The sequence below is a fragment of the Salvia hispanica genome, chromosome 3 (assembly GCF_029641045.1).
Source record: "Salvia hispanica isolate PSC_SH4W2 chromosome 3, Shi_PSC_v1, whole genome shotgun sequence".
Taxonomy (NCBI): Eukaryota; Viridiplantae; Streptophyta; class Magnoliopsida; order Lamiales; family Lamiaceae; genus Salvia; species Salvia hispanica.
Window position 1 is genome coordinate 53493275 of NC_142694.1, and position 118637 is coordinate 53611911.

Genomic DNA, 118637 nt, shown 5'->3' on the forward strand with positions numbered 1-118637 from the left:
AACATGTTATGAAAACCTTTCCTTACATATGTCGGATATGATGATAATACACTTAAATGAAAAGCATAAAATAAACAACACAAAGAATTTAACGTAATGTTGAATAAAGTCTCGTACACGATTTGGTAACACTGGATAATCCACTAATTGATATCTCTTGCTTTGGGTTGCAAGGGGCCTAATTAACTTCTGGTTGATATGATGATGTTTTCAGCTAGCATGAACTACTTTTTGCTTTCAGATAACGAACGCATTATCGCTTATTTGCTCCCATTTTTTTTACCATGAAGGGTAAAGTTGAAGGTTTTTCTAACTAGGTGATCGAACTGTTACAATGAAAAACAAATCCATGGATGATCTTAATTTGTCTACGAATCGGACATAGATCAGTTTGCTAGGATATACTCTCTCCGTCCCAAGGAAGATGACCCCTTTCTTGGGCGGCACGGGATTTTATGCAGTTATATTTTGTGTGTTAAGAGGAGAGAGTAAAGTAAGAAAGAGAGAATAAAATAGAGATAGAAGTGTTTCCATTTTAAGTAATGGGTCATCTTGATTGGGACAAACCAAAAAGGAAAGTGGGTCATCTTCAATGGAACGGAGGGAGTAGTTGTTTTCTTCGTAGCTGAGCATCCGATCGAAGCACATAGTACAGCTGATGCCTGATATATAGGAGTATATATTAGATGATCAATTCTTTCTTGATCGAATTTCTATTTAAGTTAAAAGGCTTAAACTACCTAAGAGTTGAGCTATCACCTATAACATCTCATGGTTCATCATAGCTCAAATCAAAAGATAGTACGTACTAATATTTTCCTTATAACATTTAATTAAATGTAAGAAAAATTAATTACAAACGTATAAAAATTTGAAAATGGGACAAAGAATCCGTAACAAACATATTAAGCAAGAATCCGTAACAACCATATTAAGCAGTCACAACTTGGCTAATTACCTTACAATTTTTTTAAATTATAAAAAATAACATGGTAAGCACTATGACTTGACTAATCTCGATCCCGTTCATTATTTATATAATCAATGTGGCCATAACATGGCCGATCATAATCCGGTTCTATTTAAAAATTAGGGTAATCAATGCAGATGATTTATACAATGCGAGGATTAGCTAACATATTTTCCATGTACGAGTTCGTTCTATTAAGAGAGAGGATCATTAAAAATAAATCCATGCTAATCATTTGAAAATCTCATGCAAAATTGCCACAACCCTTCGAAGATAATCGCAAACATTATTCCAACCATCAACCAGAGGGAAGTAAATTAACCGACAGACAATTTTTTAGAGTAGATTGTGTAGTGATTGTGGCAACATATTTTTGTAAATAATGCACCAACTAAATAGATATTAAAATTGAAGACCTCTCAATGCCCTCGTGGAATTGACTATTGAGATTGAATAATCTCTACAAATATTATTGCACTTCATAATTTTTTCACATTTGACTTAGCAATTTAATAATGGCACCGTCTTAGTCCTTATTAGCAGTTAAATTATTCATTAAATGCATACATCGTTTTGCTCATTTTACAGGCTTCATGGAATTTATTTTATTTTCCAGATAGAGGAGATATGTTTAATGTTTTTTTATTTTTATAAAAGTATAAGTACAGATGAGTACATTTTCAAAATAATGACCACTTAGGTAAAAATACCTCCTTTTTAAATAGAAACTTGCATATAATTGAAAAAAAAATTCTAGAAAAAGAATATACTTTAGCATTTTAGAATCTCCTCCTTCTTGCACTGTAACAGAGTCTTCTAATGAAGCATTTGAACACTATATAACACAATTTAAAAAACTGGACTCTTTAAACTATGAAATAGATAAAACTGAATAAGCTTGACTGGCCATTACTTAATTATTAATCTAATCAAAAATTAATTAAAAAATATTTACATGTGTCATAACTCATAATTAAAACAGTTAGATTTTCAAATTAAAATTGGTTCTCATTTGATCACGTTTCATAATACGGTATAATGTATGTATATAGTTGTTAGAGAGAAGGATTTTGACTAAATGTACAATAAACAAAATGAAGATTTTTTTGGAAATTAGGTTAGAGCATTGCTTAACGCGTTTATATATCCATATATAGAGATTAGAATATTTCAGACACGACTAATTTGCTTAACTTAAAACGGTTTCAACATGACACAAAACGCATATATGTGGGATAGATAATCGACACCGCCACTTGATATACAAGTGTATAGTTTTGTTTCCCATATAATACAAATCGCGAATTAAAATGATAAATTTGTTGTGAATCGTAAAAAATTTACCGTGTTTCACAGTTTCACTGGGTATTGTGCTAGAAAAAATACAGAATTGAAATGTTGTGATGTTTATATTAAATGTTGTCATAATTTTATTTGGCATGTAAACGACATTTTTAAAAATTATTGAGTAACAGCAATGATTATAATATCCATTTAGTTTATATGGCAAAGTTTGAAAATATCAAACCTTCATTTATGAGACTAGATTTTTTAATAAGTCAATGTTGCTATATCTCAAACCTTCGTTCTACTAACTTTTTTATCATTTTATTTATAAAATTAAATAATTTCTTAAAATTTGTACCGAATCAAAATGTATCTGTTAGCAATTGAAACTAAAAAACAATATTAGAACTATCTCACATCGGTGTACAAAGAGAACTGAAATCAGTATATAAGTCTCATGGGCTTCATGGGCTCTCCTCCTATCACCAATTGGTTTTAGGATGGAACCCATGAATTTCTATCATGGTATCAGAGCGGGTCGCCGACTGTGGGTCAAATTTAACTGACCCAGCAGTATATCTGGGCCGAAACCGGAAAAAAAATGACTGACCCAGCAGTATATCTAGGCTTAAAATTTGGGCCAGTGGTCCAACCGATTAGAAAAAGGTCCAACCCCTCCAAGGTTCACCTTGAAGGGTTTGAGGGAGGGTGTTGGCGATTGAAACTAAAAAATAATATTAGAACTATCCTACATCGGTATACAAAGAGAACTGAAATCAGTATATAAGTCTCATGGGCCCTTCTCCTATCACCAATTAGTTTTAGGATGGAACTCATGAATTTCTATCAGTATCTTTTATAGGCAAATGGACGAAGTAGGACATTGGATCCCTAGACATGCAAAAGACACAATTCCAACAATTCATGCAAAATACAATTGAGAATTGCAAAACTTACATAAAAAATGACGTGACGGATTGTTTCTGGATCCTCATTGCAGAAGGCACGCGTATTATCTTCCAAATTACTCTTGATCCAAATATGTAGAGTCGTTTCTTAGTATATCCCGACTCATTCAAAATGTCCACATTCTTGAGTGGCACAAGATTTTAGTAGAAGTTATTAGGTGGAGTAAGTAGAAGGAAAATAGTAGTTGAATATTTTAATGAGAAGAGAGATTTATTTTCATAAAAAAAATGAATATCTTGAATGGGATAAACTAAAAAAGTAAAGATGTACATCTTGAGTGAGACGTAATGCACGTAGTGGGACATTTTTCTCATAGTCATCTCCCATAAATGTACAGGTTACTATCATCATCCAAGTTACGAGTCACCTGCAAATAAAAGTGTCATTTCAAATCATTATGTATTTTTTTTATTACTAACTAGTTTTGAATTGTGAGATTTTGAGTCTCACGAAAATATTAAATTTATTTATTAAAAAAAACAATTTAAACAAACGAAAATTGTACTCCCTTCGTTCCACTTAAGATGTCCACATTCTTAAATGACACGAGGTTTTAGGTGGAGTAGTTGATTACAATAAAGTACAGTAACAAAATTGATTGAATATTTTAATAGAGGAGAAGGAGAGAAGACTTTGTTTCCAAATATGGAAAATGGACATCTTGATTCTTGAGTGGGATGTAGGGAGTATATTGAAAGCATGTATTAGGATTCGATTTTGTTGTCAAATAATACAAAAAATAGACAAGTTACACTTAGGAAACCGATAGCTACTCAGTTGAGAGCTAATCACGCGTAGACTAATTGGATTGTAATTTTAGCGGGCTAGAGAGTTCCAACTCACTCTAAAATTGGCAAATTATTTACCCACGAGTTTTGAATAATTATCTTAGGTTTAACCGTTTATGCATAGTTAGGTTTAAGCTACAACTTTTAATTTTCCCAGGGAGAATTGAGTCTCACAAGAGTTACTAGGAAGTTGCGTATACAATAAAATTGAACTCCTAAATTATCTTTCCTCCGATTTCTGACACTGCAATGAAGTAATTAATTAATTAGAACCAACGTTGACAATATTTCCTAAATTTAATAACTTTGAATTTTAAGCAAAACATATAGGTATTCAACTTCAGATAATTCTTTCAAGGAGTAGCGTTTTTTTATCAATCTGTTAGGCACTGTATTAGAAAACGTATTGTGAAATGGGAAAGTTCACTAAATTAGTAGAATTGGGAAATTACTTCACCAAGCATTTTTTTTAAGTTTTGTGTCTCACATATGTGACATGTGATAGAATCTTAAATAGAATTGGATTTTAGTATAATACATTATTTGGTATAAGACACATTTTACCCTAATTAATTGACTATCAATTAATTATTGTCACATATCAATTAATTAAATAATCATATTATATTTCTCCAAAGAGAATATATGTTCATATATATATGTGCCGATTGATTGCCAATGATTGGAAAAGATTGATTACATAATCTTTTTATGGAATGAATATTCATTCCCTTGGCCATCAAGTAAAGAATCGTGCCTATATATCATTAAGATTTGATTAGAATTGATTGTGATCAATTAGTAATATTAATAGATGGAAGATTATATTCTTGGTCAATAAGAAACGTATTTACTAATTATTTTGGGCCTCTTTGATGGAAAGGGCTTTTAAGGTTTCATAATTAGGGTTTGTCCTCTCTCTGCCTATAAATACAAGTGTGGTGATCCCATCAAATCACACACATTAAGAGAACACATAAACGAGGGAAAGAGAGAGAAACAAATCCTTGGAGTCGGAGTTGCGCTACTACGCCGAAAAGAGTTCAAGGAAATCGTCTTCTCCTTCCTCAATCGCTTCCGCTATGGATCGTCAAGGTATGTTTCGATCCTATTATGTTTATGGTTGTACGTGAAATATATGTTGTTCGAAGATCTTGCTTTATTTATATTCAATTATGTAATCTTGAATATATGATGATAAATAATGCCTAACATGTGGTATCAGAGTAAGGTTGAGAACTCATGTATTTTCGTATTATTGAAAACCATAATTTTAGAATTTATTGTTTGATAAACTACTGTGAATTGAATCGGTTTTTTTTTTTTTTTTTAATATGGTCAAATATATTATGAATTCAATTTTGTTGAATTGTACGTTACGTATTTCATGAATATATATGAGCAATCACAGAAACTTATCAATCTATGCTTTATGTATTATTCGAATGTTTTATTTTCTAAAATACGTTCAAGCATCTTATGACTTTAAAATCTGGTAAATCGCATTGTATTTATGAATTCTATATGTGCATATTAGTTGAATTTTTTTTATGTTTTGATTCGGCTATTTTCCATGATAGAAAGTTGTTTTTGTATGAATATTTGATTTGATTCACATAACTTGATTGTGAATTATAATGTTTGATTACTCTATCAATTAAAGGTTGTGTATTCTGTATGTTTATACTTTTAAATATATTGTTTCTATATTGATTCTATTTATATATATGGAATTGATTTGGGTATTTTGATCGTGTATATACTTTATGTAAATTGATTTTGAATACATGCATTGATGTTTCAATTAAATGTTTTATGATTATGAATCTATCGAGATGGTGGAATGAATGATTACATAATTCAATTCTCGTTTTAACATGTATTTTGATTATATTATGTTTATTTTGCAATCACCAAAGTGAGGCAAAATAAGGAGAGTCTATAATCAAACTCATATTAAAATTTGTTTAAGCAATTAATCAATCTCTATATGTTCTTGATTATATTATGTTTATTTTACAATCACCAAAGTGAGGTAAAATAATAGTTTATAATCAAATTAAGTGAAAATCTGCTTAAACAATTAATCGCTATACATTCTTGATTATATTATGTTTATTTTGCGATCACCAAAGTGAGGTAAAATGAGAAGAGTTTATAATCAAGTTAATATGAAAATCTATGTATGCAATTAATCATCATGCTTGTTGTGGCTATTCATTATCTAAATAGTTTGTTTGTTATAAGGTCTAGATTCCCAAAGGAAATAGTCTTTGCAACATAATAAACACTTATGGAGTTAATAATTTAAATTGGTGTCGATTACCCAAAGGTAACGCCAATTTATTATTACTGAATTATTGAACTAAGATATGAATATTAAAAGCATGATTTTTATAATTGTATGAAGACTGCCCAAAGGAGTTTTCATAATTGCCTCATGATATGGGTTTTCAAATTAATGTTCGTGTTATTATTCAAAGCTTTTATATGTGAGCATTCATTTCTTAATTGCTCTTATAATGTAAAAACATATATTTTTTGCTACTAGTATGTTTATCTCAAATTTTCCCGCACTTAATGGAACTAACTTCACTGAATGGAAAGAGAAACTTGAGTTCACTCTTGAAGTAATGGACTTTGACCTAACACTGTTGAATGATAAACCAATTATTTTATAATCAAAGTAGTTGGCTGATTACCCATAATGCTAGGGAAAAATCTAATAGGACTAAGTTTATAGTTCATTAGAATGTTCGTTGCAGATGAAGTCTCTCACGGACTGACATTGCAAAAGAATGTTTGCAGAATGTTGAGGATCGCTTCACAACTGCATATAAAGTCTATTGCAGGAAAACTTATGAATGATCTCATGAGCATGCAATATCATGGTTCTCGGACTATGTACGAGCATGTGATGGACATAAATAACATCTCTTCTAAGCTGAAATTAGGATTATAGGTGAATGGGGATTTCCTTGTCCAATTGACCCTAATTTCCTTACCTCCTCAATATGGACCATTCTAAATTGATTCACTATAAAAGATTAGTGGATTCTTAAAGAATGGGAAACATATTGATCTAGGAGGAGCGTAAGATGAAGAAGTATGGAATGGGTGCATCTCATGCTCACAATGCAACCGAAGGAGCGTCTAAAAGATAATATTCATTCGAATTTATCATTCTTATGGCATAAAGGAACTGGATCATATTTCTAGTGAAAGAATTAAGAGGCTTATAAAGGATAATATTCATTCGAATTTAGACTTTACAAGCATTACCGTATGTGTGGATTGTATTAAATGTAAACAAACCAAACACAGTACTAAAAATGCCACAAGAAGCAATGAGCTCCTTAAAATTATACATACAGATATTTGCGGACCTTTTGATGTCTCGACTTCTAGTGGATAAAAACGTTTTATCACCTTTATTGATGATTTTTTCGCATTATGGATTTATTTATTGCAAGAAAAATCTCGGGCACAGTTGAACATTTTATGACTGAGGTTGAAAGGCAATTAAATAGAAATGTGAAAATTATTCGATCTGATGGAGGTGGTGAATTTTATAGTCGTACCACTAAAATAAGTCAATTACATGGACCTTTTGCCAAATACTTAGAAAAGCATGACATTTGCGCTTAATACACTATGCCAAGTTCGTCTCAGCAGAATGATGTTGCTGAGAGACGAAACCGAACTCTCATGGAAATGGTTAGAAGTATGATAATTCTACCTTACCCATAGCGTTGTGAATTTATGCTCTTAGAACCGCTATTTATGTATTAAACTGAGTTTTTAGTTAGGTTGTACCAAAGACTTTCTTATGAACTTTGGACAGATAGAAAACCCAGTTTCCAGCACCTTCATGTTTGGGGTTGTCCAGCGGAAACTAGAGTATACTCTTTGCAAGAAACGAAAAATGGATTTTGGACAGTTAGTGATTATTTTGTGAGTTACTACAAAAATCCAAAGGTTATCGATTTTATTGTCCTAATGATAGCATGAGAATTATGGAAACTGGAAATATATGATTCTTTGAGAATGGTGAGATCAGTGGGAGTTCTAACACTCGTAATGCGGTCATTAATGAAATAAGGGTATAACCTTCTTCCCTCATTTCCTCAAGAATTAAGTGTGTCAAATATTGTTGAACAGCCTAACAATATTTGAATGACCAACCACTTAATGATGATGCCAAAGTCATTGAACATAGGTATGGAAGAAGCATCTCCAGATGTGCCATTAATACTTTCTTAATGAGAACGAAGGTGGCCATTTCTGATGACTATGTGGCATATCTCCAAGAATCCGAATGTGATATATGAATACGTAATGATCCAGTTTCATATTCACTAGCCATTAAGTGTAATAATTCTAATAAATGGATTAATGCATGATAGAAGAGTTAAAATCTATGGATTATAAAAAATTTTGGGACCTTGTCGAATTACCTAATAGACAAAAGTATTTTGGGTATAAATGGGTCATCAAGACCAAATTCGACATAGATGGTTTAGTCAAACGATTTAAAGCCAGACTTATTTCCAAAGGTTATACTCAGAAAGATAACATTGATTATAAAGAGACTTTCTCTAATGTATCAAAAAAGGACTCACTTAGAATCATTTTGGTATTTGTAGCCCATATTGGCTTGGAGCTGCATCAAATGGATGTGAAAATAGCTTTTCTAATTGATGATTTGTAAGAAGAAGTCTACATGAAACAACCTGAAGACTTCATTAAGAAAGGGAATGAAAATTTAGTCTGCAAACTTAAGAAATCAATTTATGGACTGAAACAGGCTTCTCGACAATGGTATTTTATATTCCATGACACTATTACAGCTTTTGGTTTTAAAGAAAACACTGTTGATCAGTGCATATACCTCAAGGTTAGTGGGAGCAAGTTCATTTTTTTGGTTAACGTATGTTGATGATATATTGCTTGCTAGTAGTGAAATTGGATTACTACATGACACTAAAATTATCTCTCTAAAAATTTCATCATAAAAGATATGTGTGAGACATCCTACGTCATGGGGATAGAAGTATCTCATGACCAATCATGTGGACTTTTGGATTGTCTTAGAAAAACTACATAGATCAAACTAAGAGAGATATAGGATGAGTGCATGTTCTCCAAATGTTGTTCCAATTCATAAAGGTGACAATTTCAGTTTTGAATCAATGTCCAAAAACTGAATTGAAACGTAAAGAGATGGAAAATATTCCTTATGCATCTATTGTGGGAAGTTTGATGTATGCTCAAGTCTGTACTAGACCAGACATCAACTTTGCAGTTGGAATGCTAGGCCGTTACCAAAGTAACCCTGGTGTTGAACATTGGAGAGCTGCAAAGATAATAATGAGATACTTAAAGGGAACAAAAGATTTTAAGCTCACGTTAAGGAAATCTGATCAGCAAGAAATAATTGGATTTCCATTTTTATGGCTTGCTTTGAAGCATAAATGATTGCAAAATTTTATTTCAGGCCTTGGTATTGTCTCCTCAATATCCAAGCCCTTGAAATGTGTTGTGATAATAGTGCAATCGTATCTTTCTCTAAGAATGACAAGTATTCAAAGGAGCTAAACACATGGAATTAAAGTTTCTTGTCATGAAAGATTAATTTCGGGAACAAAGAATATCTATAGAATGTATAAGCACGCAGCTTATAGTTGCTGATCCATTGACTAAGGCGTTACCACCTAAGACATTTATGGAATAAGTTAACATAATGGGTCTTGGGTGTGGAAACGTCAAATCCTTTATGTTTCCATGTTGGTTCAGACACTTAAGTTATAGATATTTTGAATTCAATAAAGTTGCTTCTACTTTTCCTGCATATACTTATTATTTCATATGCATATGTACGCTTTTAGTATTAATGCAGGAAGTCTTGAAATAAGACAATTATGGACATTGTGTCACTTATAGATTATATTAGTGGGGTTATTGGTGATGTGGTACATGGAAGGAACTATGTCGATTGAATGATATACGCCCGCCATGACCCGCATTAGTAGTCTCTCTAATATAATACTTATGTTTGCCAATAATGAAAGTATTTATAAAGTTCAATATTATGCGCGCCTTATGATTATTATGTCTATTTTACCGTGGCTCTGTCAAGTGTGACAAGTGGGAGAATAGAAAGCTTTGTGTCCCACATGTTCGCCAAGTGGGAGAATGTAAGTTTTGTGTCTCACATATGTGACATGTGATAGAATCCTAAATAGAATTGGATTTTAGTATAATACATTATTTGGTATAAGACACATTTTACCCTAATTAATTGACTATCAATTAATTATTGTCAAATATCAATTAATTAAATAATCATATTATATTTCTCCAAAGAGAATATATGTTCATATATATATATGTGCCGATTGATTGCCAATGATTGGAAAAGATTGATTACATAATCTTTTTATGGAATGAATATTCATTCCCTTGGCCATCAAGTAAAGAATCGTGCATATATATCATTAAGATTTGATTAGAATTGATTGTGATCAATTAGTAATATTAATAGATGGAAGATTATATTCTTGGTCAATAAGAAACGTATTTACTAATTATTTTGGGCCTCTTTGATGGAAAGGGCTTTTAAGGTTTCATAATTAGGGTTTGTCCTCTCTCTGCCTATAAATACAAGTGTGGTGATCCCATCAAATCACACACATTAAGAGAACACATAAACGAGGGAAAGAGAGAGAAACAAATCCTTAGAGTCGGAGTTGCGCTACTACGCCGAAAAGAGTTCAAGGAAATCGTCTTCTCCTTCCTCAATCGCTTCCGCTATGGATCGCCAAGGTATGTTTCGATCCTATTATGTTTATGGTTGTACGTGAACTACATGTTGTTCGAAGATCTTGCTTTATTTATATTCAATTATGTAATCTTGAATATATGATGATAAATAATGCCTAAAATTTTTGTTCTCTTTTTCAAAATGATTGTGTTGATTGGCATTAATAGATATGCATCGACTTTCCAAACAAAAGTAGTAGAATTGTGACTTGGATGCGTCGAACGTTCGTAGTATGGAAATTCCAGATGATAAGGACGACGTTAGATTCAATTCCAAATGATGTACTCCTAAATAATTTCATAATTTATGGAAAGCCAATCCTAAAGCACGTGGTATCTACGTGAATATTGCTATATCACCCCAATTTAAAAACTAAAAGACCCAATTCCTTTGTTTGATAGTGGTTGAAAATTTCGAACATGGCAAGAATGGAAGATATGAAAATAGACTAGACTAGTGAGTTGAGAGAGTGGAGCTCCATGTAGCTTGGAAGGGAGAGCGAATGATTACCCAAATAAAATAAAATAAAAAATTATAATTTGGATGAGATAGACAAATCAGACATGCAATTAAAATATGCTACACTATGCTTACAATTCTGGGCCCACTAATCCAGAAGGATAAGCAAAGCAAACAAGAAAGGTGATGTGCATCTCTATCCATTTCCAGCAATAGCATTGCCAACTTCACTTTCTTTAATAAAATATCCAAATGTTAGCTGTTTAATAGTATCAGAATGGGTGAGATGGGTTAACGAAAATGCCAATTTCTACCACTATAGCATATATTTATGGTCTATGGACGTGTGATGAGTTCATATATGTGATTGTAACTCATTTGAATTTGACTAGTAATTTAATCAAGAATGTTTCAAAATGCTATTTGTCCATTTTGCAATTGACATGAATTAAAACGCAATCTTGATTAATGGTAATTAAGATTTATACTTCATGGGATTATGTAATCGTGTGATTATTCAGGCTTATTGTGATAATCACTATTATTGATCCAAAAACGTTAATCAAATTTAATTTGGATAAACTAGTGGATTTTAACTAGATTAATCCAGATAAGAAATTAATATCAATGCACATTGAATTCCAAATTAACATTAATCAAATTTTATTTGGATAAATTTTTATATAATTACGTGTGCCAAACTGTGATAGAAGCTTTCAATCTGAATGGGAAAATTATTAAAGATATTATGCAGCTTAGTTAAATTTTGATATATTTCACAATTTTAATAAATAATCAGAGAGAATTTATGAATTTAAGATATTTTCTAATTAGGCCATGGAGAAAAATCATAGAAATATTATGTAATACTAATAATTACATAAAATTTATACTAGAAGACTCAATTTCTTCAAAGTTGTACTAACTGACTAAAATTTAAAAAATTATTTTAATAGGTTAAAAATTAATTTATTTATTGGTTAAATTATTTATAAAAACTACATATAATATTAACATTATTATGATTTTAAAAATTAATAGTATTTTATGTATATATCCAAATAATAATAACAAAAAATTAAAAGATCAGATTAGTTATGAATATATATTAATATATTAGAAAAGTTATAGTTATAATAATAATAATTTATTAGTAGTAGTAGTAAATTTATTCCTATATACATCTAAAAATATGTAAATATTTATAACAATAATTTTTAAAAATATGAAAAGTTTTTAACAATTACACACTACTAATAATGTGGACTCATAATCAACTTACATTACTTTCACTACCTTTTACCTCCCTCTCTCTTTCTTTTTTCCATCTCTTTTTTACTTTGTCAATTGTACATTGTGTCGTTTACAAGTTTGTCTTTTTTTTAGGTCGGAGGGAGTAATATATATTTTATATAAATTAAAAATATATGTAAGGTCAGATTTGATTTTTTAAAGTATCAATAAATTTAGATTAAATAAGCTCTCAACGAGTTAGGGACAAAATGAGAAAAAATAAATTTAGAAGGATCTAAAATGTGATTAATTATTCTTTGGAGACCTGTGGTGATACTTTTTCAAGTCCAGGGACCTAAAAATGTGAATTTCATTTTTTAGGAGCTAGAAGTTCACTTCAAAAATAATTCACAAACTACATTTTATTAATTAATGGTGAGATGGTTTGATTGGTTTCCCATTAAAGTAGAATGTTAAAAAAAAGAATGTTTAATATGGTCAATTCTTTTAAAGTAAAAAAAAAAATATTCATATTTGGTGATTTCAAATTTATAAGTACAAACATGTGCTTCATTTTATTTCCATAATATAGCATTATTGACCAAATAATGACATAGACATATTATCACAGCATCAACATCTGTGACATGATCATCTACATATGCATATGCTTCACGGTCCACCCAATCTTTCTCTACGCAATTATTGTTTCACTAAATATAGTAAACAGAAAACGAAATTTGCAATTAAAAGAAGTTTTTTTCAACAATAAAAAATAAAGAAAGTATCGAGACACGTTTTACTAAAAAAGAAAATAAAAAGTCAGAACGAGAGAACAAGTGACCAAAATTTGTTTTCCATGATTCCGATTCATCAACAGACTATTGCAATCATCATGAATATAATAAATAAAATTATACGTTAATCGTGTTCACATAACGTTTTATACGAGTTAAACAAATATATATAGTAGTTTGACCATTTACTTCAACAATTTAATTATAAAAATGACTTTTCAGATCATCGAGGAGGTAATTTACAATCAGATTATTTAAAAATTAAGAATATAGAGTCAGATAAATAAGAATATATCCTTTTTTAGATTTATTAATTACTAGCATGATACATGCGGGCAGAAGTAGGGATGGTTTAGTAAGGTATACCGTACTGTGAGTGTCATACCGTATACCGTATACCGTGAGTGTCATACCGTATACTATACCGAAAGTTACGGTATGACAAAACACCATACCGATATCGTACCGAATTTTTCGGTATACCGGAAATTCGGTAAGGTAGTTTTTGATACAGTTACCATACCGTGTTTTCAGTATACCGTACCGCATTTTGGTATACCGGAAAAAAAAATCTATTATACCCAAGATGTTCACAAAAACAATTCTAGTGTTCAACTACTTCAAAAATTCCAAAACAATTAAACTCCACCACAATCACATCTTGTTCATACAGTCATTCTTTTTAAATTAGTATAAATATTACATAAATATATATGTGGGGAACATTAAGGTCATACTACCTCATTAGTGTTAAATATCAAACAGATCACAACCCTTGATCACCCTTGGTTCATTGGATTGGATGGTTGTGATAAGCTATTAGACTAAAATGCTTTACATTATTAGTCAAGCTACATTATTACACTAAAATGCTAGTACATTATTTTTCTAAAATAATACTCCCTCTGTCTCATAATAGATGTCACACTTTCCTTTTTAGTTTGTCCCATAAAAGATGTCACATTTTTTTTAGAAAAAGTTTCCTCTCACATTAATATAAATATAGTATTATTTTCTCTCTCCACCTAATACACAAAATAACATCTCCTAAAATTTCGTGTCATTTTACCAAGTGTGTCATTTATTATGGGACGGAGAGAGTACATTATTAGACTAATAATCTACATTATTAGATAACACGTGACATTAATCTAACCGTTAGATCACAAGATCCAATGGATAACAAGTGTTTTGATTTTGAACAATATTTGCATGTTGAAAATGAATACATCACCCCTATATGTGTTTATATATATAATAATCAATCGGTATACTGGTATACCATGGTATACCGAAGCGTCGGTATATATCGATGATTCAGTATGCCGGTATACCGCGGTATAGGAAATCTAATACCGTTTCCGCACCGAAAACAACGGTATACCAAAAAATCGATATTTTCGGTATTTTTTCGGTACGGTAAGTCCCGTATGCTGGTATTTCGATATAATTCCCCACCGCTATACGAAAGTAGTATATTAGTACGAGGGGTGTTTTATATTGCTAACTTTTATATTGCTAGCTCTGCTAACTTATCAACACAGTGTATTAAAAATGTCAACACGATGACATTAAAATTTAACACATACAAATCATACTAATGGGGTGTGATCAATTGCTAACTTTCTTAAGTTGCTACTTCTGCTAACTCATCAACGCAGTGTATTAAAAATGTCAACATGATGATATTAAAATGCTAACGCGTAATTTTATTGACATTTCAATATACTGTGTTGACATTATGTGTTGATATTTTAATATCACCGTTTTGATATTTTTCATACACTGCGTTGATGAGTTAGCAGAGTTGACAATTTAAAAAAATTAGCAATTGATCACACCCATTAGTATGATACGTATATTAGTATCTTTAATTAATTTTATTCATAATCATGATTAAAAGTGGTGTTCATATGTAACTATTGATAACAGTTCTAAACTAATAGTAGTAGTGTATGAATTGGATAATTTAAGGGGCGTTTGATTTGCAAGATTGTATCCGAGATTAATTTTATAGCGTGTTTGGTTCATGAAATTCAGTCTCACAACTTAATCCAAAATGAATAATCATGGAATAATTAATCATAGCTAATTCTCTATGACTAAAATAATCTTACAACTCAATTCTAGACTATATCTTGATATTATTTTATCTTAGAATTCATAGCGGAAATAAATGACTTATACGTCCTAGCCTCAAAGGGAAAAATAGTTAGTCAAGACACTTTAAACATAATTATTCTTTATTCAAATTCTTGTAACGGGATTTTTTCTACTTTAGAGACAACAAAACAATGCATTACGCTGAATGGGTATCTAAATGCATAACACACATTTATAAAATTAAAAAAGAATCCATGTATCAAATACACCTAAATCATCAAATGGGTAGCACATAGATAATAAGCACGAGCTTTAAAGTAATTATTGTGACCCACAGACAAGGCCCAAGGGTTGGAGTTAGGGAGTGTTGGGCCAAACCCAGTTTAATCACTCAAACATCTCTAAAACTAAAATATTCTTTAGCTATGGTTTTCAATTTTCATTCGTTCAATAGATTTGGTTGACAGTAATGAATTAAGGTATGAATATGAAATCGCCATCAACTTCAACTCCAGATCATCGTGCCAACCCCTCCAATTTTCAGAAATCCCACTTTCTCCGGACAGTGAGCATTTTTCCTGAGCTTCTCAATTTTAATTTTACCCTTGTTTTCTTTGTTTATACTCTCTCCGATTGAAGGTGTGTTTGGCGGATTGGTGGTTGGTTAAGTCTGAAAATGAGGTCCAAGGAAGGCGACTCGCCGTTGGAGGGCTTACTGACCAGGGGTATGTTGCTTCTTTTTGCGTTCTTCATATCTTCAACAACATTGGCTTTTCAAATGCTTTAACTTCTACCTTAACTCAACAACATATTTTGCTCATCTGATTATTTCTGAAGGGTTAAAATCTATTGTTTTTTTACTTAAATTCTGGTTCCCCTTCGCCCAGCGTCCTCCCTAAACATTTCTAGCAGCTGTTTTTGCTTCCCTTTGTATATTTTATAAAGAAACGTAACAGTATTAATAATGCAGCTTGCTCGGCTTTCTATTCGAGCTTGTTTGCTCAGGTTGCTTTTCTATGAAATATAGTATTTGCCAAGATTATGTGTGAGAGCTTCTATAGCATGAAGGTTTGAGTCCATGAAAAGTGACAATAAACTGCAAATGCTGACTGATTGCAAATCCATCAGCTTATACCTAATTGCTTATGACCAAGTTTTATTTTTTATCTATTTGTGGGAAAAGTTAGCTCAAAATTGCGCAGTTTCATGAAATGGGTTTTATTGTTCTCTAGATTTCACCGTGACATGAGCTTTGCTTGTGGGAAATACTTGACGGTGTTATATGTTTTAATGGACAAAGGATTTTTATTGTTTTATACATCTATCACCTCTTAATAAGTGTGTAGCAAACAAGCTCTCAACGAACTTGTTTTGCAGAATTCATGGTTCAGTGGGAGCTTTATCTTATATACTTTCCTGATATGTCATTCTATGGCACCCCCGTGATCTAATAATGGTATTTTTGTAGACATTTGCCATTCTATTCAACTTTGCTTTGTTAGGTGGAATTCTAATAAGTTGATGATTTACATGTTTTCTTCTCTTAAGAATTCCATCTGATTTTGTGCCATAGGAACCAAGCTAGGCGAGAGTTTACATCAGCACCGATCCTCAAAAGTTATGATGATTTCAATATTGAAACCACTGATGGGATTTGTGTTGTACTGAAGGGCTTCATAAACAAAGATCGCACATTGGAACATGGGTTTCCATCTGATGTAAGTTCCCATTGCTTTTCATGTCTTTTGAGAGGCATCATTGCTGTATTATAAAACACAATGATTGTTTTAAATCTAGTATCCACTTATTTTATTTTTATTCGACATAGTTGTTTTCTTCTTCTTCCATTGTCCTTTTCCTTTCTTTGACTAGCTTATAATAGGCTTATTCTGGGGGGGTTAAGTAAAATAAAATTGTTGTCTTCTTAATTCATCCCGTATCCTTTGCAACCAACAAGTATGTGCTTTCCTGCCTGTGTGCATTCTGGGTATTCTCAGAATCAATATCATTTGTTGGTAGGTAAAGGTGGTAGATGCTGGAAAACTAATATAAGGGGAGAAAATAACAATTGAAAGAACAGAAAATAACTCTCCTCCGAAGAGCCAAAAGGCCCACAACAAATAATCTGACCCTAAATTATAATTCGAGATGAATGAAGCATAGGAAACATAGTCCTAAAATAATAAACCATGACTGACTCAGAATTAGAATAAAACTCATAATCTGCCTCTTAACTCTAGATGAACGATAAAAGCTGACTCTAACAAACCACTAACAACTAGACTTCCTAATGAAAAATAACTAGTAAAGAACAACTACTACTAATAATAATCTGCTGATAAATGATCTCTATCATTTATTTCTTCTGGTAATGCTTCCACCTACATCAGTTACCTTATGTTGTTCTAGATGTTTTGATGATGGGGAGAATTACCGTGTGATTCCGCTTCATGTTGGCAGGCAAAATCCTGGGGTTACACGGTAGACTGAGATGTCATGTTATTTTCTTGCTCATTTTTTTTACTTGTTTCGATTAATTTACTTAGTCAGCCATAATATCGAGATTACCCCCAAAATAGTCTCTTCATTGCATGTAACTCTATCAATTTGGTCCAAGTTGCCACTATCTTTGTTGATTTATGCAAGCAACATCAGTGTATATATGGCTGGATATAAGAGGGAAGGTGTTGTGCCTGGTTGTAGAGTCCTGCCAGATGTATGTTAAAGTAGGGAAAAGCTCAATTGGGTTATTTGGTTGATTAATTAGTTTATAGTTATAATTTAATTAGGTTATTTAAGGATATTTTAAGTTATTGTTTCTCTATACATGGAATACATAGTAGAGACTGGGATTATGGCAAAAATTAGTTAGTTATTGGGCTTCATTCAGGACAGAGATCCAATATCACATGTTCGTAAATTTTATTGGTACATTATCCTTACAATAATCTCTTCATTTCTCTAGATTCTTTTATGGATGCAGTACAAGCAAGGATGAACTTTATTTACTAATGTGAATTCAAGAACATTATTTTGCAGTTAAAACTTATAGCTGCTGTAGCGTCACATGTGAAATGCTTAAAGCTCAAGATAGAAGTTAATGATTCAGTTTAATTTTCCGTATTTTCATGCTAGAATATGTTTAAACCTCTAAAAGCATTCATATTTTGTTGTCTTTATTTTAATTAGATAAGCTTTTTGGGTGTGTAAATATAAGTTATTAATCTTTCATCATTCAATACTTTACAGGTTTTCAACCATTTTGTTTTTGGGTTTCCACTTTACTGGAAGGAGTATGATGAAAATGTTTTGTGTAAACAGCCTCCCTCCAAGGAAATTGTGACAGACAAATTCTCTGAGCAGCTCTCTCAGGGACTTAGATGTATGTTTACCAGCTTATTTTTTTGAGTGCTGTGTAAATTGCAGAGAAATTTTATATTTGATCGTAGGAAACAGTGAACTTATGCACCCAAATTCTCAACTGGAATATCAGATTGTGAGAAAATCAGGTTTAACTCTATTTCATCAGTCGGCTTTGAGGAAGTAGAATCAGAACTAGTTGTTGATAAAGAACCAGTGAGTAGCAACAACCGTAATTCTGAGGTTAGTGGTCTCTACAGAACTGCATATATGTAATAATATTTAGTTTGCCAGATGCGCTGTTTCTAAATACATGGATTTGACCAATTCCTGAATCCTGATACTTGTGACCAGGACAAGGGTATCAGAGAAATTAAAACTAGAAGCAGCTCCTGTAAGGCCAAAACTAAAGCTACAGAGTTACCTTCTACACCTGCTGTTTCATTGAAGTCACATGACTCAGATCGTACTCCAGCTTCTGCAGACAATCATAGGGGTAATTTAACTAATGGGAAAAGTAGTTTGTCGGAGAAGGCTAAGGATTTGGGCAAGGCAACCAGACAAAATTCCATGCCTGTTAGTAAGGTTGGCGTCTATGTTACAATTATTCCCTAAAGGGGTGGTGTTTACATTGAGTGATAGGATAGATTGTTTTCATTAATTCATCTCATCACTCCAGGTGCAACAAACACATTAGGTATATGATAGGGTCCTTGATTTAGCAAATCTCACCGAAGATCATCACCAATATCATAGTATCTTTTATTTTAGTTAGTTATCTTTATTTATTTTTCATCTCTTTTGTATGCTTTTATTTAATTATCTTGCTTGATTAACAAGATATGTTTTAGGGTTTAGAATTCTATAAATTATAGAATTTTATAGTATTTTGATTCATTGAGAAATAAAGTTAATTACTTGTTCTCATTCCCTGTTCTGGCGGAAATCGCCCCCTAGCACCTCAACTAGGGTTTATCTTTTCCTCTATTTGTTCGTTTAAATCGTGGTGTTCAGGCTCGATAGGTCAAGGACCTATCAATTGGCACCAATTGATAGGGTTTGAGTTCCTAATCGAGAGGTTTGTAGAGCACGCGAAGATTGAACGGGAAGAAAGAGATAATTCCCTAGTTGAAGTTCTAGGGTTTGAGAATAGAAGTTTATTTCATATTTCTCAATGAATCAAAATACTATAGAATCTATAATTTATAGAATTCTATAGAATTCTAAACCCTAAAACATATCTTGTTAATCAATCAAGATAATTAAATAAAAGCATACAAAAGATATGAAAAATAAATAAAGATAACTAACTAAAATAAAAGATACTATGATATTGGTGATGATCTTCGGTGAGATTTGCTAAATCGAGGACCCTATCAATATATATGGTCCCAGGGGTAGGGGGAGGGGAAGAACTAAAACATGATGTAACCACAGTCTAGTTTGTGTGTGGTCTCTTTCACATATATTTCCAGTCATTCTTCCCCTTTTTTACATTTAGGATCATCAGAAAAGTTAATCTTTGTTGAGTCGACCGATTTTCTGCTTGGGCGGGAAATTTCTTCCTGATCAGCACTTGGGGCAGGTTCCATTTTGGCTTCTAGAGCATAAAATTTTAGTATCCATGCATTTGTATCAGATATCATTAGAGACTGGATACTATCTATATGACCTTTCTCTCTCCCCCCTTTTTGTTTTGGAGTGGGTATCGCATACATGTTTGTAAAATTTAGTAGATCTCAATCTTGACTACTCAACATAACTCTTCTGATTTGTAGTACTTGGTTTCTGCCACACCAAAGTAAACCATTTATTTTTCATCTATTTTTTGATCAGGAAACTCCTAAAAGGGAAAACAAAAAGGAAAAGGGTTGGAATGCATCACCACAGTCATGTAGTTTCCGCAGATCTCGATCAGGTTTGTATATCTTTCATATCTTGAGTCTTAATAGACCTATACTATCACTCTATCAGTAGGAATAGTTATTCTGGTTTTCTTCATATCTTAGCTTCACATTTATGAATTTATTGGTATTACTGTTTAATGCTTATTCAAGCACTCTAAACCTATTCAATCAGCTAGAGGGAAGTTCGATCTTCTAATGATGTTGGAAATCTTGCAGGGAGATTGCTGATGCCTACCTTGGAATTTTGGCGCAATCAGAGGGCTATTTATGACACGGTTTGTTTTTAACTTTTGTGATATACTTATGATATGGTTTGTCTTACCTTTTGTGATATATATACTTGCTACTTGTCCTGGTTTATGAATCTCTGTGATGACTGGTTATAGAGTATTTATTAAATTGGTGAGCTTACTTGGTCATACATCAAAGATTTGTAGAGTTTTGAGAACACTGAGCAATCCAGTAATAGAGGGTCTACTTGCTTATAGTATGTTTTTTGATCAATTTGGTAATATACTAATATTTGATGTAAGAGAAAAATTTGCATCCTCTATAGAAGAAGTATTTGACTTCTTTGCTTGCTTCACATTAACATAGTATATTAATCTGTTTCCAAATTAGAGTGTGTTATCGTTGGTTGTAAATTTATCCTTGGAAAATGAGAAGTAAGAAACCTATCTCCCTTCAAATTCCTCTCTTTTCCTTTCTTCTATAGATAAGAATTTGAGCCCTTCATCATTTTCACTTCAACAAGGGATAATATTATCATGCGGTATTGGGGTGATAATATTATCCCTCACTGGAGTGAAAAGGATGAATAAGAAATGGTAAATTCTTTTTATAGAATAGGATGGAGATGAGGGGAGGAATTTAAAGGGTGATAAATATACAACCAAACAGAACACACCAATAATGGTTCAATTGTGAATACAAACCTAATTGTGAAAGCTGATTAATGTTCCTACTTACTGAAGATGTTAAATGACTGTCATGCCGCTGTTAGTTAACCTCTAAACTGGAAAAAGGTTATAGTATCGGCATAAACCACGTATGCATCATTTCAGTAGCTAGCTCTCTCTATTTTATTGCTGTGTGGTATATGTGTGTGCATTGTACGGATCTTTTACTCTTGTTTTCATCACCATGCAATGCCTTCTGTTCACATTAGAAACCCCGACTGTTGGACTAATGTCAAAAGTTAAAACATACATCAGGATCGAACCGTCACTGGATTTGAGGAAGGCATGCAGCCCTATCAGCTTAGAAATGGTATGTTACTATTAGATAATCATATATGAGAATGTGGTTTATCTGTATCTCTAAGCAATTTTTGTGGCAATATTCTGCGAATTCATGGAAGTTAGTACTCCATCCGTCCGTGAAATATTGTCCAGTTTTGCCATTTTGGTCCGTCCGTGAAAAGTTGTCCACTTTGCTTTTATTCTATTTTTGGTAAATGCTCTCCACTTTCCACTAACTCTTTACACTCACATTCTATTATAAAACTAATATAAATATAAATGTGGGACCCTAATTCCACTAACTTTTTTAACTCACTTTTCTTAAAACCGGTCCTGAATCAAACTTGGACAATATTTCATGAACGGATGGAGTATCTTGTAATAAATGGATTAATGCTGAAATATAGATATTTTCCTCACAGGAACATAATGTAGGAAGCAGGCCATTCTCAACGGAACTTCGGGGCTAATTTCGTTGATCCTTTCAACTGCAGTTGCTATGGTCATCATGTTGATAAGCTGTATTTAGGTATAAGTAATTATGCATCAGCAGTAAATGCAATTTAGTTTGAAACTAGAGTTATAACCCAATGAAATGCGTTGTAGCCATAGGAGTATTTTGGACACAGATATTAGGAGGTATGGTTTGGTGCCAATGGGCAATGTGTATTAATTTAGATATTGTGTCAAAACGATGTCGTTTTGGCTACTTGACTTCGACTTTTCATCTCGAGCTAAGAGCATCCTCATCCATGCTCTTGTCAAAGAGCATGGAAGTGGGCCCGGATCCACTTTTATTCATTTTTTACTCTCTGCTCTTCCGCAAGAGCACAACACCCACATTCATGTTCTTCCGCAAGAGCATGCTCAAGGGTCCTACCATTCCATTATTCAAGTTGAATACTTCAATTACTAAAAACATTTCTATAATATTCAAATGCATTAAAAATACCTGATACCATTACAAATTACTGGAAAATTAAAAATTACATAATTAAAATCCTAAAAATTGAGATTAAGAGAGTTGTTTAGTATAGTGTCATTTTTTGTGTTTGAAATGGGAGTATTTATATATGAAAGTATGAATTTTGGGATAAAAATAATGAAAAAATAAATTAAATGTGTGAAAAAAATGGATACATTTTATTAGGAAGTGGGAAAATATATTTTTTATTAAATCTGAATTTGCAAATTTTTTTGAATTTTTTAAAAATAATAATAATAATAAAATGATAAACCAATGGCTAATTAGAGCATGCCACGTCGGCTACTCGTGCTCTTGCCGTTGGCACGGATGTGCTCTATGTATAGAGTAGGGCCGTGCCGTCGGCAAGAGCACAACGGCGGACAGCACAACGTCCTTCCCCAAGAGCACCGTTGGGGACGCTCTACCGAAGCAAATTAAGTTTCAGTCGAAAGAATCTATAATTCATAAGTACCGTTAAGGCGTCAATTTTTTAAATTTGGTAAAACTATGATAAGATCTTATCAATTGATAACGAAAAATAATACTACTAGTAATTAAACAAAATCAATACTACCTAGTCATGTCACATGTGCATTCAACTAGTTGAGAAATTTTGAAATATTCTTTTTTTAAAAATTTCACTTTGAACATAAAATTAAATACTCCACTATAGTGCATGATAATATGATATAGCATCTAGATTCACGTGACTCCATTTAATATGGCGTATGACCAAAGCCATAAGCATGCATGTGCACCTTTGCATCAATTTGATACCTTGTCTCCCAATCTTCTCTGTACCTTAACTTTTGTATTTACTTATTTTATTTTATCTTTTGGCTATAAGAGAATGTATTTAAAAATTAATTCGAGCATGGTATATTTATCATTCAAACTATTGAATTTGGAAGTATTCTTACATATGCACGTTTGAGTCAGAGGTCTCCATTTCCTCATAGCAATATAGGGACTATTCTATGATTGAACTTTATAATTATTTAATATTGAAATCATCCAATATAGATAGGTCTCAAGTCAATCTTGCAATCTCGGGACTACGCTATAATCTCGACTTTATATTTTTTTTATTTCAATATTGACGATGGCTTTATTTTAGAGTTAACTACGAACAGTACTACTACTATAAAATAAAATAGAGTAATATCGTGTTCAACTTCAACAAATAACTAGGAGTATTATTTTATTCTATAGTAAAATATTCACTTCTTATGCTTTTTAATAGTAGTACTCCATTAAACTAAAATTTTAATTTACGGGCAAAATTTCATATTTTGAAATTATACTAATTTTACTACAAAATGTAGTTATTTTATGTACAATATTTTTATATCATCGTGAAATATACTACTCCACTAATTTTTATGTTAACTGTATCCTACCTAAAATCTTTCGTATTCGAAAATTGAGAACTATTTTTAGCCATTCAATTTTCAAAAATCTACTAATGACGAATCTCCCTTGCTTGTTGAATGTAGACCTAGGTTCATATCCATGTGGGGGCGAAAAATCTGTGTTTGTACATTTAATTTTCACTGCAAATGTAATTATTTTGAATGTCGAGTAAGTGTGTTTCCATAGTAAATTTTACGCGCATACTCACAAGAAAGTAACTACTCCCTCAATATCACGTAACTATTCTTTTCATCTGATGCTACAAAAACATTCCCAGATTCTTAAATTATACTCCCTCCGTCCCCGATTAACAGTCACACTTTTCTATTTCGATTAGTCCCTAATTAAGAGTTATACTTCATTTTTACTATGGTAAGTAGGTCTTACATTTCACTAACTCAATCCACTCATATTTTATTATAAAATCAATATAAAAAAGTGGGTTCCACATTCCACTGACTTTTCAACCAACTTAATATAATATTTCTTAAAACCCGTGCCCAGTCAAAGTGTGACTCTTAATCGAGGACGGAGGGAGTATTGTATTAAATCATTCTTTTACTAAGATATCTTCACCATGCAATTATTATGGGCAATATAGAACAGTTACTGTTACATATAAATTACGGTAGAACTAGTACATTTTAAAATCAAACGTATTGTGTTAAAATTGGATGGGAAGTAATTTAGTGTGAGAAATTGTGTATATATGTGAACATATTAGGATTTAGGAGATGCAACCACATTCCTCAATCTCATTATGCTTAACCTTTTTAAAGAGACGTGATTGTCTCGGTAAATTTGATGAGTAACCTTAAAGTACTTTAACAACTAAAATTAAATGAAATTCATAGACATAAATGGAGCATTGGGTCATATATATTAATCAACTTTAATATTGTAAAAGTTTGGCTGTGCAGATCTCATCATCGTAGGTCAGCACACTTTGTAATTATAACACCAAACACTATACCAAACTTTTAGGGAAAGTGCAATAATTCTCTAAGCGCAGAGGAGTTTCTTAATTAATTTACAATAAATATATGTAACCAAATTTTGTACAACCAAATTCATATTTATTTGACAAAAAAGAATAGGTTTATTTATGAATTTAATTAAAATATTAGATACATATATAGTACATGGAAAGTGCATAATATTGTGGTTATATATTTATGATTTTTTATAAATTTTTTATTCTTTTAGAATTATATATGTAACTAGTGCCTATTTTAATTCAAATTTTAAAAATAATAGAAAGAAAATTCAAATATAAATATAAAAAATAAGGTTAAAGGCTAATAAGTCTTTTTAACTTATCCACTTATTATATTTATAATTTTAATATATAACTAATACATCAAATTATTAATATAACTTTATTTTGGTTGTACAAAATTTGATTGTTTATCATTGCTCATTTAATTTAAGCAGTGATCTACATTTGTTATGCAGATCCGACATCATCGAGACAGTAAGAGGAGACAAGATCTTGTAATGCCACTAAACATTAAAAATCAAATTAAAAACTTATCCCGCTTCACCATTAAAGTGATGCATAGCACAATAAACTTTATAAAAGTGGATTGTATAAGAATCGAGTATTGCTGTGGGAAATATGATAGATCTCTCATTCAATTAGATATTTTATAGTAGTACTCCTATTAGATTAAGTTATCTTTTAAAAATGGTCCTAAAAAGGCGTAATTCATCCATGTCCCGTGAGTCATGAGGCAACAATGAGGACCAGTACTTAATTAAGATTCTCCCTATACAATGACATTGAAATTTAAATTAATATAGGTATAAGATGGGGGATAACTAAACCCCTTTTTTAATTAAATGCACAAATTTAGAAACAGTGACAAAATTCATTCTTAACCGGTTAAATATTATGGTCCGTCCATTAATTATTTTGCCTGCTAACATCTTCATGGCAAGACTCATGGCAAAGCTGGCATGATTTAGACACAAATCAGACACTGCTAAATCAAGATTTTATGCATACTTTGTTAATTAAATAAATAAAATTAGAGAAATAGTGAAAGTTCTATTTTTCCTAGATAATATTAATGTAATCCCATCCTCATTATGTTTAATGAGAAATGTTTCATTTTCAATACAATATTTTCTGCATATTTTATGAGTTAAGTATATAGAAAATAAAGTTAGAGAAATACTCATAGAATAGAAAAAATAACATTTCTATGTTAGGAAACATGTTATTAATGGGATATCTCAATTAAAAAAATTAGATCACTTAAAATAGGATGACCGGAGTATAAAATTGAATCAAGTTTGCCAAATTTATTTAATTTTAGAATATTCGTAAAGCACCTTCTCTTTTCATATGAAATATTTTATCATTGCACGCACTTTTGAAAATAATGGTCGATATTGTGATTCGAATTTCAGAAACATCTTAATATTTTTGATAAATATTGATAATTAATTTAAAACGTTTTGGACAACCTCTACGTCCGGACATAATCACATAATTATGAATAGAATAAGTTGAAAAATACATTTAAAAAGTTTTGGAAATTGCATTTATGATAAAAAAAAAATGGGAGGAAAATGGTAGAGTTGAAAAAAATGATTATTAATATCGGTTAACTATCTCTCATTAAATAGGAATATTATATTTAAGTTTAAATTCCATGGGCGATCCCCTGAGAAAGCAAGAGGCAGTGATGAGGGAAAAAGGGGTGCGTTTTTGAGTTTGGTGATGGTGTTGAGGAGCTCGGGAGTGAGAAGGCGCCAGGGGATAATACTAATTTCTCAGGTGCTTACAACGCTGACGTCGGCGGCGGCTGCCTTCTTGTTCATGCCCGAGATCTTTCTCGGCGGTTATGATCACAGCAGGATCTATTTTTTCGCGGAGGCCAGCAGCGGCTCCGGCGGAGGGGGAAACGTCCTCATTCCCTCCTCTTTCAATGTCGGATTAGCCATCGCTGTCACGGCCATGGCCGGTCTCGCGCTCGCCGCTACCCTCGTCTACTCCTCCCGTAGGTAAAGACGAACGCAAATCAAATCAATCGTTACTTTTCATCATCCAAATTCATCTTTAGCTGTAACCCTAGCAGATTTTTACGGAATTGGGAGAGTTTTTTTTTTGTTGTTATAGGTTTGAATTAGATCAAGTAGTCAGATAATTAGGTTTATCATAAATGTTGGTACAAAAACAACTATTGATGAAGACGCTGAGGCGGAGCCACATCTTTAATACGACGCCGTCATCGTCATCTTCTTCGTGGAGTCATTTGAGATCGGTTTTGTTAATCGTTGCTTCTTCATCATCATCCTCGTCTTCCTCACTGGTTTCTTCTAATCGGTTAGTTTTTTTTTTCCCACTCTTCTTCTTCTTCTTCACACTTTGGGGGTTTTGATCCTTTTTTTTTTTCATTCATTGTCCAAAAATTTCTTTTTTTCGTTCTCTCCTAGCGTTTCCTTCCTCATTTCTCAATCCCGGAGGCTCTTGTCTAATTCTAGAAGTATAGAATAATCAAAGCCTAACAATTCTTCTTTAACTTTAGGAGTTTGTATTTGTCTGTACTGACTACTGATATGGTGAATTAGAAGATTTCTGGTGACCAAAAGGTACCTGGGGCAATCAGAAAGTTGTTAGAATTGGGACTTTCTTAGTAATATCTGGAAGGTGATAATCAAATTCCTAGAGTTAAAAGACAAATTAATTACCATTTTGAATTCAGCCGAGGATAAAAAATGTAGCTTTTGCTATACCTTCGGTTCGTACAGGTCTAATATCTTACACCGACTCAAGAAGTCATTCGAGTTACCTTCTAGGGAATAGTCAGGATTGTGCATAGTTGATGTGAAGATTATGTAGTTCCCATTCACCTTTTATTCATCTGCATTCTACTTACTGTTTCTTTTTCTTGCGATGGAATGTTATATTTTTTGATCAATTCTTTACGGCAGAAGCCATACATCTCCTTGGCCTAAAAGGAGAAGGAAGCATGCTCTCTTGGCCAAACAATGGAAGGGTTTGTTTGATGCTGATGGGAGACTTTCTGATGGAGGAGTCAAATTTTTGAAGAAAATCCGTACTGGGGTATGCTCCTAGTTTAGGCAAAAATTGTGTTACAACCTCAATGCAATTTTCTCAGGATCTTACTCTGTATATCATTATTATCATTATTTACTAACTTCAATTATTTATCTAATTTGTTGCAGGGTGTTGAACCTAGCATACGGATGGAGGTTTGGCCCTTCCTTCTTGGAATGTAAGTTTCTTCATTTGTTGTTTTCACCGTTTTATTGCAACTTTGGTTATCATTCAATTTGAGAAGTTCCAATTGCTTTAGATCCATCATCCCCTGCACGAGCAATCTTTATAAGCTTATGATCTCGCTCTCAACATGCTGGCTGTAATGAATTATATTATACTCCCTCCGTCCCCAAAGAATGCACTTTGGGTTCAGCACGGGTTTTAATGCAAAATTGGTAAAGTAAGAGAGAGGTAGAGAGAAAAAGTAATTAAAAGTATTGTTAGTGGGGAATGGGTCCCACCTCATTAGAGAGAAGAGTTTTCAAAATTGGAAAGTGCATATTCTTGTGGGACGGATTAAAAAGGAAAGAGTGCATTTCTTGTGGGACGGAGGGTATGTAGCTTATGGCAAGAACTGTTCAATGACATAATGATATGCACTTCACAATTTTCTGATAAAAGGTTGTGGATATTCTTTTGCCATGACATTGTTTTCATATTCAGTCTGATAATTCACGTTCTTAAAGCTTTTAATGGTTTCTTTATGAGTCTATTTGGTGTTTACACTTCCTTTGTAATGAAAAGATAAATCCTTCATTGGTCACTAGCTAAAAACTTCAGTTACTATATGACTCTGAGATTGTAACCTAAAAACAATCCCTCTCCCTCCCACCAAAAAAGAGAAAAAAATCTAGGTTCTATGCTTGACGTTAATGAAGAGGGTGGTGAGCATGGTTGTTTTAAGACTAAACTGTAATTTTACTAAATTGCTCTTGGGATGCGAAGATTATGTGCTGTTATTCATTATGAAACAATTATACATTCCCGAAAGAAGAGTATATCTGTATATTCTTGCTGCATCATATGATAGTGCATTTTTCCCCCTTTTCTGTCTCTCACCATGCTTTTGCATACTAATTTTTTTTAATTGGGCTGTTTGTCAACAGGTATGATGTGAGAAGCTCAAAGAGTGAGAGAGATGCCACTAAAGCTCAAAAGAGGTACCCTCTCCGTCACATTATGAGTAATCTATTTGATTTGGGCACGTACATTAAGAAAGTTGTGTTTTTTTGTGTGTAAAAAACTTCCTTTTTTGGAACAAGCCACTTATAAGTTGTATACAAGCCTCCTATGGGATGGAGGGAGTATGTTTAACTCTCACATGGTCCTATTTTGGTCCTATGTTTAACAAGTCTCACATGGTCCAATATTCTTGTATTGTTTTCTGGGAAGCTATTCTTTGTTTACAGTTATGTCTTTATGCAGCTCTTTCACTGAGATCAGTCGGTAGATTCAAATGAGGTTAGGTCAAGCTAGAATCAAATTTTCTAAGTACTTGACTTGCAAGGTTGATTAAAAGTTAAAACAGTGAGTGAATAGCCTTTCTTCTTTTGTTTTTTCATAATCACTAGATGCCTCCTCAAAATCTGGTTTATGTAGAAATAATTGGTTTGAAGTTTGAACATCTGCATAAATGGCGAAGCTGTTTTTCAATCTTAATATTAGGTGATAATATTTTCATGTCTTTTTCTGTCATCGTGCCAGACACATGCCAAGGGTGTTTGACATAAAATGGGTCTGGTTTGTTTTTTTTGATTTCCAATTTCCAACAAGTGCATGTTTGCACAAAACCTTCCATTATAGAACAGTTGGGATCATTGTGGATGTTGACACTCTATATTATCTTGATTTGTTTCTAACCCCTGCTATATGATTCATCTTTTTTTTTTTCTCTTGCAACTTATTTATACTCATTGTATTACCACAGGAAAGAGTATGCAGAGCTACGGAAACAGTGTCGTCAAATTTCCAAACGTGGTGAAAAGAGTTTTAAATTAAAGGATGCATCTGGAAACAATAGCGAAGAAGAAGATGGGGAAGATATCAGTCAAGTTTTTGATTCTTCAAGTCTGGATGAAGCTACAAGTACCAGACCTTCTCAATCAACAGAGGTTACTAGTTCGTCTGTTGAGTTGCATGGACACAGGGAGTTAGTGGAGCAGGAAGAAGACAACGGTGAAATTACTAATGAAAACACCTCTGAAGCTGAAACGGACCCATTGGATTCTGATTCCTCTGATGATCTGGAGGACACCAAACCTCTTATCACATCAATGGAAATTGAAGATGATAATCTTTATGAGCCTGTGTATTCAGCTCTTGGCAATCTAATCACGAGGCCTGTCTCTTATAAAGTTGAAGATTTTGCAACATGGCAGCGGATCATACGCCTTGATGCTATACGGGCTAATGCTGAATGGGTAATTTATTCTCCTTGTCAAGCTTCAGTATCAAAAGACAAGGCCCGGCAACTAGCAGAGAGTGTTGGATTGAAGGACTACGATCATCTTGAGCCATCTAGAGTTTATCACGCAGGTCGTCTTGTTGCTATCCTTGAAGCTTATGCTTTGTACGATTCTGAGATCGGTTATTGTCAGGGTATGAGCGATTTGCTCTCTCCAATCGTATCCGTGATAGAGGAAGACTATGTGGCATTTTGGTGCTTTGTGGGTTTCATGCGGAGAGCTAGGCATAACTTCCGTCTTGATGAAATTGGAATCAGGAGACAGCTGAACATTGTTTCAAAAATCATAAAATGCAAGGATTCACATCTGTACAGGCACTTGGAGAATCTTCAAGCGGAAGACTGTTTTTTTGTGTATAGAATGGTGGTAGTGTTGTTTAGAAGGGAGCTGACGTTTGAGCAGACGCTTTGCCTGTGGGAAGTGATGTGGGCAGATCAAGCAGCAATTCGAGCTGGAATGATCAAATCTGCTTGGCGACAAATGAGGCTGAAGGCTCCACCAACGGAGGATCTGCTACTGTATGCAATAGCTGCTTGTGTGCTTCAAAAGCGGAGGTTGATCATAGACAACTATAGCAGCATGGATGAAATCATGAAGGAGTGCAACAGCATGGCTGGTCATCTCGACGTCTGGAAACTCTTGGATGATGCTCATGATTTGGTAGTCACCCTCCATGACAAGATTTAGCTCAGGAGGTTTTTCATTTTCTTTTTATTTTTTTTTACTTTTCTTTCTTTCATCCACATAGAAAAAAGCACAACTTGTATCTTTTGCATTTATGAATTTTCACTCTGTATTACTGCCCGCGCTATGGACTCCAAGTGAAGTGGCAACATGTTCTAACAAGGAAATCATTTGAGTCAAGGTTGTGCTATGAGTTTACCCCAGACATATACATATAGTTGATTTCCTGAACATCATCTTTGAAAAATGAAAGTAAGCTATTAACCTCATACGAAATACTGTACTATATTTCTTTAGAAATGCAGCAATTAGCCATTTGGTCTGTGTTCTTAATGTCAATTCGTTACTTGGACACTACAACAAATAAGTTGCTTACTTATATTTTTCCCTTTGTATTCTTTTTATGTAAATCTTATCTTTGGTGCACGTCAAACTATTCTTTTTGAATTACCTAATATTATTGTGACTTTTAAGAAGCAACACAAAGTGTAGTAATGAAATAAGTTATTTAGTACTCCCTCCCTCCGAACTAACTTGAGTTATTTAGTATTTCTTTTGTTCCAATTAAGTTGAGTTAAAAAATTTTAGCATAAATTTAAGAAATTATGTTAAAAAGTAGAAGAGACAAATAAAATAGAAAAGATAAAAAGAGAGTAAAATATATGATTAGATAAATTAAGAGTGATTAAATATTTATTATATTAAAAAGTAAAAAATATAATTTAATTAGAATATAAAAAAAAATACAAACTCAATTTAGTTGGAACGGATGTACTTGAGAAATGGGCCTTTTACGGCGAATGGGGCTATGAAAAAGAATAGAAATGATCAATTTTGTTGTGTGTCAATGAAAATTTTTAAAAAATATAACTGGAACAATAGAATAGAATTTCACTACAATTAGTCGTTGCATACTTGCATTTCAGTATTCACAGAGAGAGAGAGAGAGAGTCGGGGAGAGATCTCTGTTCCCTCTCCCGGTTCCCATATCCCAATCTTTACTGCCATCACTATGACTACGAATCCCGACCACGCCGAATTACAGAACGGATCACCCGAACCATTAGCTGCTGAAGCCGCCGCGCCGCCGACCCAAGCTCCAGATCTCCACAAGTCTGATCCCAGCGATACTGATGGACAACAGCCGGATGCTGAGAGATCGGAAGAAGTGCGGCCGGAGAATGCCGAGGCGTCGAATTCTGCGCCGGAAGGAGAAATCTCGAGAGAATTAAGTGATGCGGACTCAGGCGTGGCGCAGTTGCACCAAGAGGTGGAGAGCGATTCGAAGGCAGGAGACAACACGAAGGGGAATCGGACATTTACTATGAGAGAGCTGCTCAATGAATTGAAGAGTGGAGATGCGAGTGTCAACGACGGCGGAGAGTCCGGTACTCCTTATAGGTTAGTCAATTGCAGTGTTAATGTTCTAGGATTGATCTTTTAAAAAATATCTTACTAATGCACAACTGATTGTAATGCGGTCAGATATCGGATCTAGGTGTGCTCAGTCTCTGAGTCTAATGGCACAAAGTTATCTAGCGATGATAATTGATGCTCGATTAGTGGGAATCTGATAATTGCTGCATTTTCTGTAGCTAGATTAGATCACTTTAAACTTAAGTTGTAGGTATTCATTTTCTTAAATCTTTTGGTGTATTTTAGTGATTTAAATTTGAAATTAGTGGAAATTGGAAGGATTTTGGTGCTTAAGTGTCTAAACATAAAACGTTAGAAGTCCTCAGAACTGAGTGGGATACTTATTCTCTTTTCATAGAGAGATCAAAGTTGAGCAACACAGAAATAATTAAGTTCAGAACTGTTAAATGTCTTGAAATGGTTTTGGGTCAGGAAACAAATAAAACTGTAGGTGACTGATATTCAATTGTATGGATAGTGTAATACTGATTTCTTTTCCAAGAGTAATTCTTGGAAGAAGTTTTAAGTAACATGATCCAGAACACAATTTTTTTTGGATATCTAAATCCTTATTTACAAATAAAATCCGATCATACAGACTTGGCTAGAAGTGTGCAAACTTTTGAACCTATGAATAAACTGAATGTCTTAAAGCATTGTCAGTGCGATTCATTAGGATTTATTTAAGTATCCAATTATGTTTAAGGCAAAGGAACATAATCTACTCTGATCTGTTATTTTGAATTTATTATGATGGATCAAAACTTTTGGTTGAAATTTTTATGTTATTACAGCCAACAAAACTCGGAACTTCATATCGAGCAGAATAATGCTGCTATGGAGTTGATTAATAGTGTCACCGGTCTTGATGAGGAAGGTAGATCTCGTCAAAGGATTCTTACATTTGCTGCCAGGAGGTAGTAATTTTATCTTTAGCATATATATGATGTAACTGCTACATATATTTGTTCATTTTTTCTTTTCTTTTTTTTTTTTTGTTATGAGTAATAGTAATTCATCACGCCACAAATCACCAAGTGTGTTTTCTAAGTGCCAATTTTGAGTGACATATATATGTATACCAATTCCTGGTGCAAAACTTTTTGAGTGATAATGATTAGAAGCAGTCCAGACTCGTTTTTATGCATAAGAAAACTAACCCGGATAAACTCGTCATAGCTTTAACATCTGTTTCCATATGATATCTACTCCTACAAGAACATTGCATTAGTTAATCTCATCTTTTTTGCATTGATTTGCAGATATGCAACTGCTTTAGAAAGAAATTCAGAGGATTATGATGCACTGTACAATTGGGCCCTTGTTCTTCAGGTCGGAGTGGTGTAATGTGATGAGACTTTATAAATGTTTTTTTTCATTTTTTCGTTACACTTTGAACTTTATTTTTGGTACCTTGAGGTTTTCTCCTCAAGCCAGCTACTAAGCCATGAAAATGTTGGATGGTATTAAAAGTTAAGAGTGAATATGTTGTGCTTAACATGGCTTCTGGATACTCAAGTTACTGTTATCAGTAACTGATGTAGTCAACCTATAAATTATATCCTTGAAGTTGCATTTTCTTCAACGCTATAAGGTTATCTGAGATTTGCACGATGCATGCAGGAAAGTGCAGATAATGTAAGTCCAGAATCTAGTTCTCCTTCTAAGGATGCTTTGCTTGAAGAAGCATGTAAGAAGTATGAGGAGGCTACTCGCCTTTGCCCCACACTTAATGATGTATGTGTCACTGATACGAGTGCTGTTTTTTGGAGACAAATTCTTGCCTTTACATATATTCTTGCTTTTACATATATTACTTTGTAACAGTTAAATAGCTTCTATTATTCAAATGGAGATTTGTGATATTTTTCTTCGTATGTTAGGCTTACTATAATTGGGCTATAGCAATATCTGACCGGGCTAAAATGCGTGGTCGGACAAAGGAAGCAGAGGAGTTCTGGAAACAGGTTGGTTCTATTGGCGTTCTTTCTATTTATGAGCTGAATCCTTGTGTTTACTGTAATATCTTGATTTCTTGATCACTTTATCCATAAATTATGTTCAGATCTGGTGCCCTTTTATTTTATTTTTTTAAAAGAGAGCTAGTGACATTGAACTTTATGTCCTAAAGCTCTACCTGTTGAAGCATTGATTTAGTTAAATCCACCAGGAAAACTTAAGAAAAATGTAGAAGTTAAAGAGGGAGAAACATTATTTCGTCCCATTTTAAGCTCTGTGCATATTAGTTTGGTTGGGAGCCATTGATCTTTTAACAGTTTTTTAGTAATATTGCACATGGATATTAGATTATTATTTTTTTCTGCTGATTAGAAGCCTCTTTAGAGATGATTATTAATAGTGACAGCAGTTGATGGTTATAAGTGGTGGTGCTCTCTATATCCACAAGTGTATTAACTATGTCAACTTCTCACGTTGCTTTCATTCTTAATCTAGAATGACAGATAGTCAGATACACATATAACACTAAGTGTGCATGATGTTACTCATTGAAGTTATATACTACTCAGTTGAAGTATTGAACTGTTTGTAGAAAATTTTGATTTCTCATTTATTGATGTGGTATTTGTTCTTCTTTATGTAGTTTACTATTTTTCTGAAAGATGACTAATCTTTTCAAGTGTTCCCAGATATAATATGTTGCCACATGACTTCTTAGTATTTAGATTTCCAGTGTTATTCCTGTAACATGGTTAAGCACATGAATGTCTTTCATTATTTTGTAAAGATTTTGCATAATAGTATTGTTTCATACTGTTGTTCTCTTATTTGCAGGCTACAAAGAATTATGAAAAGGCTGTCCAACTCAACTGGAACAGTCCTCAGGTAGATATTTTCATTCAGTCTGGCAAAAGTGAATAACCCTTTGTATTGCAATACAGCTGCTGAATAGAGGAATTATGTTCATGAACATTTTGTTTCAAATACTTTTCAATTCATTCCTTCGCATAGGGAAAACTCCCTACTGTTATTCTACTTTTTTCTTGATATTTGCTAATGTTAACATGAATTTACAGGCGCTTAATAATTGGGGACTTGCTCTACAGGTTCGTTTAATAGTATCTCATCTATAGAAACCACTTTTTCCTTTCTAGTCAACCCTGTAATAAGATGATAATGATATGCTTTAGCAGTATACCCTTTATGCATGTACTATCTGGAGACTTACTTTCTTTGTCCTGTACTCCTATTGATGTTTCAGGAACTCAGTGCAATTGTTCCTGCTCGTGAGAAACAGACAATAGTCAAAACTGCTATAGGCAAGGTGTGGGATTCATGCTTCTCGTTTAAGGCCTTGGACATTAACTGAGCTATGTATAGAAATATTTATGCTCTGATAACACCCTTATTTGTCTACAGTTTCGTGCAGCAATACAGTTGCAGTTTGATTTCCATAGGGCAATTTACAATCTTGGAACTGTACTGGTTAGTTTGGCACTAGTCTTGCTCTTTCATAATTTTAATATATACTAGAAGATAAATTTTGACATGCTATGTACAACGGCGAATTAGAAAAAGGATGTCATGCATCGGTCTTATTAACCCAATTTTGCAGTATGGCTTAGCAGAGGACATATCAAGAACTGGAGGATACGTAACTGCAAAGGAGGTATCACCTGATGAGTTGTACAGCCAGTCTGCAATATATATTGCAGCTGCACATGCATTGAAGCCTAATTACTCAGTAAGCACACTGTTGTTTGATCATTATATAGTATTCTTTATATTTCCCTGTTACATCTTCTCTTGTTTTTCATTTTTACGAAGTACCCTAGAATGATCACACTACTCCCTCTACATCACTGTAAAACCTGAATTTTTTGTTGTGCTAAAATTAATTTACTTGGCATTGTAAATATGATATTCGTCCTATTTTCCTTACAATTATTTCAAGGAAACTATATAACAATTGAAACCAACATTTTTAACAAGGTTTTTTTTTCAGTAAATGATAATTGACGCGTTTCACAGGGAAAGTGCTATCTTATATGGGCGAGATGAATATGGAAAATTAGTCATCCTTTGTGGGATGAATTGGGTAGATTATAGGCCAGACATTTGTTATCTCTGACTATATAATTTATTCTTTTCTAAAGTAATATCCAAACATCACATCACTTTTGCTGTGCGCTCTTCTTTTCTTTCATGTCTATTATTTTATGCGTTCTTGTTCTGTCAGTTCGTTCATTGCATAATTCCTCTGTTCATCTGGACAGTTTTCTCTATTTACTAAAAAAATATTCTACTATCTGAATTCTGAAATAGAAACCTTGAGAGACGACCTCATTTGTTTAATGCTTGCGGTTCAGGTTTACAGTAGTGCTTTGAAGCTTGTGCGGTCTATGGTGAGTATTCACTTCTTCAACTGTTTTTTTATCTTGCATCCCTCGTACTCATAAAGTCATCAGATCTCTTAATTTACACTTGAATCTGCTTCAAATCTATCATTTAATTTGGTCGAATTCATTGTTGTATGATAAACACTATAGGTTTATTCAGTGATTGGAGAACATCATCCCCTAGACTAGAGTCACTAGACACACCCATATCAATACTATACTTTTGGATGATAAGAGGTTGAATTGGAAATTTGGCAGTTGACCTTGTGATAATACTAGTACTCCTACTATTTACAAAATACCTGTAACTCCTCAAGGCCACAGGGTATGGTCAGTAGCGATACAGTGACACAAAAAGCTCTGATAGCAAGTTAGCAACTATTTGATCAATACTACTGTTATAACTGACCTTCAATTTTAAGAGCTTGGAAATTGGGTGTTTGACAGTTGATCTTGTAACATTACAGTTTATAAAATACCTGTCAATATAGTTAACCGAAGTTGTTAGATGAGTCATTGCAACAATATACATAAATTTGTGGCATGAGCATTGTATCCGATGTGGGACGTGGCTATACGAAACCTTTCAACAGCATTGAAATATGCAGCGTAGTTTATAAGATAAATAGTGGTCCCTGCTCGTGAGAAACAGTCATTAGTGAAAACTGTTATAGGCAAGGGGTGATTCATGCTTCCCATTAAAGGCCTTGGACATTTAATTGAGCCTATGTATGGAAATTATTTTTGCCTTGATAAACACCCTTATATCTGCCCTGGTAACACCCTTATCTGTCTAGAAGTTAACACAAAAACTACACATAACCTAAAATGAAATTTCATAGAGCTGTGTACTCATTATTCAGTTAAAACTTTTAGTCTGGCTTTAGTTAAAATAATACTTTTATAATAAAAAACTTTAAAGAATAGCCTTCATATTTTATGCAAAATTTTATTGAAATGTGAACATCAAGTATTTGATATAAAACCAACATGAATTATGTATGATAAATTTTCTGTATATAGACATTCTTGGCTAGGGCCCATTGCATACCATAGAGTGAGATCATTGCATAGTATAGTAAGTCCATTGTTACAAAGATATGCTCATAGCATAGTATTTATCTGAAGGTGAATCCATGACAACCTCTGGAAAGTAAGTCCAAAGCAAAGATGTATTACAGATTTTCAATCATCACTAATTGTAAAGATGACTTGATATGGAAACAGTTTAATATTTTTCAGCTTGACTTGTTGGAACTTGGTCAAAAGCTCGTAATAAGATATTTTGTCCCATGTCCTAGCACGCATGGTCTAAAAGTAATGTATATAGTAATGTGCCATTCATCTGTTCATATTTGCTGTATCTTCTCCTTGTTCTGACAGCGGGATAAGATAGACATCCGTTCATATTTGCACTTTAAGATATCTTCTTGAAACTAGTTAATAATTTAGGACATCTTTTCTCAAAATAATTACATCTGAACAAATTTGTATTTTTACAGCTTCCGTTGCCATATCTAAAGGTTGGATATCTTACAGCACCGCCTGTTGGGAACCCAGTTGCACCTCACAGTGATTGGAAAAGTTCTCAATTTGTACTGAGTCATGAAGGGCTTCAACAGGTAGGAAGTCTTTGCTTATGCTTAAAAAAGAAGGATTATCACTACTATGCTTTGTGTGAAACATATTGAGCCGCCAGCAAGCATCGAATCAATTGTATTAAGCAAATTAAGAATGCAAAGTGCCATATGAAGCAGTAATGCAATCATTTGATAACCTGCTATCTTCAAATTTCAGTTACATTGGAACTTGAGGATTAAATTCAGAACCCTATTCCTATGAACTTTGTAAACTTTCAGAAAACCTTTTTTTTTTGTTGGTCTCTTTATCCTTTATGACCATTTTTACTTAAAAAGTTCAAAATTTGAAAATTTATCTATGGACTTCTTACTAGGGTTACTTGTCTGCTATATTTCATGAGATTCTTCAAGCACATTATCTTATTCTTCCTTATGCTATCCTCTTCTGTGTCATAATGCTACTTTCTCAAATGAAACTTAAGAATCATTTTCATGCAGATTAGCAAAACTGAACAGAGATATGCATCCCTGAGCCTTTCATCGAGATCAGTGGATTCGCCAACCAGTATACCGGTCATCAGAGTCTATGTTGCGGATATTGTTTCTGTATCGGCATGTGCTGATCTTACGCTACCACCTGGTGCTGGCCTGTGCATCGACACAACTCATGGACCTGTTTTCCTGGTTAGATATTTATGCTTACCAAGCCTATCTTCTTGTATTTAAAAATCAACTTCATGCTCTCTTCTTCTGCTTTTGATGTCATGTCATTGGTCACTGCAGGTTGCTGAATCTTGGGAATCTTTGGATGGGTGGCTTGATGCCATTCGATTAGTTTATACCATTTTTGCGCGGGGTAAGAGTGATGTTTTGGCTGGTATAATAATTTCCTAATTTTGTACCTGTATATTATGATGATTGATGGTATTGCAAATATTCTTCTGGAGGAGGCCTACTGTTACTCTGTTTAAGAATCATTAAAGGTTTGTTGTTCATGTAGGCTTTGTAAATTAGCCAATTATTGCTATAAATACGAGGCAGAGTTTATATTTTTGCAACTATTATTACCGCCACTTATAAAGATGCAACTAATTGGAATGTCACATTTCAGTACTTTAATTTATTTTGTTTTATTTTCATATGAAAGTGAAATAGGAGTATTTTATAAGTCTATAGTGATCGTTTGGTAGAAAAAAGTAATCAATTTACGAGAAAATTATACTGTTTACAAGAAATACTAGAGTATCTACAGAGTTTTGCACCTTCACAATGTTAGCAATTGAGTGAAGTTTATTCTAAAGATCATATTAAAAGTGACTGGCATATCATTTTTACAAGTTCCCAACCAGAGAGAGTTTCATGTCTGACTATTAAACAGGTCCAAAAAGCTTATGCACATGAATCGCTAGTTATAACTTGAATTTATACATGTAGATTTGTAAAGTAGAGAAAATATTTCATCACAACTTAGAGAGACCCGTTTTTCTGTGGATCAATGATTGGAGTCAGCGAGTTCAGTATGACTCCACTTTTAATATTGAAATTTAAAAATGATAAAATTATCCATGACCATAAGGCCAAAAAGAACAAGATGTTCTGAATTTAATATCTAAAAGGGATAGGAAGTCATGTGTATATTTAAATTTTTAAATGGCTTTTAAATCGTCTGAAAAAAATATTAACAAATCATAGCATGTGAAACCGAAACAACTCCCTTTCATGAATGTTGAAATTTTTGATCTACGATGTTTTCCAGTTATCTAGCCTGTCTTTGAAATTTATCTATTCACTCGTGTACTAGTCAGTCAGTTGGCCCACTCGTGGAAACTCAAGGTTGCATTAAACTCAACAATGATTATATTGTGGAGAATTTAAAGAAGATGAGGTGAATGCTGAAGGCAAGTTTGCTATGACAGATTTTTAGAGATACAGAGGGGGAGAAGGGACCCTTTTCCTGCTGCCAAGCATAAAGATCTGAGGGTGGTGTATTTGTTAATGCTAACATTTAAAATTACTACTCCTACATCAAATCTATGAAAGGTTTCAATATTATTTTCTGATCTAGTTGTGCGAATTTAAAATTAAAATTTAGACTAACACAAATTAATTGATTATTTTAAAGCCAATTGTTAAATTGCCTTATTAAAAATTGTCATTCTCCTAATATTACTAAATATCCGCATCTGGTTGCAAACTAACAATAGTAAAAGTTGTGATTATACTATTGAATTCTTTTGAAAATTATCACCATTTCAGATCTGGAGTCTGGGCATCCCCTCAAAAATTTAAAGTAAAACACGGTTGTCACTGACACACGTATGTAAATATGAGGCCATAAGCATATTTTGTAGTAAGATTATTCATAAATTGTAGAAAGGCATAGATTTTTAGATTAGTCACCAAGTAAATCTTTTTTATACCGGTCTCTAAAAAGTAAAAACATATTACTCTCTCCGTCTAACTATAAGTGAGATATATATATTTTTTTGTCCCACTATAAGTGACACATTTTCTTTTTATGGCAATAAAGAAATACGATTATCACTCTCTTACTTTAACATCTCTCCCTTTTTTTCTTCTACTTATTTATAACTCTTACTTTATTCTCTTTTTATTTAACTACTAAACAATAAATACCATTATATAAAAATCTGTGCCTAAAAGAAATGTACTATATATATAATGGGACGGAGGGAGTATCTCGTATTCCTGTTATCAATGACAGTATATATTTCTTATACACAGATGATAGACTTGTAGGAAATGGGTAGATTTTATAACTACCCAACCTAACAAAGTTCTACTACTAGTTTTCATTCTTACAAATTACTACTAGTACTACTAACTAACTACCCGGCCAAGAATTTCATGCAAATCGGTGGATTCACTTTGGCCAAAGCCAAAATCGAGGCCGGAAGTATCCACAGCCCCTCCCCACATATCAAACCCGACGCCACCGCCGGCACCATCAGCGCCGCCGTCTTGGACCTGAACCTATGCCACAGATACACAACCAGCGTCCCCACACACATATCCACCGCAAAGTATCCCCCAATCAGAAACGGCACCGCCATCGCCGTCGGCAGCGGCACCCACTTCCCCACCCTCGCCGGCGACATATCCTTCACCAAGTTTATCCCCACCGCCGCCGCAAAGAACCCGTAGCACAGCTGCAAGCAATGCCTCGGCAGCGCCGAGAACCCCTCCACTCCGATGATCGCCAAGTTCCTATATATTATCCCAAACGGCGCCTTGAACTCCTTCTCCGGGTTCCCGATGTCGAACGCCTTGTAGAACAAGAAGAAGCTCAGCGGCGACACAACGCACCCCAGCGCCGTCCCCACGCTCTGGCTCAGCAGCATCGCCCTCGGCGACGTCAGCGTCAGGTGGCCGGTCTTGAAATCCTGCATCAGAATGCACGAGACATTGATGATGGACTTGAAGAGCCCGCAGGCGGCGAGCGACGTCAGCACGCCGTGCTCCTTCCCGGAGATGGCGGCGACGATGAAGAGGCCGACCTTGCCGTAGTTGTACGACATGTTCATGTCGGTGAGGCCGGCCCCGTACGCGTTGCAGAAGGCGAGGCACGGCGTCACCACGTAGGCCATCACCACCAGATACCATTTCAGGTCGGGGAAGATGAAGGGGATTGCGATGACGGAGATGACTGCGAAGATGAGGTAACCGACCGCTGCTATCCAGAAGGGGAGGCGTTCGCTGACGAAGACCTCGTCCTGAGTGGGATTAACTGCGGTGGAGTTAGGATGAGTGGAGTTCTGATTGAGCCTCCGGTTGCGGATGTTGATGAATGTGATGCCTAGTATCTTGACGAAGTTGTAGAGGCCGTCGCCGAGGAGGAGGGCGATGGGGATGAAGGCCTTGTAGCCCATGAGGCTTTTCATGCTGGATTCCGGGATGTCGGCTGGAAACCAGTCTCCTTTGCGCTGGTGGATGAGCGGCCACATTAGCCCGTACGAAACGACAGCACCGAGCAGCAACGACAGGTTAACCGCGTGGGAGCAGATCATGCCAGTGCCCACATATGTCAAGCTGAAATCGAAATAAAATCTGCCCAAACATGTACACAATTTGTCACTACTAATTCTCATAACTCATAACAACAATGGATAGTTCTTAATTTCATACGTTTGTTTCTTTGCTTGGAGGCCGAAAGTGGGGAATTGAGAGAAGCCGCAGTTGTCTGTTGCTGTGTAGAACCACTGGAAGAAACCCCACACGAAGCTGCCGGCGAAGCTCTTGATGAATCCATTCACTTGCTTCCTACAAAATTCATCAATCTTGTCAATAAACATTTCACTAAATTAGTCAAAAAAATACAAATACAGTGTATTACTTAGCCATTTTGTCTCCTCTGCCGTGAAATCCATTGATTAGTACTGCAGTAGCCAATCCACTAGGAAATGTCAATTTGTAGTCGATGATCAATATCTACACGTTATTTAAAATCAAAAGTCATCAGATAACTCCAATCAACACCAGATATACATAATACATGGACAAAAAAACACTCACTTTTCGAAGAGGAATCAAGACGAATAGGCCTACAAAACAAACTAAAAACAGGAAAGCAGTCATCCAACCGATCCCGGGCTGTTTTATGCTACTCGGACTGTTCCCTGCCACGCTCAACCCGCCCGATAACTCAAACATTTTCCTGTTCATCGCCAGCAGATACGACGCAAATCCTCCTAAATCATATTCACAACACCAATTAACAAAATTTAAGTATTTAAATTTATTAAAAAAAAAATAAACAACCTCCAAGCGCAATACTGTAGCATGCAACAGAGCAAGTCTGAATCATGGTGTTTTCCTGCTTGGTGAAAGGAGCAGAAGCGATCCCCAGTTTGGCAAGCACCTTTGTCCATGTCCGAATGAATATGAAGGCGAGAAGCGCCGCCGACACGTTGAAGTGAGGAGTGATCCCAATCGTCAGAGTTATCTTCATCGCGATAATGCTGAATATGGACCCTATCACCACGCTTGCTACAAGCCCGCGCAGCGTTAGCTGCTCGTGCCATGGCTGCACCACCTCCCTCTCCTTCGACTCGTCCACGCCATCGTCCATGGTTGAAGACATTTATTCGTGGACGGAGGAAGTAGTAGTTATTAACAAAAATAAGTGAGTTATTTATAATTGGTGTTAGCTAGAGGTAGTGTGCTGGTTTGATTTCGACGTTTATGGTTGAATCAAGTTGGATGAAATTAAAGTCAAGTGGTATTAATCACTTGGAATATCGAGGAAACAAGCAACCAATCATGTATGCTACATGTTACATTGTACAATAATTTAAATGAATAGTGGGTAAAAGAGAAGCTTCTCCACAATTATCTGCAGAAAGGTTGTGTGATTATTTCTTTTTGGAGAATCAATTATTAACATTCATTTATCTCTCCTACTCCTAGGCTTCATGATATACGTACATACACAGTTTTCAGTTGCCATGTTTACTTGTAATTAAAGGTCACATCTAATCTTATTTCTTGTCTAATTGCATTTTTCTCGACAATGTATCTTGGCCCTTTCCCACACTATCAAAATTACTCCCTCCGTCCCCAATTAAGAGTCACACTTTGACCGGGCACGAGTTTTAAAAAATGTAAAGAAAAGTTAGTTGAAAAAGTTAGTGGAATGTGAGACCCATTTTTTTATATTGGTTTTATAATAAAATGTGAGTGAATTGAGTTAGTGGAATGTGAGACCTACTTAATGGTAAAAATGAATGTGACTCTTAATTAGGGATAGACCGAAATGAAAAAATGTTACTCTTAACCAGGGACGGGGGGAGTACATTGTATCTAATGAATCGAAGATGAATACTCCCTTTTCAATCCTTTAAATTATAAGATTCATAATTCAAGATAATTGTTCGTTAGACATAAGGGTTAATTATAAAAAGTTACCTACTGTGACTTAGTTTTTAGGTTTTTGACATTGTTGCCAACTTGCAATTACAGTATATTATGTCGCTTTGTATCCAGGCACTTCTAAACATTTTCAATGGTGAAAATATGATATGGCGTGAATATTAAATGAATCTTAGTTAGAACATGAATGCAACAATAGAAAAATATAAAGCCACATCAGATTTCTTGTAATCTTGAATCTTTAATTAGCAGTGGAAATTGATACTTTGACCTTTCTACATATGGAGAACGATGTTAGTATGTCCACACTTAGACAATCTTTAAAAAAATTTGGAGCGTCTGTTTTGCATCAATGGTACTAGTATTATTAACTTATTATAGCGATGTTTAAATTAATTTAAAACCTGAACGTTGGTAACTTTCTTAATAATAACCTTAGATTCTTACATAGATTTCAGAACTTGAGAAGTGTACGGCATCTAATTATTAGTCACTGCTTACGTGTCATGCCAGAGTTGGCTTCACTCGAAATGTGAGGAAATTGTTTTGGGACCATGAGATATCAAATTATATTTCAAGGGCATACTTATGAATATTTTTTTATTAATTTAGTAGTAGTAGTATGGAGTATTAGTTAATCTTAAGGTCCAGGTGTATCTGGGGTAGAGTTAACTGTTGTATCGATTAGTTCAGCTAATCTCGATCTTCATTTGCGTAATTAGTAGTACTATATTATATGCGCATCCGTAAAATAATTCTATATCAAGTCAGATTAAGATCCTGTACTTTTAACTTTTAAATGCCATTATTTCTTATTTGGTGACATCATACTCTGCAACTTCCAGATAATTCTTAAAATTAGATCGTTAGCAAGATCCAAGTAATATCGATCAACCTAATGTTAAACATAAAATAGAGTACATCAACTTAAAATTTTAAGAAATAAAAGTACGAAATTTATTCATAGAAAATTACATTAATTATCACAACCATAAATACTTATCAATAATTTCAACCTCTATCAGCATACATTCACTGCTTTGAGATATTTTCAATGGACGACCTTGACTTATGTAGTCTTCACTTTAGTCCCTGTCAACTATACCAATGGTGTGGATACTAACTTCAAATTTTCAAATTTGTAATGTACATAATTTTGGCATTTTGCTATCAGGAAAATTTACCAATATAAAATTTGGCATCTATATATCCGGCTCATGTCACTCTTTTGTTTTCGACAAATGAACATAAATTTAAAGATCATGTCATGATGGGCTCGAATCCAAAACATTTACCACACTACTATTAGACGAACTAAATTGAATAAATACCCACAAATAAGCAAGATTAGCCAAAGACCTCTCACCGAAAGAATCTTATAGTATCTCAATTTAGTCATTTAAGTTAGGACTCATTGGCAAGCCGCTAGTCATTTAGGGGTTGGGATGACTAGTGTTATTATTGGAGGATTGATAATATTGTAGAAAGAGGACATATTGTTTGGTTAGTTGATTTTTTTGTCTCTAAATTTAGATAATTACTCTAATTTAATACGGTCTCGATAACTTTTTAGTTTTTACCAAATTTATTTAAATTGGGGATTCTGGGACTATAGGAAAAGGGGTGACCGGCCTACCATTTCTTTGGGAGGATAGTCAACTGAATTGAATTTGGAGTAGTACTCCACTTAATAGGGTTGAACACGAGGGTTGACCCAAGCCATATCATAAATTGCGACAGTAAGAGTGGAGTGTAGTAGTTGGATTCCAAATTCCAGAGACAACTTCATATACTCAAGTCTCAAGTTCAGAAAAAACAAAATACAAGAATACTAGCAACTTAGGAACTCCAATTTGAATAATTCAATTAATTTGCACATTTCATATTTTATATTTAAGCCTCGTGTACTGAAAGCCTGCAATACTCCTACAAGCAAAAGAGAGCATAGAACATATATAGCGTTAAGTAATGTTGCAAGTGCAAATATACATCGAGAAAACTATAAAAGCTCATGACATGATAAAACTTTCTCTAATTCTTTTTTTGGGTTTAATCTATAATTGATGAGTGGTTAATTACATAAATATCTTGAGTTTAGTGTGGTCATGTAAGTTGATTCATCACGGAAGTTTCGATATTTTTATGTATAGTTTAATTTGTTGATTCAGGGGATGTTTCGATATTTTTATGTATAATTTAATTTCTTTCAAAAAATGGACCACTATTTATATATTCATTTACATGTACCAAACTCGTTTTTGGACCAATTAGTATCTCATATATATCCTTGATTTGTAGTATACCATAAGATAAATATATGACCATTTCCTAAGTTGTTAGAATAATTAAATTTAAAAGGAATGTAAACCTTGTTCACTGCCTTTCCCACCATAAAACTCTACTTAGCTATATATTTTCCCACTTTAGATTTTATTCAATAAATAATATACTTCAGATTTAAATATATTAATAAGTGGTGATTAGACGCTTGGCTCAACTTCAACTTAAATAAATAATAGTAGTACTACAAATTTAAATATGTTATCACTATAAAAAACTTATCTTTTAACGATAAAAAATTGAAAAACAATTACGTACTAATGCTGAATTTTTTTTTAAATAATTTTATGACATAAAAGAAAGTATTTCTAAGTTGATGGCAAATTATCTTAATCTTTTACTTATTTTTTTAGGACGCTTTTATTTATATCTCCTAATTTTAGTTGAGACACCTACAATAAAAATAATTTATGAAATATTGGTGGTATAATTAGACACACAAATTAGCATTTTTAATAGCATTAAAAAGTGTCTTTATCTGTTCTTTTTGTTTTAGTGTAATAGGTGGGGATTATGCTTTGCTCAACTTCAACAATATTTTTTCTTTTTTCAGCTCTACATATTTTCAATTAAAAACACACCCTCTACAAACTCTGGAACACGCCACTAGACAGACACACATGTTGTATAAATTACGGACAAAAGGATAATCACACTTCACAAACTCTTTTATGAACATTACAAAGAAAAGGAGGAAAGAAATTTCCCCACTTTGATTTCTTATGAATCAAGTTTATCTAGTATAGTAGTAGAGTATTATTTTTCTTATATTTTGTTATCTATTTTTTATTATTATTATTTTCAAATAAGCTTTTGTTTAAATTATTCTATTTTCATATACAACGAGAGTTATTTTTTCTCTCTCCTTTTCTTTGTTTTGAATCCAATTTTTATCTTTTATTTAAGAGATAATATACACGAATTGTGCAGTTTATCTGAAATTGCACACACACAAAAAATCATCTTAAGAATGCACGAATTAAAAGATTTCCAGATTTTGAACACCAAATTGGATTGCTCCAAATCAAATTTAATTGGCTTGTCAGTCGAAATATCGTCTTGATTGCCACTTTACCCATTTTACACATTCAAATCCAGTAGATGTTGGGCTTGTGAGGGTGATGGGCCGCAAAAAAAAGGCCATTCACACACTCAAATAGTAGATATTTTTTGGTGTTGAGGGGTTTGTATAATTGTATTCTACCTCAACGGATAAACGATTAAAATGAGCGAGCTATTAGATTTCATGGTGATGAAATACTGAAATTGGAGTGTTTATATGAAATTAATTAAACTCTAGTCTGTAACAGTTGCGTTATTTAGTGTAGTAAAGGAATATGCAGAATGAATGTGATTTTGAGAGTGTAAATGGACAAATACACCAGGCCTTGAAGGGTAGAATTGTAAAAAAAAAAAGACTGATTTTGGAATTTTGTGTAATTTTTTATATTGAACATGTGATTTTTTAAATATTGGGTACTAAAAGGTTCAAACCCTTAGTATAGTTTTGTAGTTCACTTTTTTACTAAAGAAAGAAAAGCATTGCTTACAAGGTGGTGTTTGGTTAGACTTGATAAATTGAATTAACTTTACAACCAACCGCATCTTACTTGACTAAGTTTTAATAGTTGAAAGAGAGAATCAATTGGAAATTTCTGGTAGAATTTGTAGTATACTCCATATTTTTCCCTCTGATAAACAATTTCTTTCATAATTCACTACAAAAAAAACGCGCGTTTACCTAGCACCGAAGTGCTAGGAATAACCCCAAAGTGCTAGGAAAAATAGAGGTTTCCGAGCATATTTTCGAGCACATAGGGTGCTAGTAATTTGCTCGCTCGGAATTATTTCCGAGCGCCTCTCCGAGCAAAACTCAAATTTTTCCGAGCACTCGAAACGTGCTAGGAAACTTGGTCAACTCCTCTGCTCTTCCTAGTACCAGTGTGTGCTCGAAATAATGCTCTCCTAGCACCAATGTGTGCTCGGAATAATGCTCTTCCTAGCACCAGTATGTGCTCGAAATGCGTCTCAGAATCCTACCATAGTTTAGTGCTCGGAGTAATGTGATTCAAGAAACAAAACCTAGCACAATTTGGTGCTTGGAATACTGCATTTCAAAACTCCTAGCACAATTTGGTGCTAGAATTGTACATTTCATTCATATTCACGAATTTCATTATTTTTTCATATTTTTTTTATTATTTCAGCTTCATTTTAATTGTTAATTCAATGAAATTAAAATGACATTAAACCAAAACTAGAAATAAAATAAACTAATTGAAAAGCCCAATGGATTACAAGAATTCAATTGTTTCACAAAGTTGATCAATTCAAAATGCAAGTCTAAATCTATATTTCACCAAAATTCTCAAAGTTGATCAATTCAAAATGCAAGTCTAAATCTATATTTAACCAAATTTTTCACTGAACAAGCTCCTCATCTCTTCTTTCATCTGCTCTTTCATCTGCTCCTTCATCATTTCCATATTCATATCATTCGCTTCCTTAATTTTTCTCTCTCTCTCATTCATCTCGGCATGCATTTTCTCCCGCTCTTCTTTAAGTTGTTGCTCGATCAGCTCGTCCATCTTGCTAGGATCGATGTCGGTCGAGCGTACAGATGCATATGCTGATGTAGCTGATGGGAAGTATAATTTTGTTGCACTTCCTGCCCCAGGAATCTGCTTTCTCTTCTTCACCTTCCCATGACGCTACAAGAAAATGGCATCTAAATCCGGATTCTCAACCCCTTCGGCTCTTAATTCTTCTGCCCTTGTCCTAACATCATCCTTCCAACAAGCAAACACAAATTAGATACTACTATAAGCAGGTGAGCAAACAAACAGTTTCACAACAAACTGACAAGTTTCACAACAAACTGACAAGTTTCACTGCAAAACAGTTTCACAACAAACTGACAAGTTTCACAGCAAGATCCACAAACATTCTGTACACTTATGTATAATGTTCAACAAGACAAGATAATTCAAGGATGCTACGCAAATGGTAATTCTACGGCATAACCAAGTCCAAGGTAATCTTCAGTATTCGTGTTTGCTACGCAGATGGTAATTCTACATCCTAACCAAGTCCAAGATCATCTTCAGTATTAGTGTTTGCTACGCAAATGGTAATTCTATGTCATAACAAGTCCAAGGTAATTTTCTGAGTCCTACATCATAACCAAATCTGAGGTTGTAGCGTCTAAAGGAATTAGTTACCGGAGAGCCTAATATAATCATAACCATATTGGATTGCTGAATTACCCACATTCAAGGCAGAATTCTATGTGTCATGAATAAGTCTTATGATTCTGGCATGAGAATCACACGATGAATAAGTCTTATGATTCTGCCATTTTCAAGGATGCTTTCCCTAAAGCTACTACTAAACAATAGGATAAATGCTAACTCAGAATACCTATTATCATGTAGTTCTAAGAAATTAATCCAAGTCAGAATGTACTGATTATATCTTTCCCTTTCTCTATCATATACTTTTACTCTTTACTCTTTGTAGCTTGATAATTGTGAGATCATACATCTTCTAATGCAGTGGGGTTTTGACGGTATGAACTAACCAAAACAATCCACTAAAAAGTTGGAAAAACAATGAGGAAAGCAGAACATTGCCATGGAATGGAGGCCATCTAAGGTTATTAATACCACTAGCATGCATATAAAAGGAAGAGAAGCTAAAACCTGCATTTATACACTAAGTAGGCTGGTTTCAAGCATATGCACATTACTGAATCATCTGATCTTTTACTGTCAAATTAGTCAAATTAAGATTAAACTTACACGAATCTGTGTTGCGCGTTCAGAAACCAAGCCTTGTGAATCTTTTGTTTTGAATGTGTGAGTCCTACCAAAGATATCTACAAATGGAGGCATTGTCCCGTCATTTTCCTCTGTCTGCAAAACATTAAAAAGGATTAAAAATATAATCAAAAAAGGAAAGAAATCAAACTAGAACAATATAAATTTTACCATTATTTCAACTGTCTCTTCAAATGGAATACAACCATTACAATGTGTTCCAAAGGCCTTCGCACGCCCTTGTCAACGATTTCTCGAGCACCTCTCAGAAACCTTAATATTCTCAGGAAGCTGCCAGGCATCGGTGTATGTCGTCCACTGGGCATCCGTGAAATAGGCCGGTTTCTTCATTGTCTTTCTTTTATAACCAATGTAATCACCGTACCTAGCTTTGCTCTGACTGTGAAAAGCTTTCTTGCATTCCACTTGATCATAAGCTTCGCAGTTGGCATCTTTCTGCAAAATAATAAAGTATTAAATAATTTATGATAACTGAGTTATAAATATAAAATGCACAATTTGACCTCAAATTCTTTCCAATAATGGTTAATATATTCCTCCGAAAGCTTTGCCTGGCTGTATCCTCCCGGATCAACTATGTGCTTGAAAGCCTTATTGCATATGTTGGCTACTACACCAGTCGGACGCAATCTGTATATTAATATACAATTAGTAACTTAAAAAATAATATAATGAATGCATAAAATTAAATGAGCACGTACGTTCCATCCCTAAGTTGTACATATATCCGGCCTCTTGCGTCCCTCTTATATCCATCTTTTTTTTACTTTTTAGCATTTTTAGTGGCTGCATCTCTACATTCTACTTCAACGTTAGCAGCGGTTGAATACTCCTCGTCACTATTCTCGTCCACCAACTCTAAAGAACCAAGTGGCCGTGAGTCATCGGATTATGTAGTTGAGCGTCCCAATGATGACCCTCTCATTCTACAATTATATAACTACCACAAACAAGGCAGAAAGGAGCATGTGATTAGTACTTTTCAGTAGGCATGAAGAAAGAAAAACAATATTGTAATATTGGAAAAGGAATTGACACATCAGACAATGCAGCAAAATCCCACCAAAAACACACAACCTCAATACCTCATGACATAGATCAAAAACCACAGCAATAACTACATTTCACACGGAATCGACCAAATTCACAAAAACCACAACAATAACTACAGTTTCACACAAGCTAAAAAATGTAACAGAAAAAATAATTCACAAAGACAGTAAAGTGATGTGTCAAGTGAAGCTACATTACATCAAGCTTCAAAAAAATCATGATGACAATGCAGAAAGGAGCATGTATCTCATTGTCTTTCAGAAGAAATAACTATGCTTTTTGACATTTATGTAAGTTATTAGACTTGTGCTTATATATATGAAGTGGGAAAATTAGTACATTAAGTCTAAGAGATTTCCAGAATACCAGTGAATAATCTGAAAACACCGGATTTCTTTGGCCCTGAAAACACCAGATTTCTTTGAGAGATGCAGTCCACGATCAATAATTATGGGCCTAGCTCTTTGTTGTCTGCAAACAAGACATAAAACTGAATTATATAAGGAGAAATGAACAGTCAAGGGAAATGATATCAGAAAATGAAACTTAGTTAGCTCTTTGGAATGGCAACGGTATGAACAGTAGAGCAATTTCATCACATAAAGCAAGAATCTGAAAAGTAAATATATCACAAAATCCCTCTAGAATATTATCACACAGACATCTGATAAGGCTAATTTCATGCATTGGTTATATAGTGAAAAACATCACATTTCTGCTGGATCTAACAAGTTTTGTTAAGCCAGGTGTGTGTGTAGCGCTAGATCCAGGAGATGCTGGAGGAGTAGATCTAGCGAGGAGCAGGAACGGAATCAAGAGGAAAAGCTAGAGGAAGGAAGCCAAAAGCTGAGGGCAATCAAGTCAATCAATACCTCGCTGGGCCCCACCTCGAAGCTTATAAATAAAGGAGTGCGCAACAAGAATGGCAGATCGGTTACACTCCACACACAGTCACGCTCTTAGCACACACACTAGGGATATGGGAAATTTGGGGTGGTTTTCGTTTTCGTGAATTACGTATCAGTGCATCACCGTCCCTTGAGGGCGAAGAAACAATTGTTCTTTTAAAATTTCTGTTTGGTACTCAGTTCAGTCTCGAACTTCACGTTTGGAAGTCGAGCTTGTTGTTTTGTTGCTGAATCAGTTTATCCGTTCTGTTTACATTTGATTTGCTTTGATGAAGTTAGATTTCGTGTTGATTATTATGATGCTTGCTATTTCGGAGTGTTTATTTGAGATGCTATCTTGAATTTGTTGCTGAATATCTTAATAGATTTGAGAATCATGGCTATGGAGTTGTGTTTGGTTGGTTTGTTGTTCTGATGCTTGGATCCGGAGTGGATTTAGCATCCGAAGTGTGGATCTGAACAGGGGAGGTGAAATTTGTGCATGAGATTATGGGGATTTTGTTCTGCTTGGTTTGCTTCGTCTAGTAGTGTGATTTCCGTCGTTGTTTCGTTTACCGTTAAAATTATGTTTCCAATCTACATCTGAGTTTGTTTTTCTCGATCTCTGCATTTATTTGTGTTTGTTGAAGAAGATGAAGTCATTTTCAGTTGATGCTTTAGTTAGTTAGGCTGCAGATTCGATTCTGTCCGTACTTACCTTTTTCAGAGTTTGGTCCCCACTTGATTTAATCTCCTTGGTCTAGATATGTTCGTAGAAGTCCCAGATCTAGTAGTTGATTTGACTTAGTTCTTATGCAAAATTCATTTTCGCCTAGATCTAGCAGTTAGCATAGCGTACTTTATTTCCAAATTCACTTAGTTAAATTCCTCAACCCAAAATATGCGTGGCAGCAGCCAACCCAAAAATAGTTTCCAAATCTCTATGCATGTACTATACGAGTCCATCTCTGTGGGATCGATCCCTACTTCCCTGTGCTAGTTTAGTATCTGTGGTTGAGGGTTTTGAAGGTTTGCTTGCGTACCAACGACCAGACTTCCAGTCTTGTGAGTCTCTAGACCTTGTGATCTAGTTGATTTACTGGATCTAGGAAGTGTGTAATTAGAAATTGATAGGATACAGCAAGCAGAAAATCAACTCTTCAAATGGCGCCGTTGCCGGGGATGGATGGCGTAGTTTGTTTATGTGTTTAGAGATTTGGTGTAAATAGTTTTAATCTTTTGAATTTCGCTTTTGGCAGTTTATGAGCAAGGGCTCAAGGTCAGGAATCTGGAGCAACCCATCTTGGTCAAGGAACGTGCAGTTGAAGTGGCAAGTTAAGGAATCAACATCCGCCATAACTACCAGATCGGGGTTGTCAACTGTAGATCCATTTCCGTTTGAATCAGGGAGTGAAGAAGAGTGGAATTCATCGGGGAAAGAGGATTCACGGTCGTCGTCAGAAACTGAGCATTCGGAAAGGGAGGAAGAGGAGTCTGTAATGGCAAACTTAGTGGACCTAGACCCAGAGATTGGTTCGCTAACTGCACATCTCGACGGAGAGCCAGCTCATGCCATAGTGTCAAATCAACGTCAGCGGTCTATTGAGATCAAGACGAATGTGCTGGGCGTTTTACCTACATTCTCTGGACGGAGGAATGAGTGTCCTTATGAGTTTTTGAACGAGTTTAGTAAGCTATGTAGCATCCAGAAAAGGCCTAACGAAACTACCGAGGAGGACTATCGCCTGCGAGCGATTCCATTTGCATTGAAAGGAGAGGCAAACACTTGGTTGCTGAGGCTTCCACCTGACTCGATCACCACATGGAGGGATTTCAAATTGGAGTTCCTGGACTATTTCTTTCCGTCCAATAAGACAAACGCTTTGAAAAAAGAAATTCAAGAGTGTAAGCAGGACTACGATGAATCTTTAAGCCAATATTGGTCTCGGTTTAAAGGCCTGCTTGACGCTTGCCCAAATCACAGGATGACGGAGGCTGAAACATTTTATCTATTCTACGAAGGGGCAAATCCTGAGTCCAAGGACTTAATGAATTCCTCGAGCGGGGGGAATTTCACCAAGAATAAGGCAAGCGAGGCACGCGAGATTCTGGGAAGATTAATCGACGCGAAGAAGGCGTATGACTGCCCGCGTGCTATCATGAGGAGAAGCTCCGCGAACACAGTTAAGGAACGAGAAGGAGAAGAGGTTAGAGACAGAATAGATCGACTGGAGAAGGCACTGCTAAATGCCATTGAAAAGAAAAATACCCCTGGGTCGACTGATAAGGAAAAAAACCCAGGTCAAGAGGAACATCAGCTTCAATTTTACAATAATCCCTCACTCGATGGAGATTTCCAAGCTCAAGTGAATGCAATGGGGAATTGGAATCAAAGTAATCAAAATACCAACTGGAACCAGTGGAAGATTAAGGAGGCACCATGGAGGGACAATCCTTGTTTCAGATGGGCTGAAGGGAACCAACAACCACAGTCACAACACCCAGGTCCAGCGGAGAACCAGCAGACATGGCCCAGCCGGAATCAGGAAGGACCACAGCATAATTCTAACTGGGCAGGGAAGCAGCAAGAGGGGTTGAACAACTGGAATTTCCGTAACCAAGGGGATCAGCATAACTGGAACAACAGGAACCAGAGCAACCAAGGGAATTCTTATGTGCCACCGCATCAGAGGAACAATTCAGGAAACAATCAAAATTTCCAACAGAGTCACCCAGGTCCAGCAACCCAGTACAACAATAATCAAGGAGGTCAGGGAAATTTTCGCCAGAACCAGGTGGTTGGAACCAATCAAAATCAAGGATTTAATCCCAGTTCAATTCAAGGTTTCCGACCACAGCGGAATCTTGATGACATGGTGCATGACCTGGTAAATTTCCAACAACACATGCAGAATAACATGCAGGCTAATAATGACGTGGTGCACAAAATTCAAGATGCCCAGCAGGAGCAGAAGTCTGCCATGGACATGTTGGCAAAGCAGATGTCCCAGTTGGCCACGTCGCTGAACGAAATGCGGGGAAATGAAGGGAAATTGCCTGCCACTGTCAAACCACCAGACCGAGCAAATATTAGTCAAATTACCTTGAGATCGGGGAAAGGCTATGAAGGACCGAAGCAAGTGATAAACGAGGAGACACCCTCACAGATGAACGGAGAAAAGGGGAATCAGAAGTCTCGAGGAGATGATCCTGGACTCAGAGAAATTCCTATACAGGATGACCTCCAGGAGGGAGATTTAAGGGGATCTATGCCTCGACTAAGTGACCCATTTTTCCTTGATCCAGAACCTGAGTTGGAACTTAAAGAGGGAAGCAGGGAGACAGGTGCAGCCCCAGCAGGGAGTTCCACGAATGCAGTAAAGCGACCCAAACCATTCCCATATCGAGGAGAAGCCAAGAAAAAGAAAGATGATACTGAGGACCTTGTGGAAATATTTAGTAAGCTGGAGATTAACCTACCCTTTTTGCAGGCTCTGAAAATACCCACCTTCAGCAAGTTCATCAAGGAATTCATAGCAGGAAAAACCAAACCTGATGGGAAGATTGTTATAGGAGAAAATGTATCCGCCGTGATACAAAAGAGGAGGATGCCGTCAAAGTGTACAGATCCAGGTATGTTCACTCTTCCTATTTCTATAGGTGATATTAAAATTGAGCATGCCATGTGTGATCTAGGTGCTTCGATAAATGTCCTACCGCTGTCAATATATAAAAAATTGGTGGGAGTCAGTTTGGTCGATACTAAAGTAGTGATTCAGTTGGCCGATAGAACATGCATATCGCCTGAGGGAGTATTGGAAAATGTCATAGTCAGAGTGCATGATTTCCTATACCCAGCTGATTTTCATGTGATAAAAATGAGGGGTAATGAATCTGCTGAGTCTAGTGGGGTGTTACTGGGGAGACCTTTCCTTCGCACCGCGAAGACTGTTATTGATGTGTTTGATGGAACCATATGCCTGGACTATCATGGGGAGAAATACACCTTCAACATTGAAGAAGCTATGAAAAAACCGCTTGATGTTGAAAACTTGCATGTTGTAGATGTAATTAACCCCCTAGTCCAAGAATATCTTGAGACTGAACTAATGCAGGAACAGTTTGACAATTCGGAGCTGAGCCAGACTGTAGAAAAGGAGGTGACAGGATGGTGTGAAACTTTTTTCACACAGGACTTGACAGATGATCAGATCAATGAAGCGATCATGGCATTCTGCCACCAGCCACTATCATTCCAATCAGCCAGATCTGTTCAGGAGAAGAGCCCAGACGAGGGAGCGAATCTAGAGGAAATGGCGCCAAGAAGTAAGGCGGAGAACCCTTTACCTCAGGAAGCCATCACACCGAAGAAGGAGTTGAAAACTTTGCCTGAAAATTTAAAGTATGCATACCTGGAGGAAGGAGAAACTTGTCCAGTGATAATTAACAGCCGCTTGACTGAAGACCAAGAGAGTGCGCTGCTGGAAGTAATAAGGAGGAACAAGAAGGCCATAGGGTGGACACTTTCTGACCTAGTTGGAATTAGCCCTGATCTTTGCATGCACCACATCAGACTAGAGGAAGGGGCAAAGGCTCGGCGTGATCCACAAAGGAAACTGAATCCAAACATGAGGGAGGAAGTGCTCAAGGAAGTTCTGAAACTACTGTCCCTTGGAATCATATACTCTATTCCAGATAGCGAGTGGGTCAGTCCGGTTCACATGGTACCGAAGAAATCTGGAATACAAGTGGTGAAGAATGACAAGAATGAGTTGGTGCCTACTCGACTGGTCACTGGATGGAGGATGTGCATCGACTATAGGAAACTAAATGAAGCCACCAAAAAGGATCATTTTCCTTTACCATTCATTGACCAGATGCTAGAGAGGCTGGCTGGCAAACAGTATTTCTGTTTCCTCGACGGATATAGCGGTTATTTCCAGATTTTCGTGAACCCAGAGGACCAGGAAAAGACCACATTTACATGCCCTTTTGGAACTTATGCCTACCGAAGGATGCCATTTGGTCTATGTAATGCACCAGGGACATTCCAACGTTGTATGATGAGTATTTTCTCGGATCTACTAGAGGTGTGCATCGAGATATTCATGGATGATTTCACTGTATATGGAGGCTCATTTGACACTTGTTTAGCCAGCCTTGACCTAGTGCTGCAAAGATGTCAAGAGAAACATCTAGTTCTGAATTTTGAAAAATGTCACTTCATGGTAACTGAGGGGATTGTTTTAGGTCATGTGGTCTCTGAAAGAGGAATACAAGTGGACAAGGCAAAGGTGGAAGTGATTGCAAAGCTACCTTACCCTACAAATCAAAAGGAAGTTAGAGGATTCCTCGGTCACGCAGGGTTTTATCGAAGGTTTATCAAGGACTTTGCAAAAATTGCGCAACCACTCACTCATTTGCTGCACAACGATGTGGAGTTCGAGTTTGATGAGGGATGCAAGAGGGCATTTCAATTGCTCAAGGAGAGACTAGTGTCCGCACCAATTATCAGGGCACCGGACTGGAATCACCCTTTTGAGATAATGTGCGACGCGAGCGATTTCGCTGTGGGAGCCGTCCTAGGGCAGAAGATAGATGGGAAAAACTACGTAATTTTCTATGCGTCCAAGACACTAAATCAAGCTCAGAAGAATTACGATACTACGGAGAAGGAAATGTTGGCTGTCGTCTACTCGTTCGAAAAATTCCGCCCTTATCTTCTTGGGTCAAAGGAGTTTGATTGGGAAGTAAGAGACAAAAGAGGAACAGAGAATCGAGTGGCTGACCACTTGAGTAGAATTCATCAAGGAGATACGGACGAGGCTATTCCCGATGTTTTTCCCGAAGAGCATTTGTACTATATGGACGAACCACCTAGACCGATAAGCTGGGAATCTGTCTTAGTTTTAACCGGTCCAGGAGAATCTGATCGAGGAAAGCGCGTACGTAACGCAGAACCATGGTACGCAGACCTGGCAAATTACTTGGTCACGGGAGAGGTGCCAAGTTCAGAGGAAGCCTCCCGGGCCCAGAAGATGAAGCTTAAAAGCGAAGCCAAATATTACTTCTGGGATGATCCTTATCTTTGGAAGATGTGTGCAGATCAGATAATTCGACGTTGCATTCCTGAATGGGAACAAAGAGATGTACTCCATCATTGTCACTCCTTGGCGTGTGGAGGGCATTTCGGACCAAGGAGAACCGCAAGGAAAGTTCTAGACAGTGGATTCTACTGGCCTACATTGAACAAGGATGCCTTTGAATACTGTCAATGCTGCGAAAGGTGTCAACAGACAGGGGGAATCTCGAGACGAGATGAGATGCCCCAAGTGCCCATAGTGATCTGCGAAATTTTCGATGTTTGGGGGATGGATTTTATGGGCCCATTTCCGTCGTCGTACGGAAATGCTTACATATTGGTCGCTGTAGACTACGTTTCCAAATGGATAGAGGCGAAGGCTACGCCCACTTGTGAGTCTAAAGAGGTGGCCAAGTTTCTGAAGTCAAACATTTTCAGCAGATATGGAGTTCCTAGAGCGATTATCTCAGATCAAGGAACACACTTCTGCAACCGCACTATAGAAGCGCTCATGAGGAAATACGGCGTGCATCATAGATTGTCTACACCATATCACCCCCAATCGAATGGGCAAGCTGAAGTCTCTAATAGGGAGATAAAGAGTATTTTGGAAAAATCAGTTAACACCACAAGGAAGGATTGGAGTAAACGCCTTGACGATGCTTTGTGGGCGTATAGAACTGCTTACAAGACACCAATCGGGATGTCACCTTATAGGTTGGTGTTTGGGAAAATGTGTCACTTACCCGTGGAAGTGGAGCACAAGGCATACTGGGCCATTAAGGAAATGAATATGAAGTCTGTGGCATGTGAAGAAGAAAGGAAGCTGCAATTACAGGAGCTGGAGGAACTACGGCTAGAGGCATTCGATTCAGCAATGTGGTACAAGGAAAGAACGAAGCTCTGGCATGACAAGAACCTCCGGGTCAAGGAACTTCAGGTGGGGCAGAAAGTACTTCTATTTCAGTCCAGACTCAAGCTAATGCCAGGGAAGTTGAAGTCAAAGTGGGTAGGTCCATATACCATCGTTGGCCTCCGCGCACACGGAGCAGTGGAAATCCAGGGAAGTGCTCCTAACTCGGTCCCTTTTCTTGTTAATGGCCATCGATTGAAAGTCTATAGGGATAATTCTGAGCTATGCGTAGTGGAGGAAATACCACTACGTGCGCTCTCAGTTATCACTTAGCCAGACAAAGGAATATTCTCGATGAACTCCTGGGTCAAGGGAAATGTTATGTTTTTACACGCTGACCCAGGGGATTCGAGAATATTCAAAGGTAATTGTACATAGTTTAATTGCTTTAGAAGACAAAGAAAATCCAAACAAAATAAAAATTCAAAAATTTCCAAAAATATTTTCGAAGACCCAAACTCAAAGGGGATTTATGTCTCGTACTTTAACCTTGACCCAGGAGTCTGGGGTCTTCATATTTTTTTTAGGTCGCGGTCAAGGGAATCAATTAGAGGAAGAGAGCATGAAGGAGCAGTTGAGGAGGGAAGTTATAATTTGAAATTCAAAATGCCGACAATTATGGAGAAGTACGGTCGCTGATGTCATGCCTGCAACCGTCTCTCTCTTCTGTGTAAAAGATGCGAACCGACCTTCTCTCTCCACATAATAATTTCACAACTTGCTCCTCCCTCTCTCTACTGTCATTCTCTCTCTAAGCTTACAAACCCTAACCAAATCCACCGAGGACGAAAATGCTAATGAGGAAACCAGGACTCGATCAAGCTGCAGAAGGAAAGGAAGAGCTGGAGCAACCAGCGAAGAAGAAAGTGAAAACAAACCGCCCCAGTGTTCCACCACCGTCTGGCTCTCGCGGGAGCCAGCCCCAGAAATGAGCAATTTCCCCAGACCAAGTAAATTTTAGTTTTTGTGTTTCTTTTTCTGTGTTTTATTTCCATGCGTTGCTGTGTTTTATGCTATCTTCTCCCACTTAGCCCAATGCTTGGTCTAAGTGTGAGAAGTTCTATGTTTTCTGTTGGTTTATTCTTCTCCCACTTAGCCCGTTGCTCGGTCTAAGTGTGAGAAGTGAAATTGTTGTTTAATTCTGCATTGAATTCTCTGTTTTCCCCCCTTCACGACGATGGCTTGAGGACAAGCTTGAGTGAAGTGGGAGGGGGAGAGGAATCAATGCAGTGTTATTATGCTTTGAGGAGTCGTAGGTCTAGGGGTGTGTCGCATGAACTAGTGGATATAATACGGCAGATTCCCTTAGGGAGAGCAATTGAAAATAGGAGGTATTCCAACTTAGAAGCCTGATTCTTTAGTAAGCCGAACCAATCTGAATGAAGCGAGAACGATAGTAAATGCCTTTACTTGCTCAGTTGTGAAGCCCTACTCTAGAGGTGAGTTATAAGCCTGTGATAACACTTAGAGCTAACATATGTCAAAAGTCTGCCACTGAATGCTGAAGGAAAAGAGAAGAAAAAAAAAAAAATATAAATAAAAAAGGGGGAAAGGAGAAAATATATAATCATAAAATCTGGAGGTATAAGCTGGACGAAGTCCAGAGGAGGAAATAAAAAGAGAGAAAAAAATCAAGGAGGTATAAGCTGGACGAAGTCCAGGAAATCAAGGAGGTATAAGCTGGACGAAGTCCAGGAAATCAAGGAGGTATAAGCTGGACGAAGTCCAGAAAGAAAAAAAAAAAAAGAAAAAAAGGGGGATAGTGACGGAGGATAGAAGGAGGAATTCTCATAACCCGAGGTTTCAGTGGTTTGGCAATAACTTAAGAGAGAATCGGTCCTAACATCCCTGGTAAGGAATGAGCGATCGAGTGAATCTAACAATTGGGGAAGTAAAAGGCTATCTTGACGAGCTGACAGATTGGCTAGGTAGAGGGGAGAAAAGGGCCTATTTGGAGGAGTGCAGCCTGTTGGATTGATCTTAATCTTGTGGGGACGGTTGCCTAAAAGTTGAAACCAGTTCATGCATATGTGTTTATGTGTTTTCATCTTATGTGATTATGTATTCTTTGTTTTAGTGTCTAAGTGTAGTAGTTTTGTCTAGAGTCTGTAGAGTCGGTCGAGGGGATAACCATGCCTGAAATTCGCCTTATTCTTCTTTTCTTCTTGTCTTTATACTTGAGGACAAGTATGGTTTAAGTGTGAGCAGTTTGATAAGGCTAATTTCATGCATTGGTTATATAGTGAAAAACATCACATTTCTGCTGGATCTAACAAGTTTTGTTAAGCCAGGTGTGTGTGTAGCGCTAGATCCAGGAGATGCTGGAGGAGTAGATCTAGCGAGGAGCAGGAACGGAATCAAGAGGAAAAGCTAGAGGAAGGAAGCCAAAAGCTGAGGGCAATCAAGTCAATCAATACCTCGCTGGGCCCCACCTCGAAGCTTATAAATAAAGGAGTGCGCAACAAGAATGGCAGATCGGTTACACTCCACACACAGTCACGCTCTTAGCACACACACTAGGGATATGGGAAATTTGGGGTGGTTTTCGTTTTCGTGAATTACGTATCAGTGCATCACCGTCCCTTGAGGGCGAAGAAACAATTGTTCTTTTAAAATTTCTGTTTGGTACTCAGTTCAGTCTCGAACTTCACGTTTGGAAGTCGAGCTTGTTGTTTTGTTGCTGAATCAGTTTATCCGTTCTGTTTACATTTGATTTGCTTTGATGAAGTTAGATTTCGTGTTGATTATTATGATGCTTGCTATTTCGGAGTGTTTATTTGAGATGCTATCTTGAATTTGTTGCTGAATATCTTAATAGATTTGAGAATCATGGCTATGGAGTTGTGTTTGGTTGGTTTGTTGTTCTGATGCTTGGATCCGGAGTGGATTTAGCATCCGAAGTGTGGATCTGAACAGGGGAGGTGAAATTTGTGCATGAGATTATGGGGATTTTGTTCTGCTTGGTTTGCTTCGTCTAGTAGTGTGATTTCCGTCGTTGTTTCGTTTACCGTTAAAATTATGTTTCCAATCTACATCTGAGTTTGTTTTTCTCGATCTCTGCATTTATTTGTGTTTGTTGAAGAAGATGAAGTCATTTTCAGTTGATGCTTTAGTTAGTTAGGCTGCAGATTCGATTCTGTCCGTACTTACCTTTTTCAGAGTTTGGTCCCCACTTGATTTAATCTCCTTGGTCTAGATATGTTCGTAGAAGTCCCAGATCTAGTAGTTGATTTGACTTAGTTCTTATGCAAAATTCATTTTCGCCTAGATCTAGCAGTTAGCATAGCGTACTTTATTTCCAAATTCACTTAGTTAAATTCCTCAACCCAAAATATGCGTGGCAGCAGCCAACCCAAAAATAGTTTCCAAATCTCTATGCATGTACTATACGAGTCCATCTCTGTGGGATCGATCCCTACTTCCCTGTGCTAGTTTAGTATCTGTGGTTGAGGGTTTTGAAGGTTTGCTTGCGTACCAACGACCAGACTTCCAGTCTTGTGAGTCTCTAGACCTTGTGATCTAGTTGATTTACTGGATCTAGGAAGTGTGTAATTAGAAATTGATAGGATACAGCAAGCAGAAAATCAACTCTTCAACATCAAACAGACAAACACTGAGAAAGAGATCAAAGCAAAAACACTATGAATGCCATTATAATCCACAATATTATCACAAAATCCCTCTAGAATCCATAATGAAGAGCACACCAAATATGAAAATTGATTTTTTATCCTTTGCAGAAATCATATTTTAATTTTCAGCAGAAATTTTAAATCTCTGCAGAGACAGTATAGAATTTACTTAATTAGCATCCGTGTTTATATCCTTGAGAACTCACATTATGTGGAGCAGCAGAGAGATATGAGAGGCCAAGTTCTCCAAGGAAGAGATCTTTGTCGTCTCCAACTACTGTTCTAGCACAAGCAATGGCAACCCTCTCAGCAACAGCCCCAACTGCACCTCTATGCATTCCACCATATGCATTCTATGCGTCCAACCAGAATAGTTCAGTCAAGTGGGACAAAATCACAAAAATTAACTCAAAACAATCCACATTCATGAAAAGAAAACAAGCTAGAATGATGAATTTCAAGAAATTAGCTTACAGATAACCAACAAATTACTTACAGAAGCCAGGCTGCCTAATTTATTAGCTGAGAATTCCATATTACATGAGCTGGGCGATGATCATTTCTAAATTCTAAGTAACCATATCTAGCCCATAGTAGCTCTTAACTAGTCAATCACAATCGTGTTAAATACTAGCAACCATCTCGTTTAGCAGATGCGTTAATTACCCAGCCCTTTACTGATGAGGTTAGAAAAACTAATTTATCAGCAAAAATGATGGTAAAATTTACAAGATCAAGTAAATTCATTCCCTCTCCAAAAGCATAAGAGGAAAACTAAAACCTAATATTCACCTAACATTTCATCCGAATTACTAGTTTTTCCCCAATTTCCCAATTAACCTAGAATTTGGAGACCCGCAGAGATAAAGATACAGAAAATCCGAGAATCGATCAATAAACTATACCAATAGAGTATGTTCATTGCACGGAGGATTTGACACAAACTTAGCATCAAAATCAGAAAAAAATTCATGCAGAAGATGGCATCAATCAGCAGCAATAGCAAGTTTTGATTGCAGAAAGGTTCACCAGTGAAGATTCACTTATGTTTAACCAAAATGCATAACTCATGCATGAACTAGCTAGATCTGCAAAAATGAAGTACGCATGCAGCTCATTATCCATAAACAAACACATAAACACAATAAAACAACAAATCAACAACACAAATCTCCAAATTCAACCAAATCGCAGCAAGTAGCAGTACAGAATAAACGAAATCCGATGCGGTTTCTACTAGTTTCTCAGTGATGCAAAATCATTCAAATTGAACCTCTAGTCAATGCCAACGCAACAACCAACGCAGATTGATAGCCACAAACAGCGAGAAGACAGCGTAAATCCAACTGAAGCGAGGGGGAGAGAGAGAGTACCAAATAATTACAAAGAGTGATGAGTCAATTGAAGCTACATTACAACAAGCTCGTGAATAAAATTGAACTCTATGCTTCAACATCGAAACTCTATGCTTTGAAAGGAATCGACCAAATAATTATAGTTTCACACACGGAATCGACCAAATTCACAAAAACCACAGCAATAATTACAGTTTAACATGGAATCGACCAAATTCACTAACCTGCAGGTGTGAGAATGGAAGATGTGTGCGAGCGGTGAGGGAGAGCGGCGAGAGCGGCGAGATCGGTGAGAGAGAGCGGCGAGATCGGTGAGATCAGTGAGAGAGAGCGGCGTCGGCGAGACCGGCGAGATCGGTGAGAGAGAGCGGCGAGATCACTGTAAGTGTGAAGTGTTTTGGTTTAGTAGCCCTAATTAATAAATGAGGATCACCATCTCATCTGCTAATTAAGCAATAATTTAGTCAAACAATAATTTAGTCAATAATTATCACATAATTTAGTCAATCATAATTTTAGTCAATAATTATTACCACATTTGGTTATAAATGAATTAATTATGACTAACGAGTTTGTAAATAACACTTAAGTCATTCTACACTTAAATTATTGTTTACCGTTTCATCAATGTCTTCATTTTCTTCCTCATCCTCATCTTCTTCGTCTCCGTCATCTTCATCTTCATCTTCATATTCTTCTTCATCTTCTTCTTCATCTTCTTCTTGATCATTGTCGGCAATTTCTCTCAAAATTGAAATCATTGCACCACTGGGATCACATCGTGGAGGGTCTATGAGTTGAACATCATCAGAAATTTCATGAACTTCTACTTCATCTTGTTGAAAAGCAGCATCTTCATTTTTCTCTTTTGTGGTGGCATAACTAGCATAAAATTTCTTTGCTCGAACTTTGAATACTGCCCGCCAGTTCGCCTTGTCTCTTTTCTTGCTCGGAAAAGGTACAAAATAAACTTGTGATGCTTGTTTGGCTAAGACGAAGGGATCGTATTTTGGGTACTCCTTCTGAATATCCACTTCGACAATTTTGTACTTTGGATGAACAATTGTACCACCGCGTGGAGCTGGAGCCGGATTATACCATACACAATTGAACAATACAACTTTCTTTATTGGTAATGCCCGATATTCCACTTCCACAATTTCTTTCAAAATGCCGTAGAAGTCATCCTCATCATAGCTGTAATTCGACCCTCTGATGCATACCCCACTATTGACTGTAGATTTACTCTTTCCATAGGAATCTGTGTGAAATTTATATCCATTGACAAAACAAACATTGTAACTTGTAACCTCAGTTAATGGTCCTTGCGACAGATAGTATAGATGACTATCACGAGGCAAGTTATTACGGCCCTGTTTGCCAAACACAATTAGTGAATAAGTATATTTTTCGACAAATAATGTACAAAGAAAAAATATAGAAAACTTACATATTCTTTGAACCATGATGCATAATGATCCTCTAATTGTTGCTCTATCTGAGGAGGTGTTATTCCCGGATGCCACCCACGCAATTGTGCAATGAACATACTGTTTTATAAAAAAAACAATTGTTAAATAACATTTAGTTAGTTAAATAAATGAGTATTGAGGAAATCAAACTTACAGCTCGAATTCCTTTGCTTCCTGAGTATTAACTAATATGTAAGTTTGTGCCGCTTTGTATTCCACTTCTGACAAGAATCGTGTTCGTCCATTCCCAACACATCTCGTATCATATGTGAAAATTGGAAGCATATCTTTGGGGTGGATAGAACCTCCGCCATCATCATTACGAGGAACATCTCTACCTCGGCAACGGACATGTGACTCGAAGTAATAAGTGCAGAAATGTGATGCTTCCTCAGTCAAATAGGCATTACATATAGATGCTTCAACTGTAGCTTTGTTCTTGACATTTAACTTCAACTTGCGCATGTACCGCTCAAATGGATACATCCATCGAAAATGCACCGGACCTGCGATTAACGCCTCATATGGTAAGTGGATTGGAAGATGCTCCATGGAGTCAAAGAAAGACGGGGGAAATATCATCTCAAGCTTGCACAAAGTAACTGCAATCGACTCATTATACTTTGTCATATCAATTTCCCTTATCACCGTAGCCGTAAGATCTCTGAAGAAATTGCTCAACTCGGTCAAAGGTTCCCATACTCTGTGTGGAAGTAACTCACGGAGTCCGATTGGTAATAATCGTTGCATAAACACATGACAGTCGTGGTTTTTCATGCCGAACAACTTATGTTTCTTCATATCAATGCACCTTGATAGATTGGAAACATAACCATCCGGAAATTTCAAACTGTGTAGCCACTTGAGCAATAATTCCATACTTTCTTTGTCAAGCGTGTAATCAGCCTTATGATATTTTCCGCCACGTGGCCAAAGCTCGGGTCGTATACCAAGCAATTCCAAATCCCTTCTTGCATTAGCATTGTCTTTTGTCTTGCCTTCTACATTCATAATGGTATTGAAAATATTATCAAAAATATTCTTCTCTATGTGCATGACATCCAAATTGTGGCGAATCACATTTGTTTTCCAATACGGAAGATCCCAAAATATGCTTCGTTTATTCCACCCAAAAATCTTGCTCAACTCAGAGTTTATTTCCGCATCTTCATCAAATACTCTCTTGAATTCAAATTGTTCCAGATGATCAAGTATTTGTTCTCCATTTAAGAATGGAGGAGGACCAGAATGCTCGGTTATGTTCTTTCTAAAGTTCTTTCTGTCTCTGCGGAATCGATGATTTCTGTTGAGAAACCTCCTGTGGCAATCAAACCAAGTGGTTTTCCGTCCATGCTTCAAGGAGAAAGCTTGCGAGTCCTCCATACAATATGGACACGCACGGTGTCCAGATGTGCTCCACCCTGACAACATTGAATACGCAGGGAAGTCACTGATAGTCCACATCAACGCTGCGCGTAGCTGAAAGTTCTGTTTTCTTGATATATCATATGCAGGGATTCCTTCTGTCCATAAATCGTTGAGCTCTGCGATCAGGGGTTGTAGAAACACATCAATATTCTGCTTGGGATTCTTCGGACCGGGCACAATCACTGTGAGAAACATGTATGGATCTTTCATGCACATCAATGGAGGCAAGTTGTATGGAGTTAAAATCACTGGCCATAATGAGTACTGCGAACCGGTCTGACCAAATGGTTGAAATCCATCAGTACTAAGTGCTAACCTGACATTTCTTGATTCAGAAGCAAAGAAAGGATGTATCTTGTCGAAGGTTTTCCAGGCTACAGAATCTGCCGGATGAGACATCTCTCCTGGAGTCTGGATGTGCTCTGCATGCCATCGCATGGATTGAGCGGTAATTTCGGATGCATACAAACGCCTCAACCTTGGGCCTAAAGGGAAATAGTACATCCGTTTGAGTGGACTTGTGCCATTACCCTTAAATCTGGCCTGACCACAAACTTTGCATTCAGTTCGGTTCTCGTCTTCCCTCCAGTAGATCATGCACCCTCTCTTGCAACAATCTATCTTGAGAACCGACATATCTAAGGTCTGCATTTGTTTCTTGCACTTATAAAAGCTACTAGGCATACGATTTGGTTTCGGCAAGCGTTCCTCCATAAATTGGCACAATTCATCAATAGCTCGCTGAGACATTCGATGTTCAGACTTCATAGTCATCAGTCGAGCATTTGTTGACAACTCAGAATAATCACAACCCGCCCACAAATCAGCCTGAGACGCTTCTAATAAATTATAGAACTGCTGCGACTCGTTAGTGGGTGATTCCGGCATGTAAGCAGGCAGGACATATTGTTCGGAATGTTGCGCCTGGAAATGATGAGGCTCGTGACTGGCTGTCTGTCCCCACGCATTGTATACCATATGCTGGTATGGATCCGATGATGGATCGAAATGCATAGATTCAGCCGGTGTTGAACTGGACGACGCTTCTACATCGCAATGAAATCTCCAATCATAGTAATCTGGGGTAAACCCCCTTCTCACAAGGTGCTCTTTCACCGTATCAGGAGAAAAAAATTTGTTATTATCACATTTTGCACATGAACATCTAATTTTTGAACCATCCATTTTAGAGGGAAATGACACAGCAAAATTTATAAACGCATCTAACCCATCGATAAAATCACAATTGAATTCTCCGGTGGGATACTTTCGCTCATACATCCACTCTCGTCCAAGAATTTTATCCATTTCACTATCCTGTAGTATGAAATCAAAACAAATAAAATGATACTTTCAATAAATTAACAAAGAGTTTAAAAAATATTAGCAAATAAAAATTATAATATTGATCATCAAAATATTACTTGAACAAAAATATTATTTCAAATTATTAAAATTCTCAAGTTTCTTGTCTAGAGAAGTTTGATATAGAATAGTTAGCTAATCTATCATTTTCATGGGTAAGTCCACTATATATTAGTCACTAAATTCAAAAATAAATTAAAGTAACCTATCCATTTTACTATCCCTATAGCATAAAATTAATATAAATTAAAACAGATATAATAATATTCTAATTATTTAACATGAAGTTAGAGAGAATAACTAAAAAATATAAATTATACCTTTAGATAAAAGATAACGAGGCGAGGTGGCAACGGGCAAAGAGACAACTTTGGTTTGAAGAAATAACAAGGTAACATTGAAACAATGTAGGAAAAGATTGAAGAAATCGAGTTGGAGAGAAAATGGAAGAAGTTAAATGATAGGAGTTAGATCCAGATCTGTGTGGAAATAATATCCTAATTCCGAGCACCTTGCAAGTGCTAGAAAATATTCCGAGCACAATCAATTTGTGCTAGGAATGTTTCGAGCACAGTCATTGTGCTAGGAATGTTCCGAGCACAGTGATAGTGCTAGGCATTTTTTGCCGAGCACGGTCATTATGCTAGCAATTCTACGAGCATAGTCATTGTGCTAGAAAATTTTTCCGAGCACAGTCATTGTGCTAGGAATTTGTCCGAGCAAAGTTAATTTGTGCTCGTAAGTTGCAATAGTCATTCCTAGTACGTTGACCATGCTCGAAATGTGGTCGCAGGGTGCATAATTTCTTCAACATTCCGAGCACTATCAGAAAATGCTCGGAAAATGCTAGGTAAATTCCGAGCACATATTGGTGCTCGAAAATAAGTGCTAGGTAAATGCGCGCTTTTTTGTAGTGATTGTGCAATATATTCAAAGTTCAAACTCCAAGACCAAGCAATACGGTTGTTGTGGAGAGCCCTCTAGGCTGGAAAGAGCTTGGGAACTTTGGTTTTGTAGAGCCATTATTCAATAATTTCAGTTCACTGTATCGTTTCAGCGGTTAGTTTTTGGTTCAAACAATGCTAACCCATTCTCATAGCTTATTAACTAAAAGGTGGAAAGTCAAAAGCATATACCAATATTTTAACTAATCAAGTTAACATTCGAATTGTGAAGCGTGGAAAATGACACAAACAGGTGGAAAGTCAAAAGTCATGATGTGGATGGAAGTTATGTGAGAATTTTGAAATTTTAGATAGTCAAAACTGTGTGACAGCATGAAGGAGGTATAAGAGCATCTCCAATAGCGGCTAGTCGATTCGCGTCGCTATCCGGTCGGCTAGCTGAACTATTGAAATCGGTTAGCGCGTTTCCGGCGAGAGAATAGGCGAGCGCACGCCAATTTGTGGGCGCTGGTCGCCATTGTGGCGTGCCGATCCGCGAGCGATCGGCCAGCGGTATTTTTTATTTTTATTTCTTTGAAATTTTTTGAAAAACTATATATACGCGATTTTAGTTTCATTTTCATTTGCACCACTTGTTTTAACGAGTTTTCTCTCTCTAAATTTCTGTATAAGAGCAACATCGAGCGATGGACAACAACAACGAGTCCAGTGGCTGTTTTTTAATTTAATTGCGTAAAATGTAGTTGTTTTTGAATTATTTTTAGGGTTTTTGGCTTTTTAAACCAAAACCTTTTCCCGAATTCCGATTTTTTCCATGAACTATGAGATTTGTTTTTAAAACCACGAACTTTCATTTCGTTAGAATTTTCCCCCGGCGGGTCAACGCCGAAACCCGGGTTGTCTACATGTCAATTTTAATCCTATTTGTCACTAAATTGATTACTTGGATCCTATTTGGCACAATAATACATACAGTCACAATTATTAAATAACAAAGGACAACTTTTGAATAAACAAAACACAACTTTAACATATTGAATTATGCTATTCGGGTCGGAAATGTGCTATTCGGGTCGGGTTGGAAAAATCCTAACGAAATGAAAGTTCGTGGTTTTAAAAACAAATCTCAGAGTTCATGGGAAAAACCGAAATTCGGGAAAAGTTTTTGGTTTAAAAAGCTAAAAACCCTTATTTTTATTGCGGCTAGCCTATTTGAGTAAAATAATGATGTGACATGTGAATTTTTAGTGCTGATGACGTGGTAGGGAGAGAAAGTGGCTAGCCTGTGGCTGACCTATTGCGATTGCGGATGCTCTAACACTATCAACCCTGGTAATATTTGCCTTTCGGATTCTTTCTTAACCACTCTCTCATTAAATCTTCCTACTAGTGTAAAGAGGCTGAGAATGTGGATCAAAGCAAAGTAAATGGGCCTCGCACCAACACTTAAAAAAACTTGTAATATCTTTTAAGAACACATTGAGACCCAATAAGAATAATAAAGTGCATCTCAATTAATAAGAAGTTTTGTCCAATCAATGGGTCATTCAAATAATCAAAAATGAAATTAATAGGTCAAAATTTAGAGTTATTATAGGATAAATAGATAATCCTTGTTAATACTCTTTATAAAAATACTGAAATGATAAGGGATCAGTGAAGTGATCATAAAAAATCTCCAATCTGCGGCGCAGTCTCATTTCAAAGCAACCAAAACCATTGGCTATAAAAAATCATCTCATAACTAATGGCTCTACATCTTTTGTAATGGCACGCAAGCATACGTTAATACGTGACAACGGATACTAAAAAGTGGAGTACTAAAAATTACACACAAAATAGTTAGTACAAATAAAGAAGTGAAATGGAGAAAATATGATTCAGTGACAGAGAGGATACAGCCTAGCCAATTATCAGCTCAGTCGTCGAAAAATGTGAATTATTGAGAATATAAAAGTAGAGTAAGGGCGTCCGTTAAATTTGTATGAGGTGGGTGTGCCTTGCCGTGTGGCGGCTACGTGTCCGCCCACCTTTATTGGCCCTGCCAGTCGCCATGCATATTCCACTAACGACAATAAACCTTCACTTGCTTAAAACCGTGTGCTACCTTTCTATCAAACTCCACTCCACCACCCCTTGATTTCCTTTCCAAACCATTTCCTCTCACCTTTCTGTATACTTATACTAGCATCCAATTTCAATCTTCAACAAAAATCAAAATGTGTCGAGGGTTTGTAGAGAACGAGAGAGAGAATCTGAAGATCAAAGCTTTCTACACTCAGCTATCAGTCTCCCGCGCCTCCCTTCTCCCGCCGGATTTCCTAACCCTGCATTTCCTCCCCCGCATCAGCGGCGGCCGCCTCGAGATCAACGGGTCCAGCATCCGACCCGACTCGCCCGCCTTCCTCACGCTCCACCGGGCCGTCTCCGAGGGCGGGTTCAACTACGGGAGCAGGGAGCGGGTCACGGTGTGCGAGGGCGCGAGGTTCGAGATCTACGTGGGGGATGTCAGGGTGCTCAAGGGCGTTTTCAGGAAATTCGACGACGGCGATGACTGGAATATGGAGTGCAAATGCGTGCTGTCGGCCGCCGTGAGTGGGGTCGGCGGCGCTGAGGTGGCTGTGGAGGCGGAGGGGCTGGGGAAGGTCATGAGGCAGAAGGTGGAGATGGTGGCGGAGGTCAGGCGGAGGAGGAGGTGTTGCGAGCTGGAGGAGATTCCGGAGGTGAGGGAGGAGGAGGCGGGATCGGGTGCCTGCTGCTGCAGCGAATGCGGCGGGGAGGAGGAGGAGAGCGGCGGAGATGGGGAGATGGAGATGGAGATGGATGTGGAGGCGGTCAATTGGGCGGTGGATGTGGGGATTTGGGTGGTTTGTTTGGGGGTTGGTTACATGGTTTCAGCTTCCTCATTCAAGAAACTTACAAGAAACAGATTATTCCATTAGTTTGCTTTCTTTGTGTATATTACTCTGTTTTTCGGATCAGTTTTGTAATGCTGTGAAGTTAAGAGAAAATATATAAAGTATAGTATCATTTTCATAATTGGGCTTGAACTAGTTTTAACTTTCTTAAGATTAGGATGTGTAATGAGAAACTGTAGTTACTGATGATGGGCGGGTTTCTAAATTGTTGTTTTGTTTTTTGGTAAGAATTTGGGTAATCTCACTTATCAAATGGCTAAATGGCTAAATTTTGTCTTGTGTACGGATTTTTTGGACCGTTACAAGAAGATGATCATATGACGAATTCTTTCTTATAACTAACTAAATTCAAACGATGGAGATGTGGTAAAGTAACATTTGAAACGGGGACGCGTTTTACAAATAATAGAGAGAAACGTGTTATAATGAAAAATGGATCCCATCTTCTGTTCTTCTTATTTAAAAGAGAGAAAATTTTAAAAAGAAAATTTCTATTTTTAGACGAACGACAAACAACATTACTCTATTTTTGGACGTGTTTGAATTGTATAATAAGACCAGTTAGTGACTTCTAGGGGAAAGATTACTCTATTTTTGGACGTGTTTGAATTGTATAATAAGACCCCTTAGTGACTTTTAAGGAATTGTTATATTCTTAGTAATTACTAACTACAATTAAATAATAACAATTAGATATTTAAATTAAAGGCGTAAATCATTAATCTCTAAATGTCAATATGAAAAAGTCAATAAGGCCATATGATTAATTCCATAAAATATAATAAGGGATATTAATGTCAATTAACTATATGTTTAGTTATAACTAACTTTTAAAAGAAATCCCAAAACTTTAAATGCATATAACATATATCAAATTAAAGATAATTTCATAAGGATTCCAACGATATCCTACATGCATATGTTCCGACGTCAAAATTTGAAAAATATTTCAAAATTTTTTAATTTTTTCGTACGACAGAAATGTCAACATACTATATAAGAATATCAATATAAGCAATGGGTTAACATTCTTAAAGCATTGTGTTGACATTCTCAAAGCATTGTGTTGATATTTTCGAAAAACTATATTGACATTTTCATCCAAAATCCTAATTTGGAGTTTTTTTTTATCTTTTTTTATTTTATTAATAAAAACGAAAATTACACGTGGCAAATTGTAGACCACACGTTTTCTAAAATTCTATGGCCTTAAATTAGTTGTAGTTAGCAATTAAACGATTAGTTAGCAATTGATCACTCCCCGTGACTTCTATATGTGCGTTTCTAATGTTTGATTTTTTTCTTAGTGTTTCTGGGTGGCCCGAGTATTGGGCCATGGCCCGTTGAAAGAAGGCTGTTAGAGCATGTTTTCTAATCAGTGAAAAATGAACATATATCTTTCAGACCATCCACAATGCTATCTCTTATTCATCCCTTAACTGTCTCATCCCTTAATTATTCATGGGCTACTATACTTTTCAGCCTATCTCTTAACTAAGAGACAGTACCTGCATCCCTCTGATGGGGTTAGGTGCCCCTTGCACAGCGGAAGACTTGTACAAAACAAATAAATCAGATACGGATCTATTTGACCGATTATGTGATTAATCAATTCACATGTTAAACAGATAATTGCATGCTAGAACGCAAATAATTCATGCTCAAAGAATATAAATCCTAAACATGAATACTACGGTTTAGAGTTACCGATTTGATTCTCCAAAGAATCGTCGATTGCTCGCGCCTTCTCCACGTGAAGATCTTCAATACTAGACCACGGATCTTCTCTCTGGTTCCCGATCTGTATCTCGATATCAGGGTGGGCTGATCTTATCAAAATACTAGGACTCGAATAAAGAAGACATAAGAAATCTTTCTCCAATTAGGAGAGAAATTTGAACTCCTCTAGGTAGAGGGAGACGAAAAATATGAGTAATAATAATACTGATTTCTGTCTCCTTTATTCTCTTATTTATATTAAGTTCATTTTGGGCCCAGGCAGGGATCTATGGAAGGTTTTGGATATGGGCTCCCCAAATTAGCTTTTTACTAATTAAATTGAACCCACAATTTAATACAAGCTTATATTGGAATATTACGAGCAGCCACTACAGAAGTAATATTTAACTCTTCTCATCCAAGTCCGAAATTACAAGTAATCCGGATTTCCGTTGTTTATTATTTATTTCTCGCGCTTAAGATATAAATGTCCATTAATTAATTAATGTCTGCTATGGACTTAATTAATTAATGTATCTTATTAATTCCAAGAGTGAACTTAGCAAGAAACATTTATTTATTATTCATAGAGTAATAAAACTCCAACTGGCCAGTTTTCCGAATAATAAAACCTTGTTCAAGCTCATCTTGAGGACATTATCACACGAGACTCACCTCGCGCACGATTCAACATAATAGCAATCCTAGCACCGCTAGATATTAATCACCACTACCCAATATATCAGGATTATTGGGTTGCGAAAAACCCGCACCATTTGGTAAGTCAAAGTAGTGCATAATCAATATCGTATGCTCAATGCTAACATATGTAGATTAAGAAATAGTATTTTATCAAGACCTAGTCTTTCAATAGATAGCATAAAGACACGTCTTGCTGTTAGATCCGTTCAGTGCTATACCACACCAATGTCATCTTATTTCAGTAAGGCTTAGAAATATGCGGACTGACATTGCAACATTTCACGATAGGTAGCCAAAGCCTATCTAGGTTGTGAAATTCTTTTTTTTCTTTTGCAAAGCATTGCATAGATCTGACCGTGTTACCTTAAAGTGAACGACGCCCACAACCGGTCTACTAAGCAAAAGACTTAGACTTTGTTTGCTTCTTATACATTTAAATGTTTATAAAACATCTTATAAATGCACAAGCAAACACAATGTAATAATATACTGATTCTATTCGTGCGAAACTGCTCGAATTATACTGAATCGGGTTAAAAGTGGATTATAGAGTTTTACGAATACAAGCAAGATTCTATTCGAGCGAAACTTGCTCGAAACATGCTTTTCAGTATACCAAACCTAACACCCTCCATCTCTTAACCATCTCATCCCTTAACTATTCATTCAATTTCATTTTTTATTTTTATTTTCAACAAATTCAATTAATAAAAACACATTTCATTAAATAAAATAAAATTACAATTTAAAAACCTAAAAAAGTAAAAAAGACATAATTTGAAAAACTAGAAATTACAAATTGCACACTTAAATTCAAATCACAAAAAAATGGAAGCAAAGAAGCAGAAGAAGGAGTTCTCTAGTGACGATCATCTAATGCTTGTGTGTAAAATGGAGAATGAAGAGTATTTATAGAATAAAAATAAAATAAAATTAAAAAATTCGACCGTTGAACGGTCATATTACCGTTTTTAAATTTTTTTAAAAAAATTTGAATTAAAAAAAAAAAAATCAAATTATGACGTCATAATTACGACGCCCACTCGCCGGCTCGCGAGTGGGCGTCACGCCTAGTGCCAGTGCGCGCCACGTGGCGCTGGCGCATGGTGAGCTGTCTCGTCACGATGCCCTTCCGCGCGCGACACGAGACGGGTTGGCTCGTTCTGTCGGTATGAGATAGAGGTTGCAACGCCATCTCGTTGCCGTCTCATCTCTGCGGAACGAGATAGGAATGGCAACGAGACGTGTTGCTGATGCTCTCAGCTTTTATAATGTTGGTCAGAAGACATGAAAGGACTTTATTGTCCCCTAATTTATGGAAATAAGCATAAAAACATAGGATAATTTGGAAATATGGGATTAGCTGAGCGTATGATGGAATAATAGGTTACTCTACTACTCCCTTCATTCCCTTCATCCCAAGGTAGATGTCACACTTGGGAGATGGTACAGGATTTTAGAAGATACTCCCTCCGTCTCAGTTTAAGAGACTTATTTTGTCATTTCCGTCCGTCTCAGTTTAAGAGTCCGAATTTTGTCATATTTGGACATAAAATTTAACCTCATTATTGATGAAATTTACACTCAAATGTCATTACTTTCATAAAAATAAAACAAAACAAAATCTTAAACATACAAAAAGTCAAAATGGTCTCACTTTACACTACCTCACTTCAATTATTACACACTCCAACAACCATTACCTCACTTCATTTATTACACACTCCACCAATTTCTTAAAACTCGTGCAATAACTAAATCTTACTCTTAAATTGGGACGGAGGGAGTATTATTTTGTGTGTTAAGTGTTAAGAGAAAATATAATTTTATAATTGATGTGAGGGGGAACTTTTTCCAAAAAAAAAGAAATGTAACATTTTTTATGGGACAAACTAAAAGGAAAAGTGTGTTAAGTGTTAAGAGAAAATATAATTTTATAATTAATGGCGGAAAAGAATTGATGGTGACTGTTCATCTTCTTCGTAGTGATAAATTGCATAAATTCCTAATTCTTTTTTATGATTTTGCAAAAAAAAGTTGGATAGTTAATAAAACTAACGGTGTTCAAAATATTTAAGTAAATTGTACTAACTTAAAACATCAATGAAGCATTTTGTATGATTTATGTAAACTTAAAACATTTTATAATAAATTGTACATAATGAATAATATAATCTTCCAAGTTAGGAGTCGTATTCTTTTTTGTATATCTCAAGGTAATTGAACCAATTTGTTTGCCCTCTTTCCTACTTTATTATATCTTTTACTTTCATATTTTATTCTCTCCTATTTAAATCTCCCGCATTTTAACTTTTAAATATCTATTTCTTATTTTTGTATCTAAAAGAAATGTCTCAATTATCTTTGCTATGTTTCTTGCTTTAGAATGTCTTTCTATTCTATATTTTATCTACTTTATTTCTCTTTATTTTAATTATTAAATATTAATTTCATTAACTTTTGTATTTTAATAGAAGCGCCCAACTAGCTTCGGACGAATAGAGTCAGAATCTGATATAGAGAAAACTGTAAAACAAACCCGAACGAACTATCAGCTAAAGAGGAAAGACACAACCTAACTAAAAAACAAAACAATGCAATCCAAGAAAAGAGCCTCGACAAAACCTACCAAAAGAACCATCAAGACAATACCGACTAAAAAAAATAGCTCACTCATAAATAAGGACACCAAACCTGAAAATCATTCCCTAGTTCATCCGAAATAACCAATACTCCTTTAATATGTCACGACAAACATCGAGCTATGAGTCATGTCTTTTTTTGGACTTTCTTTCTTAAATCATTTAATTTTTGGAGAGAACGGAAAATTATGACACCAATTCTGAGTCTACAAGCCAAAAATGCCAGGAAAAGTTTTATTTTTTCAAAATCTAAAGATTATCTTCTTAATTCCTTATCATGGATATTCTCAAATATACAAGTATAACGGAATAGTGACATCCAAATCTCCATACCAAACTTTATGAATAAAATTGTACTACAACTTCACCAATTTGGCAATTTGGAAATTTCTTGTTTCAAATTAATTAGTCATGCTATAACGAAGAGAAGAGAGTACATTGTAAAAGTGTACAAAGCTGGCATTGGCAATGCTTAGTTGAAGGTACAACCTGGCGATGCATTGGCCACAGAACACACAGTGCACATCGTTTCAGACGATTCTGCCCTCTGCGCTGCAGTCAACGGGTGCATAATCAGCTTATACGAATAATTATTAATACTACCATATGATTACAAAAGAATCAAATTAAATACACCATAACTTATTTAGTAACTTTGCTATATATCGATAGGTAAAATTAAGCAGCAATAAATAACAACATTTTAACACAGTGGACTAGAAAGAGGAGAGAGGCAGAAAAGTACGAAAATTTCTGCAGACTTCAACCCAGTCCATATCTATAGACTTTCACTGTCCATCTCTGGATTCTCTCATAATTCAGTATCAAAGAATCGAAAACAACAACAAAAATCATGATTAAAACCTAACTTATGTTCTAATTTTAGTAGAACCGAAGCTGGAAGATTTCAATTGATTGATGGTTTCGTCAGCGGCAGCGTGAGAGAAATGGGGAAGTCTTACTCGGCGAATTCGAATGATTACAAGCTTCTAGAAGAGGTTGGATACGGCGCCAGCGCTACTGTTTTCAGAGCGATCTATTTGCCTTACAATGAAGTGGTGGCGGTTAAGTGCTTGGATCTCGATCGATGCCATAGCAATCTGGTTTGTTCAATATATTCTTTTCATTTATTTGTAATGCGCTTCTGTTCATTTGCTTTGATTCCGCGTGACTTGGGGATTTAACTTCATTTGGCTTTGTGTGAGGTGACTTTTGATCTAGTTGGAGTGCATTTTCGATGTTGCTTGGAAAATTTTAATGCGTCTGCAGTTTGAGATCTCGGTGCATTGAGTGATGGTGTGAAATTGTTTAAATGGAGCTAGATAGAGTTTAGAGGGCGAATCTTTGAAATTTGAAGCTTTGAAATGGTTCGAATTTGAATTTTGTTGTGCAATTTGGTCTCTTTATGATTATAGGTTGAGTGAGTTAGCGGCTTATCATCAAATATGTGATTTTAAGCACATTTATTAATTCCTAGAGAACACGATCAGGTTTTGTTGTGTATTTCTTTGGGATTAACTGTTATCATGATGCAAATTGCATTGAATTCTTAGGGAAATACAGTGCAAGGAAGAGTAGCTATATCAGCTAGGTTGAGTTTGAGCAGCACCAAATAAGACCGTTCTTTGATTTGAGAAACTGTTGCTGAGTTAACTACTTAACTTATAAGAATGAATAAATGAAATGAATATTCAGATATCGAGAATTTTGAGGAATGGCTGATTGAGAAAGATTTTATCTAAACCAGCAGGGAGAATCCTTAATGAAAATCAGCTATTTGTTAATGGGAATGTTTACGTACGACCGGTTGAATGAGTCAATGACTAATCAATTTCCCTATTTACTCTAGAACTTAATTGATAAATATATGATCATAAAGCTACTGTTTGGTGTTGTTTTCTTAGTATCAATACAAATATGTTGGTTTAGTAGCATCTATGCAAATCTGTTGCCTTTTCTGCTAAACCTTCTTTGTTCAAAATTAAGCCTCATTTTTCTCATTTCATTGTGATATTAGGTTGACATAAATGCTACAGCTTCAGATTGCGTCCCTGTTATATATAGCATACTTCCTAGGTTATACATAAGTGTCAATCGTTATTTAACTTATTACTCTCTTTTTTGGTCCAAAATGTATTTTGTATGTAACATTTAATAGTTACTAGAACTAGAAGTTTGTGCTAACTAGAATCTAAATGAAGGTCAATGAAAATTTGAACCAGAGTCAGTCCAGATTAAGTTAGAGGCAGAATGGAATAATGAAGTTGTAAAAAGTCAAATATGTCAGCGATAGTCAGTTTTGTTAAACATGTTATCTCAGAAATTACGATATACACGTGGCCATGTATTTTAACACTTCTAAGATGCCAAAAGCAATTTATTGCATGTTATGAATTTTACAGGTGCGATCATTAGGTTTGAAGTCTGTAGCTCTGACTTTGAGATGTATATAAGTGTGTGTATTATCTCTCTGTTGTAAGGAACTTTATTTCTTGATTATTCATTTCTACAAAACTTTTTGGGGTTCATATAATCAAAATATGACTTTCACTGTGCAGTATCAAATTAATCCTGACTTTTTTTTGCGCCGTTTAAGATATCTTAACCCCTATAATGTGATAAAAGCTCAAGAATATATCAGAAAAAGATTAATTATCTGGATCTATTGTTGGTTATCTGCTACCTGTTTATAATGTAGTTAGGCATCGAATACCTTATGGCACAAGCAAGAATTATTAATGCCCCTTTCTCAAACTGTATGAAAGGAATCTGTATAATTATCTTTTTTTCGTTGACTTGACGCTTAAGAGATTTGTTGCCTTGTGGGAGTTTACTACCAGTGATGAATTGCATGTAGAGAAATTTAATCTAACTAGCTTGGTTGACTCATATTTTATATGGCTACTCTCGATACCTTACCTGTAAGCTCTTTTATATTATTAGCCAAGAAGATTGCAATGGTTTCAGTGCGATACCTTCTGAACTCCTTGGTAATCATTAGTTATTTCTTTCTAGTTACCATGTTTGGCTTTATGACACATGTTATGGGGAAGTAGTTGTTAACTAGTTTTATTTATATTATTTTTTTTGTTTTTTTCGACGTCAGAATTTATAGTGTTATTGAACTTGTGGTATTCCTGTGAAGTGTAGATTTCTTTAGTAGAAAGTTCTTTCCTTGGATAATGGATACTGGTTTCAAAGCATAAGAATATTTTAACCAAATAATGTAGCTTATTTGTTCTATTATGATTAGTGGATGTGGTTGGGCTGGACATTCAGTTAAATAGTGTTATCTTATCTGCAGGATGATATTCGCAGGGAAGCTCAAACAATGAGTTTAATCGATCATCCTAATGTCATAAAAGCTTTTTGTTCATTTGTTGTTGACCGCAACCTTTGGGTGGTAATGCCTTTTATGGCTGAGGGTTCTTGCCTGCATCTCATGAAGATAGCATATCAAGAAGGATTTGAAGAATCTGCCATTGGATCTATCCTGAAAGAAACTTTGAAGGCTTTGGAGTACCTTCATCATCACGGCCATATTCACCGTGACGTTAAGGTTACTTGATGTTGCATGTTTAAATCTAGACAGATCAGACACTGGACTTGTTCTCGGATAGTATGCATTAAGTAAATTACTTTATTCTGTTTAACGTCTCTATACAGGCTGGAAATATATTGATGGATACTGATGGTGAGGTGAAGCTTGCTGATTTTGGTGTTTCAGCCTGCATGTTTGACAGAGGTGATAGACAACGATCAAGGAATACCTTTGTAGGCACTCCATGCTGGTGCTTCTCTCTCTCTCTCTCTCTCTCTCTCTCTTCCTCTCTCTCTCTCTCTCTCTCTCACACACACACACACACACACTGAAGAACAAATACCACACTATCACCATCAGTATCCAATATCCATTTACATTTAACTATACATATCTTTCACTTCTCACCCACACACTCTTTTGATACCAACTGATTTAATCTGTCACTTCTAATTCATTATACAGGATGGCCCCGGAAGTGTTGCAGCCTGGAACTGGATATGATTTCAAGTGGGTTACTTCATATTCTTGTACTGTCTTGTGGTTCTATAATAAGAAGTGTTTTGTGCATGCATACAATTTGGTGGCACAGGCATACAAAGGGTGTTTGTGAATGCATCATAAAACATTATTATAGTCTCGTAGATTGGGATTTGGATATTTATTATTGATATCTTCTAGACGCTATACTGGGAAATTAATTTTCTAATCTGAGGTATAGGTGAGCTACGCTGGTGTGATCCTCACTGCATGACTTCGATATGGCATCTGAAGTCTGAAAATCTCTATTCGTAAGACTAAAGTTGAATGGAAACTCTAGTTAATCTATTCCTCTAAGAACATTACTCACTTTAGAGTATCACTCAAACTCCTAGTAATTTTATCATTTTGTGTCCATGCTTACCTTGTATTCACATTTTTCAGTTTCCCATCATAGTTGCTAGCAGTTGTAGATGCTGATTCTTTTTGTGCATGATTCATAGTGTTCTTATTAAATGCACAGGGCTGACATTTGGTCATTTGGAATAACTGCACTGGAATTGGCCCATGGACATGCACCATTTTCCAAATATCCCCCAATGAAGGTACATGTCTACATAAAAGCACTTTTTTATGGATGTTACTGTCCTAAACACTTCATGATATTTGCCTCCACTCTCCAATAGGTTTTGTTGATGACCATACAAAATGCACCACCTGGACTTGATTACGATCGTGATAAGAGGTTCTCTAAGGTATTCATGATATTTCCAGGTGCACCATGTTCACTGAACACTGTCTGGCCTCTAAATTATTATTACCAATGCTCATTTTTAGTTTCATTTGGTTTTTGATAGTCCTTCAAAGAAATGGTTGCTATGTGCTTGGTAAAAGATCAAACAAAGAGACCAACTGCAGAAAAGTTGTTAAAACACTCCTTTTTCAAGAGTACAAAGCCTCCTGAACTCATTGTTAAAAAGTTGTTTGTTGACCTGCCACCACTATGGAAGCGCGTGAAAGATATCCAGGTATATCCTGTTCGTGGAACCAGCAGGGTTCAGAAGTAACGTTTTTTAGAATTTATGCTGATATTGTTGTGAATGCTCGTAGATCAAAGATGCTGCACAACTTGCTCTGAAAAAAATGCCTTCAGCTGAACAGGAAGCTATATCTCAGGTTGAAATGCATCAGATCCTATAGTTCTTCTATTTCATTTCCTGTTTTATGCTAGCCAAAGATTTACTGCTATGCGACACTTCTCTTTTCTCCTGTTGATCTAATGCTTCTAATGCTATTTGTGAAAGATTATAGAGAACTTCTATACCCCATTACTCAATACTCATAAAAAATTAAAATAAAAAAGAAGTTAGGGTCCATTATATGGTCTACTTAGAAGTATACCTAAATGCCAGCTGCTGCATTTTTTCTTTCATGAGTATTTTCATCTTTAATGGGAAGTTGGAACGAATGAAGATGAAGACCCTCGTTTTCTCCTTATTCCTTTCTTATTCATTAGCCAACCGCTACCTACAGCCTGTTTTCCATTTTTGGCCAATTGAGCTAAAAATGTTGGTGCGTGAGCAAACATCAGCTGGAATTTTCTTGTCGCATTAACAATTTGCTAATTATGGGGTCCCATCTTTATTTGTTTATTTATTTTATTGCTAGGTCTGTAGGTCACAAAGTAATGATTAGTGGAAATGCAGAATCTTCTATTTAAACACATTGCTCAGGATTATAAAAATATATACCACATTCCCTGTGTTTTGTGATGTGTGCATTTGTTCTTGTTGTAGTTTTTCTTTCCCTTTGGTTGAATAGATTTGATTCTCTTTCAGAGTGAGTACCAGCGAGGAGTAAGTGCTTGGAACTTTGATGTTGAAGATTTGAAGTTTCAAGCATCTTTGGTTAGTTGAGAGACGTTTTATTTATGCCCAATCATCAGTATGGAATAATTGTGAACAGTGGAAGTGATCCTATGGGCTGTTTTATTCTTGGCAGTTGCAAGACGAGGATGAAATAAAAGAAATCCAAGAAGAAGAAGACAGTATAAGATTTAATATGAGCCAAAAGGTGTTTAAATAATGATTTACTTTTTATGGAGACCTGTCATTGTTTTCAATATTTCTTTTCTGTTGTATACATCTAGCTATACTTAATTCTTTGGCTACAAAGTGAAGAAAGCATGTAACAAAATTCTTATTGCTTGTTTGTAGAGTGCATCTGATTCTGTACCAAAACCAGTAGTCCACAATATTGACAGGTAACTTAGAAAATATTTGTTCCATCTTTATGCTACATATTATAGTTGTTGCCTTGTAAAGGTTATTTGTCTGCAATTTTTTGTTTCTGTTTTGATGCGTATGAAGAAATGCTTTGACTATATCATGAACTTATGTCCATATTAGTCTAAATAATTTTTCTACCGTGTCTCCTTTCATCTCCAGTGAGAGGATAAATGGTGATGAGGTGCTTGTAGTTGAGAGCCAGACAAATAAGGGACAGACATCTGAAAGTGACATGAGAGAGTATGACGCTAATGCAAAAACTGATACAATGAAGAGTGAATCAAAATCTGAGCTGGCAGCATCATTGGTAGAGAAAGAAGGAGTTCAAGCTAAGACTAGAAATCAGACCGGTAGAGCCCGTCAAACTCAAAGTGGACCACTTGTGCCTGGTATGGTGCTAAGTAATTCACTATCAGAAAGAGCTCGCAACTTTGAAAGGTTTATAATTTATTTTCTGCCTCATCTTACTTTTGCTATGCTTGTGCAGCAAATAGTGTGTTATCTAAACTTGACGAGATATTGAGGAGTGATTATCATCTTAATTCTTTCTAGTCCAGTTAGAAAATCATGGCTAGCTTGACAGTGGAACTACTTAACTGCTCTTAACATAAATTTGATATCTATTCTCATTCTTTATTGTGGCTGGCAATTCTAGTTGTAGCTGTGAAGTTGATAGTTTGAACTCTATGCACCTGGAGTCTGTTGTCCTTGATGGTTCTTCCTTCAGTTTTACTATGACACATTGACAGTAAAATGAACATTACATTTGTCTTCATCTGCATGATCTCCTTTCATACTAATTGTACTAATAAAATTGGGAAATGCTCTCTGAGTAAACTAGACTGTGTGCTGTCTCTGGATAAACTTTAGTGGACCAGTTTCTGTTTGAATTTCTTATCTGATGAGATATAGTTTCAACTACTTTAACTTGAAGACTTCTTACTTCCTGATGTTGAGATAAATACATTAAGAACTTTACACACAGTTCTGTAAATGCATTTTCTAGTGTAATGCTATAAATCATGCAGTGAAGAGCATGTAGCACGTGGATTAATTTACTCATGATATTTATCCACTGAGCAAATTTAACTTATATATTTTCCCTGTGCAAATTATGAAAGCTGTATTGTATCTGTATAGTTATTTCCTAACGCCTGCAATTCAGCTCGAGAATTCCCCTACCTTAATTTTATTGGTAAATGCAAAATGTGTTCATTAGGTATGAGAATGATGGCTACCTAGTGGCTGAGAAGTCTCAGCAAGTGCGAAGAGCACCCAGTTTTAGTGGTCCACTAAACCTTCCTAACCGAGCTTCAGCAAACAGTTTATCAGCTCCAATCAAATCTTCAGGAGGTACATTTAAGTAGCATTCATAATTGCATATAGCTATGCTTGGATAGATTTCTTGGAAGGACATTACATCGTCTTCTTTGTTTCCAGGGTTCAAAGACACGTTGGAGGACAAATCAAAAACGAACTTGGTACAAATAAAAGGGCGGTTCTCCGTAACCTCCGAAAATGTAGATCTTGTGAAGGTATAGCTCATATAAGTAGTAGATTCTTTTTCATGACTCTTGCTAAATTGTTTCTCATGATTGTTTGTCTAACCTAACACAATTACTAGGATATTCCGTTATCCACAGTCTCTCGACGAAATTCTCAGGTGAGAAAGAACAGAGCAACCTTGGTTCTTTTAAAAGATGGTGATGGTTTTTCATCATATAACCTGCTGTTCATGTGGTTCTCAGGGGTCACCACTAAGGAAGTCTGCTAGCGTAGGGAACTGGATATTTGATTCCAAACAAATGGTTTGTATGCTTCTTGTATATATTGATATATAAATACTGCAGCTAACAGCTAACTGAATATTTGGTTCCAAACTAATGGTCCTTCTAATGGTCTTGCCATTCAGCCCCAAAGCCAGCCACCCAAAGAAATCAGTAACAGTAATGGACTTGCCTCAGTTCTAATACCTCACCTTCAAAATCTCTTCCAACAAACATCAGTTCAGCAGGTGTGATAGTTTTCAAAATTCATCCATCATTGATTACTTCAGCAAAATGACAACCTCCTTTGTTTTTTTATTTTTTAAACTTGGATCTCATTTCTCCTTCTCAATTCCAGGATCTTATCGTGAATTTGTTAAGTAGCTTGCAAACAGTGGATGTTGAAAATGGTGCGTTGTTTCTATATTTTAGCGTATGGCTAAATGGTCATGTATTTATTTGGTTGAACTTTTCATCTTTTCCAGCTCCTCAAAATGGGAAACTGCCTCCTTTACCTCGTGGTTCAGATACTAATGGCAGTGTAAGTACACTTGCTGATAATTTTTATTATTTGGCTGAACGTTTCATCTTATCGTGAAGTTGTAAAGTTTTCCTGCTCTTATTTAGAGTATTAAATTGGTTAAGATTGTGCACGTGTGCAAGAAGAACTGTAGGCAATATTTGTGTTTGTTTTTCAGGATATGTTGATTTCCTTCTAGAATAATAGAATGAAAATGTGTATGTGAAATCATTGTCCAGGGACCTACCTATATCTGCAGCATATAACTATATGCCAATATATTGCACTGTAAAAAAAATCTCTAAATCTATTCATTAGTTTTCTAGAACAGTAAAATATAGATATATGCGGAGAAGTATATAGACATAGTAGAGAAGAGTAGTAGGTGTAGGTGTATTTCGTTATTCAACATAGGCCACATATATATATAGTACTATAAGAGACTAAGCTAGACTATGTCACACCACCGATGTGGGATGCTAATATTCATAACAAGTTTGACCTAGAAGACTTTCTTGCTTTGTTTTTTTTTAATATATTACAAAACCCAATATGATGTTAATCAACATTTTTTGTGGATGGAATATTGTATTTGACATAAGAATTAAACATATTAGATTTAACTGAAAACACACAAAAGGAATTGATTTAATAATTTTTAATCATTTGGCTTCCACCAGAATGAAACCAGCATTCCTTTCATGTATCATGTATGTGTCCTGAAATATAATTGTCATGTTGGGGAATGTACTGTATATCCTAATCTACATTGTTAGTATTGGTTTATAACTTTCCATTTTTAGAATTAGTCTAATTTGGTGGATGGCCCAAAATGGTAAAACTTGTCTATTTTTTTTGGACGGAGGGAGTACTTAGATTGGGGAATGCTTATGCTGTGTGATGGAAACTTGGTTCTATAAGAATTGGCTTAACTGAAAAGTTGTGTCTGAACTTAGCAATTAGTTCCCCTGACAATGTGAAAATCATTATACATGCCACCACTATTATCATGTCCACCACACATGAGGATACATATCCTGTATACAGAATAAATATGGTATAGTTGGAGTCACTGTTCTTAATTTTTGTCCATCTATATGGTATGAGGGAGAATTTGGAGAGTGTGGATTAGTTAAGCTTGTTTTTTTTCCTTCTAGGGCATCATGTTAAATACCATTCCTTTTTTAACTTTGAAGAAGCACCATTCTTCTAGTTTTCAGTTATTCATCTGAGACTCCAACCTGGCTTTATCATTCTTATATTAATTCTCTATCATCTGGGACTGGGAACTATTATCGTGGCCTTTGGGAACTGTAAAACCATTGACCAGTATCCAGTTTAAGAAGTTCCATGGTGGAGCATCCTTGCTTATTTTCGCACGAAATTCTTATATAGATAAATGTCTACGTTTGCTTTGGTGCGTACTCCTGATACTTGTTGCAATTTTTACAGGCTGAATCTATAGTTTCTGAAAGGGAAAAAATGCTGCTGATGAAGATATCTGAACTTCAAGCTAGGTGTGTTGTAACTTAACTCGTATAGACAAACTCTTTAAAAGAGCTACAACGTTCATCTTTTGGGTGGGGGTGGTTACTTGGCTTGTGAATGTGAGTGACTCATGAGAGTGATGGCAGTGGGGGAATCATCCTCACACTTGAAAACAGTCGAAGGAATCATTCCGCCTACCAAGCAAATTTTCTAACCAATCACCTCTTACATTTCAAGACACTCAAAACACTCTTTCTGTTTCACCTGCAGGATGAATAGCTTGACGGATGAATTAACTTCGGAAAGGCTTAAATACATGCAAGTGAGTTCTTCTTGCATGCAGAGATAGTGCTATGTCTTGCAGCTTTAGAGTATTAGGCTTCAGAGTTCTCACCACGACATTTAAATTGATGGCTGTGCTTTTTCACTGCTTGCAGTTACAACAAAGACTAAATGCAGTGCCAACACACGAAGATGATGAAGATAGAAGAGGAGGAGATTCTTGATTTTGGGAATGTATATTAATGTTTTTGTTCATTCATCGCACCTTGAGAATTCAGGTAAAACTCGATATGATAATGATTTACGGGGTCACGTAAGTGCTTCTGTAATGTAAGCATTGGCTTAATTTCAGGGTGAAAATGTAGAAGCAAACGCAAGATGTTGTTGGGTGTATCTGGAATGATGGGTTGTGTGTTGAATAAGAGAGTTAAAAAAGATTCCAGCACCTTGTTTGAGAAATTAAAAGAGAATAATGAGATTAGAAGAATGAGTTGAGTTGATTTATTTGGTTGGTGGGAATGGAAAGTAGGTGGTGTTGTGTTGAAGCCAATGTGTATTATTTGAGATTAGAAGAAAAACCAGAGGCGCATTTACTGTAATTCTGTGAATATATAATTTGTAACATTATATATGCTGGTATATATAGAGAGAGCAATTTGCACCCCCATTTCTTCTCTCTTGATTTTCATCCTATACACCCCATATACGTGCTTGTCTTGCCATAATGAATCTAAATAATTACTACTACTAATATTCTATCTTATGGTACAAGTTATTTCTTTTTTGTTTTTGGTACTAGCTAAATGTTAGTACATCGGATACATACAAGTTATATTGTGAAGTATGATGGTCGGAACTAGTTCTTTTTTTCGGAAGGAGAGTCAAGGTCGGTACAAAATAATAGTAGTTGGAAATGTTGGAAATTAGGAAAGGGTACTCTGTTGTGTTAATGATATAAAATCACATCTAGTTAATCCAAAATTATCCAGTGAATTAAATTGAAGACCATCGAAATTAAAGGTTACACCTTTTGGTTTCCTCCTAGTTAAATCTTGCATCATGGATAAGCTTGTCGGTTGTCACACATATTTATGAAATCATATTATATTGCATATGCAGAGTGAATAAGTGACAGAATATAATGACCAATTCTGTCTACAATATGAATATGTGCTCAGCATGTTAAGATGCATCCAGTTTCTCCAACATCCAACTATACCACGTGCCATCTCTTATTCAAATAATTGAATTATTTCTCCTCCACCACTTGAAAAATTAAGATTCTCCTCCAAAATATAATTAAAACGAATGTAAAACCACTTGTGTTTTATCCTTACCTCTGTAAGTGTAACTCACTTGGGTAAAATTTTATTTCTAATCGTCTATATTATGAGGGTTATTAGAGTCAATTCACCTGTACCCCTTTTGCCTATTTCAGCTCACTTTCTTCCATTTGAATCCAAATTCCATCTGGCAGCCTACATTTATATATAACCCTCTTAGATTTGTCTCAAATTCAAGATTTGAGAGAGGAAAAAGCATGGCCTCTCCAAAATCAAATCTTTTTTGCACTCTCATTGTTCTCTTCCTCTCAATCCAATCCAAAGTAGTATTGTGCAGCATTTACCAAGTTGGAGGCTTAGCTGCTTGGGGCATTCCCTCTTCCTCCAATCCCAAAGTCTACATCAACTGGGCCACCAAGTACCATGGACTCAAGATTGGAGACTCCATATGTAAGCACACATACATCATAATTCATATTCATACATATATAACTCTCTCTCTCTCTCAAATTCCCAATGCTGATTAAATGTGATGTGTTCAATTATTGTGCAGTTTTCTTGTACCCACCAAGCCAAGATTCGGTGATCCAAGTGACAAAGGCATCATACGAGAGCTGCAACCTCAAAGATCCGATCTTGTTCATGAACAATGGCAACTCCCTTTTCAATATTACCAGAGCCGGAAATTTCTATTTCACAAGCGGCGCCGATGGGCACTGTGCTAAATCACAGAAGCTTCACATTTTTGTGTCTGGAAATGGATCCTTTGTTGAGGACGATGAGCCGGCTTCCGGTCCGGCCGCTTCGGCGCCAACCTATCCAACGGTTTTCGGCGCCATTCCGGTCCAGGGCTCTTCGGCCGCCGCGCCGTTGCTTCAGATTCCGGCTTTGATGATGGCTGCTGCGATTGCGCTTGTTATGTAGAGAGGATATAATTTTAGTTTATTTATCTGTTTATTTTGTTTATAATTCAATTTTTGGTGATGTAATTTGATTCTGTTTTTACTCTGTATGAAACGGATCCATTCTTTCAAAAGGGTTGAGCTTGAGAGACTTGTCGGCACGACTTTGTTTTGTGTGTATATTTTAAACTTTATTGGATAAATGAAAAGGATAAATTTTTATTATTTTATGTGTTAAATCCTTATCGAAAATAGCGTGTAATATTTCTTTTTTTTTTTCGTTTCTTTTGGAGACAATTTTACTGTTGGAGTAGGACTTCTCATAAGTTTTTTAAAGTTTGCTATTTTATACTCCCAAGAAAGATGACCCATTTCTTGGACGGCACAGGATTTTATGCAACTTTATTTTGTGTGTTAAGTGCAGAGAGTAAAGTAAAAGAGAGGGAATAAAGTAGAGATAAAGGGATTTCCATTTTAAGCAATGAGTCATCTTGATTGGGACAAACTAAAAAGGAAAGTGGGTTTGAGAGAGTACTTACTAAATAAATTTTGTAAAGTTCTAAATTAATGATGGGACACCAAAAACTATTGACAAAGGAAACACATTTTTTTTCTTTTACTTACAAAATGGAATTTTCAACAACAATGACAAAAACGCATATATTAATTTGCATTTTTGCTGTAAAAGAGTATATTAATCTACATTTTTTCTTATTTAAGTCTTTTAAGTAACACTTATAAAATAATTAAACACCGGTGTATAGAATAATACTCCCTCCGTTTCTTCATAGTTGAGTCATTTTACCATTTCGGAAAATTTCTTCATAGTTGAGTCGTTTCCTTATATGGTAACTTTTTCTTCTATCTTACTTTACTCTCTCTTACTTTATTCACTTTATACTTTATTCTCTCTACCTTTTCCTCTCTCTTACTTTTTTATCTACGTATTTATTTAACACATCTAACATTCATTTCTAAAACTCCGTGCCAAAAAGTTCCGCCTCAACCATGAAGAAACGGAGGAAGTACTACCTTTGTCCCAACTAAGTTGAGTCACTTCTTTTTGCACTTTTTTTGAAAAAATCATACTAATAAATAGTTAAGGTTGACTCTTATCAACATGATTCTTACTTTTACTTTACTATATATTCACTTTAGGTATTTATTATGATTTTTTCAAAAAAATAAATAAAAATGACTATACTTAGTTGGGACAGAGGGAGTGCTCCGTATTTTATCCCCGCAACTTAATTGGTGATATAAATTTGATAATATTCCGTATTTTATCCCCGCAACTTAATTGGTGATATAAATTTGATAATATTATTGAACTATTGACAACGTGAGTCCCACTAAATTCCATCACTCAATAATTTTAACTCTCTTCGTTAAATCTTTTACCATAAAATTATGCACGTGTCGTTAGGGATGCTTTAATTACGTTAATCATTTATATATGCAGCACCGACAGCAATAGATTTTGAAGGAAATGCAAATATAAAATCGAACTAATCAAATTATGGCTCCGCAAAAGAATTTAAACAGAGTAAGATTTTCAATTTAAAACGTTTACCTTTCGTTATTTCAATGAATATAACAGAGCATCACTGAGATTTGTGATTTACTTTTACATGTAATTAACCCCCAAAAAGACAAAATAGGAAGTTAACATAACATTATCATGTGTATCAGTCCAGACCACAATAATACCTTGAACTCGAATTAAATACTTTAAATAGCTGGCATAACTTGACTAACGTGTGTTGGCGCGCGTTAATGATGCGATTATTGGTTTAGTTACTTTACATATGTTATTGTCATTATACATATCCATATCCAACTGTGCTTGTGGAAATACAGCTAAAACAAAACTCCTTAACTTCTATTGATTATTTTTCCTTTTAGGAGAATATTATACTAAGATTTAGCTTCCCATAATGAGATTTTTAGGTGAAGAAAATGAAACAGTACTAGATTGTTTTCATTCAAATAGCATCATGTGACATCCCCCTAATTCAACCAATTCAACGAATGAAGCAATATGAACAAGAACAGCCACATGCAGTTCATAATTGGTTGTTCAAAATAACTGATGAATTGTAATCCAAGCATAGCTAGGACACAACAGGGCAACCTTGTACCATAACCCCGGGAGCCGTTGGGCAGGAGGCGTAGGGGCAGCCGTCGAGGTTATTCCCCCACCACTCTATCCCAACATCCTCCAGCCCCAAACACAGATACAACAGCACCCCCATGAACGCCAGCCCCGCGTCCAGCGCCCCCGACAGCACATAATTGTACCGCTGCCACATCACTGGCCTGTACCGGAACACCACAAACCCGGACAGAAACCCCAGTATGATCCACGACGTGTAGTTCACGGCCGTCGCCGGCGGCATCTGCCCGCACGCCCCGATCAATATAGGCATGTTCACCAGCCTGATCCACTCCTGCCCCGGGAACGCCTTGCTCGCCGCCCACACCATCACCGGCGCCACTGCTCCCCCGAGGAAGAACCAGTTGACCGCCCCGTACAGGCCTTGGTCGCCGAACATCTTCCTCGGCCCGATCAGGCCCCACACCACGGAGGCGTCGTAGAAGACGTGGTCACCCGGGCACGTCCACACGCTGTCCGCGGATTGGTCGCAGATCCCAGGGATGGACTCCATTAGCCACCACGCCGTGGTTAGGTAGACGACGGCGGCGATGAGCGTCCCCACCACCTGCGCCATGAACATTGTTCTGGGAGGGATCTTCATGTAGTGCCCCAGCTTGAAGTCTTGGAGGAAGGTGATGGCCTGCGTCATGCTGATGTAGCCGTATACCTTGAAGCACATGTTGGCCACCGGATATCCCGGGTAGATGTATCCGATTATGTACTCCGTGATTATGTTCAATCCTGGCGTCTGTAATTATATGCAGAAAACATGATAAGAACACACATTTTAGATCATTTTTAGTCATATAACTTTACGATACATTAGTTATCTATCTTACCAAACTGCCCCTAGACGACTACTATTTGTAGGAGACTAATAGTTAGTGTATGGTACAATTAGGGGATGACCTGGTTTGTAATGGCGGTGATGATGCCGATGGGGAGAGTGAAGAAGATGGCGATAACGCAGGCAAGGATGACGCCCCACCATGGAAGCTGAAGCTGCTCGTTGTAGTACTCACAAGCGAAGATAGTAAGTGTTACGTTTCCGACGAGAATGCACCAAAACCACCACTCTGGTACTTGTCTGTATTTGCTCATCAGCTTCGTGTGTATGTCCTTTTCCTTCTCACTGAAACTCGATTTGCTCTGCTCCCATATTTCCCTGCACCATCCGAAATCAATCTTGAGATGGTCTAAATAGGTGCTTACTGTTAGTCGAAATAGGTAAAAGAAAAAATTATACTACTAATTTTGGTCAGTTCTAGACTTCGAAAATTGAATCATGAAAGAAGAAAATATCACAATTATATCATTTGTCTGATTTCTAGTGAAATATGCGATAATATGTCAGTCGATTTTAAACACGCCACTCATCACATAAACATGTAGTATCACTCTAAATAAGAGAGTTAACATACTCATAACACTTCCAGGTGCTTAAAACCGGTTGCCATATTATCGCATATTTTGCCAAAAATGAGGTGGAAGGGATAATTGCAAAATATTTATCTTCCGTAATTTCAATTTAAGATTTTGAAAAGTATGAGACGGACCAGAATTTGACTATCTAAACGTACCTTCCATGGAAGAGAATGACGTGGACGATGGTGGCGCTGAGAGCGGCGAAGCCAACGCCGTAAGTCATGACGAAGAAAGTGCTGAGGTGGAGGTGGCCCTGGCGCTGGTAGGCGTCGTTGTCGAAGTGGAAGTTGGAGTCGATGATGGAGGAGATGTTGTAGATCTGGCCGGAGTCGGTGAAGAGATCATTGGAGAAGATGGGGAAGACCTTGGCGTCGTAGATGTTGCACCAATAGCTGATCGGTGTCACCACATACATGATGATGAAGAAGCCAGCAGCGACGTTGGCGGTGGCGAACCAGGGGCTGGCGAGGGGGCTGCCGAGGTAGGAGGAGATGCTGGACCAGTCGAGGCCCACGGCGGCGATGCCGAGGCCGTGGAGGCCGGAGCCCAGCTGCTGAACAAGGACGGATTGGGGGAAGATCCAACAGATCCAGGAGATGGAGGTGAGCATTTGGAAGAGATAGCCGGGGAAAATGTAGTAGGCGAAGCTGCAGATGAAGGCGATCACGAAGAACTGAGTGCGGCTCACTCCGCCTTTCTCACGCTCGTCTTTCTCGTGCAGTGCCCTGTTCTACATATATACTTGCATCACTACGTTTCTTTTAAATTCTACACATTAATATCTTTCCCAACTGCAAAGACACATTTCTTTAAATTATACTCCAAAAACTACAAAGTTTGGTCGATTTTATCAATAATAAAAAATTGTCGGATTATATTATAACTTTGATATTTTTTTCTATTATTCAATCCCGAAAAATTCTAGCATCCTACATGTTTAATTTAAGTTTATTGATGTAGTAAGTCTTGTCACTTATATATGTAAAAATTCAAAATCTGATTTACTATGTGTATTAAATGACATCGTTTGAATAGCTAAATATTGTCAATCATGTGTATTTTAGATCTTCCATATCCTGCATATATAATTTTCCAATGAGAATATTCACATGATTGACCATATATAAAGATTACTACTACACTATAACACGCATCCAAACGGTGGCATGAAAAATGTCTCCCCAATATCACTAAAAAAGATTTGTGACATTTTGTGATGGGTAATTATTATTCATATCATAAAAACAGAAACTTATCCAACATTTACTTATTCTTTATATGCAATAAAAGTACTTCTATATGTGGGAATCTGAGGTGTAACTAAATTTGGTGGCACATTTCTCAGTGTCACTAAAATTACAAGTTTGTTGTTATTTTTGACATATATAAAAGTTAATACTCCATCCGTCCCAAGGAAGAAGACCCCTTCTTGGGACGGCACGAGATTTTATGCATATTAATTTTAAAGTGTTTAAAAAGGGAGAGAGAAAGTTGTTGGGTGTTTAAAAGTATGAGAGATGAATAAAGTAAGAGAGATAAAAGGTTGTTGATGTTTAAAAGTAGGAGAGATGCAAAAAAGTACTCCCTCCGTCCACAAAAATTCGTCTCAGTTTGACCGGGCACGGGTTTTAAGAAATATAATGGAAAGTGAGTTGAAACAGTTAGTGGATTGTGGGTCCTACTTTTAAAGTATTAGTATTATAATAAAATGTGAGTATGAATGAGTTAGTGGAATATGGGGTCCACTACCAAAAATGGTAAAAGTGAAATGGGACAAATTTTGGGGGACAGACGGAAATGAAAAACTGGGACAAATTTTCGTGGACGGAGAGAGTAAGTGAAAGAAAAAGTTGTTGGGTGTTTAAAAGCAGGAGAGATGAATAAAGTAAGAGAGGGAAATGATTATTGAGTATTTTAAATATTTTCTAAATAAGAAATGGGTCATCTTAGTTGGGACGGACGAAAAAAGAAAGTGGGTCATCTTCGATGATGGGACGGAGGGAGTAATTTAAAATAAGATGGCTAAAAAGATCTTGTCTACTAGCTAGCTAACTATGATCCTGGAAGAAAACAATTCCTCCATCATTTTGGGGGTTGAATACTAGAAGTCATTACACTAAGGTAAAAAGTCCCAAATATTCATGTTTTACTTATTTTATAACTTTTCTGACATTTGGGATCGTTCATGTAAAAATATCACTCGAAATGAATGTTTTGAAAACGGGATGGAATCGTGCTTGGTCATATCGCTTGTGAAATCATCACTTTATTATCTTTAATTATATCTATCAATCTTTTTAACAAATTAGTAGTAATACAGTAATAAATAACATATTTTAAATACCTAACGAATAAATATTGATCTAATTATTCTTTTTATAGTTATAGTAGTAAAAAAATTACGCAACATAAATAAAATGTTCACAAGATTGGCAAAAAATAAAAGTTAATTTTGGGGATATTTCCTTATATATAAGAGTATGGTGCGCGCAAAAGCCTCAGCCATAGTAATAGAGAAGAATATCTCCCAACTATCTTAACGTATATATATTCATATGGTGTATAAAAAAAAAGCATTCAAATTTGTGGAACGCAACTTGCGTCTTTCTATCTATTAGTTTCGTCACATGACAGCAGCATATAATACCAAAAAAACAATAATATCAAAACAAGACGATGTGTCAAGGAGCGAAAACAATTATACATATTGGCGGGCACACATTGAGGATAACTGTTTTCTCATATTTTATAGTGTGGATTAATGATTATGCACATCACACAAAGTATATTTATAGTATAAATTATTTTTCAAAATTATCAAATTCAAAATTTGGCATAATCAAAATTAAATTTATGTGTCCACATTCTCCATTATAGAAATGGATTTGCTAGGTCTATATGGATCGATATTATTAAAAAAAGAACTTGCCTGAAGAGAGAGACTTGGACCAAGTTAGCCGGCCACCACATAGCCGCTGGTTCCACCAGATATCTTCTGTATATGCCAGCCCATCCAAACCCCAACACCTACCATTCAAACCTAATTCAATACTATGTTTTGTCTTTCATGTATTTGTATTTGATTAGTTTAGTGTAATTAAGTACCTGGGTGGTGATGACAACGATGAGCGAAATGGAGAAACTGATGTGCTTCTGATAGAACACCTTCACTGCGGTGACGATATGGATGGCGTAGACCGTTCCAGCCCCGGAGTTGGCGAAGATGGTGATGAGCACATGCTCCTTCACATTGAAGGGCCCCGGGTTGAGCGTGAACTCCCACCGCCTCCCCTTAAAGAAGACGCGGTCCGTGATCTTGGCGGCCATCAGCTGCCCCAGCGGCACCACCGCGATCTGCGCGGAGATGGCGGTGATCGAGAGGGGCTCCGTCCGGTACCAGAAGAACTGGTTGAGGAAGGAGAGGAGCACACACGACAGCGTCCCCAGAAACCACATTCTGAAGGTCAGCACGGGCAGACTCGGGTCGTCTGAGGTCGACACCGTCAGGGCCACCTGCTTGATCGGTGAGTTCTCCGCCTCCACTTCATCACTCTGCGTCACTGATACTAATAATATAAACACAAGATTCAGTTTCAGATTCAGATTCAGATTCAGATTCGGATTCGGACTCAGTTTAATTAATGAATACCATCAACTTACATAGAGGGGATGTGATTTGATCATCGGATGAATCTGCTTCCATGTTTTGTTACCTAAAGGGATCAAGAAGTTGAATCTTGGGAGAATATGGAAGGAATCAGCTGTTCTAGTATTTTACTTACTCCATAATTGAATTGATTGGAGATGATGTTGAAGGTTTAGTTTGGTGTGGGTGTAGATATTAATATTGTTAATTTGTATATTGACTAATAGCAATCTGCATGTGCTAAATGGCTTAATCATTACTACTGCATTATTTAACTTAATTATAATGCTACATCATGGTCCGCATGTAGTTAAATGTATGATGTTGACTTGTCAATTTTTTGGTATATTATATTATATCCAAGCCAATTGCTATATTTAAATCATAATATCTTTAACACTTATTCTCTTTTTTATACTATGGCTTTTGATTGATAATAGCTTTCAATTTCATATTTTAGACAAATAAGATCACAAATATTTATCATAACTAGCGATGTAAATAACTAGCGATTGATGTTTATTAATCAAGGCCAACAATAATCACACATTTATCAATTTCAGTTTGGCCTGAATTTACTAACAAATGTTATATTTTCTTAGGCATCCTATAATTTTGTCCAATACTATATGATAAAAGTTAGTTGCTGTATGAAATCTTTAGTTATAAGCTTATAACATAACAAAACTAAAGTTGACAAATGCATAATAGTAACTTTTACTTGATTGACGCGTGGGAGTACTAAAAACATTGCTAGATGGGTCACAAGAGATGTAATTTGGGCCTACGGGCTTTATGGGTCACTCTGGCAACTAACTGAAGCCCAATTTCGAAAGATTTGAAATCTTAATTACCAAAAAAGAGTAACATGGAGCCACACAATTAAATGATTTATTTATATAAAAAAAAACAGAAATGCAACATCACAATTCAGAAATTAAGCTATAAACAACCACTAAATTTGTTAGCTTCAATAAATGAGACTACCCACAAGAAACATCTAAAAGGGAACCCTTAGTTGGAGAATACAAGCATTCTTCTCCTCTTAACAAATTCCCCTTCATACACAGAAAGAAAACAAAATTATTATATATCAATATATAAATATATACTCCAACACTCAATTTCTCACATCATCTAAGAGACTAAGACTATGAGCCTTTGTATCAGTTTAGTCATCAAACTCAATGAGACATTGTCACAAGTTTGCACATTGAAGGGCATCACCAAAGTTGAGAGGAAATGAAGTAGAAGGTTGAAAGCTGTTGAAACCGACATTGCCATAACCCTCGCCCCCGTTGGCTGCACCCTGCCCCGTCATCTGCAAGAGATGAATGAGAGACGAGAACATCTCATGACGTGTAACAGAACGCGTCCCCTGCAAACAACAACTTACGTAAGCAACAACGAAGATTTGATAAAAAAATGGCAAAGCCATGTCTTTTCCAATACTGCTTGTTTAGGTTTTTACCTCAGCCTCCACCATGAAATGAGCCCATATCTTCTTCGTCTCACGAGCTTCCATCTCCCCCTTCAAGATGGTCAACCCAAAACCTCGAATGATCTGTACGATCTCCAAGAAGAAGCCCTGTTCTTCACAGAGGATCTGCAAACAATGTCTAAATTTGCTTAGTTTTCTTGTTGATGGTTAAGCTTCTAATTGAAATCTTGAAATCAACTGATTACCTCTATAAGCATCTGACCGGATTTGCTAAGGTCCTCGATTATCAGTGGACAAACCATAGCATCATTGCCAACTTCATACGCCCACGTAACTCCACCATCACCACCATTGTTGGACTGATTTTGACAGGCCTCCATGGACTGTAATGATATAAAACAATTGGAATTAGTACTTATGCATATGCTAAGGGCTTGTAAAAAGGCAAAGATGGAAGGTTCAGTGTCACATATAACTAAATAGTCTATGTTTTACCTTTGGCTTAGCAATCTCTTTAAGACTTTCAGCATGCTTGCTGAGACTCTGCATGAAGTTCAAGTGTCGGATGGTTCGTTCCAACAAACGATCAATGCTCATCTGTTGTATAAGCAACAAACTATGTCAAGAAGGTAATTCTATAATTATATGTGGATAGATAGATATGGTAAATTTATGTTCTTTCTAACCTTCTCTCCATTGGGAATGAGCTCCCTCAACTCTCCAAGCCGGTCTTGGATCATCTGTCGATCTTTTGGCCTTGGTTTGCTCCCCGGTTTAGCCTTCTTCTTCTTGGTTTTCACCTGTTCCTCATGCCTCCTTGAAGTACTAGCATCCAGTGAACAACTATCATCAACACATGAACGCGGCTCCTTACTAACTTGACTATTCTTTGCCTCGGGGTCATATGGCTTCAGTATCCCATCAAGTTTCACTTGGCTTTGGCTCCATGAGAAGTTGCCGGTTCTTCTTCTCTTAGCAGCTGACAATGGCTGATCCTCAAACGAACAAGGGCTGCTAGTATCCAAAAGATGGTCAAGGCCTAACTGGGAGAACAAACTGTTGGACTTGCTCCCAACATTATTCTGTGAGATACATTCAGATCCAGTCCACGCCACCGGGTTTTTCTCAACAGGTTCGACCCTCATTGAACACTTAGCATCATCATTTGATCTCAAGGCATAAGTCACTGAACTTTGTAATGAATTGGCTGGTAGAGAAGTTGTAGTTGTTCCACTCGAACTTGACCCCTTCATTAGTCCACCAGACTGTGAGAAGCCATAATACTCCTCCACAGTTAGTAAGCCAGAGAGTTTCTCGGTGGGAGTTATGATAGACGAACTAAGATCTTGAGCGTTGGAAATGTCTTTTGGAAGGATAAGAGGCGCGTTCGAGCTTGAATCTTTGCAAGATTGTTCGTCTCTTGGCTCGGACAAGGGCGATGGATGAGGCCAAGAAGAGGTCAGCATTGAACAATCATCATAAGCAGCACAATCAAGGAAATTGGTAGAATCGAATAGCAGATCTGCTCCCATCAAATTCTCAGAATGGAAAATGCCACTCGAAAACGATGAATCAGGATGCAAAGAACAAGAATCAAAGAAATGGCTATCTGAATGAGTCTCATTTCTTAAAGCTTCAATCCCATCCATTTCTCTGAAAACTTGCTGCACTTGATCCACAAACTCTTTAATCTCAGGATTCTGCTAACCACCAAAAAATTGCAGATTTGTTAAAAAGAGTCTCCAGAAATCGACTTTGTTTCATAGATAGAGTTGATACAAAAACACTAGTAACCTTGTGAGTTGATCCAAGCTCCACAACTCCCCACGTTTCCACTGAGATTACAGCAATAGTCTGCAACACAAATTGGATCAATTCCTATTTGGAGAAGATGATGATATCTAATATTTCAAAAAAGTAAACAAACATCATTCATTTCTTGAAAGCACACACCTTTATCCCCATAGAGAATTGGCAAAAGAACTCAGAATCATCCTGTGCCAACAAATTCATTTTTCAAGTTAGAAGAAAGATCACATTAAGGGGAAAAAAAAAACTTTAATGACCAATAGATACCTGGAAATTGTTAAGACTATCAAATGATACTGCACAATTTCTCCCTTCATAAAAAGCATCTAAATCCAACCATAGATGGTTTTTGGCAAATGCAGTTTGGCCAATTACCCTGCAGAGTAATTTGCATTATATTTCCTATTCAAGAAACAAATGTGGGGTGATACAAAAAATTAAAGAACCATAAATAGCTTACCCTCCTCCAACCACATGTGCTTGCATAAGCATAGATTCAATCAGCGCTCCAATTTGTTCTTCATAGTAGCAATCTTTCAATGTCAATAGTCTAAATCATGCACAAAAAAGTTCCAATAATTGCTAAGTTAGTCAAGGTTAAAACAAGATAAGAAAAGAAAAAAGTTCAAAACTTGAAATCTAGATAGAAGAATTAGTTTGTCTTTAGCAAGATTGCAACCTGAGTTATATAGTAGCATTAGAAATTATAACCAAAAAAATTAGTGGAACACAGCTAATCATCAATCTAGTAACAGTATCCTTTTCGACAAAAAATTTGTTTGCGAAGAAAGGTAAGTAATTAGTAAAGGTGTTTACTTTTTTAGACAAACAAACAGAAAAAGGGAAAAACTTGCTTCATTAAAAATTTTTGTGGTACAATAAAAGTTCTAAACAGAAGCAATGAAACAATTTTACACATTTGAAAACACATGCAAAGGGAGAGGGGAGAGAGAGAGAGAGAGAGGATTACAATGAATTTGTCTGATCAAAACCCCAGAAAACTCCATAACACCATCCATAACTAGAGCAAAGATTTTTGAGGGTTTTCTTCATCATTGAATCAAACATTTCCGCAGGCATGTGTCGAAGAATGAAAATGCAAGAACGCCAAGTAAATAAATCTCTATCAATCAACTGCAAACCTCCAAAAAATTCTCCTTTTTTTAAATATATCTCCTTTGATTTCTTTATTGGTGTGGAAAATAAGCTGAGAGCACAAAAAAATCAAGAAACACAAACAAATGCAGCCTTTTTGGAGGGGTGATTGATTAAAAACACAGGTGAAAATGAAAAAGCAATCTCTGGTGGAAGTGAAAGTGGTTTTGGAAGGGGGTTCAGATTAGGGTAGAAAAAGCAATCACAGAGATTTTAGAGGAAAGAATGAATGGTTGTGAGTGAGAATGGTGGTTTTTGAAGAGTAGAGAAACAGCAAGTGTAATAGTAGTAGGAAGATGAAGGTTGGATGTCTGTCTCTCAAGCTCAGAACCAAATGTCCAAAAGCTTAAAAAGAAGCCATCATAATGAGAGAAAAAAAAAAACACAAAAACAGCAAATGCAGATTTTGTAAAAACTGTGTAGCTAAAAGTGGATTTAATACAAAGACCTATAGATATATATGTGTGTGTGTGAGAGAGGGGGAGAAAGAAATCAAGAAAAAACCAAAATCAGATAAAACTTTAATTTCCAAGGGAGCAAAGATTTCCTCATTTATGTAAATGCATTTATGGAATCTTTATATCTGTCTTTAATGCCGGGTGGAATATGTTTGTGAAAGATACTCAGATGGGAATTGATCTCATTTTGCAAATTCTTTGTGTGACGTATGCCATACTATTTACGGTTCCATATGAATTCTTATTTTATTATTTGGTTGGGGATTTGAGATACGAAATAATGATGAGTGATGTCGTAGTACTTGAGGTAGGTGAAATACCATTAATTAGATAAAAACTCGCAATATATTCATAATGGAAAATGCAATTACAAGAAAATGACCCAAATTAAATATAGATCTTAGTTAGTTTGACTATATGGTTACTTTCAGAACTATACAGTATATTCTATATTGTATGTAGAATGAGATCCAATGGTCTATACTTTATCATATCCCGTTTCTTGTGCTACTTACATTTTCACGTAACTTTTATTATTATTATTATTATTATTATTATTATTATTATTATTATTATTATTATTATTATTATTATTATTATTTTTATTATTATTATTAATTTCAATTTGTTTAATTTATTTTAATTTTGTACTTATTATCAAGAATTTTTTGTACCAAATTAGGGCTTATAATATTTTTTATATTCTATTGTCATTTTTATTAAATAAAAATTTATTATTTTAGTTGGTAAATTTAGGATACATAATTTTAAAATTATATTTTTTCTTCAAATATGTCTTTTAGTTATGATAGATTTAATAAGTTTTATTTTCACACTATTAAATAATTTAGGAGAAGTACAAAACATTAGTATACCAGATCTCATTCAATGTATCGTTGTGTTTCCACAATAGTAGATGTCGTTATTTTAGTTTTATTTTTAGTTATGGTGATTATTTTAGTTTGTACTCAATGAATTATAATGAAAATAAAATATATTCAGCATACAAAGGATATAGGAATAAAATTAAAAACATGTCAAAAAAGGATACATGAAAACAAAGAAAAACTAATTAAGTTGCTAAAACTATACCCACCAAAAAGGAGTTTTGGTTACAAAAATTAATTTGCTTGTTTACACTCTCCTTATTATATGGTGTATCTGATTTAGAGCTAAAAGCGTATGTAATACTATGGTACTATAAAAAAAACTGGGTATAATTCATACAAACGCTTACTATACCTATAGTATGCTTAAAACTTTAAAGAATAATTGTGATTTAATATTATACTATAGATAAATATATTTTTTTATAAAATAAAATATATTTGGGTTTTTTTTATATTATGATAAAAAAAATGACCTGCATTTTATCTTTATTGATCTATCTATTATTTAATCTAATTGACCTATTTATTAAAAATATCAAGGCCAACCCCCCCCCCCCCCCCCCCCGCCCCCCCCCAAAAAAAAAAAATTAGAAGCAAGAGATTATTATGTACTATTTCTTATGAATTATAATCATACTTGTAAATTTAAGGTTGACTTTTGAAGAATTCGAAGGGCTAGGAAAAGCATGAATGATGAAATTTATCAATATTATGGTAGTAATATTTAAAGCAAATCCCCAACATCTCAGCACCAATGCTATTATGTCCCTTTCAAAAGTTCTCAACAAAGGATCCTTCAAATTTTAGTAGTGGCCAGAATATAATGGCAAATGTCCATTTCATCAATTATTACATTTAGAAAGGAAATTTACTAACAAGTTGAAAAACATAGAGAGCGCAGACCAGATAATTATGACAATCATATTTATTTATAATTAAATAAATTTAAATTACTAAGCAAATGAGTGTAATCTTACGATTCTTTGGAATTATTAAAAAATTATTCTCTTGAGTAACTATCATTAAAAAGGATATCGTCTTTCTCTTCAGGAATTTAATACGGCGAATATCCATGATTAAAGTTTATTTAAGGCTTTATTATAGGCAATGGTGATCAGCCAAAATTAATTTTATTTTTTTCCCCAATGTTTCTTCCTTACTTAAAAGTGAATGTCAAGTTTCTCGATAAAGTAATAGGAGTAGTTTACTAACCAAAATAAAGAAACAAGCTTCAATCTCATTTATTTCTCTTCTCTGTAATAGTTTACTACTCCATAAAAGAAAGAAACAAGCTTCAACTCATTTCTTTACTCTTTTATGATTCCCTTAATGTTGGGTTCTAGCAGCATCTATTAATCTAATTTACCATATTATGAATCTAATACATAAGATAGCATGATTAATATAGGAAAATGCTTATATATCAATTAGTATAAATTAATCATAATGGAAAACTAATAAAAATAGTTACTACTACTATTTCATTTTGGATGAAATCATGGAAATAATATTTCCTCATCTTCACTAGTGTAAAAACATTTTCACCAAACTTACCAAAAATATCACCTCGGTGGGACCCACTTCGAGTATGTCTACGTAATGTTACGACAATTGTGTTTGATGACGAGATTTTACCAACCGTACACATAGAAGCAAGAAATAAAATATACTCCCTCCGTCTTATAATAGATGACACACTTAAAATTAACACGAAAATTTAGGTAATGTTGTGTTGTGTATTAGGTGAAGAGAAAAAATAGTACTATATTTATATTAATGTGAGAGAGAACTTTTTCCTAAAAAAGGAAATGTGATATTTTTTATAAGATAAACTAAAAAGGAAAGTGTGACATCTATTATGGGAGTGATGGAGTAACTTTTAAATAAGAGAATAAAGTAGAGCTGTGGATCCAACTATAACGAACATAGTGCAAACAACACAATAATTTTGATTATCCAATTGAAGTCTCTAGGATTATTAGAAAAGCCGCTAGTCTGGGCTAAGCCCACTCTCAATAATTCCTTTACTTGAATGCAAATTGTCTAGGTGTTGTTCAGTCTTTAATCACTCCTAATTAGGTACTCCCTCTGTTCTATAGTAGTGGAGACATTTTTTTTTTGCACGGAAATTAAGAAAAAAATGTGTAATGTGGAGTATTAAATAAAAAGATATATAATAAAGAATAAGAAATGAAAAAGTAGAGAGAATATGACTCCACTACTATGGAACGTACCAAAATGATAAAATTACTCTACTATTATGGAACGGAGAGAGTATCTCTCTATTACACAAAACTATATCAACAAACCAAAATGGCAGTTAAGTAATTGAATTTGAAAAGTACAATTACTAGACTCGATTTATTTTAATACGATAAATACCTGCAAATGTACGGGGCTAGTTTACTACTATCTAAATAATCCAAAGAGTTTGATTTGATTTTTGAAACTATTGAACAAATTTGCAGTTCACTCACGTTACTAGAATTCAAAATTGATATAGGAAATTATTATACAGTTCAAACTTACAGGGTGGATATTGAAGATTATTACAATAGAAGCTTTATATTCTAAAATTTTATCTAATAAAATTTTGTACTATTAGATAGTAGTAGTATTTTTTTTCCACAATAAGAATTCTATATTGTTATTTTAGTTCGCCCCACGATAAGAGTTTTATTTTATTTTTACTATAAATGGTAAGTAGGCCTCATAATCCATCAACTTATTTCATTCACATTTTATTATAAAACTAATATATATAAATGAGATTCATATTCCACTTACTTATTCAACTCACTTTTATTTACATTTCTTAAAACACGTATCGTAACAAAATAGAACTCTTATTGCGGGACAGGGGGAGTAATAATTTTTGTTACTCCTTTACACCTATAAAAATATATGCACTTTCTATTTTCGTTCGCTCCATGACCCAACTCATAACCCATATATATAAATTTATTTATAACTTATATTCACTATAACTCACTGTTAGAACAAATTAAACACTAATAATAATGAGTCTAAATTTTATAAGACTGAGAGAGTATTTTTCATCAAAGGATAATGGTTCCACATAATCCATCCTATTTATATATATGCATTTGATTTGAAACCCGTATATATGCACCATGAAGTGAGAAGCATAATCTTGAAATGAAGATATGAGAAAAAACTTGAGTGGAAAGAGAATAAATAGTGAGAAATAGAAATAGGGAATATTCCGGCGGGCGGTGGAGCACGAGGCCGCCCCGCCACCTTGGGAAGTGAGAATGCTTTTTGACAGCAATTGTTATTACTGTCGTCTCTGACTTTGGTGGGGTTTTATGGGATCATTTTCTGCCCCCCTCTATACTATGACTAGCCATAGCCCCCCTCCTCCATTCCTCATCATTCTTCTCTCTCTCTCTCTTCTTTTTAATAATATCATATTCCCAATTTATATTATCTTCATTAGTAAGTGCATTCGACTATCTAATAAAATTGTTTTTTTTTCTATAAATTGCGTATACAATTCGTATATTTGAATTTGAATGTAACGAAAAGAAACGATATGGGTTTTGAAAAATTTGAATCATCTTCAATACAGATATTTTATATACTTATTTAATCTCTTATGCAATAATAGCCAATTCTAGAATTAATGAATCACCCATGGGCTTTCTTAATATGCGATTTTCAACTGCAATAATTAAATAATGTAATGGATTTAATCTACACTGCTATCCTTGCCCCAACCTAAAAACGCAAATTGCATGCTAATTAAGGGTAATTGGCAGTTTATAATCTCAGTTTTATCTCATTTCATCCAGAGCACCTAATTATATCTTCAAAATTTCAGCATATTTGAAATCATGTGGCAATTTTCTTGGCCCATTTTTCGACGGAGATAATTAAGCTTCACTATTCAATAGATTTTCTTGCAACCTTTATTCGATCTGAAAGTTGTTACCTCAAATCAGGGTATGTTTTCTTGTCAATGGAACACTTGTATGACCAATGATTTGATGTATGAAAATTTAAATTCGGCGCATAAATGAAGCATTCTTCGTTCATGATTTGATGTGTGAAAATTTAAATTAGGTGCATAAATGAAACATGGTACAATGTCACTTTTTAAAAGAGGTTAATTTAACTCTACATTCCTAAATTTTCGTCAATTCTAAATTTATATACTATCAACTTCAATAATCATTTGTAAATTAACAAATTATTGATTTATTCTTATTTTACAAACAATCAAGCTTTTGACACTGACCGACTGACGTAGTTTGATTACTTATTGGACTATATCAACCAAAATGACGTACTACTAACATTTTATTAGGCATCGAACAATATGATAATTACATGTTTCATATAAAATATTTTATTTTTATTTCAATTTCGTACAAAAAGTATTAAGTTTACATATTTCATACAAAAAGTTAACTTAGTGTTTCAAAATAATACATTCCGTTAAGTCCATACTAATAATGTTACTTCCAACTACATCATACGTACAAAAAATTTCATCAATATTTCAAATTTGTACAAAAAGTTTAAATTAAAACTTTCCATTAATTATTTCAAACACAGTTGTTTTTATTACTCACAAAAATGAAAAACACATAGAAAAAAAAATCACCACTCTTCACCATCAAGTTAGCGAATTGCATTTTATTGTCGAAGCAATGAAGAATACAACTAAAAAGATATTGAATTTTTTTTGTAAAAATTAAATATTGACTTATTGACTGTTTGGAGCTCAAATTAACCATTTTATAAATATGAAATATGAAATTATATTATACTGTGCTCTATAAAGAATACAATAAGAAAATAGAGTATATATAGAGACAATTTTTTTTTAAACCACGGTCAATTACTGGAAGAATTAATATTGAATGTTATTTTTTTTAGAGTGAGTAATTGTATTAAATCTCTAATTATTCTTTTGTTATGATGATAAGTTGGACAAATTATAAACTAACTAACGGTGTTTAAAATATTTAATGGAATGTATTAATTTAAAACACTAATGTAACTTTTTGTATGAAATATGTAAACTTAATACTTTTTGTATACTAAATTGAAACAAAGGTCAAACATTTTGTATGAAACATGTAATTACCCCACCAATATCACATTATACTAAATTAAATAATTTCATTTGTTTAATTATTTATATTAAGCAACACAAAAATCTTAATTGGATGCAAAATTAGGACAACTCAATAGTTTGATAATCTCATACAAATTTCAAACCTAGAATACAAAATCAGAATTTGAAAAAAGTCCAGAAATTTACAAGGAAATTCACCTTTAAAATAGTACACTACTACTCCTCATGCAACGACTCTAATGTATGGGATGTAGCGAGAGTTATCAGCTTTTCATTAGAAGAAACTCACACAGTAGACAACGACAAAATGTAATCAAGGGGAATGTTTGATTTATTATTGTATTTAATTTTACAGTACATTAAATTTCAATAAGAAGTTAGTAAACTTGGGATTATGAAGTATCTACCAATTTCATTGTATATATCTAACTCCATTAGAAAAAATATTCACACCAAAGCACCAAGAAACGGAAGCAACTCTGCGCTAGTTTATGGCCGAACCCTACAGCAGAATTTTTGTTCCAATTAGTAAAGTTAGAGTTAAAATCTACATAAACTTTAATTTTAAGAAAAAGGAGACAATAATGGATCCATACTACGGCAAGTTAATTACCAAAGCATTCAAAATTTAGAGTTTATTAACTAATCACGAACAATATTTTTTACATTGGGATTTATAATGGACTAAATTAAAAACAAAGTCACCAACAAACATATATGGAGTACTAAAAGTGAAATATAAAAGCTGCCAATTTTATGCAAGTTTGATGGTGTAGGGTATCCGAGGTCCATTGTCTAAATTGGTGAGGAACATCAATTATTTGTCATGAGATATACATATGTATATGGGACTATATATATAGGAGATGGGATGCACCTCAATCTAGCATGGTAATTTTGACTTGCCCACTCTAATAAGGCCTCCTCAACATATAATAATTTGATTTACCACATTAATTAATTTAAATAGTTTATAACACTAATATGGTTTTCCCCCTTTCCAACTCAACAGTATAAAAACGTAACACCATTAATTGACTTTTGTTTCTTTCCTTCTTTTCCCCTTTATCTCGTCTTGTATATATCCTAATCAATCTGCATATCCCTTTTATCAAATGATGCCTGCTTTTCCAAGGAATCCCTAATCAAGAAAGGCCCACTTAACATTATTCGGTGTAACAATTTAAATGGTAGCTTAATCATTTTGATTTTGTATAAGAGCTGATGTGATAAGTACTGAAATTCAAGATTACAAAAACCAAATTGTGGCATCTCATTAAATGTCCAATTCTTTGATTTAATAATTAATAAAGAATAGGGATATCTCTAATGCATGCTTTTTTATTTAAAAGGCTAATACATTAATTAATACTAATAGAATATACATTTGTAAATTGAAATAATCCCATCTCGAAACTTTTTTAGGGTTTGTTTAATTTCTTAGGATGCTTTGTGTTGTTTAAAAATAATGATTCTTTTGTAGATGTGAAACTACAGTATGAGACGCAAAGTTAGTTAGACATCCACACATAGAGCTTGAGGTGGTATGGCCACACCATTACATAACATAGTTGATAATTCTGCGGCCTTTAATTTAAGTATACCCCACGCTTCATCATAACTGTTGAGTATTAAGTCAACCGCATTCTACTACTAAAGACGATCTTTTTTTAGGATTCTCAGCTTTTCTCTTGTCAAATTCAATCAAAAAAAGGAAACTCGCTGTGTTTTTTATCCATAGTTTAATTTGATCGATCATCTTCTGCCAATCAGTTAGCATCCACTAACTACTCTCTTTTACAATCCTAAAGGTACGTAGAGAAATACACTAATGACAAATTTTAGTATTATTTCATCTTCCAAACAATAATATAGAATATTTATCTTGTTCGCCTTTTAACTTCGTATCACGGTGTTATATATCTTGTTATATCCTATCCGAGCAATTAAACAGGTCCTATACATATAGCACCCTTAAATATTGGGAGAAAATTATAGTGCAGTGCCCTGAAATATTGGGAGAAAAAGGGAAAAGAGACATCGAGTAAGACAAGCCGTAGGTAGAGAGTATAGTGGCATTTATTAGCAAAAGGAGGTTAAAACAAAGCTTGTTTGAATCACTTAATCATTGAATGAAGAGAATTGCAAGCTTCAAGGCCGTCAACCTCAAAATCTCCACATCCAATTGCCTGCCCTATTATACCATCATCACCCCACCCTAATCCTACTCCTACAATAAATTAGGACCTCAGCATCAATCTCAACGTTATTCTAGATGCTACATATCGTGATAATTAAGTACTATTTCTCTTTCTAAGGGAATTCGTTGCCGTTATTTTTCATAGATAATTGCTAAAATTCATATGTTCATAGTAGTACTAACTTATAAATCTAGTATCCCACTTGATTTTGAGTAAGAGTATATTCGCTCCTTGGGTAAAATTTGGTGTTTTGCACCTTTCCAAAGTAAGATTAAGAAGTACCACAGGAAAAATATCTAATTTAGGTTGAAAGTGTTTAATTCTCTCGAGATTATCATATCATTAATTTAATTTTCTGTAAACTCATAGATCCATTTTGGTTAATCATTTAAAAAATCTATATGTATGTTATTTCAACATAATGAAACTTTCAAACCTTATAGTTACTAGCCTACAATGACGTATCCATGAAATTAAATTTCCACATTGGACTATTTTATTTATGAATATTGTTGGAATTTTTTTCACCGATATTGTTCCCCAATTTTAAGGGTATAGTGTTGAATGGATATTATGCATCAATCCAAAAAATTATACGATTGAAAGACAAAAGAGAACAAAAATTCTATAGTTGAGAAGCTTCGGTTTCCAGTCTGGAAATTTGCACAAAGAGAATATGTCTACATCATTTAGGCTTTCCCTTTTTCTTTTGTATTTTTTTCTTTTAACATTTTCTTCTTGTATTTTAGGTTCCTCTTTATCTCTTTTTTTTTTGTTTTATTGTTTTTAGAAAGAAAAAAAACTCCAAGATGAATAGTCTGCCACCACCCTACACTTTTCATTCTTAGATAGCAAGCTAGTTGCAAGAGTAATTAATCTATACATAACTTACTAAGGGACTATTGTCTGTATAATAATTAGCAGCCAGTTATGTTCAAATTGTAACAGAAATTCAATAAAATTACTGATGGAATGTGAACTGATAACCCTAGAGTTGTCCCAAATTTATAGGGATGACATTAGGTTGGCTGAATTAATTTAACTATAAGCATTTTCTCAAATTCGATCATATTTCAAATTTTATATTTATATTTGTCCAAACCCATTTACAAATATGTCTCAAATTAACAATATAGTAACATTCGTTGATTGAAACTTCTTATTGAACCCATTCAAATTTATAAATTATATTGATGATATAGTTATATAGTTTGTCTTACCTCTAAAATACAAAGTAAAAAGAATAAACTTGATATCTAGTAAGACGTAAGTCATTATGATTTGATTGATCAGTAGTTCGTGTATTAGATACGCTTCAATGAATAAGACCATACTCAATTGTATAAAAATTAGCATCGTAATGAGCAGATTTCATACTTTAGCCGAAGGCACAATATCGAAGGTAATAGAACCTATGTGATCCTGTTTAGATATTACTAACACATAAATCCGCGTAATACCTCACACTAAAAATACATAGTTAATCATTTTTCTCATCCTCAACTAATTTGAAAATATAATCTCACTATAATATGGTTGATCTTCCTTCTAGGTGCACTTTAATAAATGATTGAATATAATTATACTATAAAAGAACGTATATGACAAAGAAAAAATGTTGTTTTTCCTTTGTATCCATTAAGTTTGGCTATTAAAAAAGACTGTTGCACGTTGAAATTATTTCGTAGGAGTAAATTAAATAATTTGGGAAAGTAAATTTTACCCAAATCAATTTTATACACCTTTACACGTACATCTCTGCATTGTAGTCGTCATCTTTTTTGAAGCTTTAATCAATTAACTTTTTGGGTTCTTTAAATTTCGAAAGTATGGATATAATTTTTTCAGCTTTTTAATCTTGAAATTTGTAAAATAACTGAGGTAGCAAAATGGGAAAAGAAGAAGTCGAATAAGTAAAATAAAAAGATAAACTTAGCGCACTTAAAAAAGAGAAAAAAATAAACACTTCGACCATGTATTATAGTACATTAAATATTAGCCTTGCAGAAAATTCAGCCCAATCTAACCAATTTATTTTAATTTATACTCCTTCAAATTGTATTCAAGTAGTTAGATTATTACGTACTCTTTGTGCAAATGAAACGTTTTCCTTTTTATTTTGTTTCATTAAAAATGAAATATTTTTAATTATAAAAATAATACTATTTCTATTTTTTTATTTTTTTATTTTATTCTTTCTTCATTAATTCATAAAACAGTGTTATCTAAAATTTTGTGTTGAAAAACAAATGTTGTATATTTGATGAGACGGGAAGAGTAGGTTATATGCTCGAGTTTTTCTCATCCCAATAATTTGCCACTCTAAATTGTTATTGGAGTGACAGGATCCTAGAAGAGCGAGCCGTGCGATGGTGTTGAATCTGACGGTGTTGATTACAAGGGAAGGGAACATCGTGTCGGAAACTAGGGCGGCAAATTGATGATGCGGTCCCCCCTCAAGAAGCTTTGTTCCGCCACGTCATCCGCTTTCGGCAAGTGGGCTGAATGATTTATTCTTGTATGCGCGTGAGCTCTGCTCCTATCAATGCTATTGCTGTATCCAAACAAATTAACCTCAACAATAAATTTACCATTCTTTGCTCACTAATTCACTTTAATTACATAAATTATTCTGGATAATTAACATTATTAATATTATTTGAACTTTGCAACTTGATTTCGTGTTTCTAGACAAAATAGTAGGGTAAAAATTAAAATAGTTCGAATACCATTTGGTGCACTTTTTTTTGTAATACTAATAAGTTAGCCAATATTAATTTTAATTATAATAAATAAATGTATGGAAAAAAGTTCTGTAAAAAGTTAAAATGAAAAAAGAAGATATAGTGACGCACTTGGTCATTACTGCAACTGACAAATTATATTACATATGATAAGCATAATCAAGTTGTTTGCACAAAAGCGCACACATTAATTAACAAAATATTGATATCTAGGAAAGTAAAGACAAAATGAAATTACAACCTATTTAACAGCATTATTATAAGCTTTCAACACCCGACAATTAAGAGCTACTAACGATGGAGGAATTGCGAATAATGGACACTCTCGATCGATACAAGGGAAACAAAAAGACTAAAATGAAAAAAATCTCTATCTTTTGGACATCCAAACGAGTAACTTAACTTTTTGTGAGTTAAAAAAAAATTGAAGAGTCATTTTTCACCGTCCCACTTTTATAATTTACAAAATTAATAAGATGCATTCACTATATAATTTGACTCTTTTATCCACACTTCTATTTATTTTATTAAATGGATACAACCGTTAACTAAATACTCTCCACATCTCACCTCAATTGATTCATAGTATTCATTTTTGAAATTGTCCAACTAAAGTGATGTACTTTTTAGGTAAAAATTAATATTTTTTTTTATCTCTTTTACTTTATTATTAAAGTAGTTCTTAAAATCTAGTGTGCAAAAGAGAGGTGGGGACAGAGGGAGTATAATATTTGTGGAATTAATGATGTAATTTAATGTGCAATTAAGCACGAAATATTTGTTTTTAGGACCATGCGCATGTTTAATTCATGTTGTTAGTTTCCGGTAAATACTGAAGATCAGCGGTTTGAATGTGAGATCGAGATTTTAAAATATTAATCTTAGTCAATATAGAGCCATAAAATATAGGGCCCAAATATGGCCACAACACTATTGTTTTACAACAACACATGCAGTGGCCCAATATCATAGCTTAACCTGACCATTTTGTTTTAGGAATTTTATTTGCAGTTCCTTTTTGCTGTATTCCCAACCTGCATATCATTTTCCAGAACTCGAAATTCTCCACACAATCTACCACACGATAATACATTTACAAATTAAAATAATTTCTCCAAAGATAAGTCCGTGGTTATAAATTGGGGGTGAGTGGTATATGAATGATTCAGTTGCAACTCAATTTGTGAATCACTTTGATTGTAATGTTATTCCCCCAATGATTAGTGAATCTTATTTGAATAACATACTATCTGTGGTCTCTATTAAATATTTTTATTTCTTTATTTAGATAAATTAATATATATCTTATTTTATTATTAAAATTGTTTTGTAAGCAAATTCACATCCCATTAGCTTATTCTATTCATTACTATGAAAGTATATAAAATTTGGATCCTCAATTCACTAATTTTTTTCTACTCACTTCTTAAAATTTGCAAAGGTCAAATATAAAATATTTAATAAGGGAGCGTTTGTTTGGGCTGATAGCCATATATAAGAGCTGCTATCTAGGTTGTATGTAGTTTTTGTTTGGTACGATAGCACTCCATGATGACCCGTGATAACAACGCCGACCCGGTTTCATTTAAGATAGCTAGCAGTGAATCTCCGATATGGCTAACCAGGCGGAAGGGTGGGATAGCCTTCTATGTCGCGACTCCGATAGCCTTGTGAACGTCTGACTCTCCAAAACACCCCTCCCCTTCATCCTCTCCCCTTTCCAATTTCATAACCGCTTGGGTCGAAAGGTTTGGCGCCGGCGACAGATTTACCGGCACAGCAGACAAATTGGAGTCGGAATATTGTTGGTAAAATTTACTTCCCAACAATTGACACTATTCATTCATTCAAAAATTCAAATCTAATTTATTTCCACTTTCAAATCGACACAGCATTCCGTTACACCATCTCGCAAGGTCGACATTTTTTGGGAACCCGATTTCCATGGCTAATGAAGAAGACGATGGTAAGGTACAACAAAATTTAATTCAAAGACAAATTCACTTCAAATTCCTTTAGATTTCCATGGGTATTCAATTCTGGAATTTTCCCCGACACCTGAAAGTTTTAATATCTGATTTAGTTAGAATTAACATGAGTTGTTGAATCTAATGCAGTTTACATTCGGGTAGTCATTTGTGATTGGGATGCTGTTAATTTTGATAATGTTTTTTGTGTAGATCTGCATCTGGAAAATGTTTGTAGTGTTATTTTGTTTGCTGTTGTAGCTGTAATTGATGCTCTGTTTTTTCACCGACAATATGTATTTGTATTGCTTGATCAGGGTGAGGATAGGAGAAATGAAATGACAGCCTTGTTGATTTTGTTAGAGGAGATAATACGGAATCATCAAATTAATATGTTTCTCATATCATTCATGCTCACACTAATTGTCCCGGAAACATGCAAGCGCAAGCGCTTGGATAGAATTAATCAATCACAAATGGTTAATTCTATACCAAACCATGTTAAGCAGTTAGATAGGCTTGTTCGTTTGACAGACCGGTTGTGCATAGATAATTTAAGGATGGATAGAAACACATTTGGGCGTCTATGTCGTATTCTCTGTGATCGGGTAGGATTAATTGATCATAAATTCGTGACTGTTGAAGAACAAGTTGCGATGTTCTTATGTGTGCTATCACACCACAAGAAATCTCGGATTGTTGGTTACAATTTTATGCGGTCCTCTCAGACCGTTTCGAAGTACATCCATACTGTGCTTCGTGGTATTCTCAAGCTTCACAGTCTATTTTTGGTAAAGCCCCACCCAATAGAAGACGGTTGCACTGACCGGCGCTGGAAGTGGTTTAAGGTTCACACATTCTCTAATCTTGTTAAAACATTTTAGTTTTATATATGATTCTTATGACTTTTACACGCAGGGGTGTATTGGAGCCTTAGATGAAACATATATCAACGTAAGAGTACCTGTTGCTGATGCCCCTCGATGTAGGAACAGGAAAGGACACATCACAACCAACACCCTTGCCGCATGTGATCCACAACTTCGATTCATTTACTTACTCCCCGGATGGGAAGGATCGGCAGGCGATTCACGTATCTTGAGAGATGCAGTTAGTAGACCGTTAGGGCTCAAAGTACCAAAAGGTGATATATTTTAAGTTAGTTGTACACAAGCTCTTCGTTTGACTTTGTTATAGTTATCATACAAAATTCTGTTGGTGTTACATTCAGGTTGCTACTATCTCTGCGACAATGCCTACGCAAATGCAGAAGGTTTTGTCACGCCATATAAAGGGGTCGGATATCATTTGAAAGAATGGGGACCCGGAAGGCAGGCACCTCAAACCCCGGAAGAATTATTCAATTTGAGGCACAGTAAGGCAAGGAATTTCATCGAACGCTCTTTTGCCGTGTTGAAGATGCGCTGGGGTATCCTCCGATCTGCCAGCTTCTATCCGATAGATATACAAACCAGTCTGATTATCGCATGTTTCCTTCTACATAATTTCATCCGAGCTCAAATGGCGGTAGATCCGGTTGAGGCAGAATTGGCAAATGAGGCAAAGAATGAGGATGAAAGTGCCGCCGAACATGACGGAGCTGATCACATCAGCTCCGTCGAACCATCCGCCTCTTGGAACAAGAAACGAGATGATCTTCCTAGAGATATGTGGGCAGAGAGACAAAATGTTTAGGCTGATGTACCATTTGAATTGAGTTCTTGTTGCTACTTAGTCGAATAATCGTGGTTAAACATATGTAACATAAACTAGGGATAAAGTAGATAGGTTACAGAACGCTTAGGCGGCCACAAGATAGCCTATGGACGATCAAACCACACGTAGATATGGACCTCATTCACATCGATGAGCTTGAAGTGACAACGAACACCCGCGACCAAGTTGTTGCCATTCTTGAAACGCCGCACCCTTTGCTGACCCAAATTTTGGTCTGGCTGTGACCAAAATTCATGTGCCAATTATCTCCGTTAACGTTGAAGTAGACTGGGTCGTTCAGGGCGTTCATTCGAATGTGACGGCGCCAAAACGCATTAGGTATCTCCAAAGTTCGTCTGAAGTTGGATTGGACCAGGGTGACGACAAATGTCGGGCATCCATCAACGTCGATCACCCCCGCATCGGGAGCATATGGCTCATCATCATCATCGGAGGATTGGATCTCCGTTTCAGAGGGCTGATAATCATCCTCACTGTCGACATCCGCAGCATCTCTGGTCGGAGTACTCGTCCATGACCGCTTATCAATTCAAATGCAAAATAATAGTTTAGACAATGAACAAAAATTACATGCGAATTATTCTAATTGAGATAAGGTCGTATGTTCGTCTACTCACGTGTCAAATCACTCAAGGGGGGGCAACCGGTTCTCGTCTTAAACCTCTTGACATGGAAAATCCCGGGTTCGACCATAGTGAACACAAGAGTGTCATCGTGGACAATGCGGTTGAGTAAACAGAACTCGGGCCACCCAACGTGGAAGTGGCACCCACTGGCGATCTTGAGGAGGCGAACGGGCCACTTCCCCCCTCTCGGCATCACAAGTCGGCAGTCAAAAGGGAGATCATCGTAGTGGTTTGCCACAAATTCTGGTGGCAGACGCTTTATCAATCGAAACAGAGTGAAAACAGAGTTAAAAGCACAACATACTTAGAATATATGAAGAAAGTATTGAAATAAGACGCAGCCTTACCATCTCGTTCATGTTAACGTCCTCAGAGAACTTCTTGATGAACGAAGGGAGCCTGTGGTACGCATTAACACTATTGATACCGGCCATTGTATTACTAACACAGTGTTCTGAGATGTGGCTTTGTCTATGGAATGCAGCGATAGGAAATGGGGTATTTAACAAGAAAAATGACGACCATGAATAGGTGCTATGACTGAATTTGATTAGGCCTAACACTGCATCGAGAAGGTGGGTGGTTGGGCCAAATAAATGGACTCTTCTTCTTGGCATTACATATGCCACCGACTGCTGCAAAGTTGATAGAGCAGATCTGCAATAAAAGCTTTTAATCCAAAGCTATGTA

The 118637-nt window shown here is 35.4% G+C and overlaps 12 protein-coding genes and 1 long non-coding RNA gene across 20 annotated transcripts; 6 read left to right on the plus strand and 7 right to left on the minus strand.

Annotated features, from left to right (window-relative positions):
• Positions 1-15818: 15818 nt before the first annotated feature.
• On the plus strand, positions 15819-22738 carry LOC125212129 (uncharacterized). Of its 2 annotated transcripts, XM_048112206.2 has the most exons (11): positions 15819-15994; positions 16069-16154; positions 17003-17147; positions 18679-18811; positions 18923-19032; positions 19144-19183; positions 19265-19374; positions 20626-20707; positions 20913-20971; positions 21911-21965; positions 22360-22738. In XM_048112206.2, the coding sequence occupies exons 1-11, from the start codon at positions 15911-15913 to the stop codon at positions 22365-22367; spliced, it is 912 nt and encodes a 303-aa protein (XP_047968163.1). In that variant the 5' UTR covers positions 15819-15910; the 3' UTR covers positions 22368-22738. The 2 variants fall into 2 exon arrangements, with proteins under 2 accessions (XP_047968163.1, XP_047968162.1); XM_048112205.2 differs by having other exon boundaries at positions 15820-15994; positions 19144-19374.
• Positions 22739-26971: 4233 nt separating this feature from the next.
• LOC125214960 (rab GTPase-activating protein 22-like) lies at positions 26972-31718 on the plus strand. 5 transcript variants are annotated; one of them, XM_089069008.1, is made up of 6 exons: positions 27204-27329; positions 27445-27651; positions 28260-28392; positions 28515-28564; positions 29496-29549; positions 30317-31718. In XM_089069008.1, the coding sequence occupies exons 2-6, from the start codon at positions 27488-27490 to the stop codon at positions 31539-31541; spliced, it is 1626 nt and encodes a 541-aa protein (XP_088925134.1). In that variant the 5' UTR covers positions 27204-27329; positions 27445-27487; the 3' UTR covers positions 31542-31718. The 5 variants fall into 5 exon arrangements, with proteins under 5 accessions (XP_088925133.1, XP_047972177.1, XP_047972179.1 ...); XM_089069007.1 differs by lacking the exon at positions 27445-27651 and having other exon boundaries at positions 26972-27329; positions 28263-28392; XM_048116220.2 differs by lacking the exon at positions 27445-27651 and having other exon boundaries at positions 26973-27329.
• A 715-nt stretch (positions 31719-32433) lies between these two features.
• LOC125215954 (protein HLB1-like) lies at positions 32434-39995 on the plus strand. Its single transcript, XM_048117542.2, has 14 exons — positions 32434-32939; positions 33749-33871; positions 34217-34286; positions 34578-34691; positions 34838-34921; positions 35748-35798; positions 35990-36019; positions 36175-36237; positions 36333-36398; positions 36529-36657; positions 37283-37318; positions 38815-38934; positions 39391-39576; positions 39676-39995. Exons 1-14 carry the CDS (start codon positions 32551-32553, stop codon positions 39784-39786), a joined length of 1572 nt encoding a protein of 523 aa, XP_047973499.2. The 5' UTR covers positions 32434-32550; the 3' UTR covers positions 39787-39995.
• A 1555-nt stretch (positions 39996-41550) lies between these two features.
• On the minus strand, positions 41551-44019 carry LOC125216746 (metal-nicotianamine transporter YSL1-like). Its single transcript, XM_048118512.2, has 5 exons — positions 43672-44019; positions 43426-43601; positions 43247-43341; positions 43039-43173; positions 41551-42960 (listed from the first exon to the last, which is right to left on the minus strand). The coding sequence occupies exons 1-5, from the start codon at positions 43991-43993 to the stop codon at positions 41742-41744; spliced, it is 1947 nt and encodes a 648-aa protein (XP_047974469.1). The 5' UTR covers positions 43994-44019; the 3' UTR covers positions 41551-41741.
• Positions 44020-49418: 5399 nt separating this feature from the next.
• LOC148931080 (uncharacterized) lies at positions 49419-51366 on the minus strand. Its single transcript, XR_016137241.1, has 3 exons — positions 51111-51366; positions 50922-51035; positions 49419-49910 (listed from the first exon to the last, which is right to left on the minus strand). It is a non-coding gene; the product is annotated as an uncharacterized LOC148931080 (long non-coding RNA).
• A 12127-nt stretch (positions 51367-63493) lies between these two features.
• Positions 63494-66431, minus strand: LOC125220563 (uncharacterized). Its single transcript, XM_089066704.1, has 4 exons — positions 66333-66431; positions 65686-66255; positions 63734-63880; positions 63494-63508 (listed from the first exon to the last, which is right to left on the minus strand). Exons 1-4 carry the CDS (start codon positions 66429-66431, stop codon positions 63494-63496), a joined length of 831 nt encoding a protein of 276 aa, XP_088922830.1.
• A 73-nt stretch (positions 66432-66504) lies between these two features.
• LOC148931081 (uncharacterized) lies at positions 66505-68967 on the minus strand. The gene has a single exon (XM_089066705.1). The coding sequence runs from the start codon at positions 68965-68967 to the stop codon at positions 66505-66507; it is 2463 nt and encodes an 820-aa protein (XP_088922831.1).
• A 3193-nt stretch (positions 68968-72160) lies between these two features.
• On the plus strand, positions 72161-73247 carry LOC125211924 (NADP-specific glutamate dehydrogenase). Its single transcript, XM_048111887.2, has one exon. The coding sequence runs from the start codon at positions 72272-72274 to the stop codon at positions 72992-72994; it is 723 nt and encodes a 240-aa protein (XP_047967844.2). The 5' UTR covers positions 72161-72271; the 3' UTR covers positions 72995-73247.
• Positions 73248-78743: 5496 nt separating this feature from the next.
• On the plus strand, positions 78744-89065 carry LOC125213378 (uncharacterized). 2 transcript variants are annotated; one of them, XR_016136894.1, is made up of 23 exons: positions 78744-79136; positions 81338-81592; positions 81700-81824; positions 82040-82084; positions 82578-82659; positions 82741-82809; positions 82912-83082; positions 83165-83230; positions 83893-83961; positions 84056-84127; positions 84271-84317; positions 84502-84780; positions 85562-85695; positions 85783-85877; positions 85967-86005; positions 86091-86150; positions 86255-86356; positions 86467-86518; positions 86594-86649; positions 88081-88145; positions 88387-88438; positions 88554-88676; positions 88751-89065. XR_016136894.1 is itself a non-coding variant. In XM_089067968.1 (22 exons), the coding sequence occupies exons 1-22, from the start codon at positions 78981-78983 to the stop codon at positions 88620-88622; spliced, it is 2160 nt and encodes a 719-aa protein (XP_088924094.1). In that variant the 5' UTR covers positions 78744-78980; the 3' UTR covers positions 88623-89065. The 2 variants fall into 2 exon arrangements, 1 of the variants encoding a protein (XP_088924094.1); XM_089067968.1 differs by having other exon boundaries at positions 88554-89065.
• A 788-nt stretch (positions 89066-89853) lies between these two features.
• Positions 89854-90808, plus strand: LOC125213379 (early nodulin-like protein 8). The gene is made up of 2 exons (XM_048113894.2): positions 89854-90131; positions 90235-90808. The coding sequence occupies exons 1-2, from the start codon at positions 89939-89941 to the stop codon at positions 90603-90605; spliced, it is 564 nt and encodes a 187-aa protein (XP_047969851.2). The 5' UTR covers positions 89854-89938; the 3' UTR covers positions 90606-90808.
• Positions 90809-92543: 1735 nt separating this feature from the next.
• On the minus strand, positions 92544-98005 carry LOC125215321 (oligopeptide transporter 7-like). 2 transcript variants are annotated; one of them, XM_089068857.1, is made up of 6 exons: positions 97827-98005; positions 97272-97726; positions 97096-97193; positions 94322-94891; positions 93651-93906; positions 92544-93489 (listed from the first exon to the last, which is right to left on the minus strand). In XM_089068857.1, the coding sequence occupies exons 1-6, from the start codon at positions 97867-97869 to the stop codon at positions 92698-92700; spliced, it is 2214 nt and encodes a 737-aa protein (XP_088924983.1). In that variant the 5' UTR covers positions 97870-98005; the 3' UTR covers positions 92544-92697. The 2 variants fall into 2 exon arrangements, with proteins under 2 accessions (XP_088924983.1, XP_047972666.2); XM_048116709.2 differs by having other exon boundaries at positions 97272-97732.
• A 744-nt stretch (positions 98006-98749) lies between these two features.
• On the minus strand, positions 98750-102661 carry LOC125211907 (transcription factor bHLH157-like). The gene is made up of 10 exons (XM_048111869.2): positions 102033-102661; positions 101523-101612; positions 101330-101438; positions 101207-101248; positions 101048-101107; positions 99940-100953; positions 99749-99850; positions 99499-99636; positions 99284-99418; positions 98750-99190 (listed from the first exon to the last, which is right to left on the minus strand). Exons 1-10 carry the CDS (start codon positions 102140-102142, stop codon positions 99011-99013), a joined length of 1980 nt encoding a protein of 659 aa, XP_047967826.1. The 5' UTR covers positions 102143-102661; the 3' UTR covers positions 98750-99010.
• Positions 102662-117442: 14781 nt separating this feature from the next.
• Positions 117443-118381, minus strand: LOC148931082 (uncharacterized). Its single transcript, XM_089066706.1, has 3 exons — positions 118295-118381; positions 117935-118203; positions 117443-117827 (listed from the first exon to the last, which is right to left on the minus strand). The coding sequence occupies exons 1-3, from the start codon at positions 118379-118381 to the stop codon at positions 117443-117445; spliced, it is 741 nt and encodes a 246-aa protein (XP_088922832.1).
• Between the last annotated feature and the right edge of the window lie 256 nt (positions 118382-118637).

What these genes read in the sequence shown, in the direction of transcription:
- LOC125212129 (XM_048112205.2), top strand. Translation starts at nt 15,911, where the DNA reads ATGAATATGAAATCGCCATCAACTTCAACTCCAGATCATCGTGCCAAC. An exon ending in AACATGGGTTTCCATCTGAT is followed by an intron (nt 17,148 to 18,678) that starts GTAAGTTCCCAT and finishes AATACTTTACAG; the next exon opens with GTTTTCAACCATTTTGTTTT. An exon ending in TTTCCGCAGATCTCGATCAG is followed by an intron (nt 20,708 to 20,912) that starts GTTTGTATATCT and finishes GAAATCTTGCAG; the next exon opens with GGAGATTGCTGATGCCTACC.
- LOC125214960 (XM_048116220.2), top strand. Translation starts at nt 27,046, where the DNA reads ATGGTGTTGAGGAGCTCGGGAGTGAGAAGGCGCCAGGGGATAATACTA. An exon ending in TGAAGAAAATCCGTACTGGG is followed by an intron (nt 28,393 to 28,514) that starts GTATGCTCCTAG and finishes AATTTGTTGCAG; the next exon opens with GGTGTTGAACCTAGCATACG. An exon ending in TGGCCCTTCCTTCTTGGAAT is followed by an intron (nt 28,565 to 29,495) that starts GTAAGTTTCTTC and finishes GTTTGTCAACAG; the next exon opens with GTATGATGTGAGAAGCTCAA.
- LOC125215954 (XM_048117542.2), top strand. Translation starts at nt 32,551, where the DNA reads ATGACTACGAATCCCGACCACGCCGAATTACAGAACGGATCACCCGAA. An exon ending in GAGTCCGGTACTCCTTATAG is followed by an intron (nt 32,940 to 33,748) that starts GTTAGTCAATTG and finishes ATGTTATTACAG; the next exon opens with CCAACAAAACTCGGAACTTC. An exon ending in CTTACATTTGCTGCCAGGAG is followed by an intron (nt 33,872 to 34,216) that starts GTAGTAATTTTA and finishes ATTGATTTGCAG; the next exon opens with ATATGCAACTGCTTTAGAAA.
- LOC125216746 (XM_048118512.2), bottom strand. Translation starts at nt 43,993, where the DNA reads ATGTCTTCAACCATGGACGATGGCGTGGACGAGTCGAAGGAGAGGGAG. An exon ending in TCTTGATTCCTCTTCGAAAA is followed by an intron (nt 43,342 to 43,425) that starts GTGAGTGTTTTT and finishes AATAACGTGTAG; the next exon opens with ATATTGATCATCGACTACAA. An exon ending in AGAGGAGACAAAATGGCTAA is followed by an intron (nt 43,174 to 43,246) that starts GTAATACACTGT and finishes TGAATTTTGTAG; the next exon opens with GAAGCAAGTGAATGGATTCA.
- LOC125220563 (XM_089066704.1), bottom strand. Translation starts at nt 66,431, where the DNA reads ATGTTCATTGCACAATTGCGTGGGTGGCATCCGGGAATAACACCTCCT. An exon ending in CATCATGGTTCAAAGAATAT is followed by an intron (nt 66,256 to 66,332) that starts GTAAGTTTTCTA and finishes TTTGGCAAACAG; the next exon opens with GGCCGTAATAACTTGCCTCG. An exon ending in TTCATGAAATTTCTGATGAT is followed by an intron (nt 63,881 to 65,685) that starts GTTCAACTCATA and finishes TTGGACGCATAG; the next exon opens with AATGCATATGGTGGAATGCA.
- LOC148931081 (XM_089066705.1), bottom strand. Translation starts at nt 68,967, where the DNA reads ATGGATGGTTCAAAAATTAGATGTTCATGTGCAAAATGTGATAATAAC.
- LOC125211924 (XM_048111887.2), top strand. Translation starts at nt 72,272, where the DNA reads ATGTGTCGAGGGTTTGTAGAGAACGAGAGAGAGAATCTGAAGATCAAA.
- LOC125213378 (XM_089067968.1), top strand. Translation starts at nt 78,981, where the DNA reads ATGGGGAAGTCTTACTCGGCGAATTCGAATGATTACAAGCTTCTAGAA. An exon ending in ATATTCACCGTGACGTTAAG is followed by an intron (nt 81,593 to 81,699) that starts GTTACTTGATGT and finishes GTCTCTATACAG; the next exon opens with GCTGGAAATATATTGATGGA. An exon ending in AAAGGCTTAAATACATGCAA is followed by an intron (nt 88,439 to 88,553) that starts GTGAGTTCTTCT and finishes CACTGCTTGCAG; the next exon opens with TTACAACAAAGACTAAATGC.
- LOC125213379 (XM_048113894.2), top strand. Translation starts at nt 89,939, where the DNA reads ATGGCCTCTCCAAAATCAAATCTTTTTTGCACTCTCATTGTTCTCTTC. An exon ending in CAAGATTGGAGACTCCATAT is followed by an intron (nt 90,132 to 90,234) that starts GTAAGCACACAT and finishes ATTATTGTGCAG; the next exon opens with TTTTCTTGTACCCACCAAGC.
- LOC125215321 (XM_048116709.2), bottom strand. Translation starts at nt 97,869, where the DNA reads ATGGAAGCAGATTCATCCGATGATCAAATCACATCCCCTCTAT. An exon ending in GTCCAAGTCTCTCTCTTCAG is followed by an intron (nt 94,892 to 97,095) that starts GCAAGTTCTTTT and finishes TATGTAGAACAG; the next exon opens with GGCACTGCACGAGAAAGACG. An exon ending in GTCATTCTCTTCCATGGAAG is followed by an intron (nt 93,907 to 94,321) that starts GTACGTTTAGAT and finishes CGGATGGTGCAG; the next exon opens with GGAAATATGGGAGCAGAGCA.
- LOC125211907 (XM_048111869.2), bottom strand. Translation starts at nt 102,142, where the DNA reads ATGCCTGCGGAAATGTTTGATTCAATGATGAAGAAAACCCTCAAAAAT. An exon ending in GCACATGTGGTTGGAGGAGG is followed by an intron (nt 101,439 to 101,522) that starts GTAAGCTATTTA and finishes ATTACTCTGCAG; the next exon opens with GGTAATTGGCCAAACTGCAT. An exon ending in CCGGTCAGATGCTTATAGAG is followed by an intron (nt 99,419 to 99,498) that starts GTAATCAGTTGA and finishes CATTGTTTGCAG; the next exon opens with ATCCTCTGTGAAGAACAGGG.
- LOC148931082 (XM_089066706.1), bottom strand. Translation starts at nt 118,381, where the DNA reads ATGGCCGGTATCAATAGTGTTAATGCGTACCACAGGCTCCCTTCGTTC. An exon ending in ACGTTAACATGAACGAGATG is followed by an intron (nt 118,204 to 118,294) that starts GTAAGGCTGCGT and finishes CGATTGATAAAG; the next exon opens with CGTCTGCCACCAGAATTTGT. An exon ending in TTGAGTGATTTGACACGTGA is followed by an intron (nt 117,828 to 117,934) that starts GTAGACGAACAT and finishes GTCATGGACGAG; the next exon opens with TACTCCGACCAGAGATGCTG.